The sequence below is a fragment of the Rattus rattus genome, chromosome 8 (genome assembly GCF_011064425.1).
Source record: "Rattus rattus isolate New Zealand chromosome 8, Rrattus_CSIRO_v1, whole genome shotgun sequence".
In the NCBI taxonomy this organism is placed as follows: Eukaryota; Metazoa; Chordata; class Mammalia; order Rodentia; family Muridae; genus Rattus; species Rattus rattus.
The window spans coordinates 70,479,440-70,623,618 of NC_046161.1; the positions used below are offsets into that span (position 1 = coordinate 70,479,440).

General features: G+C 38.6%; 1 protein-coding gene across 1 annotated transcript; it reads right to left on the reverse strand.

Annotated features, from left to right (window-relative positions):
- Positions 1-10,979: 10,979 nt before the first annotated feature.
- On the reverse strand, positions 10,980-112,003 carry Hcrtr2 (hypocretin receptor 2). The gene is made up of 8 exons (XM_032910850.1): positions 111,703-112,003; positions 45,286-45,464; positions 40,999-41,242; positions 33,371-33,486; positions 20,348-20,568; positions 17,237-17,358; positions 15,113-15,335; positions 10,980-12,682 (listed from the first exon to the last, which is right to left on the reverse strand). The coding sequence occupies exons 1-8, from the start codon at positions 111,923-111,925 to the stop codon at positions 12,628-12,630; spliced, it is 1,383 nt and encodes a 460-aa protein (XP_032766741.1). The 5' UTR covers positions 111,926-112,003; the 3' UTR covers positions 10,980-12,627.
- Positions 112,004-144,179: the final 32,176 nt, after the last annotated feature.

Consider the following 144,179-nt stretch of genomic DNA (forward strand, 5'->3'; position numbering starts at 1 on the left):
CAAGGATGAATTCAAAATACTGAAGAGCAATAAAAATATTGCACAACCATGGAAAACCTTCCAAAGAGACCATTTTCTGTGATAGGTCTTGAGATGACAAAGGGCAGAAATAAGTTCTCTGAGTTTTTTGTATCTATGTGTCTTAGTCAGGATTTCTATTCCTGCACAAACATCGTGACCAAGAAGGAAATTGGAGAGGAAGGTGTTTGTTCAGCTTACACTTTCCACATTGCTGTTTATCACCAAGGGAAGTCAGAACTGGAACTCAAGCAGGTCAGGAAGCAGGAGCTGATGTAGGCGCCATGGAGGGATGTTACTTACTGACTTGCTTTCTCTGGCTTGCTCAGCTTGCTTTCTTATAGAACCCAAGACTATCAGCCCAGGGATGGCACCGATCACTAATTGAGAAAATGCCTTACAGCTGGATCTCATGAAGGCATTCTCTCAGGGAGGCTGGAGGGATAACTCCAGCTTGTGTCAAGTTGACACACAGAACCAGCCAGAACACTATGGTTAGCTTCTAAAAGGCTATCTGGAAGTCCATTGCTAATAAAGCCCCAGGTGACACCATCTGATAGTGTTGGGAAGTTTAATTTTGACATTTTATATTGAAAATTTATAGCAGGAAGAACTTCTATGAATTTAGATTTAAGGCTAGAATATGGCCATGTTATTAGAGAGGAACAGAACTGCATAATTTAGGTCATGTGATGGTCAGAGTATGTCAAAATTTCCAGAACATTAAGAAACCAAACAATGAATGGGCTAGAAATGCATCCTTCCTAGGCATCCAATAGCAAATGCTCTAAGTGACTAAAGGAATTGTTGTCCCCTTGAGGCATGGATAGATACAAATTGAGAGGGAGAGGAGAGGAAGAGAAAAATATCTACTCAGCCAACAGAAGCCAAGAAAAAGCTGGTCTGACTATTAAAATATTTGATAAAAAGATATCAAACAAAATCATCAAGGAAATATTAAGACCATTACATATTTAAAAGTAAACAAATGCAAATCTTTATGCATTGAATCTCAGGGGTCCTAATTTTTTTCATAAGACAAACATTAAAAGGTCTGGCTGAGACATCAGCTAAATCTTGCTATAATAATTACAGTAATGGCCAGAGACATTCACTAGACTTCATATTTATTATTAGATAAGTCTTCTAAACTCAAAAACTAAAAAAAGAAAATTTATAACGTAACTCAGCTGGACTTATTAGATACTTATAGCATATTCTATCCAACATGTAGGGAATGTACATTATTCATAATGGCCCATAGAACCCTCCTGAAAACTAATTGTATTTTAGGCTTCTAGGACAGTGTTTACAAGTACAAAAGAATGAAAAAGTACTTTAGAGGAATGAAAGTAGAAATCAACATTAGAGAACCTGCAGTGTGCAAGTTAACCCTGTCCACTTGAGATTTATCAGCTCCCCTTATGTGCTGTCTGTGACAGTGTTTCTATTAGGTTAAATGAGAGTGGGAGAGAGCCACTCCAGTGTGCACAACATCATTCTGTCGGCACAGGACCTGAGCTTAACCGAAAAGACAAAAGAATGGGCTGGAACAACAGTACCATGGTTAAGAGTACTTAGAAGAAAACTTCCCTAACCTAAAGAAAAAGATGCCCATGAACATTCGAGAAGCCTACAGAACTCCAAGCAGAGTAGACCAGAAAGGAAATTCCTCCTGTCACATAATAGACAAAACACCAAAAGCACAAAATAAAGAAAGAATATTAAAAGCAGTAAGGGAAAAAGGTCAAGTAACATATAAAGGCAGACCTACCAGAATCACACCAGACTTTTCGCCAGAAACTATGAAGTCCAGAAGATCCTGGACTGAAGTCATACAGACCCTAAGAGAACACAAATGCCAGCCCAGGATACTGTATCCAGCAAAATTCTCAATTAACATAGATGGAGAAACCAAAATATTCCATGACGAAACCAAATTTACACAATATCTTTCCACAAATCCAGCACTACAAAGGATAATAAATGGAAAACTCTGACACAAGGAGAGAAACTACACCCTAGAAGGTAATCTTCTCGCAAGAAACCCAAAATAAGATAGTCACACAGACATAATTCTACTTCTAACATCAAAAACAGCAGAGAGCAATAATCACTATTCCTTAATACTCTTAAAATCAATGGACTCGATTCACTAATAAAAAGACATAGACTAACCGACTGGATAAGTAAACAGGATGCAGCTTTTTTGCTGCATAGAAGAAATGCACCTCAATGACAAAGACAGACACTACCTCAGAGTAAAAGGCTGGGAAAATTTTTTTCAAAGCAAATGGTCTGAAACAACAAGCTGGAATAGCCATTCTAGTATCAAATTAAAGCAACTTCCAACCAAAAGTGATCAAAAAGGATAAGGAAGTACACTTCATAATCTTCGAAGGAAAAATCTTCCAAGAAGAACTCTCAATTCTGAACATCCATGCTCCAAATGCAAAGGCACCCACATTCATAAAAGAAACTTTACTAAAGCTCAAAGCATACATTGCACCGCACATAATAATAGTAGGTGACTTGAACATACCATGTCATAAATGGACAGATCATGGAAACATAAACTAAACAGAGACACAGAGAAACTAACAGAAGTTATGAACCAAAAGCATTTAACAGACATCTATAGAACATTTCATCATATATATATATATATATATATATATATATATATATGTATGTATGTATATACCTTCTTCTCAGCACCTCATGTTACCTTCTCCAAAATTGACCATATAATTGGTCACAAAACAGGCCTCAATGGATAAAGAAGATAGAAACCATTCCATGCATTCATTCATATCACCATAGACTAAGGGTAGTTTTCAATAACAACAAAAACAAAAGAAAGCCCACATACACATGGAAGCTGAACAATGCTCTACTCAAGGATGACTTGGTCAAGGAAGAAATAAAGAAAGAAATTAAAGGCTTTTTTAGAATTTAATGAAAAAATGAAGGCACAACATACCCAAAATTATGGGATACAATGAAAGCAGTGCTAAAAGAAAAACTCATAGCTCTGACTGCCTGAAAAAAGAAATTGGAGAGAGCATACACTAACAGCTTGACAGCACACCTGAAAGCTCTAGAACAAAAAGAAGCAAATTCACCCAAGAGGAGTAGATGGCAGAAAATAATCAAACTCACAGCTGAAATCAACCAAGTAGAAACAAAGGGAACTATAAAAAAAATCAACAAAACCAGGAGCTGTTTCTTTGAGAAAATCAACAAGATATATAAACTCTTAGCCAGACTAACCAGAGGGTAGAGAGACAGTATCCAAATTAACAAAATCAGAAATGAAAAGGGAGATATAACTACAGAAATTGAGGAAATTAAAAAATATCAAAAAGATCCTACTATAAAAGCCTATATTCAACAAAACTGGAAAATCTGGAGGAAATGGACACTTTTCTAGACAGATACCAGGTACCAAAGTTAAATCAGGATCAGATAAACCATCTAAAGTGTCCCATACCCCTAAAGAAATAGAAGCAGTCATTAAAGGTCTCCCAACCAAAAAAAGCCTAGGACCAGATAGGTTTAGTGCAGAATTCCATCAGCCCTTCAAAGAAGAGCTAATGCTCTTAAAATTATTCCACAAAATAGAAACAGAGGGAACACTAACCCATTTGATCTTTGAAGCCACAATTACACTTATACCTAAACCATACAAAGACCCTACAAAGAAAGAGAACTTCAGACCAATTTCCCTTATGAATATCAATGCAAAAATACTCAATAAAATTCTGGCAAACCGAATCCAAGAGCACATCAAAACAATCATCCACCATGATCAAGTAGGCTTCATCCCAGGCATGCAGGGATGGTTCAATATACGGAAAACCATCAATGTAATCCATTATGTATAAAACTCAAAGAAAAAATACACATGATCATCACATTAGATGCTGAGAAAGCATTTGACAAAATTCAACACCCCTTCATGATAAAAGTCTTGCAAAGATCAGGATTTCAAGGCCCATACCTAAACATAGTAAAAGCAATATACAGCAAATTAGTAGCCCAATATTAAATTAAATCGAGAGAAACTTGAAGCAATCCCACTAAAATCAGGGACTAGACAAGGCTGCCCACTCTCTCCCTACCAATTCAACATAGTACTTGAAGTGCTAGCCAGAGCAATTAGAAAACAAAAGGAGGTCAAAGGATACAAATTGGAAAGGAAGAAGTCAAAATATCACTATTTGCAGATGATATGATAGTATACTTAAGTGACCCAAAAGTTCCAGCAGAGAACTACTAAGCCTGATACATAACTTCAGTAAAGTGGATGGATATAAAATTAACTCAAACAAATCAGTAGTCTTCCTCTACTTAAAGGATAAACAGGCTGAGAAAGAAATTAGGGAAATGATATTCTTCACAACAGCCACAAATAATGTAAAATATCTTGGTGTAACTCTAACCAAGCAAATGAAAGATCTGTATGACAAGAACTTCAAGTCTCTGAAGAAAGAAATTGAAGAAGATCTCAGAAGATGGAAAGATTTCCTATGCTCATGGATTTTCAGGATTAATATAGTAAAGATGGCCATCTTGCCAAAGTGATCTCCAGATACAAATGCAATCCCCATCAAACTTCCAACACCCTGCCAACAACCCTGAGATTCCACCTCACACCAGTCAGAATGGCTAAGATCAAGAAATCAAGTGACAGTAGATGCTGGTGAAGATCTGGAGAAAGAGGAACACTTCTCCATTGTTAGTGGGATTTCAGGCTGGTACAACTACTCTGGAAATCAGTTCCTCTGAAAATTGGACATAGTACTACCTGAGGTCCCAGCCATACCACTCCTGTGCATATACCCAAAAGATGCTCTAACATATAAAAAGGACACGTGCTCCACTATGTTCATAGCAGCCTTATTTATAATAGCTTGAAGCTGGAAAGAACCCAAGATCTCTTTCAACAGAGAAATGGATGCAGAAAATGTGGTACATCTACACAATGGAATACTACTCAGCTATTAAAAGCAATGACTTCATGAAATTCTTAGGCAAATGGAGGGAACTAGAAAATATCATCTTGAGTGAGGTAACCCAATCACAAAAGAACACACATGGCATGCACTTACTGATAAGTGGATATTAGTTCAAACTCTTGGAACACCTAAGAAAAAAGTCACAGATCATATGAAGCTCAAGAAGAAGGAAGACCAAAATGAGGATGCTTCATTACTTTTTAGAAGGGAGAACAAAATACTTACAGGAGGAAATACAGGGACTAAGGGTGAAACAGGGACTGAAGAAAATATCATCCAGAGACTGCTCCACCTGGAGTCCCATCCCATATGCAGCCACCAAACCCAGTCACTATTGCTGATGCTAAGAAGGGCTTGCTGACAGGAGCCAGATATGGGTGTCTCCTGAGAGACTTTGTCAGAGCTCTCCTGATACAGATGAGGATGGTTGCAGCTAACCTTTGGACTGAACAAGGCGACCCCAGTGGATGAGTTAAAGAATAGACTGAAGGAGCTGAAAGGGTTTGCAACCCCATAGGAAGATCAACAATATCAACCAACCAGGTCCCCAGAGCTCCCAGGGACTAAACCACCAACCAACGAGTATACATGGAGGGACCCATGACTCTAGCCACATATGTAGCAGAGGATTGCATTGTTCAGCATCATTAGGAAGAAAAGCCCTTGGCCTTGTGAACGCTCTTATCCCCACTGTAGAGCAATACCAGGGCGTTGAGGATGGAGTGGGTGAGTGGGAGTGGGAACATCCTAATAGATGCAGGGGGAGAGCCTGGTGATATATGAGACAGGGAAAGGGTATAACATTTAAAGTGCCAATACATAAAATAGCCGAGAAAAAGAAAAATTAAAAGAGAACTGATTAGTGCTCTTAACCACTTGGGTGGGGAGTGCTTCTTATTCTCCCAGATACCTGAGTTGTACCTCCATATCAGGTGGCTCGTAATTACATTTAACGCAAGCTCCAGGAGATCTAGTGCCCCTCTCCCATAGAAAACCACACATATGGTATATATTTACATGTATGCACACAAAACAATTAAAAACTTTTGAAAAAGACAAAGGAACCTGAGCACCAACTTTCCCCTCTCTGCTCGGGGCCTGCCGATAACACCGTAGTAATTCATCCCAGCCATCAATGGCTGGATCTTCTTCAACCATAAGTTAAAATATAACATTTTCTTTTATGTTGCTTTGTATCAACACAGCAGTGAGAAAAATAGTGAATATACACAGAAGCAATACAAGTGACTGGAAATCAAGCAATATACTTTAGAAAGAACTGTGGGCCATATTTGAAGGGCCAGGGAGGACATTCTAAAAACCCTAAACACATAGAAAATAGCGGTATAACTTTCTCAGGTGTCTGGGATATGGCTTATGCAGTTCTAAGAGGAAAGTTGCCAACTGTAAGTACTGCCATTAAAAAGTCAGAAAGACATGAAAGAGATATTCTAATGATGTGCCACAAGGTCCCAAAAAACAGAAACCAGCTTACTGCAAATACAACAGAGAGCAAGAACTATTAAAGATTGGGGGGAAGTTTTAATGAAATGGAAATCAAATGAATAATGCACAGAATTTGCCCAGGAGTTAATTATCTGAAGAGATAAATGAATTTGATAAACCCCTAGGCATACTAATTACAAGATAAGAGAAGGGACCAAAATAGAAAAGATTAGAAATGAAGAGAATCGCTCTAACAGGCCCTAGTAAAATGCCAAGATTCATTAGAGAAGAAATATCCTTCAAACTTACTTATATCTCTCTAAAAAAAACGAAAATCAGTAAGAAATGGATAAATCTCTAAACACGTCTGCCCTCCTGAAATTAAATCAAGAAGATGTTAACAGCTCAGATAGGTTCACAACAGGCAGGGCATTCCCACTGGACAGATAATCAAATGTCACAACATAAAGGGAGTGGCAAGACCTGGTGAAGTCACTGTTTACCTTCAGAAAAGAAGAAAAGTAATGCTTCTTAAACCTGTCCCACAGGAGTTAACCTTTACAAGGGATGGGTCACCTGATGTAATCCCAAATGGTCGGCCCAAACACATATATGTGTGAGCAACACTGAGTGAACTCAGCATGTTTTAGTTATAAATTTACACACACACAAATGTGACAATAATAATTGAAGAAGAGGTCATGAATTTAAAGACTGGAAAGGAAGGAAATGGTGGAAATTCAGTGCTCACAAATGAATTTCACAAACAAATAAATTAAAATGAAGGAATATGTACAAAATAACCATTTCACAAAATAGAAAGAGAAGGAACCCTCTTAAACTAACTGTTCAAAGTCAGTGTTGTTATCAAACCAAAGATTGATAAGGGCACAACAAAAAAACAAAACCTATAATCCAACGTCCCTGATAAACACAGATGAAGAGCTTCAGAATAAAATACCTGGAAACTGAAATCAAGTACACGTTATGATTGCACTTCACCAACATGTTGGGTTCATCCCAGAGATGCAAGGTTTGTTCAACATATGTCAATGGGACAATGTAGTACAGCATATAATTAGAATAAAGTGCAGAAATCACATAGCCATCTCGATGAATACAGGAAGACCTTTGATGAAACGTAACATGCCTTTATGATAAAAGTTCTAAAGAAATTAAGTATTGTTAAAATGCACTGCAGGTGTCAAAAGTACACTGAGAAAAAACTTCTTCAACAAATGCTGCTGTGACAATGGATATGTATATGGAAATATAAATGTAAAGATTACATATTACTTATGAGGGACCCACAGCCAATATTACACTAAATGAGGAATACTGAGTATTCTTTCTACACACTCTCCACTCTTATTTCATAAGGTGACCCAAATCTTATCTACATAATAAAAGGCATAAATAAAAAGGGATGTAAAGAGGAAAGGACAATTTAAATGACCCTGGCAAATGACATGATCATTTCCTTAAAAGATGCTACCACATCTCTAATATTTGATAACCGCTTTCATCTAAGTAGAATAAGAAATCATTAAATAATAATCAGTAACTTTTCTACAAATCAATAATGCATTTTTCAGCAAGAGGATTGATAAAAATTAATAATAAATAAATACTAAATTAATAAATAAATAAATACTAAAAATCAATAATAACAACAGACAAGCAAACTTTCCAAATCAGACAACCAAAATTGTATCTGATTATCAAGGACAATGGCATATATGTGGTCCCTAGAACTTATGTACAGAAATAAATTAAATCAATATATGAGTAAATAAACAAATATACAAGCAAGGCATCCAGGAATAAACCTTGTAGTGAGAATTTTAGTTTCTTTAAAAACAAATACTCTAAGAATCTCTTTTCTTTTTAATTCCAGACATGGAAGATGGTCTGCCTCAGATTACCCATAGCAACTGACTGTGATTTGCCTAGGGCTCTAACAGAGGTGTGATTCTGACAGCTGTGCATGTGTGACATTTGGAATTCTGGGGAATCTTCAGAGGGTGTATAAATGCTAGAGCCCTGAGAGAGTGGGTTGTGGTTGTTTGTTTGAAGGTTGCTGTTGATTGCTGTTGGTTGCAGCTTGTCAAAGAGTTGTGTACAAAGAGATGAGATGAAGAAATCAGATATCCTGATGGTGAAGATCAAACTTGCCCCAAAGAACTTGATGCCCCTAATCAGCAGGAAGTAGTATGATGACATTATTTTCCCCTTTCTGACTCCTGATTTTATTCTGGGATGTCTTTCTCTTTCTCTCCTGTATATCCTTTTTTCTTTTTTTTAAGCTAGTGTTGGGATTGGGGAGTTGGAGAAGTTGAAAGAAAAAGGAGCCCACAAAGTAGTCAAAGTTCAACTACAAGACCTAGCAATGAAAGATGACTAAAATGAACTTATTACAGAGCTGAATAAAGTACTTGAATAGAACACTATATGCCTGAAGCACCTTTGATGATGTTCACAGATAGGTAGACTATCATGAAATTTTCCATAATACAGAAATAATCAACAGATTCAATGTAATCTCCACTGACATTCTTCATAGAATTATAAAAATATCCTCAAGTTTATATAGATGAAATGCTTCAAAAATACAAAACAATGTTGGAACTCACACACACACATATTATGTATATATACACACACATATATATACATATATATATTTATCTCAAATTATACTGTAGTGATGGTGAAAACCAGTTGCTCGCACAAAAACAGACCTTCAGACCAATGAAGAACAGAGGACACACACATAATTCAGTACAACTTTGACTAATTGGTTTTTGGCAAAGGTGTCAAAAGGATACTGAAAAAAGACAACTTCTTCAATAAATGCTGCTGTCACAGTGGATATTTATATGGAAATTATTTCCATATATCAAATTCTGAAAAACATTTCATAATAGGTGAAACAGCTTAGCCAAGTCCTCAAACTCTCAAATTTCTAGAGCAAAAAAGGGCAAACATTTCATGCTATAAGCATGAACAAAGACTTCTTAAAACAGATAAATAGGACTACACGGAATTCAAATCTTCTGACAGCAAAGGAAACAACCACCAAAATAAGAGATAGAATGGGAGAAAATTGTCTTAATTATACATTTGATGGGATTAACATATATATGTACATAAATACGATGTCATCATATACATATATATGTACACACAGACACTCACATACATTTATCAGCAATAATTGAACACTAACAAAACAGATCCTCTGGTTCTCAAAAGAAGAAACACAAATAACCAATAAACCTTTGAAAAGGTGTTTGTATCATTGGCCATGAGGGAAATGCAGATGAAAACTACTTTGATATCTTATCTTACCCACTAAGAATTTTCATCACCAAGGAAACAAACAACAAATCTTAGTAAGGATATAGGAAAACAGTAACTCTATCTTCTGATATGAATGTAAACTGGTGCCACTGGTGTAGAAATTTGTATGAAGATTCCTCGAATATCTAAAAATAGAATGAACAGAAGACACTGCTGTGTCTTTCCTGGACATGTGTACAGAGGTCTATTGGTCCTATCATGGACATACTAGCAGTTCCAAGTTTATTTCTTGGGAATAAACTGCAAGGTGTTTCTTCCTCTTCCTTTCTCTTTCTTCTTGAGCCTAGATTCATTTGCTCTGGAATATGTAACTTGCTCTCTTCAGGAGACAAGGAGAACCTAATAAGAGTTGGATAGTACGAGGCTGGTGTGTGGTCCTGGGGCTTTGGAGAGCAGGACAAATGTTAACTTGGAGAAAAGTGGAACAGGTGAACAAGCAGAATCAGACGAAGAGGACAGAACCAGAGGCTGCCTCACAAGTTCTCCTCGGTTACACTCCCGGTGCATGTGCATTGGCTGGAATGGAAGGTAGGTGTCTAACATGTGACCGTGTTTTGCTCCCTCAACATTCTCATCACTGAGAACCTCCTCTTTGAACTTCATTGCAAAATGGCTTTTTTCCTCTAGGGAAGCCAAATAATCTTTGATTATAACTCCTTATCAATCAGATGCTTGTAAATAAAATAAAATGTTCTAAACAAGAATTTAAATCATTTTTACTAGATTCTGAAGTCCTTGAGAAAAAGCTGGGTAAAAAAAAAGAGTCGATTAACAGTATAGTTTAAAAGTTTAATATTTTAGAGAAAGCTAACTCATGCGTTTGCAGACTATAATAATCATTTGAAAACTAACGGGGTTATTATTCTAAGTCACAAGCAGAGGAAAATTCTGACTCAGACAAAAGCTTTGATTTTTTTACTTCTATAAATGTGTGGTTTTATATAACTTCTATGAAATATTTGTGTGTTTAATATTAACCTTTATTGTAGTACCTCCTCTTAGAAATAATATTAAAAATCTTTTATATCATAATTATCCCTGGTTATATAAACTTATTGGAAAAATATTTTGGTCATCAAGTACTGCACCAGGGTTAATTCAATCCTTAACTGCAAAGATTTGACAATAATTATGAGCAAATATCCAATTTATGTATTGAACGACAACATAATTTTTCACATGGTACAACAAGACAACGTGGGTGCGATTATTTTACCTAAAAATTACATAATTTAACCTTCACATTGGGAGACATATAATCACATTTTTATATGAAAAAGATCTTCATGAAGACACAGTACAATCAAGCATAAAGATATTATTTTAAGTAAATAACTATTGAACAACTGGCATGCTGATACATACATACATGGGTACAATAATAAAAACATATTTCATGAAAAACCCAGATTTTTCTAACTCCAAAGTCTATAAAGAAAATTTAAAAGAATAGAAATACGTGGCAAGTTGGGGGAGTCTTCTGTCCCCCTTTTCAATAGCAGAAGAGTGTAGAAAAGCATTCCCTTTGAACTTCGAGAACTAACAGTGATTTTCATGTTTATGTTGTTTTCTTCTGTGCATAAAATGATGGAGAGGATGTTAAATGAATACTCTCCTACTTATATAATGATCCTAAAATTCCCATTAGTTTGCCTCAAGCAATGTGGAAACTATTTGAAAATAATCTAATGGAATTTACGCTTTTGCCTATGACATGAAGTAGAAGAGTGAGAGCTGTTGAAAGTTAAGTCCCACTGAAAGGTTTCTAATTGTAAGGACTAGCCATGTTTCTTGAAATGCAGTTAATTCCTGTTACAATTCACAGCTAATGCAAGCCTGATATTGTTACAACGTATCAAAGTGCTAATAGCCCTCATTTCAATTATGATTAGTAACAACTCTAGACACATTCAGATTGTCACTTACAAACATAGTTAATTATTCTTCCTGAATTAATGTACACTGGGGTGAACCGGGGTAGTACTGTGCCTAACATTTTTACACTGAACTTATCAATAGTTTATAACAGCTTAATTATTCCACATTGTGGAAAATTTAGAAATCATGTTTTTTTTTCCCCTCTCATAAACTTGGGTTAATATTTAACCCCAAAGGAATGAACTCAAAATATTACGGTTTTCATGACATTATAAAAATCCATAAATCATTCATCTCAAATATATTTGGTAAAATTATTACACCATCTTATTAGTGACAAAACTAATGACGTTGACATCTCACATTGAAGGCTTGAAATACAAAGGAAATAAAGGTCGGTCAATGTCCAATGTTCAGTATAGCTCAGTTCCAAAGCAAAACCTTCCTATGACGTCTTCTAATTTGTGTCATTAGCACAGAATGAAGTAGTTAAGCACCCCAACAACATTGATATGTTTTGGGGCCTCCTGTTTTATTTTCTAATCATTCGTACTATGAAGGTCACCACATTAATCCAAATCTCTCCAGATTCATGGGCCCTAATGCTGAGAAGTACACACAGGGTTCATGGTTCCATCCCCAGTTCATCATTTATGTATGCGTTTTACTTATCAGTTTTCTTCCAGGCAATAATTATTCTTGAACATGAATGGCTTCCACAAAACAGAAACTTCAATAAATAAAACCTCAAGTCATCCGGGTCACGCATAAAGCGCATAAGTGCCTTAAAGTCCATCTTCTTTAACGTCACACTAAGAACACAGTGGCAATTGTTTTGTAAACCATTATCTCTTTGAGAAGACATGGGTGAGATTCCATAAGGATGCTCGGGTCTCTTCCCTCAGACCTCCAGCCAGGTGGACAGGAGTGAAGATGGCACTCCCTGTTGTAGATACCTGTGCAGTAAAAAACTTTATTTCACATGGGCTAATAACTTGAGGCCAGGAGACACCATTTAGAGTAGTGGTTCTCAATGCTAAAGTGCTTCGTAATCACCCATAGGATTTGTAAGCGCCTACATTCCTGGGTACCCAAAGGATTCAGGTTCAGTAAGCTTGGGGTACATGTTTAATATTAATATTTGCAAATCGCAGATGTTGCTGGTTGCAGGGACCACACTGCACTGAGAATCACTAATTTAGAACACAGAAATTCTGACTTCTGATTGGCCATATCAATACCACCTCCTCTCTCTCTCTCTCTCTCTCTCTCTTTCTCTCTCTCTCTCTCTCTCTCCCTCTCGTTCTCTCGCTCTCGCTCTCGTTCTCTCACTCTCTCTCGCTCTTGCTCTCTCTTCTCTCCTCTCCTCTTCCCCCCAACCCTCTCCTCTCCTTTCACATCTCTATCTCTGTCCACCCTTTCCCTCTTAAGGCCTCTCCTCTTGTTTATTATAAAACATGAACTGTGATCTTGGGATCTAATACTATCTCACAGCTTAGAGTTAATGAACTCTATCCTATTGGGAAAAATCATTATATCATGCTTACTGAGCTGCAAGGCTATTAAGGCTTATTACCAAGAAGATTTGAAGATAACTTCAAATCTTAAAGTGCTATCATCACGACCAGGAAATTACAGCTCTTCTGGCATGAAGGACATGGTAGACAAAGTTCTCAAAAGGGAGAAAGGAGACGTTGAAAGTGATTGTGTTCATAGATATGGAACATCATGATATTCGGCCATATAATTTTGATAAACCTCATATAAGAGAATAGTCCTGGCTTAGAATACCAAAAGGCACATGGTAACAAAATCCTAAACTCTTGAAAAGAAGGTATGGATAGTTTGGTTGTGTTATTTTTCTCTGAGAATAAAGAGTTAGGGAAAAGGCAAAATAACAATATAAGTATTTTTAAATAAAATCTCTCTTGAATATTAAATATATTCTGTTTCTTTATCATCAGTGTGCCTACATACTATTACTACTCTACTATGAGATGACGGACAACTGGATTTGCACACTTTCAAATTCTTAATTTAGAAGTAGATACTAACATAAGAAGCATTTTACAGAGAATGAATTTGAAATAATAATTTCAATCCTATGATTTAAGCTTATACAAAATATACTCTAGAGTTTCCATTTGTGTATGAGTTAGTAGTGAGCCTTCCACTTTCCTAGTTCCCTGTCTCTCAGCCTCAGGCATGCTAAAATTAGTAACACAGAGAGTGTAGTCTAATTACATGGGGGTGGGGTGCGTTGTAACAGTCCTGCCAGTTTCGTGGTGGGGACCACTGTCTTTGGTTGTGTGATTTCTTTGCCATGCCTGGGGAATTTTCAGCCTTCCTCTCTCACTAGACTACAATAAGCCTTGGTTCATTTGTTTGATCTTGTTTGTTTTCACTGATGAGAACTGAATCCCAGCCTAGTGTAAGCTGCTAGGGAAATGCTCAGCCATTTAAGCCCTGTTCCAGACCTAGACTAAAGCCCTTCTTGAACCCTGTCTGAAGCCTCTTTGCTTCACTTCCTAGTACACAGTCACATTCTTAATCCAGCAAGGCTAACTCATTGTCTTTAATTAGAAGAATAATCTGATTTTTATCTCTTAATTTAAATCTTAAATCCTTCCCTAGAGATGAAAATGATTGTGTATTAGTAGCTGCTGTAAATTTTTTACTTTAATACAGTCATTTTGATTCTGTATTACACACACACACACACACACACACACACACACAATATTAGATAGTATAAGGTCATAAACCTGAGAACATTTAGTAAATGGAAAATAAAATCAGTGGCAAATTAAGCTGAATCGTAATTATTTTATGTGATTTGGAAAGGTATACTTTGAATATATACAAATTATATGCTTTTCTATTAATCAGTATTCTCCCAGGTAGCACATTATAATGATAGTTTTTGTGATTTTTTTTAAAAACTAAGTCAATTAGTTATGCTTGTTGTTAACTAAGAGTTAGTAATTGTTACTTCCTTTATATGCCAAAAGAAAACGATTAATTTTGGGTGTTTTTTTTAAGTAATCAATTTGAATTGTTAAATTAACATAACAGGGGGTTATAGGAAGAAATAGAAATGTTCAAACTCTTAATTGCCACAAACTTTAGTTCACATAGTTAAGAAAAAGTAGCTTGAACTAAATTCAGGTGAATTTAAACTTATAACATATTCCTTCCAGTAAATGGTTCGGGAAATATTTCAAATTTGCTTTTTATTTCCGAAGAGTGATCTATTAAAAAAAAAAAAAAGGATTGACAAGTAATTTTAGGTTTAGATCGATTGGATACTAAAACTTCCGTTCACAGAGTTTGTATAAAAGAATAGTTTGAGTCGGGCATCCTCATCATAGCAATAAATATTCTACCAGTTTTGAAGCGGTCCTGCCCCGTTGGCTGCCGGGAGTGTGCTTATGCTGGTGAGCACCACGTGCTCTGAGAGTTTTGATACATTATCAAAGTTGCTGATCTGAGTAGTCAGGGACTTCCTGCTCTCTGTACTTGTGCGTCCCCTGGCGAGGCGATCTCCCTGACGACGATGAACCCCAAGACAACAAGAAAAGGCAGCTTTAAATTCCTCTCGAAATTTTCCTGGCAGATCAGAAAGAATGAAAGGAAAGTGAATTTTGCATAAACAGCTCAACACCTAGTGTGCAGGGTACAAATGAGTCGTTCCCTTGAGCCAAGCTAACAGTGAGGTGGAGCATTTTGTATCAATAAAGGAAATAGAAAAAGGAAATTAAACGACGAAGTGTTTTCATTTGTAATACTTGGATTTGTTTTCTTTCTTTAAAGTCAACCCCCACCCCTGCCCCTGCCGTGTTTCTCTTTAGTTTTTAACCCTGTAACCCTTTAACCAAGCCGCTCTTAGGAAAAGTTTGCCTAGACTTTCAGTTGCTTCGGAAGCAATGAAATCTACTCTGTGTATAAGCAAGAACACAGAGCTACATTATGTTCTCAGGACGTTGGCATAAGAGTTCAACGAAACAAGAAAAAAAATACACTGAAGTATTTATGAAAATATCCCTTTCATAATCCAAGTGTAGCAAAATAAGAAAAGAAAGAAACTGGAAAAATCTGAGGAGGTAGTTATCTTTAAACTATGAATGAGATTTTAGGCAGTTTAGAAGTGAAACCATCACCTTTATTAGAGAGTGAAGGGCATTATGGGAAACTTCTTCCTTCTCTTTGTGTCTAGGTCACTCCGTGCACTAGGCTGCTAAGGCCTTTGTTCACAGGCCTAGGACAATAGCAGGCACACACCAGGCAGTTGTCAGTGGCTCCCCTAAGTCCTCTTGACCTCATACCAGTACTCTGCCTTGCTCTGTGCCTTCTACTTCAAACACTTGTCTCCCCAGTTCTTTCTGGGTCTCACCTACTCAGTGCAAGGTCAGACAAAGCACGACTCAGTGTGCGATGCTTATTTCAAAAGTGACAAAATCTCTTTTCAGAAACAAAATTGGTTGTGCTTTTTTTTTTAGCAATTATATTTTTCAATACATAATATTATAGAAAGTATATTTCTAGAGTGCCATGGGATATTTCAGTAAACGCGCGCGATTTTTAAGGCTTGAATGGAATTAAATAGGTGTAAACGTTTGCTATGTATTCATGGAAGAAACATTTAAAATCTTTTTGTGTTTTTAGATTTTTGAGAACTATACTAGAACGTTCTATTTGTAGTTCGGTATCTTGCCAGAAAAATCTGTCTCTATCTGGCTGTTCTAAGGACTTAAACAAATCAAGCAAACCAAAAAGAGACAGTATGAAATTAGAAGACACTCACTGTTTATTAAGTATATAAAAAATTTAAAAAAATATATAATGACTGCATTGTTAAAAATGAAAATAAGGACTGGAGCGATGGCTCAGTGGTTAAGAGCACTGGCTGCTCTTCCAGAGGTCCTGAGTTCAATTCCCAGCGACCAAATGGTGGCTCACAACCATCTGTAATGAGATCTGGTGCCCTCTTCTGGTTTGTCCGAAGACAGCAACAGTGTACTCACATAAAACAAATGTTAAAAAAAACTTAAAAAAAAGAAAGAAAGAAATGAAAATAAGAAACAAATGCCTAAGCATTTTGGGAATAAAACAATACGAAGATGTGGCTAATCACAGCACAATTCTGACATGGCCGCTTGTTAGTTTTCCAAGCGCTAGTGGATGGCCCTCCTCCATATCATTATCTCATAGTATTTTCATGTGTATGTGTATGTTTTTCAATCCTAAGTTTGATATAAGGCATGCAAGATACCCATTTTTCTCTTTAACATTTATTCTAAGTGCTCCAAGGAAAAATATTGGATCATTTTCTCCGACGATCAAGTCTACTTCACTGTCAAAATGAAGACATTCTACAGGAATCTACTCAGGAGCAATCACAGCTCAAACAGAAGCTAAGTTCTGAAACGACTCCTAAACTGCTCCAGGGCATCTGCTCTAGAAGCTGCACCCTTGAGTAGAGGCTCCACAAAGAAGCACTGAACACTTACCACTGAGAAAATTATAAATAATTGGGTTTGCAGCACTATTGGCATACACAAGCCAATGAGAAAAAGTGAACCAGGCGTAGACAGTCTCTCTGTCTTCGGTGTGTGTGAACATCCCGAACACTCTGTAGGAAACGAAACAGGAACAGACAATCAAGAGTCTTGAATAATTGAATCCAATGTACCAACCCCAGAAATAGCCTGACCCTGTCCTCTACAAAGGCACCGACAGCACAGCCTTCTTAGAATGCTTTCCTGTACCCATCAGAACCCCCAGCTCAGAGAGAAAGTAGAAAGAGGAAATGCAAATTTCTTGTCAAGAGGAGGGAAGCTGAACGTCCTATCTTGTTCCTGAGTGTGATCTAGTCATCTTCTTTTGGTATTCTACCATGTACATGTTTTTATGTGTTTGTTTGTTATTTTAAGCATATGGGTGGTAGGCCTACATGTGTGGGTACCACGTGTGTACATGCCAGGTACCCACAGAGGTAAAAAGAGGGTGCTGGATCCCCTTTAACAGGAGTTACAGGTGGTGGTGAGCTTCCAAGTGGATGCTGAGAATTGAATGGTGGGCCTCTGCAAGAGCGGCAGTGCTTATCGCCACTGAGTCATGCTGCAGCCCCATTGCACTCCAAAGTTGTTAGAGAGCAGAGACAGAGGGAAGAGCCAACCAAGGACTGCCCCAAATTGAGACCGATCCCATGGACAACATTATTAATGATATCCTGCTATGCTTGCAGATAGGAACCTAGAGTAACTGTCCTCTCAGAAGCTCCACCCAGCAGTCAATGGAAAGAGATGCAGAGACTCACACTTCAACATTAAATGAAGCTCGGGAGTCTTACAGAGGAGTTGGGAGAAGGATTGAGGGACCAGAAGGGGACAGGGTCTCCAAGGAAGACCAACAGAGTCAACTAACCCGGACCCTTCGGGGCCCTCAGAGACTGAATCACCAAGAAAAAGTGAGCACGAGCTGGACCGAACCCCCCTGCGCATATGCGGCCAAGGAGCAGCTAGGTCTTCATGAGGATCCCTCAAGAACTGGAGCAGGGGCTGTCTCTGAACCTGTTGTCCGCAGGCCTGTGGATCCTGCGCCCCCTAAATGGACAGCCCTGTCTGGCCTCAGTGGGAGAGGATGTGCCTAGACCTGCAGCCACTTGATGTGTGTGTGTGTGTGTGTGTGTGTGTGTGTGTGTGTGTGTGTAGGGTCACTCAGTGGGGGATTCCCCATCTCAAAAGGGGAGGGTGAATAGGGAAGGAATTGCTTGAGGGGGTACTGGGAGGAGAGGAAGGGCTGATATTGGGTTGTAAAGGGAATAAATACATTTTAAAAAGCTACTTTTAGGAAGTTAGTTTTAATCAACCAGGCAATACAGGCAATAGCTTACTTACATGGCAAGAGAGAGAGAAAAAAAAGGTAGGACTTTACATTGTGTGAGCAAGATTGATATGCAAGGCAAGACTGAATTTAAATACGTGTCTTTAAAAAAACTGTATTCAGTAAAAACATTTTCAAAATTATTTTAAAATATGTGTGTGCGTGTGTGTGTTAACACTCAGATTGCTCAAAAACTTTAAAAAAGTTTCAAATTATATTTAGATTTCTTTCCCACCCTGGAAAAGGATGCTATTTAATTGAGAATGAGTATTATTGACAAGAGCGCATCTGGAAATAACTAGTGGGAGAGGTGTTAGCGCAGAGATATAAGAAATTCAAATGTGCATCCCACAGAGTGCTAGAACCATTTTCAAAATATTTGATCTGGATTGGTAAAGAAAGAGGGGAGAAAAAAAGAGGACTGGGGTGGGGGAGAAGGAAAGACGGAAGGAAAGTCACAGGGAGGAGGAAGGGAGAGAGAGGAGGGGGGAAGGGGAGTAGGGGAAGAGGAGGTTGGGAAAGAGGGATGACTCTATTCAGTAATTCATGTTTAGGGTGCCGTTTTTCATTAATTTATTTATTTCTTCGTCTGGATGACATCTCATTCCCTCAGTCCCACCTTTACAAGCCCCCACCCCCACCCCTTCACCTTTTCTGAGGAGAAGAAGAAATCCTCCTTGGGCACCGCCCCACCCTGGGAGTTGCCTGCCATTGGATCCCCTTCTGCTAGAGGGACTGCCTGGTTTATAGAGTTCTTAATAGCGGAAAACTAGCTACGCACTTAATACATTTGTGTATGATTTCTGCGCGGAAGGAAATGAGAGGGAACCTTGGCAGAGGCAGAGGGCAAATTATGTTTTGTGAATGGACACATATCTCAAGAACAGGACTTTCAAAACCCTTAAGCATACAAGGCTACAATCTTTCTGAACAAACGTTCATTTTCTACTTTGTCATTGAGGAAGCCTTTAAAGAATCGAAAAACAAAGGCCAAAGAGATCTTTGTAGCTGGTTTACACCACTTTTTGTCTGACTTTGGACAAACGTACCTGCCTCCCAGGTCTCCAGCTGTGAGGAATATGATATTGACTCTGACTTTGGGAAAAGGGAGCTGAGCAGTTTCAGGCTAAATTCGAAGCCTCTTATAAACAGAATTAAGGCTGCCTTGGGACCAGTGTGTGTATGTGTAACAGCTTTGATGTTTCCCAAAGAAGTTGGCCATTCATGTACTGTACTGGACCTGCATCTCAGCATCCGCTGCTCATGTCACCGGTCAAAATCATTTGAACTTCATAGTTTTGTCCCTGTGCTCACTGGAAAAATAGGGTTGTTTAAATATTCGAGAAACAAAAGTTTTAGAAAACTTCTTTACTTCCTTCCAAAATAATTCAGAGGTGCAATGGACTTTTATTCATTTAAATAGTTATCGAAACTATTTTTATTAAAATATTTTCTCGTCTGAACTTTAGCAGTGAACATGGGGAGGTTAGGAAAACAACCGTTTTATCTGCCATTTAACTGAGAATCTTCATCCGCTGAAAGAGTGCATTTCCTGACTGTGCTTGAAGGCTGGTGTTGCCTAAGTGCTCAAAGAACTCCATCAGCTCAAACAACTGAGTTGATTGGCCAGACAAAGAACCTAGGGAGGGGAGGGGGATTGTCTGTTTAGAAAGAAAAAGAGGTCTTAATTAAAATGCCAAGCTGCTTCAATTTTAAATAAATGCACGGGTTTTTACCTCTTTAGCACATTGAGGATGCTGATTGGTAGATAGCAAATTGCAAAGACCAGAAGTACAACCATGAGCATCCGGGCTGTTTTCCTTCGTGCTCGGATCTGCTTTATCTCAGCAGCGACAGCGCTAATCCGGGCCTTGCTCTGCTGTCCGGACCCCCGGGGCTGAGAAACCGGCTGCGGCTGCTTCCATTTTCTCTGAACCACAGAAGAAGTTCCGGGAATCTGAAAGGAGACGGAATCCCTCTTTGGTACTTTGCAAAGTTCTACATAGAAGACGTAACCACAAGTAAAGATTAAGAAACAGAAGTTTTGAAGTTTGGAGTTTCTGTCTCTCCCGAGTACTGGCTAGGCAGAGTGTGTTCTTAGACTCATTTAGTCAAACACCAAATAGGTATCAGTGTGGGGGAAACTTAAAAACAAGCTTTTGTTGTCCAGGTCTGAAGTGAAAAAAAATAAAGAATACGTACCCGTCCTTATTAAACAGAAAAGGGACATATGGAGAAAAGAATGCTAAGAAAATTTATATTATAAGATTTTGTTTTAAATTCTAAATTCAGATGTCACCTAAATTTAAACACTCATTAGATAACAGGATACCCCCCCCACACACACAACAGACACACACACCGAAAAAATAACAAGAAAAAGCTTAAGCGAAAATTTGATGCATCGATACTGCCACCTGCTGTCGCGTGGAGACACCTAACCAGCTATTGGTTTCTAGGAGTTTTTCTGTCTCCTGTCGAGACAAAGCCAATCTATGTGTAGAAGGAACAAAAACTGTTCTTCGTGATTTACTGTTCTCACTTACAAAATTGCCTGAAACTAATTTTGCAATTTGCCCTTCTTGAAAGCACACGAATACACTGAGAATCTTTCCAGGTCTTACACTAATATTTCAAATAGCCACGATTTGTAGCAATTACATTACACAACGTGCGTTTCCTTTGATTTTTCTGTTGGTTGATAATAGCAGAAAGTTCTGCCAAGTATAATATTTTCTTAATTATAATCTCATAAAAATTGATAGATCTTCGCAAAATATTAAAATGCAGCTCGTGCCTTTTTTTTTTTTTTTTTTTTTTTAAAATTTGCCAATAAGTCCACCGCGGGGACAGCTTGATTGTGTTAGTTACTTAGCTGCCACTTTTATCTTTGCGCCGCACACAGCACAGAGCAGTGCGTTCCCGTGGCCTCTCAGAAGGAAGGTTACATTGAACCCGTGGCTGTTTACACTACGAGATCAAAGTCTATTAGAGAATCTTTCATTTGAAAACGGAGCTTTGCTTTGATGTCCAAACAGATGAGTCTCATTACACGAGACCCCACTTGACCATCTTCTCAGTTCAGGAGATCAATCACGCAGATGAAAACCTGCCCTGAGACAGAAACATCTCAGAAATGGGCGGGCCCACCTCACCAAACCATGGGCCGGGGAGATAAAGAGCTACAAATGCTCCATCTGCAGGATTTTATTTTAACATTTTCTAAAAAGATTTTTTCAATTTTTATTTTTTGTGTGTTAGTGTTTTGCACTCTTGGGTATCTGGGCATCACATGTACGCTTGGTGCCCGTACAGGTCAGAAAAAGGAACTGGATTCCCTGGAACTGAAGTCAGATGGTTGAACTGCATGGTGTGGTTGGAATCAAACAGTGGGCTTCTGCAAAAGTACTCACCACTCTAAATTGCTGAGGATGTCTTCAGTATTGTAGCGCTCTCTCTCTCTCTCTCTTTCTCTCTCTCTCTCTCTCTCTCTTTCTCTCTCTCTCTCTTATAGTTTTAGAAATAATTGTTTTAGAAGTAACAATAGATCTTAGGAAGTTCCAGATTAATTCTATCACAAAACCTTGAATGACCCAATTCCCACGAAACAATATTCTACCCAATGATGACTTCTTCAGAGTTGTGGTCCTTGCAATGAAAGGAAAGAGACATGTGCTGATGTCACTCTCAGAGAACAACCCAAAGGCAGAAGGGGCTTAATCCTGAAACTCATTCTCCACTGATAAACTATGGAGAAGCTGAGTAGCCCAAGGGGGACAGCGAAATTTCATCAGGAGTCATTGCATCAACTGGCATTCAAGGATTGCACATAACCTTAAGTCATGCTCCGTGTGTCCTTAAAAGTAAGTTATAAATTGCATTGTATAGATTTGATTGAGAAGATACTAAGTAGAATAAAGCAAAAATATTTCAGACCATACATTTAATTTGCACAGAACTTCAAAACACACCTTATTTTTCAGTCGTGAAAAAGATTCCTTTTGCAAATTTATATATAAGATAGGAAGCCTTTTTATGTACAGTTTTATATGCGTGTGTGTGTGTGTGTGTGTGTGTGTGCGTGCAGTTTCATTTGTGTGCATATGTGTGCATAAGCATCCGAGGTCAGAAGAACATGTAGGCTGGCATTTCTCAGTGGATATGCATCTTACTCTTTAAACAGGGCCTTCCATTGGCCTGGAGCCTGCCACGTAGCTTGCCTTGCTAGTTAACCTTAGGGATCTCCTGGCTTCCCTTCTCTAGCCCAGAGGTTACAACCATGTGCCATGAGACCCAGATTTTTTGCATGACTTTGGAATATTAAACTCTTGTCTTCTTGGTTCCAAGGCAAGAAATCTGTAGGTTGAGCTGTCACTGCAGGCCCCTGATGTTTGAATGCATGTCTTATAAAAGTACTATTAATGATTTAAAAGAGCCAGGGAAGACACATTCCAAGAGTTTGCCCTCATGGAAGGCCTTTCACCAAAAGGTTACTGAGAGAAACTTCCCACTTAACCGTAGCAAGCAAAGCACAGCAGTATCTGCTCGCTATAGTTTAAATGAACTGTGTGAACTATCTTTGATATGAAACACATACTGTAATAGAAAATTGAACAATAATTATCAGTTCAAAGTACCATGCAAATGATGAATACTGAAAAAGAAATGAGATAAGATGTCAACCAGGTAGAGAGAGGCCTTTCATGTTTCTCGATTTGCCAAGTTAATTTAGTGAAAATGGCCATATTAATAAAATGTAATGTGCACATTCACTGAAATCCACATTCTTTAGAGAACTAGAAAATAATCTAAAAAGACCATAACCAAATGCAAACACAAGTGACCATGGATAGACAGAAAAACTCTAAACAGAAAGAATACTGTGGAAGATATCACAGTGCCCAACCCTGGACTACTATAGTGAAAAAGACAACAGGGTATTAGACATGTATACCAAAAAATAGGATAAAGAATGCATCAATGCACACACAATGGCTACCTAAATCTAAAATGGACATCAAGAACATACACTGGGAATGACAGCCTAGTCCAGAAATGGCATTGACAAAGCAATATCGACATGCAGAAGAATCAACTTAGATCCACATCTACATCCTTGTACAAAAGTCAATTCAAACTGTTCAAAGATGAAGATATAATTTGTATTTTTAACACTCTCTCTCTCTCTCTCTCTGTGTGTGTGTGTGTGTGTGTGTGTGTGTGGTGTGAGTGCACATGCCAATAGAAGTTGAAGGTGTTAGGTCTTTCTGGAGCTGGAATTACAGACAGTTGTGAGCTCCTTGACATAGGTGCTGGAAACTGAACTTGGGTTTTCTGTAAGAGTACACCATGTTTTTAACAATTGGCCCATCTCTTCCACCCCAAGACTTTAATTGAAATTCAGAGATCTTCAAGGAATAGACTTGAAGTTAAGGGCATAAGTACAAACTTTCTTAACAGAACTCCAATGACAGAGAATAGTCCTAAGAATCAAGAAGTGAACTATGCCCCTTCAACAGAGGAATGGACACAGAAAATGTGGTACATCTACACAGTGGAGTCCTACCCAGCTATCAAAAGCAATGGCTTCATATAATTCATAGGCAAATGGATGGAACTAGAAAATATCATCCTGAGTGAGGTAACCCAATCACAAAAAAACACACATTGTATGTACTCACTGATAAGTGGATATTAGCCCAAAAGCTCAAATGACCCAAGATACAATCCACAGACCACATGAAGCTCAAGAAGAAGGATGACCAAAATGTAGATGCTTCAGTCCTTCTTAAAAGGGGGAACAAATATTCATAGGAAGGGATATGGAGGCAAAGTTTGGAGCAAAGACTGAAGGAACAGCCATTCAGAGCCTGCACCACATACATGGGTATATATGGAGATATATATATATATATATATATATATATATATATATATATATATATATATACATATATATATATATACACCAAAACTAGATAAGATTGATGAAGCTAAGAAGTACATGCTGACAGGAGCCTGATATAAGCTGTCTCCTGAGAAGTACAGCCAGAGCATGTCAAATACAGAGACGAATGCTAGCAGCAAACTATTGAACTGAGAACAGGACCCTGTTGGAGGAATTAGAGAAAGGATTGAAAGAGCTGAAGGGGCTTGCAACCCCATAAGAACAACAATGCCAGCCAACCAGAGCTCCCAGGGACTAAACCACTACTCAAAGATTCTATACGTGGATTGAGCCATGGCTCCAACTTCATATTCAGCAGAGAAGGCCTTATTGGGCATCAGTGGAAGGAGAAGCCCTTGTTCCTGCCAAGGCTGGACCTCCCAGTGTAGGGCAATGTTGGAGGGGTGGGAATGGGGGGTGGATGGGGAGGAGAATACCCTTATGGAAAAAGGGGAGGGGGATGGGATAAGGGGCTTATGTCTGGGAGACCGGGAAAGGGAATAACATTTGAAATGTAAATTTAAAAAAATCCAATAAAAAAAAAGAAGTGAACTATGTGAAATTTAAAAGTCTCCATACATCAAGGAAAATTATCATCAGAGCAAACAGATATACCATAGATTAGGTAGAAAGTTTTTGCCAGCTATAACTCATACAGGGAATATATAGAATGCATAAAGCACTATAAAATTTAAATACCCAAACCACAGAACTGTCAGTAGATAAATGGGCTATGAAACAAGCAGCCAGTTCTCAAAGGAAACACAAATGGCCAATAAATGTTTTCAGAACTGTTTAACATTCTCAGCTATCAGACAAACATACATTAAAACATTTTAAGATTCTATCTCATCTCTATCAGAATGATTACTGTTTTAGTTTGGTTTTCCATTGCTGTGATGAAATATTATGACAAAAAACAAAACAAAACAAAACTCCTAGCAACTTGAGGAGTTAAGTCCCCACAAGGATCACAGTTATTCATGAAGGGAAGTTAGGGTAAGAACTTGAAGCAGGCACAGGAGACAAGAACTGAAGCAGGGGCTAGGTTTGCTGCTTGGTTTGCTTCTCTTGGTTCTCAATCTGCCTTCTCATGGCATACAGTACCCCCTGCCTAGGAGTTGCATACTCATGATGAGCAGGGCCCTCTCATATCAGTTTTCAATCAAGAAAATGCACCAAAGTTTTGCCAACATCAACAGGGTAACTGGTGGGAACATTTCCTCAATTGAGGACCCCTCTTCCAAAATGACTTTATCTTATGTTGGCAAAAACCCGGTTATTCAACAGATGTAATTGCTGTCTCAGAGACTTGCTACTGAATAAACTCAGCCTTCCTAGTTCTTTCTTAATTCTGGTGTGCTCTTTCAAATTAGCTGCCTGACTCTTCTCTTAGGTGACTGATTCAAACTGGTTTCTCTTGGCTTCTGACTAAATTGATCTGTTGATCTCAAATTAACTCTGACAATATGCTCTAATCTTTTGGCTCCTTCATGTTCTCTGACTTATTCTGTCTTCACCTGTGCTTAGCTTGTTTTCTCTGCAACCTGTCTCTGTAAGACTATCTGAATAAAACTGCCCCCACCCTTCCCTTTCTCTGTACTGCTCTCATCAGTGCCTGTCTTGTGGTAATTGGGCATATCCTATCTCTGACTCATTCTGTCAGGTTTTTCTCTGATTCATCATTTTGTCTGCCCCTCAATTAAATGTCACTTTCAAACATTGCTTTTTTCTATGAATTAACCTTACCTAATTGTTAGGGATTAATGGTATTAATGGAGTGTCTGTATTCTATCCAGAGGGATTAAAAGTGTGTCATTCCACTCAGATTACACAGACCCAGAAAGTCTTTTTGTATGTGATCCCTTGTCAGAGCAGCCATGTTGATGGATCAAAATTCATTTACATCTGGCAACTATAAACAAACAAACAAAACAAACAAAAACAAAACAAAACAACATCAAAAGTAAATGACAACTGTTGGTGAAGGTATGAAAAAAGAGGTACTCTTATCCATTGCTGGTAAGAATATAAACCAGTGTCACCATTATGAAAACCAGTATCTAGGTTTCTTTAAATGCCCAGTTCTAACTCCCATATGACTCGGCTATAGCAAGAATTCTGTATTTTATCACAGAAATGATCACTGCACTTCTGTATTTTGCTGCTGTACTATTCAAAAAACAAGGGAATATAACCAGCCTAGATGTCCACCATCATCAACAATAAAATGGATAATGAAATTGTGACACATATACAGGATGGAAACACACTCAACGGTTAGGAAAAAGTCAACTATGAAAATTATGGGAACATGGATTGTACTGGAAAGTATTACATTAAATGAAGTCTCTCAGTCAGAAAGACAAAATCATGTGGCTCTTCTTTTTAATGTTTGTAAAATCCTGATTACTTATTTTGTTTCCTAATATAGTTTTGTTCAAATTTTCTAATTTACATTAGCCACTTTGGTAGTTTTTGAATATGTATATTTCATCTATTGTGTTTATTTCTCCATTAGTATTTTGTTGTTCTCTACTATACCATCTAAATTTTATTGTGACTTTCATTAGATACTTTTTTGAAAAAAAAAGTATTTTCTTAGTGGTTACAATGAACAGTTTAATCTAGACAATGATTAATGCTAATCAGATTTTTTTTTCTTTTCTTTTTTTTTGGAGCTGGGGACTGAACCCAGGGCCTTGTGGTTGCTAGGCAAGCGCTCTACCGCTGAGCCAAATCCCCAACCCCGCTAATCAGATTTTAATACATGTATATATTTTCAACATCACTCCACACCTCTTCATCTTTTCTTTAATTTATGTATTTATACATTATAATTGGAATTCTCAGTTTTACTGTTTGACACAATTATATTTCAGTCTAGATACAAATAGAAAAGCATTACAAACAAAAATATCTTTATAGTAAATTATTTTTCAAGACAGGGTCTCACTATGTAGCCTTGGCTATACTGGACCTCTCTATGTAGACCAAGCTGGCTTTGAACTCAGAGATCTGACTGCCTCTGATCCTTGGGTATTGGGGTAAGAGATGTGCACCAGCACTGCCTGGCAGTAAAGCACTACTTTTACTTGTGCTTTTGATTTCCTTGTGGAACTTGAAGCCTCGTCTTCCTGCATCTCCGTTTCTTCTATGACCTTCTGTCCATTTTGTCACGTAATGTCACTGCATGAATTCTAACAGCTCTAAAAATGTGGTGAATAAAGGTACATGGGCCATGGACACAGTCATAGTTTGGAAGACCTTTCAGTCTTTGGAAAGTTAAGATCCTGTCTAACTTCAGAGTATACTTCTGTTTACTCCTAATGCCTCACATAGTATGAGACACCTAAGTGCTTAATAATATTTCTGGAATGCATTAGCAGACGTTTACATAATAACCAAGATCTGTTATTGAATCCTCAGTACTGGATTGAACGCTGAAGCCAGCAGCCAAGCAAGTCAAGCTTCAGAAGTTTCTGAATGAGAGAATCTTGAGAGACTAGTTTGTAAGTTTTGTAGCCAGTGGATTCTTTGAATCATATTGTCAAGGAAAGGGAAATTTAAGTTACTAATTCAAGCTAGACTATTGTTAGTTTTTAAGTGATAGCTAAAGTTCTTAAAGTCAGACAAGGACACACAATCTGCTCACTAATAACTTTACACTTGGTAATTCGAAAGTGTCAAACAGAATCCATGCATCTTCATACCTTGAAGCAAATAGGATAGGCCCTTCTCTTGACGGCTCACTTGATGGGGCCCATGGCAAATACAATGCCTGACAACTTTGTTTAGAGGCAGTAACAGTTAGAAGCCAAGTGTTGCTCAAGCAGAGTTCTATTTAATTATCCATCTGGGGTCAATTTACTTTATTACAGCTGTAAAGTGGGCTCAGCTCAACTTGCCAATTTCCATTCCAATCTGCTTTTAAAATGTTTTAGTTTCACAGTTCAGGCATTTTACTGCAAATCTCGTGAATCATGTGGATAGTACTAAGTGGGACATTTTGTCAAAAAAACGTAGATTCTTTTCTAAGCCTGTGATACAATTTGAATCTATTTTAAAGGTTTGGAAATTGAGAAATATAAATTTAAATAAAAAACAAGCACACTGTACATGGTTCAAGAGTCATTTACACATTAAAGAACATTTTCAAGTCCCTTTTTTATGCAAAGTAAAAGTTAACAGTTGTAACTGTTTTAAGGGTTTTAACAGTAGGTGTATTACTTTTTAAGCAAGTGAATATGCAAATATATGTAAAACTACATAATGGGATATCTTGATATTTAATTTAATCCTCAGAAACTCAATGTAAACTTAAAACCTGTGCATAGCTGTATTATACACTAATATCTTTTCTTCTTTGAGAAACTGTCATATTTTAATTTTTCTAAAGCATTCCTCGGAATGGCAGAGCAATTGGTCGCCACATGTCCTTACTTATTGAAACTCTCACTAGATATTTGTATGGGTACTCATTTAGGCATGTGATGATCAGAAGAATACAAAGATTTAGGCTACCAATGAACTATCATCCATTAATGGTCTAGAGGAAACAGAAGAACCATTACAAGGATATTCTAAAGCCCCATGAAGAAAAAATTTTAAAGATTTATTTATTTTAAGTATATGTGTACACTGTAACTGTCTTCAGACACACCAGAAGAGGGGCATCAGGTTCCATTACAGATGGTTGTGAGCCACCATGTGGTTGCTGGGAATTGAACTCAGGACCTCTGGAAGAGCAGTCAGTTCTCTTACCCACCGAGTCATCTCTCCAGCCCCAAGAACATTTATTTTTAGGAATGTTATTCAGTCAAAAGATATGCTACTCAGTGCAGAGATGCCACTCAAAACGTGAGCAGGCTATGAGTTTCATTCTCTAGTATGAAAAGAAGAAGGAGGAGAAGGAGGAAGAGGAGGAGAACAAATAAAGGTCACAACAATTTAACACATGCTAGTGTAGAAATATAATCCTACTTAGTTGAAAGTCCAACTAACAGAAGACTGCTAAGGCACTCTATTAATGATACTTTAAGGATTTTTATTCAATGATACTTATTTTCAATGATTTAGGTACTTAATCCACGTAATAGGCATGATTTTGTAAGCTGTACACCCCCAATGTAAACATGATGAGAGTGAGGCTGGAGATGTGACTCGGTGGCTAAGAACACCGGTTGCTCTCCCAGGACACACATAGAGTAGCTGACAATCTTCTGTAACCCATTTCCCAGTAACTCCTATCCCAAGATATATGGTGCCCTCTTTTGGTCCATATAGGCACCGTACACCCATGATCCCCATACATACACATAAGATTGAATAAAAAAAAATAATAATGATGGTCAAAGCCACAGGAATCATTGACAAATTTTGTGTGACTACCAAGTGACATGCTCCGAGTTTAAACTCGTGCATTCTTGCCCGTGACTGCGTTTTAGCATTTTCATGCTGTGACATTTCATATCATTTACCTTCAACTTGTGAGAAGATCCTTCCAGCTCTGTGATTTGTGCCTTTTGTCAGAGAATACTGAAATGTCTGACTTTGGGGGCAATGCAAGATTACAAATTGTGAGCTTATATCAGAAATTTCAAGAAGTGGTGGGTTTTCCCCCAGCATTTCTGTCTTTACTGGGATACGCAGAATGCCATGTCCCAGAAAGCATCACTAACATAGACTAGTGGAACAGTAGCTGAGCCCAGAACTGATGTGAGTTGGGAGTGAGACAGAGCTTCTGCTGAGAACAGTATACATTTTGGATATTACTGTAACCTAGTAAAAGCTAATGCAATTACACAGATGAGGAAATGGGGTGTTGCAATATCTAGATTAAGTGACATCAGCTTTAGGACAGGTAGAAAGGCTGAAAAAATAGTTGCTGGGAATTAAACACATCACTGCTCATGTCTTACAGTGCTTATACTTGTTCTTTTTGTTTTGGTTAAAAGATTTGGAGAACAGTATGTGACTGGACTTTCCTACTGGACACAAAAAGAGCACAGAAGCTGTAAAAGACTTAAGTATATATAAATATATATGTAAATATATGACTTTGTGTATAGGCATAATGAAAGGAATCATCAAAAGTCTTACATTTTAAAAATAGAAGAGAGAAGAAAAAAATAGAACTTATACAACTTAAAAGCCTAGAAATTGTAAAGTTGTTTCCAATCAACAAAAGATGGTCTTGAAAAGATGGTTTGAATACCAAGGGTTGAAAAAAATACAAATGAAGACTCATCATCAAAAACCAAATAGGACATTTTAATAATTTACTATTTTATATATGTATATATTATGCTTGTATATAGATACAGATATACTCATATAAGAGTTTAATGTTTTAATTGGAGTTTCACAGAGATAATCCTTCCAGAAGTTGTAAGTTACAAAATAAAAAGCCTGCTGCAAGTATTGAATTATGGGTCAGAGGAGTCTCATAGAGTACCCAAGGCAATTGCTATTGCTTTGCTCTTGTTTCCTAGAGATGGTAAGACACTGTTGATGACAACACTACAAACTTTGATATGGAGGAATAAAGGTGGTGTTGACAGAGAAGGTTCCTTTCTGTTAGCTACTTTTCATAGTAGATGCTATGCAGGTACTAGGGAGAAACGTACTCACCAACCCTTCCTTATTCAGCTATGACAGGCACTTCAAGATACACTCATGGGTACAATAGTGGCATGAATGTTATGTGGATAGCCAACCACTATCTAATTATAATTTAAGGAGAAAGTTTAGCAAATTGATAGTGAGCTACCCAACCTTGGATTCTCGCCAAAGTTTTTATATCAGGTATGGTATTTCTAGAAGAGAAAACACTTATGGAGTATGGCTTTAAATCCAATATTCTTGTCTCTACAACCAAAGATTAGTGTAGGTCTCCAACCTTTTCAGAGAAGTTTTTCTTTTGTTAAGCATGGTGGCAATTAATGCAGAAAGTTGGAACTAGTTAAAGTGCCTAGTGCCTGTGGAGTACTCAGTCATGAATGGGACATATCCATCAAACATACTCTACTCTCACAGTTCACAGACTCATGGATGGGGAACTGGAATGGAGAGACTTCCCAGATGCTGGGAAAGCAAAATAAAACAAAACAGGGCCAAATAGTATCTTCTAGATATGACACTATGAGTATAGGACCACTCTATTCATGAACTGACAGTAGCTATGATGGCCTACATAAGACATGCACAAGATCATGTCAACAACATCCCATAATGCAGGTAGGAGGGGCTCAGGGTCTCCCATGCCTATCTGAGAGGCTAGTTGGTAGGTGATCAGTAGGGGTGGAGGTTGGGAGAAAAAAAATTTTCTTTAAGTGTGTGTGGCTCCCAGTGGTTCAACCATGTTTCAGTAGATGGCCTCAAGTCCATGAGTATATGAGAAGCACAAAGTTGACTCAGTGGATTATAAAAAGTAAAAATAAAAAGAGTATATGACTTTGCAAGAACCTAAGATCTGGAAGGAGTTAAGGAGAGGAGTCATAAGTGAAAATGATTAAAATACATTGGGTATTGAATAAATATATGAAATTCACATATAATAGAAATATTTTTAAAGAAAACAAATTGAATTGCTTTTGATGAATTAAGATGGCCTCAGTAAGTTCTTTCTTAATAATTTTTTTTAGACAAAGGAGGCCAACAATCTGTTAGTTCACAAACTTAAGAACAAATAAATCACTGTGCTGGCCATAGCTGTAGAGAAGTAAAAAATTCATCCTTATCACGTTATATAATTTGCTAAGCAACATACGAAGATAGGCCATTTCCACTCGACATATTTATAATTCTCCACACATTTGCTGATTTTTTCAAGTTATTGAGATTCAACTTAAAAGTTCCCATCTTGAGCTTAGAGACCCCCAATCATTCATCTCTAGGACCCTTCATTTGTACTAAAAAGGCTGTTTTCACCATGTACCTGATTATACCTCTTCTCTTCTCTTCCACACCTTTTACTGGTCACATGAATTGGTGGTTTAGTTTAAGGGTGGTGTACGCAAGTTATTAATATATGACAAATGAACCACTGGAGTGAGTGACATGTCATGGATGCTACCATTTTCTAACAGAATTTATTAGAATTTAAAATACTTCAAAAAGTTTCTTAACTCAACTGGTTACAGAGAAGATAAAAGGGATGGGTGATTAGAAAAACAAACCTAAATTGTCTTATTCTTTAAATCTGCAGCAAGTGAGTGCATTGAAGTTAAAGATGTAACCATATGTTAAATGTATAATGAAATTTTCATTTAAAGTACAATCATTCATATTTATAGTGCCTGAGAATTGGAATTCATTTTTGTTATTTATAATGAAAAGTAAATTAATAATTTTGCTCCCAGGGGCTGGAGAGATGGCTTAGTAGTTAAAAGCATTGGACTAGCAGCCTTTCTTAGAGGACCCGGGTTTGGTTCCCGGAATCCACATGGTTGCTTCAAGAATCTGTAAGTCCTTCCAGAGTATTTGGTTCCTTCTCCTGGCTTCTGAGAGCACCACGTACATGCAGTGTGCAGACACACATGCAGACAAAAATGCTACTCTCAGACAAAATATGACTCAGCTAATGATTGAGGTTGAGAGTTTAGCAGAAGTGTAGACTTCTTAAGCCAGAATTTAAGACATTTACTAAATATTAGTAAAACAGTTAAGGGGTGTTTTCACATCCAGAGTCTCACTATTTTAGAGCAAGTAATCTTGTCTTCGAGCTGTTATATTAATTCAATGAATTTTCAAATTTGTTTTTATGGACATCCTAAAGTAGACTCAAACAAAATTATTTGATATCACTTACCTGTCGGCACCAGAGTTTACGGAATATTTGGAGATAAGCCAATACCATAAGACACAGGGGTGCCATGTACGTCACCAGAAAGAAGCAGATATGGTACATCTTTGGGTAAACTTCACCTAAGATGAGAGTCAAGCAGTAAAATCTTCCATTAAACAAATTTAATGACTAAATCCTTGTTTCAATAAGAGCTAAATGAAAATACAGTTCATTGTTCTCATCAAAATATAAGTTTCTCAAATGGCAGGACCAGTTGTGCTCTTAAATATAAATATGAAAAAGTTTGGAAAAGTAAATACAATCAATATTTGTTTTGTTGATTTATTGTCAATATCCCTACATGTACAGCATTCACACATATATTTGTAATGAAATCAAGAATTTTAGGGATTTAACAGCTAACTTTTAGGCATTTTTTATCCATCTCACTTATTAGGAATAATTACCTTTAGAATTGTAGTGATTTTCTTATTTGTCATTATCCTAAATACATATCCATCACAATAATAACATTTATTAAAGAATAAGTTAATCAATTAACTAATGCAATTAAGTCTAGCAATATTTTAGTATTTCTCCTAAATAAGTTTTATTAATAACAGATCAGCATTTAGTTATAATTCTAACTGAATGCTAACAAAGCAAGGCAAAGATTTCACTTCAGTTTTGTTTTGCTTTCTTTCATTTTGCTTCTTTTGAAAATTACATATTTTCTCTAGATATCAGTGCTGGCATTGATGAGGTGATGGTTTAAATAGTAATGACCCTCATAGGTTTATTATATTTGAGGGCATATTCATCAGGGAGTGACATTATTGGAAAGGATTAGAAGGGTTATGACGTATGGCCTTGTGTGAGGAACTGTGTTCCTGGATGGGGAGTTTTCAAGTTTGAAAATCCCATTCCAGGCTCAGGTTCTCTTTCTGTCTATGAACACAGCTCTCAGTTACTTCTCCAGCTCCATGTCTGCCAGCATGTGGCCGTGTTCCCTATCATGGTGATAATGGATCAAACCTTTGAAACTAAATAAGGTCCCGATGAGCTGTTTTCTTTCATAAATGTTGCCTTTGTGCATAGCGTTTCTTCACAGCAGTAGAACACAGGCCTTCTTATCTGGATTAAATCTAGTGTTTTTTACTCTAATATATCTTTGTATTCTTCATTCTGAAATTATCTCATTTCTTATTTTTTTTTCTGTATTGTATTGTGTAGATGGAACAGCACAGTACATAGGCTACGGGGTGGTGTAAGAGATCATTTTGTGGTGTCATTTTTAGATCCTTTCTGGGTCAGGAGACACTCATCCATCTCATTCATTTCTAATTTCCTTTCAAGTTTATCTTGTAAAACAGGTCATTATTAAGAGTGATAGATAGAATTCAAGTACTGGAGTAATAGCGGATAGCATTCCCACTGGAGAACAGTGGTGTGGACAACATTTGCTGGACCAATATCAAAGCAACTAGGTCACCCTGGCAATTCCCAGGGACTTGAGTGGCTTTGGTCTTTTATTTGTCTTAAAGAATGTATCACATGTCACATGTAACACACACACACACACACACACACACACACACACACACAGAGACAGAGGGGGGGAGAGAGAGAGAGAGAGAGAGAGAGAGAGAGAGACAGAGAGAGAGAGAGAGAGAGAGAGAGAGAGAGAGAGAGAGAGAGAGAGAGAGAGAGAGAGAGAGAGAGAGAAAAAGCTAGTGCATTGAAACTCTAATATCTGCCTTTAGACTAAACTGAACAGATGGGGAAAAGTAGATTTGATTGCTAACATTTTTCCCACTACAGTAGCAGATACCATTACTGACATAGCAATTTGGAGTTTTGAATGGATGGAAGCAAGGAGACTTTTGGTAACTTTGAAAAAGTAGAAAAAATAATAACTAGCTAGTAAGTATATATTATGATGAACACTTATGCAGAAAAGGTGATCAAATAAGGTTATATTCCAGGTCTAGAACTAGTTTATTACTGGTGAAGTTATGATAGGTAATTAGCAAAATGTAATGTCCTAAAATCTGTTTTATGTTCTCAGATTTAGAACTAGTTGCAAATTCAAATATACAACTAAAAATTTAGGTTGCATGTGTTAAAAATATCCTTGAACGTTTCACTTGATAGTTATCACTATCTTCAATACATGTTTATGAAACTTACAATTTAGAATACATGACATAAAACTTGCTTTGCTTTACTTAAGCACTGACTGAATTAAAAGGTGGCGTTTTGTAGACCGATGACTGTAAATCTCTGTCCTAGGCAGCAGATGTTGCTCTGTCAATAGAACAGTTGTTCATCGTGACTTGAGTTTGATTTCCAGCTTTGCACAAAGCAGTGTGTAGTGGTGCACATCTAACATCTCAGAGACAGGGAGTAGAGGCAGGAAAATCAGAAGTTTAAGATCATTCTTGCCTTCATGGTAAGTTTAGTGCTAGACTGGGCTAACATGAATACTTGTTTTAACAATGAAACAATAACAACAACAACAACAACAACAACAACAACATGATGGGAGGCAGTATCTGAATAAATTCTTGTCTGTATGATCCATAAAGTCTCTCTCTCTCTCTCTCTCTCTCTCTCTCTCTCTCTCTCTCTCTCTCTCTCCATTCATTTATCTATCGTCATCTATCACCTTACCTTTTACTGTCTCAAATCAAGAAATCAGAAACAAATATGGCTATTTATGATGTATTTGAATCAGAGATTAAAGAGTAATGTTCTTCAGAAGAGTTGAGGCACATTGTCTATGAGCATAGTTACCTAACCATATAAAACCTGCAAGCATTCTCCTGTCTTCCACCTGTCAGGGACAAGTCTGTTAAATGTGGATTGCCGCTCGTGCTCTCTCTTTGCTCTTCTCTGCTCTTGTGCCCTATTTGTCCCTGTCCCTTCTCTCCCCACCCACCCTTCCCTCCATATGCCCGTGGCTGGCCTTTACTTACTCCCCTTCTACTATCTTCTCAGATTAAACCTCTCCATGTGGGGGTTGGGGATTTAGCTCAGTGGTAGAGCGCTTGCCTAGGAAGCGCAAGGCCCTGGGTTCGGTCCCCAGCTCCGGAAAAAAAAAAGAACCAAAAAAAAAAAAAAAAAAACCTCTCCATGTGGAAAAAAATGTGATTTGCCAATATTCAAATTGACAATATTTAAACTTAATGAGCTTTTAAAACTTGCCTATGTATTAATGGCTTTACTATCATCCCTCTAATGAATAATGAATATCTTACAACAGTTTATTGATGTGTGTGTCAGCATGCATATGCACATGCACACACACACACACACACACACACACTTTCTAACCTCATAATGAGACAAAAGTCATCATTACTCTGATCATAAGGAAGGTTCACTCTATTTTTCTTTTTTCTGTCAGACCACCAAAGTACATTTTATTAGATCCAAGAGGAGAGATATTGTCAATCTACAATATTATCTGGATTATCTGGCTCTGTAACTTATTCCTGAAACTCTAGCATTCATGAGATCTAGACAATAATAATATATTTGCTGAATCTTGGAGCTGAAGACAGCCTGGGCTTTAGAGTAAGTTCTAGGACAGCCTGGGTTACAAAAAGAGTTTTAAGATAGCCTGTGCTACAAAATGAGTTCAAAGACTGCCTTGGGCTACAATGAGACTCTCTCTCATAAAATTCTAATGCCTTGAACAATATTTGGTAGATATTTCATACTCATAAGACATTTAATGAAGGCATAATCAGATGATTATTTCTTGAATTACATGATAAAAAGGAGTAACTTTATTTAAATAAAGTATATATTAAGAAACTTAATATTCATTTAATAATCAAGGAACTATGAACATAAGTCTGGAAATTGTAAAGTTTTATGAATACGGGAGAGGTGACAGATAAAACGATAAACATGGATAACAGTGAAGTCCAACAGCAATGATGTTGGTAAGACACACACACATTGCTTATTACACACACATATACTTTATGGTCTTTTCTGTTGGGGTTATCTGTCTTTTTACAATACATGAAAATGAAGAATATGATCATTTGGAAAACGTTGGTCCATGCACAGCCACTCATCCTTTGCAAGACTGACTCCAATGTATGAAGGGTATTCATTTGCATGACTTCCCAAAGTGATTTGATAGACAAGAGACCAGTGGGAGTCTATCCTTTGATAATTAAAGCATTACTGTTTATTTTCATAACCGTATTCAATTTAGGGGAGAGATTAGAAAAATAAGAATCACAGCTAATAAGCTAATCTCAAGTAGAAGATGCTGTATTCTACAGCTGATGCTTTAAGTTGTGCTAAATGGCATTATAGAGAAGTAGCATTATAGACTATGTGTTTTTCTATGGTGTGTGGTATTTTGAATTATGATTTTTTTTTGCCAACTGAACATAAGCTAGACTGATCTGGGAAGAAGGAATCTCAATTGAGAAAATCCTACACCCCATTGGCCTGTAGGCAAGTCTGTGGGCCACTTTGTTAACGGCTGGTGTCAGAAGGTCCAGTCCACTGTGGGCAGTGCCTTTGCTAGACAAACGGCTCTGGTTGTAAAAGAAAGCAGCTGAACAGGCCATGGGTGTCAAGTCAGCAAGAAGTGTTCCTTCATGGTTTGTCTTCAGTTCCTGCTTTCAGGAGCTGCCTTCATTTCTTGCTCTGACTTCCTTTGATGATTGGTAAACTGTAAAATGCAATGAACATTTTCCTTCTACAAGTTGCTTCTGGCTGTTGTGTTTATCACAGCAATAGAGAGCAAACGAGGAGAGTTATAAAGCCTATGCTGGTCTTTAACATTTCATTTGGGCATGGAATTTTAAATAGGCCCCATGAACAGGGCATTCTATTTAAGAATGTTAATGTTCATATAGGAGATAGCTAATGAGATAAATGATCAGAAACGATTTTGAATTATGTTGCATTCTTCTTGAAATCAATAAATTATTGGTAATTTGAAGTTGAATAGATGAAAATAATAGTTTTTATTGTTTATTTTCTGCATTATCATCTCAATTCAATATCAATTTATTTTGGCCCTAATAATCATCTTGAGTAACTACCAAACTACTTTCAAATAGTTTTATTAATGATTTTTGAATATTTGTATAAAAGCCAGATAAAGTACTAGAAATAGATATAAATTTTGTGTATTTACATTTTATTTGTGATTTAAAAGTGTTATGGGTATTTATGTGATATAAACAACACAATGTTCTACTTAATTACAATTATGGGTAGGATTCAGTAGCTTGGCAATTTTTCATTAATGGGGGGTTGATGATGTTTGATTATGTGTGGGGGCTATCATTTATACATATCCATGAACATGTCAATGAAATCCATTGCCGAAATCCATTAGAAAAATCTTCCCTGGCATTTAAAGAGTACTAAGTATGTTCTCTAATTGCTCTTTTCATTATCTCAAAGAATTTCAATAGGACTCTTGTAATTGACGTGTACACACTGCTTTCTACTTTGAACACGGTGTCATCTCCGTAGGGGTCAATGTAGTCATGGATCAAGAGAGAAGGGTCAGGGCATGGGCTGTAAGATGCTTTTCAGCAATTATTTACTGTAAAGGAACTCATGTAGCAGACTTTAACTTTCCACCAAAGTCATTTCCTCAGGCTGCCCGTGCCCCACCAGCCATGCCTTCTCCCTGGTCTCCTCCTTCCTTAAAATGTGGGCCCTAGTGAGTGGGTTTTCTTCCCCCTCGCGACACATCTTTTCCTTCCCCAGGATACCCATTCCCTAATCCCAGTTGTCAGAATTGATACTCATCTTTAATGCCTGCTGAAACGTTAGTGGCATCTCTGTAGACACGTGTCCAGATGGCCAGGACCGAAGGTGTTATCTCCTTTGTGGCCCTAGTACTTGGTCCACTAACCACACAGTGGCTTCTTTGTCTTTCAGCCTCACCGGAGAGCATGCTCTACTGGGCAAAATGCCTGGCACACTCTAGATGCTTTAGATGTTGTTTGAGCATTAAATGAATGGGACACAGATACTTAAGGAAAGTATTTAGCTTTCCACTCGGTTTATTTTTGTCCATAATATTAAAGGGATATTTTATTAAGAAATTGATGATAAAAAAAGCAAAAGTATCATAATGTTAGTAAAAAACTAATTGAAAAGATATTCAATATTTGAATAGCAAGAAATTCAAATTGTATAATTCTATTACAGTTTTGTTGTGATTTTTTTCTTTTTCTTTTAAGACTGTCAATGTGCAGCCTACTCTGGGTTAGGATTCGGGGTCCACCTGCCTGAGCCTCCTACATCACTTGCTTGATTCGTCTTTATAGTAGGTGTGAGTGCGTGTTGCACGTGTATTTAACAATCATTCTTCCCTGATGTCTAGATTCTGTAAGTATGAGCCATTGTAATGCAATTATCTAAGAGAGGGCAATTCGCTGCTCTCATGTGTAGATATTACACGCCGGACTGAAATGTATGGTGACCTTTTGTTATTTTTTCTCTGCCCGTATCTCTGTTTCTATCATGCATGGGTGGGTGTGTTCCTATTGTGAGATGTTTGGAAGCAAAGAATCTCAATGCCTGGAAAAATCTGCTTGTTTATATTACTATCATGGGTACTGGATATGCACAGATGTATACCATATACAGGTGATTTCTAATTGATACAATTCCTCACCCAGTGAACAGGCATCTCTGTGATACTGCAGTGCTCTGAGAACAGAGTTTTAAGCTGAAAACAGATCTTTAAAGAATGTGGGTTCTAGGGGTTGGGGATTTAGCTCAGTGGTAGAGCGCTTGCCTAGCAAGCACAAGGCCCTGGGTTCGGTCCCCAGCTCCGGAAAAAAAAAAAAGAATGTGGGTTCTATTAGTCTTCCTACCCCTCGTCCTTAACATTTCTTTTTTCTTCCCCTCTCATGGGCCCCTTTCTAGTTTCCTGGTGTCTACCTTGCTTTATTTGAACATAAAATTCACATTTAAAAAAAGTTAAATGCTAAGATGCACACATAGGAGAGCACATGCAGCATTTGTCTTTCTCAGCCTGGGTTCACTCCATGTAATATTTTCTATCTCCATCCATTTTCCCTGAATATTTTATTTTTCTTTATGGTCGGACAAAATTGCCTTGTGATATGTATCACACTCTCATAGATGTCTATGCTGATTCTATTTTTATTTAATATTATGAATAGAGTAACAAACACAGATGCACAGGTATCTCTGAAATAAAATACAGAGTTCTTCAGGTTCATGTTCAGGAATGGGAAAACTAGGTTATATATAATCTCTGTATTTAGCTTTTTGGAAAATCTTGTGTAATGATCTTAATAAACTCTTAATTTGTGTTTTGATTTGTTTCATTGACTAGTTGTTTGTTTTAAAACTTTAAGAAATAACTAAAGATGAGTCATTGCATAAACTCCCCAATTCACTTCCATTTTAAAAAAAAAACAAAAATTAAAAATAGTTCATGAAGCACCTCCGAACGACTTAAATTATTTATGAAAATTGTGTGTTTCAAGTTTATTTTCACCTTCATGCTGAGCTCTTTCGAAAAGATGTTAATAAAGTATATAAGAGCAATTTAGCAATAGTGACGCTAATGCAACATTTGCGGGTCCCACGTCAATGCGAGCTCATGGACCGAGCCTACTTACCTCCCCAGCGTTCATCGCAGACTGTAAAGAGGGTGGTCTTATTGGCTAGGCCTGGGAGCATGCTGCTGCGCTCCATGACAATGGCTTGAGGAATCATTATGATGCAGGAGACGATCCAGATGACAACAATGCTGTTTCGAGCCCGTTTGGCGGTGCTCTTGAACATCAAAGGGTGACAAATGGCGTACCATCGGTCCAAGGCAATGCAGCTCAATGTAAGAACAGACACAGACACTGACACAGTCTAGAGAGGGAAGAAAGGAACACGATTCAAGGGAATTGCTAGGTGTGGGAAAGGGAATGTGAGAGCATCTGCTGCATCTGCAAAGTAGTTACAACACAAAAAGGGCACTCAGGGTCGCCCGCTCCATGTATTAATTCACATAAATAATTTTTGTGTTTAAAAAATGATGAAAGTAGAAATGTAGAAGTGCATGAGGAAACTTTGTATTTCCTTTCAGATGTGAAGTAGGTGCTGTGAGACCTTGCAGTTTCCTCACACTAAATGCTCAGTTTATGATGTTTGAATAATTCCTATCTTTACTTTGTTTTGCAGCTTTCGTCCCGGCAGTGTAAGTACTGTTTAATCGCTGAGGAAAAGAACTTATACCTGTGTTTCTTCTTCAACTGAAAGTTCTCTTTTAACCAGAATGACACGGCATTGTATATTTTAAATTATCATGCAGTTTTCATTGTTTCATTTCGTTATTGCAGATAAGTAATGGGTATCTTATTTCATACTTTTAAATTAAAAACGGGTACTTTATATCAATTGATTTCCAATATATTGGAACAAATAAAAACCTAGATCACATTAAAAAAGAATTCTGTATTGAGTATGTGGGCTACAGTTCACTGACTGACAGAATTAGTGTCTTTCTCCTAAAAGCAGGCAGGTCCTCCTAGTACAGACTTGTATGTAAAAAACATCGCAAGTATCTGTTCATTTTGGAAATTGAAAGAAATAAACATTTCAACCCTATTGGTTCCCACATCATTAATGTACGGACTTGTCTTTAATACAAGATCCTGTTCTGAATGAAGCATTGATTACATGGAATTATAGAGTTAATTTATACGCAAAATGCCTAACTCAAGGCTTCCATGCAAGTGCTGTGTATTTACTCTTATTCATTATACTTTAAAATGACGATATTTATCATAATGTTATTTATCATCTTCCTTTCTGGAGATTTTTCAAGAAAGACTACTCATGATAATCTAACTAAATCCATGGATTTTTCTCAACTCTTGGAGGCTAATTTTTCTGTAAGTTAATCTTAGTGAGTTGATGACCATTGAGAAGTTTGGGCACCTTCAAATTTCTCTTAACAAATTCCCTACTCCCCATGACCCCTTTTTCTTTTTCTTAGGAAGCCAAGAACCTTGGACCCCAGATTCCACTTTCAATGTGGGTAGGAAAAGAACAGTCTGGATCTGTAGGGCCGCTGTTTCGTGGCTGCTGGGGCAATGCTATAGTCATTGCTTCCAGCAATGAGAAATGCAAATGTCCATCGAGGCCTCTCAACTTTTTATTCATGTCTTCTGATCACCCTGGTGAGCGAAATGGAAGCAACATGGCTCAAATTCAAAAGTCATTTCTAGTATGTCCCACAACTAATACATTATAATGGTCATTTCATACGAACTCACTTCAAAGAGTGACATTAGTTCCAGAAGTGTCTTGGGTGTGTTGTTTTCTTTGGTGGACACAGAGTGAAAGATTATGCTGGTCTGTGTCCAATATGGAAAACTCTTGACACTGACAGTAGAATCCATTGAATGGGCTTTGTCAACCAATGATTTATTTCCATTTCTATGCCCGTTGATGTCTTAAGAATATTTACTGGTAATTAGCATCCACTTTATAAGATATTCTTGGAAAATACAAAATTACACCTTATTATGAATAATTGCAAATGATGGCTTTGTTACTGCCTTCCCCTCCCCCCCTCTCTCAAAAGAGAGATCTAAGAGGCCTATTTTAATTATTAAGTGATTTTTTCCAGTTGTAAGATTCTTAAATAATTTAAGCATTTGCCTAAGAGTTATAGTATATCTATCCCTAAGGTGTATTGTTTTAGAAGAAAACATGTAAATCACATCAAATCAGTAAAAACCAAATACAACCAAATACCCCTGTGTAGCTTCAGCACACTGAAAGTGTATTTATACACATATACAAAATATTTAAGTCACATGTTAGGGACAAAAGCAATCAGTGTTAGGCTGTAGCAACTAGGAGAAGAACTACTGGACTTGAAATTAGAGCACTGTCCTTGGGTCACTGTGCCTCTGAAATACAGGGAAAAAGGTAACTCGGAGACTGGTTTTTCTTCGTGTGCTTGCACACTTCTAACAAGAGGTTGAGGTGAATGAGCTAAGCGATAGGCACAGTTCGTTTCCAGTCCGTGATTACACATTGGTCTTCTCTTGTGAGGATGGATTGAACTGGACACTGTTTATCCAGGGGCCAGAATCTCCATTTGTCCCTTGACATTTAGAACTTTCTCATAAATTGCGTTAGACAGAAGAAATGATGCCAGTGACTTCAAGACTACTCATGCCAGCAACCCTTGCTGTTAGTGTGATTTCCTGTATCTTCATTTGGGCTCCCAGGAGAATCGGAGGTGCATGGCACAGCAAGCTGTCAGTGTATCAGAGCTAGAATGCACTCTCCTGGCATGGGTGATAATTCCACATTGCATCGTCCCCTCTATCAAAGCCTCACGCTCACGAGACAGAGATCATGGAGCACCTAGGCAGGCGAAACTACCCTGACGCCAAGGGGAGCTGACATTTCCTCTTGGATGATTAGTGGAGCAGAGAGAAATGCAGTTTACTGGAAATAACAGGAAAATTCCCAATATTCTGCTGCTTTTATTTTTTTTTTTCTAGTTCCTGCATGGGAGCGCACTCATAGCCATACATTCTGACTGAGTTTTGTCCCCTATGAGGTGATTCTTCATTGTTCACTTGACTACTTCTTCAAAGGGTTTGTTAAAGTTTTTTTGTAATCCATCTATGGTCCTCAGCAGGTGAGCCCACCCACCTTGTAATACATAATGCTTGTATGTAGCTTGTCACATCTATGGCATCATCACATATGCTATACATGATATCTGATGTTTAAAAATATTTCCTCTCTTTAGAAGAGATTATCAAGGAGCTGTTGAATTGAATATTTTGGTTTCAAAGAATAGTTTAAATTATTTTTAGTAGTGGATATTGGTGAGCTTTCCCAGTTTTCTTTCATGTAAATACCATTATCTGTCTGCGCAAGCCTTGTGATTGCCAACTGTAAAGGTGCAGGAAATAGGAACAAGGGCGATGGGGACAGTGGGGTGATACAGAGAGACCACCCACCTTTTCTCTCTGTCTGCTTCCTAAGGGGAACACAGTGTTCTTTCCTTCACCAACTACTTCCTAAGTGGAACACTGCTGTTAGGCATGTGTTACTATGGTCAGTCACTATCAGGAATCTTTTTATCACTGACTACATTTGTAAATACAATTAGAAGATAATTATTTTAAAAGTGTTTTTAATTCTTTTTCTGTGTCAAACAGATACAGAAAGTCTCCACTCACTGTTTCTCACTGAGGCAGCCATGGTAACTGATTCTTACTCTGAAGACATTGCTTTGTAAGATCACGATGAGGTAATCAGAGAGCCAAGAGACTTACGTAAATGACCTAAACAATCTGCCACAACAGCTCTCTGAGGTGGATCTGACAATAATTACCATTTTAGGCAACTGAGTGCCAGGAGTCTACGTATTTTACCTGAAAGTGTGCCATCTAGAGATGGCAGAACAGATATTCCAAACCAGAACTGAGGCCCAAAGTTGCCCCTCTTTGACCACCTATCTCTTAATTTTTCAGGATGAAAAGAAATCATGAAGAAAGACCTATATTCCTGGTTATTACAAAACAAACGTTCATAGTAATAATGTCATAATAATAATGTCATAATAATAATGTCATAATAATAATAATAATAATGATAATAATAATAATGGAGCTAGGAATGTCTTAATCATTAGTTGGTCTAAATCATCTATTTTAATAACGATGAGAACTGAGAAATAATTAGCAGCATTATTACCTCAATTTTATCCAGGCATGAACTTGTTTATTCAGTAAATCTCAAGCATAACTATCCTTACATTTTTTATTTTCTGAATATCTATATTTATTTATTAACACATTAATTATTTTATAAGACAGTAATGTCTATAACTAAAAACATGTAAAAATAATTTCTAAAAGGACTCAAAACAGAATTACCTGTAAATAAGGGATGACCTTACAGAGGGACTGTCCAAAGAACCAGGTCTCGGTGATGTCAACAACAAGGGTGGCTGGAAGGCAGGTGATGGTCACAAGCACATCAGCCAGGGAGAGGTTGACTATGAAGTAGTTGGTGACTGTCCTCATGTGGTGGTTCTTCCACACTGCCACGCAGACTGATAGAGAAAGACAAAGAGATGGGGAATAAACAAAGAGACGAGGCAGCGATGAAGAAAGTCAAGAGATTTAACATGACTGCAAAGACCATACCCATGTGCCGAAAAAGCCATACATGTGTGCTTAAAGCTGTGCTGTTGTCAGTCCATCTGTTAATCTCTGAGAATTTGGAATCTGTGGTTAAAATGAGTTCATTGACCCAATACCTGTATTTTCTATTCATAGGACTGCGCTGTCTATCTCTTGAGTTGTACACTAACTCAAATAACAGCTTCTGATTGATCTTTCTATTCCTTCAGTTCTCTGTATGTAGAAAAATATCAAGAAGTAGTTCCTGGTCTAGATATATGATCACACGTTCTCAGTCTTAGCCTTGGGAGGCAGAGGTAGGTAGATCTCTGTGAGTTTAAGTTTAGTCTGGTTTACGTAGTGAGGTCCAAGTCACTCAGGGCTACCTAATAAAACTCTGCCAAAATTAAAATAAAAAGTTGATGAGTTGGAGTTGAATGAGGAGAATTAGAATTAGTAATCTTCAGGGGTTGGGGATTTAGCTCAGTGGTAGAGCGCTTGCCTAGCAAGCCCAAGGTCCTGGGTTCGGTCCCCAGCTCCAAAAAAAAAGAAAAGAAAAAAAAATTAGTAATCTTCAAAGAACAATTGTGATTCCCCTCATTCATGACCTTGACCCATGACTTCCCACATTTACATTATGGACAACCAGGAGAAGAAAATATTAACTATATTAATATAAAAACCAACCAACCAAACAAAACAAGCTACTACTATCCAACCATTACTCAAATTGTTCATGTACTTATATTGTTCTATTTGGGCAAATCTTACAGGAAGATATCAAGTATATTTGTGTGTAAGAAAATTGAAACAAAGACTTTTGTTGGACCTGTTAAGAACTCACAAAATATGAAAATTGTGATAATTGAACTCACAAAATATGAAAATATGATAATTGTGTCCTTCGCCACTTACTTTACCTTTGGTTTTCAAAACGATGAAGTTATAATGGAATGTACTTAAATTCTAGGCTCCAACCCTCTCCTTTTTATTATTCCTGATGGCCTCTGAACATCATCCTGAAATCTGACCTGGTTGGCCTTATCACACTGTGGAACCTTCCTTCTTTAATGGTGTGCTAGCCTGCTCAGCTATTTTTTTACCGAAAGAATATCAAGTTACTACACACTGTGCCCTCTACCTGTCTGACACATAGAGATTTCAACACTGTCACTTTCATAATCTATGCCTGCGCACAGTGCTAATGAAGTTCAGTAAATGGATCTGTGATTGTGTTTCCAGGGTATTCTTAACCTGTTAGGGTTGTCATGGAAATGATACTGTGCCTGGAAACCTCAAGTAGTGGCAGAAATAAAGACACCTTGTTGAATTTAAGTGCCCGAGTAAGAACTTATTTTTGACAATCATCTACTGTAGAAAGAGTATCTTGTGTACTGTATGGATGCATTGCCTGTCAATTAAAAAGCCCATGGCCTATGGCTAAAGCAGGAAACAGAGGTGGAACATCCAGGATGAGAAAGAATTCTGGGATAAAGCCAGGTGGGAGGTTCAAGGGAAAAGATGTGAGCAGAAGGATGCATGATACCTTAGCACAGGTAACTAGCCATGTAGGTTAAAATAATTGAGTCATTTTAGTTATGATCTAGTCAGATTAGAGCCTAGCTATATGACCAAGGTATTTGTAAAGATATTTTGAGTCTGAGTTTTATTTCTGGGAGGGACTGTGAGGAAGAACCAAAGCTTAACTTCTCTAAAATGATGCTCAACTGCAGCAGTTAGAACTCAAGCTTACAGCCTGAAAAGCCTTGGGGAAAAGGCAGGAAGAAGTCAGGCTAGTCGGATCTCTTTAAATCAATCAATCATCAATCAATCAATCAATCAATCAATTAATCAGACCAAAACCAAAGCTTCCCAGAACAGCACAAGGTGAGCTGCTGGGAAGGAAGATTCCTAGCCAAGGAGAAGGAACCTACAGAGAGACAGTACAAAAGATGGTTTTTATAAAGAAACCCCTTCTAAATTTAAGAGCCAAGCACAGAAGTTGGAGCTTCTCTCAAGGGCAGTGGATGAGAAAGAGGCCAGAACGTCAACAATCTACCATTGGGATTTTTCTATTCTGGCAAAAAAATACATGCACTAGTTCCTAAGGTTAAAATTAGCTCTCAGCTCCCAATATGGAATTTAAGAAAATATTTATACTTTGGAAGATTTAATTTTTGAATAATTCAAATGATTCTTTAACTTCAGCAAGGTGATAGCCAAAAACATCAGGTGGCCTTAATTAGGATACACCCCAATGCTCTCACTTGAAGGTGATGCTGGCAAACCTGTTATTTTACATAAATTCTTGAACCATACATAACCTAGCAATTGAAAAACACATTCTTATTGTTTATAATAAGAAAAATGGATATCAAGTAATATTTCTGGGACTTTTAAATGTATGTTAAACTGTGCAACTTAGACCTGGAAAAGAAGGTGCGATTATTTCTGCCTCCTAACCTATACGGAAGATCTCCCTTGCTTCCTCCTAGCTTCTTGTGGTCTGATGGGCATCATGGTTGAATCTGCAAACTTTACATGTGGAGTTCCAATCTCTGCCTCCGTGATCACAGGACACTCTCCCTTGTCTAGATGTTTGCATAGTCATCTTCTTACAAGTGCATATTCATATAGGGTTAAACTTCACCCTAGTACAGTTTAACTTCATCTTCAGAAATCACATTTTCAATGACTCCATTTCCAAAGAGGATCACCTTTGGCATCTGCAAAGACGGCTCAGTGGCTAAAATACCAGCTGCTCTTTAAGAGGACCTGGGTTGGATTCCCAGCACCCATGTGGCATTGGCTTCGAGCTCTCTGTAACTCCAATTCCAGTGGATCTGTGCCCTCTTTTGGCCTCCCCAGGCATCAGATATGCATGGTACACAGAAATAAATTCAGGGAAAAAAGCCATGCCCATAAAGCAAAAATTTTAAAAAAAAGGACATGTATACAAAGTAAGCCACTGTCTGAGACAATAGAGACCAGCATTTCACTGTATTTTCTGGAGTTAAGGGGTAAAAATAAACAGTAGCTATAATGAGTTTAAAGTATTTAAAGACCACTGTTATGATCGTTCTCTCAATCTTTTCTTTAGCTAAATCCTAAAGACTCTCACATACAGCCATCATTCTGTATCACTTATCACTCTGGTCCCTGTATTATGAAGACACTCCAGGTTGTCAATAATTACTCTCAGTGAGCCATATGTAAATGCATGTGCTTCTAGATTTAGTATGTGAGCAAAGAAGAGGACGGTTGCTATGTTTTCTATTTCAGTGCTGTAACACAGTGCTATACCTATGGATGAGGACATCGCTCAACCCGTATCAGAGAAGCTTCTTTTTGCAGGAGACAATAATTAGCAAAAGGACCCAAACTGGGCAGTGTGCAGAATGACAGATTCTGCCACACTCATTCCTGAATGGGATGTCTTCACCAAACCCCTTCCCTTAAGGCTCAGAGACCTATGTGAAGCAGAGGAAGAAAGATTGTAAGGTGCAGAGATGCTGTGACTCCAAGGATACAGTATATTCTAGACGGAACAGGACTGATGCATCTGTCAACTCAGAGACTGGCAGAACAGAGATTGGTTGAAGACCGACAGGCGCCCAGCACTGACAGGAGAAGTGAACACTGAATCCGACAACTGACTAAGAAGCCATTTTAATGCGGTGACACTGACCATACTCCAGTGTAGGCTCTATGTCCAGGAGCAATGGATAACACAAACCATAGATTTGGGGTGTGTGTGTGTGTGTGTGTGTGTGTGTGTGTGTGTGTGTGTGTGTGTGTGTGTGTGTGTGTGTGTGTGTGTGTGTGTGTGTGTGTGTGAGAGAGAGAGAGAGAGAGAGAGAGAGAGAGAGAGAGAGAGAGAATAAGAAACATGAAGTTGGGTGAGTAGGGAGATGGGAAGGAGATGGCAGAGGGAGGAAAAACTAGAACCTCAAGCCATAGGCTGCTGCCAACCATATTAAGATAGGCATTCTCATCTCAGCTAACATATTTAAGAAAATCCCTCATCAACACTTTGCCCAGAGGCTTGTCTCCAGTGATTGTAAATGCTGTAAAATTGAAATTCAGCATTAATCGTCACACATTATTATAGTAGAGTTAACTAAAGGGAAAAAATCAATAAAAAAATATTATCAGGAGAGTCCTGGAGCAGTTTATGTTGGAGCTTTATGGTAGATTGTATTATTCTGCCACTAAAAAATAAGGGTAGTATTTGTATTATGTCTGTTCAAATATTTATAGATTATGACTTTGCTTACCTACAAGGCTTTGCTTCTCTTGAACTTTCACTGTTCTTCTCATACTCGGCAAGGTAGCTGGACCCCTCATTGCCCTGGCCTCACTTGTGAAAACATTCCACATTGTCAGGACCTGTTTCTACATGGCCTGTCAGTGCCACACAACCCTACATGTGTGTTCCTGGGCACATGTATGCTTGTTTGTTTATTCGCTCATTCAAGACAAAAAGGTACAACAGTAACCACTTTCTTCTTCTACAGCATGCCAAACTCATCCAAAACTAGACTCAAGCCTTTACTCAGATTTAATATTTCTCTGAAATGTAATATCCTTCCTTTCCCCCCAGTGACCAATGCTTGAAATCTCAATGTCTCCCACCTGTCACGTTTTTTTCCTACTCTTATTGAAAATATTCAGTGTCGCTGTAACCATTAGCAACAGCAATGTCATGCCCTCCTGAGAGCTCCCGGCAAAGCATCTGCTTTTATCTTTATGGACGGTGTTCTTTGATCACATACTCCAGTTACATTAACTGTTTAACTTTCACAGGAACCATCTCTGTAGGAAATTCTCATCCAGGTTTTCTCTTTTTGTTAAATTAACATTTCATTATGTAATTTCCCACTCACTCTTCCCTCCGATTCATGCTATATGCCCCTGCTCCTCAGATTTATTGCTTCTCTTTCTTTAATTATTATTACATATATGCATAAATATATGAATGCAGCATGCCAAGTGTGTTTAATGTTTCTTGGATATATTTGGGGTGTGTGTGACCACACTGTATTAGATATTCAATTGGGGGCTCATCCCAGGGGAAGACTAGTTCTGTCTCAGTAGTCCATACCTGTATGTAGTTCTTTTTCTAGGGGTGAAAACCTGTGATGTGTTTCCCCCTTCCTGTTATCACATATATTGGTATTGTCATTCTTCATGTCTCTTTTAGGCATCCATAAGGATGAAGCATCATGAGAATAGCTTCCCTGTCGTTTTAGGGTGTAATAGCACAGCATATCCCCAGTCCTCTGGCTTTTGCAAGTTTTACACGGCTCTTGACAAATGTCTTCGGCTTTAGGTATGGGGTTTGTATTGTTGACATGCCAGTTTGTTCTGAGAACTTTATGATCTCTGATCTCTGTATTTTGACTAGTTGCAGCTTTCATCAATGGTCGTCTCTGTTCCAAAGAGAAGCTTCCTTGATAATGTCTGGGAGCTATACATATCTGTGAGTACATGGAGAAGTGTTTAGACTTGGAAATTATACTAGCTTAGGAAGGTGGCAGTGGTGGGTTCTTTTCTATTCGTGACCTCAATAGCCCTAGGTATCTGGCTAGGTTTACAGTACGAGGTATGATTTCCTTCCTGTTGAGCAGACTTTAAAACCAATTTGATATCTTATAGTTACTGCCAAGATATGAGTGCCACTCTTGTACCTTTAGGGATATCTTATCGTTAAGGTCACTGTAACGGTTCATATTTATAGGCATCGCAGCTGTGTGGGGTTATTGGTTTCTTCCCTTCCTTGGCAGCGTGTGTTATGAAGGCCAGTCCTCAGGGAGGAGAATTTGTATCATATTCAGCTTGACTCTTTTGAGTCTTGAGTTTAAGTGCACAGTGTCTTCAGAAATAGGAATTTACATTCAGCTTCTAGGAGGTAGCCAAGGGCAGAACAGTCATATGCTTTGGGGAGTTTCTTGGACATCCTGGGCCAACAACTCAAAAGGGTTTTCCCGGGTCTGGTAATAGGGTATGATTCTTGAGGGGAGCATTATCACTCCAAGTAGCAATTTTTTTTTGGTGTTTTCCATTCATTCATTTATTTATACACTTTACATCCTGATTGCTGCCCCCTTCCTTCTGGATCCCCTTTACGAATTCCCTGCCCCATCTCCTTCAGCTTCTCCTGTGGGAGGCTGCAGCCCCACCTCGGTATCCTCCAACCCTGGCACATTGTTTCTCTGCAGGACGAGGCATATCCATTTCCACTGAGGCCAGACACGGCAATACACTTAGAGGAACAGATCCTACAGACATGTAACAGCTTTAGGGACAGTCTCTGTTCCAGTTTGTGAGGGACCCACACGGCAACCGAACTGCACCTCCGACACATAAATGTCAGACATCAGGTTCAGCACACGTATGCGTTTTGGTTGGCGGTTCAGTTTCTGGGAGTCTCCAAGGCTTCAGGGTAGTTGACTCTGTTGGTCTTCCTGAGGCCTCTCTATCCTTCCCTCAGCTCTTCCAATAGAGTCTCCAAGCCCTGTTCAATGTTTAGCTTTGAGTCTCCGCATCTTTTTCAGTCAGCTGCTAGGTGGAGCTTCTCAGTGGGCAGTGATGCTAGGCCGTCGTCTGCAACCATAGTAGAGTATCATTAATAATGTCAAGAACTTGCCCTGGCTCATGGGATGAGCCTCAAAGGTTGTTGATTGGCTGTTCCCTCTGTCTCTGCTCCACCCTTATCCCTACATTTCCCATAGAAACATTTTTCAGTGAAAAGTTTTCTGAGGGTGCTCTATGGCTTCATTGGAGACATTTTGTGGCTACAGGATGTTGCTTCTTCAGATATCCTCACTGCTATGAGTCTCAGCTAAGGTCACCTCCCAGGACAGGAGACTCCCCCATCTCCTGTCTCTGGCACATCCTCAAGAAGACTCCACAAGGTCTCCCACCAACTGCAAATACCCATTTATTTTCTTGGCCATCTGCCCTATTCTCTTGTCCCTCCTCACACCTGATCCTGACATCTCCATTCCCAGCCCCAGCCCCTCTGACACCCATTTCTGTCCCTCCTTCTGCTTCCTAGAACTATTTCATTCCCTTCCCTAAGTGTGATTTAAGTGTACTCACTTGGCCTTCCCTCTTGTTTAACCTGATTTTTTTTTTCAAGATCATGCAAAAAAGAATAACAGAAGCCCGACTGTCACTGAGGTGAATCTCTTGAGAAACCTAGGCTGGTGATCAAGGTGACCAGTAATTTCTTGTACTAATTTTTGCCCTCAATTTCCTGATATGATTTAATTAAAAAAATCATCATGTGTAAATGTCTGCCTTGAGGATTTAAAGTAGAAATGACTAAGGTTCTCATCCAAAAACTTATGGGAGAAAAAAATCTATGGGAGAAAAGGTTGTTGGACTTTGTCATGATTCATTTACCAAGTCTCTCTCTCTCTCTCTCTCTCTCTCTCTCTCTCTCTCTCTCTCTCTCTCTCTCTCTCTCTGTATCTCTCTCTCTCTCTCTCTTTCTGTGTGTGTGTGTGTGTGTATGTGTGTGTGTGTGTGTGTGTGTGTGTGTGTGTGATTCCTCTTTCCTCTTTGTTTTTCTTCTTTGCAATCCACAAGCAGTACCACGCACCAAGCCCTGGCTCCAAGGCTCCAATGAATCAAACACTATTCCCTCAGAGAAATGCCTGCTAAGTGACCAGCTGCCTCTGTTTACCTTGGGATATGGAAGCTGGCCCTTTGCAGAAATGTACAAAGGCTTCAACCTATTAAATATATTCTAAAGGTTTCTCTCTAGTATGAAATCTTTTACGATGATGAATACTATAGACATGTGCAAAGGCTTTACCACACTAAATACACTCACAGAGTTTCTCCAAGGAGTATAATTTTATTGAACGTATACATATATACTAATATATACTTCATATAATTTTAGGAAAATATGAAATAATATGATTCTTTGTGAGATTTTCAAACATCCTTGATGCAGACTATCCCTCTTCCCTCCCTCCCCTTCAATAAACACATCCTCCTGCCTCACCCATATTTCTCCCATTTTCCACTTCATAGCACCTGAATTCCTCTGTTCCCCTCTTTAGCACTCCCTTTATCCCATGGTCCAGTTTTACCTTCTTGGTTTCTGTGGTTACTCCAGCTTATACACTCACATCTGAATATTTAGAACAAGGAATAAATGATGAGGAAATATACGTGCTATTTGTCTTTCTGAATCTATGTGGCTCGGTATAACATTTTCAATCTCCATCATTTATCTGCAGATTTCATTTTGAAAGGACATTAAGACGGTTGTTTTCCTTCCTTAGCTATAATTAATAGAGTGGCAATGAGTGTATCTAAGCAAGTAGCTATGAAGTAGGATATTGAGTTCTTGGGCATGTGCCACGGAGATGGACAGCTGGCTCACATGGTGGATTTATTTTAGCCTGTGAAAATTCTCCACATTGATTTCAAGAATGGCTGCACCAGTTTGCAATCCAAGCCACGATAGATGAGAGCCCCTTTCCTCATGGTCTCTCAAGTACTGACTCTTAGTGGTTTTATTGATCTCAGACATAATTACAGAGGTGAGACGAAAAACATCAAAGTTGTTTTAATTTTTACTTCCCTAATTAATAAAGGTGATGAACATCTTTTGAGATATTTTATAGCCATTTTTATTTCTCCTATATGTACATATATATATATATACACAAATATATATATATACACACAATATATATACACGGACACAATATATATGTTTCAGGTTTCATATTGAGGTCTTGGATCCATCAAGCATTAAACTGTGTACAAGATGAGCGCTATGGCTTCAGTTTTACTCTTTTATATACGGGCAGCTAGGATTCCTAGCATCTTACGAAGCTGACATCCTTTCTTCAATATGTGTTTTGTCCTCTGTCAAATACTAAATCACTGTAGCTTTATGTTACCATGTTTGGATCTTCTATTCTGTTCCATTGGCTTACATGTGCTAGTATCTAATATTTTTAATACTATAACTCTGTAACATATCTGGAAATCTCACACAGCAATCAATCTAGAATTGTTCTTCTTTGCTCTTTGTTTTTACTTGTTTTGTTCAGGATTGCTTTGGAACTCCTGAGTCTTTTGTGTTTCCACGTGCACTTTATAGTTTTTTCCCTCCTATTTGTATTAAGAATGTTGTGGGAATTTTCATTTGAATTGCGTTGAACTTATAAGATGCCTTTTGGATTGCTTATTTTCACAATATTAATTTGACCACCACATGAGCATGCCAGCACATCCCATTTTCCAATGTCTTTCTCAATCTCTTTTTTCCAGAGATTTGATGTTTTCATTGTACAGGTCATCAATTTGCCCAGTTGTTTATTGCCAGATATGCTATTTTCTTTGAACCTATTGTGAATAGGAGTATGTCCATAATATCATCCTTGGAGTGCTCCTTGGTGGTTCAGACACAGGCCAATCATTTTCCTAAAATTGATCTTATATTCTGCAACTTTGCTGAAGGTATTGATCATTTCCAGAGGAAAGGAAGAAATTTGGGAGTCTATTATTAACATGTCACCATCTGCAAATAGGTATAATCTCACACACACACACACACACACACACACACACACACACACATTTGTATCTCTTTAGTTTCCTTTTCTAGGTGTTTTTCTCTTTAAGAAACATATTGAAAAGGAGTGGGGCTAGTGAACACCCGGCTGTGCTACTGATTTTAATGGTATTGTTTTGAGGTTTTCTCCTTTTAGAATGATGTTTGCTATTGTCTCATGTTGGGTTTGTCATATTCAAGCTTTGTTGTGTTGAAGTACGCAGTGCCTTGTAGGACTACATGCGATGTGATCCACGGATTTTACTGTGTTGTGAGTCTGTGTATTAATATAGAAATTTGTTTACTCTTTGTTTTAAGTTTTATTGCATTGTGGTCAGATAGGATACATGGAGTTATTTTGACTTTCTGAATCTATGAAAATTTACCTTGTTTCTAGGATGGGGTCTATTTTAGAGAAGCTTCCATGGTCTGCTGAATAGGTGTGTATTCTTTGATCCAGATATCACATGAAATATTTGATGGGATATTCTGGAGATACCTGTTAAGTCCATTTGATGTGTGATGTTATTTACCTATTAAGTTTTACAATTTAGTTTTTTTTCTTTTTCAGGTGACTTCAGTATTAGAGAAAGTGGGCTGTCGTTCACCCGACGAATCACCTGTCGTTCATTTGTTTATGCGTAAAAGTTACTTTTGTTCTCCTGTAGTAATTGTCTGGGAGGTGCACTGCTTCCATTTGCTGACCTAGGTCTAGTTCTAGAAGCTTCTAGCCTCTGTACAATCTTATTTAGGACTAAAATGTCTGTGGCACCTGAGACTTGCTGCTAAATAACCTCACCCTTTCTAGTTCTTTCTGAACTCTGGCAGGATAGTCAACTCAGTTCTTCTGGTTCGAAACTCCTCTCCATACTCTTTAAATCGAGCTTCTCTTTATCTGCCTCTCCCGAATTTCTCTGCTTGGCCTTGTACTAACTTTAGTAATATGCTCTAATCTTCTATCTCTTTCTCATTCTCTGGAATTAAAGGTATGTGCTAAGGACTAAGCCTTACACCATAACATAGTCTCCGGGTCACAGTGTCCTGCAGCATTTATGTCATTCTGTGTTTTTACTGTTATTAGTTCCCTCAGGAAGTTGGTGCTAAGTTGGTGCATGTTTATTTAGGCTGTAATGTTTTCTTTGTTAGATGTGCCCTTTATTAAAACACCACCTCCTTTACTTCTTCTGATTTTGTTGTGGTCTGCTTGATTCCAGGTCCTTTTGACTAGAATATTTTTGTCCACTCTTTCACTCTAAAGTGGTACCTATTTTTAAGCTGAAGAGTATTTTTTTTAAAGAAAACAGAAAGATGAGTTTAGTTTCTTTTTTATTGGATATTTTATTTACTTACATTTTAAATGTTATCCCCTTTTCTTGTTTCCCCTCTGGAGACCCTCTATCTCATCCCCCGCCCCCTGCTTCTATGAGGGTGCTCCTTCACCTACCCACCCACTCCCACCTTCCTGCTCTGGTGTTCCCCTACACTGGGCATCGAGCCTTCACAGGACCAAGGGCCTAGTTTCTTCACCATTCAGCCTGAGACTGAAGAGTTAACACTGTAGACTTCTGTTGGTTTTGTGTCTGACGTGTGCATAGAGGGATGAAACTTCACATAGAATGAGAGTTGTAAAAATGTTTCTTGGTGTGGATGTTTATTTTTTTTCCTTTTTTGAGTGATTATTTGTATCTTTATTTAATATTATTCCAACTCATCAGGGCGTGGATGGCTGAATGGTATTTGGTGTTCAATCTTGGGGCCATTCTGTTTGGTTTGCCTGTGGGAATCTCTGGTAGTCTTAGGTATGTGGCAGTCTGGTCAGACTCCAAATAATATGGGATGCCCAGCAAGGTTGCGGGTGGTGTGAATGGCAGGCAGCCAGAAGGGGAAGGGTGTCTGGAGACTTCCAGGTTCTTCGAAAGGGAAACGGTGGGATTCAGATGCTTGGTGGAGAGGTAGATGGGACTACAGGCAGAAAATGGAAAGTGGGGTTCCCAAGTGGTCTTTCTGGGTTCTAGTGGGAATTGTCTTCATCAAACAGAGCCCCCAGTGAATCACCCAGAAAATCAGCAAGTGTGTGGCATCTCACTTGCTTGTTAAGTATTGCGGTGGTTTGAATATGCTTGACTCAGGGATGGCATTATTAGGAGGTGTGGCCTTCTTGGAGTTGGTGTGGTTCCCAACGTACAAGAGGACAAGGCAGGAAGAGTGAAAGTTTCAGGACAACCTGGGCTACATATACAGACCTGAAAACTAAACCAGCAGAAACAAGAAAGTTTAAGCTGGTATATTTTATGTTATGGATGTTTTATAAAAATTACAGAATTATCTCCAAAGATAAGAAAAGCTATAAAATAATTACAATGTAATAATATCTTTCCTAAAACTTTTGTGTAACAATATTATTCTTGAATTCACCTTACTTGAAACTGGTAAATATAATTAGATAATTATATATAATTAATTATGTGGCAGTGCAGTATTTTAAATCTATGTATTATTATATGATGTTTAAAACAATATAAGTGTATCTATCCACTCACATAGGTGTTATTTATGGTAAAATCTTATAAATCTTTCTTGTAATTTTTTGAAAATATAGAACCTTTTTGCTCCCTGTTGATGTCCTGATGTGCACAAACACATCTGCACTTCCTTCTCCTCCAACTATGACTAGTAACCATAGATCAGGTGCAAATGGTGACACAGTTAACACAGCAGCACACATCTCTTGGCTCATAATTTCATATTTTTTGGTATTTATTTACAGTAGAGTTCTAGAAACTTTCAAACCTCCTAGGAGGTAAAGTTGTGTAAGAAAAGTTATAGTCCTGGTGTATGATCCACCTCTCTTAGGTAACTTGCTTCTCCCCCTTTTCTCTTCTTCTCACGGCCCTATGCCACTTGCAAACCCTCAAGCCCAGTTTCATACGCAGGGCCTGCAAACACCATTTTTGTGTACCACCCATCTTTCCATCTTTCCTGGGTAAGTTGCCGTCTCTTTCCCAGACCCATTGCTGTCTACAAATCCACAAGTCTAGTCAGTTCTGTGTCTGGGACCTTCCTTCATTTATGAATGCCCTTTGCCTCTAGAAGGGATTAAGTCCCCTTATTTGTCTCCATACACAGTGGTCAGCCTTGAAATCATATACATACACACATACATACGTACATACACACACATACATACATAAAATGGACTCAGTAGGACACACATGCATAAATACACACATGTAACAATAATAAGTAAAAGAGGCTATCAACTTGAAAGGTAGGAGGTTTGGGAGTGGTTCAAGGGAGGGTGACTGTGAGGGACTGAATAAGGGAAGGGAGAGGAAAAGCTATGTAATTCTATTTCAATTAAAAACATTTAAAAATAAGCAATTATAGTTTTACTGTGCTAATGTAGTACCAGAGACAGAAAACATGATTCATTGTAGAAAATTTTCCTGTGTTTAGTGAAAAAAGAAGTATCTGAAACATTTAAAATTGTAGCATAGACCAGCAGTGTAGGTATTTATACATTATAATGTACCTATTCTAATGAGATATTACAGCTTTCTTGTTTTCTAATTTACAGCTCTCTATATAATATGCATTGAGACACTTGAGAAGACAATCTCTCATCTACATTCATACCAAGTATTAACCATTTCAGGAAATTTGTAAAAGAGTGTAATTCCACCTAATACCACCAAGTGTCAGTGGAAGCCTTTAGAGTCACCTCCCTTGATATCTCAAGGAGGTTTTCAACTTGAATCGTTGTAATTTTATTACAATGTAGAAATTAATATGTTCATTTAAAGTCACATTTCATATGCCAAGAAGAATGCGGAAAGAAGACTAAGCCATCGTGTGCCATCTCAATTTATGAAAATGAGTTAGTCAAAATGAAATAATGTATTTTTTTGTGAAGGAAAAATAAAAAAAAGTCAGCTACAAAATGTAGGCGGGGGAGCCTGCAGTTAACCTTTTCAGTACTGAGTCATTCATGGAATAACTACGGAGTAGACACAGGAACCCAGGAAGTGGGTCATCAATACATCCCTAAGTCCACGAAGGCCCTTTCCATGTCCACCTTCGCTCTGCGGCCCCCTTATTTGTTCTTTTGGTTTCTACGCCCATCTCCATATGTAACAGTAGACAATAGACTTGCCGTATCCACCCTATTCACCTCCCCACTTAGGCAAAGTTCTCTCTCTGTCTCTCTGTCTCAGAAATATTACACTGAGACAGAAATATTTCCCTTTGTTACATGCTTCAGGGCTGGAATCTCGCCATAGATGCAGCTGAATTATTATGAATTTGCCAACCAAAAGGTTAACTAATATTAATAAACAAGAAACTTTAAAAGATATATTTTTTTAATTCTAAAATGTTAAAAGTCTAAAATGATTTTCTCTTTTATTTACTTTAGAAAATATAGGTCTGTAATTGAACAGAGGCCTCAGGTATATAAGGTATCTGATCCTTATGTGAAAGTGGCCCGGTCTTCTCTGAAAGACTAAGAGTGTCCCCATGATGCTGATGCTGTGAAGGGGTAATTACATCACTACAGAAAGAATTTTCCCGGGAAGAGATTTAGAAAAAATACTATCTTCACATACATAATACATACACATACATACATACATACATACATACATACATACATACATACATACACACATGCAGTAATAGAAAGAGGGAGTGGGGAGAGGGGAGAAGGAGGAAGAGGAAGAGTACGGGGAGAAAGTCTAATGATAAATTCTTATAGAAGGAAAAAAGAAACAGTGGAAAGGGTGTTGAATAGGTTTAGTAACTGCCTTTGTGTGCCACCTGGACTCACCAGTAGGCTGGATGGACCAATTCAGAACTGTCTCTAAACCTTTTGTGACAAAGCTCCTAGAGAGACTCTATCACAGTTATTAATACGTGTGAACAGGCATCTAAGGCACCACTGAAGCACTGGATCAGAGGTTGGGTGGTCAGGGCCTGAGATAGTACCTGTGTGTACTATCAGTAATATGACCTCAGTGGAGTTTGAGTGGAGTTTGTGTCGCTCATTTCTTTCTTGTCATTCTTTGCAGGTAAGTCACAATGTAAGTCCCTACTCTAGCGCAGCCCTACCCAGTTGTACTTGCACTCTTACCCCGTGTCAGCATGATTCAGGGGCACGATGTCAGTTTTCATTTCTTTTTTTTTTTTCTTTTTCTTTTTTTCATAGCTGGGGACTGAACCCAGGGCCTTGCATTTGCTAGGCAAGCGCTCTACCACTGAGGTAAATCCCCAACCCCCAGTTTTCATTTCTGACCTTTCTGAACTCATGAGTTGACACACCCAAGCTATGTTGATCACTTTACAGAAGAAAACATTCTTTCAATATAAAATATATGTAATCCGGAATCCCCTTATCTTTCTTCTTCCCTCATTTCCCTCAGTTACTGTTTTTGCTTTTCACAGCTCTAGTGTTCATCTCTGGTGGACTGACAGTTACAATTAAAATGTCTCATTCTAGTTCTTGGGTAGCTCTCAATGTTTGTAACCCAAGCCTCTTCTGCTTGTGATCGCCAGAAATGTAACTTGATAGGTTATTTGAAATTTGCATGTGACTTTAATATCAGAAGGATCAATTTTGAAACAATTTTTCAGTTTTAACTAAATTAATTAATGAGCAAACACTGGTAAAATATTCATGATACAAAGGTTACAATGGAGCTTAAATAGAAGGCTTCATCGGGTGCACGATTAGCTATGAACATAAACATGAATTATCCTCAAAGAAGATGGGAGGAAAATTACATGTGGTGTCAAACATTTGGGGACACTCACGGAAGTGAAAAGAAAGAATTAGAGGTTGTGTTCAAGAGCAGGGACGTAAGATGAAGAATCCAACCAGGCACACATGGTTGAGAAACGTAAAAATTTCTTACTATCAGAATCCAGTTGAAGTTCAACCTTGTAGTTCTATTTTTGAAGACACATATTTCATTCAGAGGTAAACATTTATGCTTCACCAGAATAGAGACCGTGATTAGCGCAGTTGAACGGATAAGACAGCAATGACATAAGGCATCCAGAAGATGGAGAATATTCAAGAAAACCTAGTTGTCCTCTGAAGTCACGTTTTGTTGCATTATCATACACAAAAGTATGTTCCTGGTAGTGGATACGTTTGCTGCAGTCCAAATGCCCTATAAGACACCTGGAACCAATGGCCATAGAAGCTAGGATCATACCACCTTGCACATGCCCAGTCTTTCTAAATCTTCAGAACCACTTAATTTGTCTCTTTGCCATGGGAAGACCATCCTCAAGGCAATGACCAGAAGGACCAGTGTCTTTGGGTGAAGAGCAGCAGAGAACAGACCTAGCACTCAGTTCCTCTCTGAATATAAGCTGAGGATGTAGAAGAGAACAGAGAGCTGAGCTCTTGGGAGAGTGAGAGCAGAAATTTGAAAAATCCAAATAAAAAGAGAAAAATTCCTGGAGTGCAGGCTGATAAAATCAGCTAACATTCTTGGCTGTACCTGTAGCTCCAACCATTAAGAGAAATAACCGTAGCAGACGTGGGATCCAAAATGATGAAGTCCGTATCAAAAGCTTCTGTCTGCTGACTAGACAGAACGTTTCTGTCTCGTGACTAACTGCACAAAGAAAACAAATTCTCTAGGGATCAAGAGGTCAGCATAATCCGAATCATAAAATAAGTTCTACAATTTTTTTAAAATTAAAAATGTCACTCCACCCATCCAATAAAAATGCAACTCTACAAAAATGAAGCATCATACAACAGCAACATCAGCAACAACAACAACAACAGCAACAGCAGCAACAACAGCAACAACAACAGCAGCAACAGCAGCAGCAGCAGCAGCAACAGCAATCTAGACAGGAAAAAATAAGAAAATTGAGGATGACTGTGTAGTAACTGTAATAGACTGCTTGTGGTTATTGGGACTATCACGCAATAATTAGAGCAATCAATGAGAATGTACAACTAAATGTATGGAAGAACAACAAGTAGATTTCACTGATTAGGTGGAGAGAAAAATAGGAAATGCAGAAAACACACAAGTAAAAGTGATGAACGTTTCAATGAATAATTACATTCATTACATGTGTGCAGAAAAGACGAAGTAAAAGAAATATTTTGGAAATACTAGCCAGGAAGACATATCAACCAAGATTTACCCCAAACTGAACTGTAGTATCCATTCACAGATTTAAGAAGTAGCCCAGATCTCAACTAAAATAAATATAAAAGAAACTCAAAAAAGTTTCTGAAAAAAAGTTTCTATAAAAGTTGCTGAAAACCAGTGTTGGTGATAATCTTAAGGCACCAAGAAAAATGCATCATCTTTAAATCTTCATAGTGAACTTGGCAGTTAAATGATCAGATAAGAAGCTCTACGAGCATTTTACCAAACTAATATATTTCTTCGTGGATTGAACTCTGGGGCTTATATATGGTCATGCCCTGACTATTGATCTTAAATGATAAATTCACTACAGTCATTCAATATGAAATGATACTGCTTCTCTTTGTACTTTAAGTAACCCCAAAGGTTCATGTGATAAAGACTTGCTCATTAGGAATGTTATTGAGTCTTTAATAAGAGAAGCCTACAGGAGGATATTAGGGTATTAGGAGTATGCCATCAACAGATCATGGAGCCCAGGTCATTTCCTTTTCCTCTTTATCACATTCTACCCCTAGGGAAATAGTATTTTAATAAATCTCTGATCACAAGCTGATTAGTTCAGACATGAAGAGCTCACTAACACACTTTATTTTTAATATATGAAAAATCAATATATAGGGCAAATTATATACATGTATATATACTGTCAATTGTGTTTGTATTAAATAACACTGAAACAATAAGCTGACAAAGTTGATAACATTTATTTAGTTGATACTATTTAGTATGTGGGTCCATCAAAAGACTATAAAAGATGCTACTTGATGTGTCTGTTTGAAAATGTCAATTAGTGTCCTTATTTGTTACATATAATGGCTTTTGTTGTACGTATAATTGCTGTTGTTGATTTTAAATCTTTTAATTGCAGGAGAACACATACATACATGAGAAAAGTGTCGTGAAAGGAATACACCTTTGTAGCTACCATTAAGACTAAGAAACAACGTATGATCACTACTCAGATGTGATATTCTTTTGTCTCCTTTGATAACATCCACTCTGTAGCCAAAAGGAAACTCATGTGCTAACCTGAAAAGCGACAGATTAAGAGTTACTGTTGTTAACTTACCTAAATGAATAAAAATCGTATCTGTAATTGTATACTTGTGATTTTCAATCTACAGTGCTTGTGGTGTCATTCATGCTTCATGAATAACTTAGGAGCCATTATTTTGATTGTTAATAATTACTGCCTTATCTCTATTCCATTCCATTGTGGTGAACATATATATATATACATATATATATATATAGTTTGAATTATATATGCATATATAACACAGACACACATATATAGTTTCAATATATATCAATATATATATATATGCTGTGCCTATTTTCTTTTTATATCTTTCTAGATACATGTAGGTAAACTTGTACTAACTTGAATAAAAGTGTATTTGTAGATCATGACAGTGGCCATCATTGCTACATAACTAACAAGGGCAGTGCTTGATGTAGTTGAGTGTTTATTCATATTAGCAAATTGCACTAAACCTCAAAATCCAGTTCCTCTATATACTTCTTACACTTAGTACTGTTGGATGTTTTTCCCAGATTATAGATATTTTGGCAGATTTAATACATTTGCTTACAGTTTACTTTAATATTTGTTATTTATATATTGGCAATTTGATACTTGTGCAGGAATCTACGCTGAGGGTCTTACTAGACATATCTCATGAAAAGATATCTTGGGTACCTCATGTCTACTTTGGGATATGACTCCTTTTAAAATTAGCATGATGGTTACTTTGTTTAAATTTACATTGTTTTAAGATGAAGTACCCTTTAAATAGTATTTTGTGAACATTTATATCTCCAATATTGTCTATTATATCCATAACGTTGCCCAGTGGTCACTGATTTTATACCCCATTTTAAATAAGTGATCCTTCGCTGCCTTATTTTCTTCAGTCAGGAATTCTTTGAAAAATCTATCTGATGGCCAGAACGTGGTTGACATTATATGGTATCCACATGACTCATCCTTTTTATATTAGGGTATTTATCACAAACGTTCAACTCAGAAGAGAAAACACTTGATGTAAGTGAATCATAACACCCACCTTTTCTAATTTTTCAACTTAGATTCATTTCTCACACATAAACCGACTAAAGAACATCAAAGATTATCTTAGGTGAGGGCTGAAAACAACAGACTGACCTTAAATAGGAGTCTGGGCTCATCTCCACCTTGTCAAGAACGCAGGGGGATGCTTTCTATCAGCGCGTACTGTCCCCTATCTACCGTAAACCACCGTTGCCTCTGCTCCATACTGATTTGTATTCAAGAGGCACACCCACCATGATTTCTTTATTAGTGCGTGTACAGCTTATTAGCTCTAGCGTTGTAATAGTAGTTGTCCTGCAGCCCTCGAACGTCGTTGCAATAGATGAATAAATAATTGACAGCAGCAATATTTGCATCTTCCCCAAACAGGCTGGGCTTTAACCTTTTGCAAGAGAGCAGGGCACAGCTGAGACTTCGGTCACAAGCAGTGGCCACTGTTAACCGATCTGCTTACTTATGGTTCAGCTTTAACATGGGTAGAGGTGCAGTATGCGTACCTATCTCACAGAGATGTTTTAATGATGAAAGAATTTGTCACGGTCTAGATTATAAACGTGTTAAAGACACTCACTGAAAACGTGTATTTCCAGCAGTGAAATGTGACTTCTGGCACATGATAATCAAGACTTTATAAATGACTACTTCAGAACTTTAATTGAAGACGTTATTTGAATTCTATTTTAAAACTGCCAGTTATCCATAAATATTCCCTAGCTTTTGAGCTCTCAGCGACTAAGGTAAGATGTCATCCTTTCAAACATCACATTGGAAACATTGATTTAAAAATATAAATCCAGCTTTAGTCAAGAGGTGAGGCAGGGACTGTCCACCTAGTGACGTGAGCAAGATCAATGGGACAATCTCTGATGCTCCAAAACTCACGTCCCATGGCTTCAGTTACAGTTGCAAATAAATTCAGAATTGCGGGATGCAAGCCAATGAATGAATATGTAAGTGTGATGCCAATTAATTGCCCAATTAACTCAATAATTCTTCCATCCAAGTGAATGGGTGTGAAAGTGAATTGCATGAAAATAATTGCTGTGCACTAATGATGCAAAAGAAATTAAAATATTGGAAATGGTAAACCATCAACAGTACATGTTGCTATGATAAACTATAAAAATTAGGTCAGAGCAATTCGAACCATGGAACAGTTCTTACTGTAGTTTTGATTTGTAGAGTTTCCCAGTTGTCAGTCTACCGTATGCGTCACCTTTCCCTATGTTTGTATTGACCATACACGCACAGGGTTAGCAGCAATACAGAGTTGGCTCTGAACTCAGCTGGGAAAGTGCTGGTCATTTACGTAGAGAATTTCGTAAATCATTTTCACACTATCTTCTGTTACTAATGTACCGATTTTCTTTCTTCTAAAAACAAAAAAAAGGATAGACACGGAAAAGAAGCCTCTTTAAAAAGAAGGCAATTTTTAAAAAATACTAAGAATATTAGATTGTTAATCCGAAAAGGTTTAAGAATGCCAGTGGATATGAATTTTAGAAGAAATTTGTTTTTACTTAGCATGGACAGGACTGTGCTACCACTGCAGTGGCTCCATGTTCAGTTAGTATACATCACCAGAACATGGTCAAATGACACCAAAAAGAAATGGTGTATTAATTTCTGTCCTTAATGTGACACCAACATCATGTTATTTGTGACTCTGTATTTATTGTCAATGTGTTCAAACCAATGCACCATTGCACAGTGGTCCCTATGATGCTGCAAGCCCATATGCTCTCTCGCCAGTTCTGACTCATCTCTACTTGCTTCCCTTCCCCTGCCTCAGCCATGACTTGTATACACAGTTGTCCAAACCGAAACGTGTTCCTCCCTCACTGTCTGCCTGTACTGCTGTGCCCAAACCCTACACAATTATCTTCCAGATTCTTACCAGACTCAAATGACTTCCTGATTTCTTTCTTTTTTGACATCCTGCTTTCTAAAGGCCAATCTATTACCAATTTTTATTAATAATAAATGCCATTTCCATTTTATTCATATTCTCTAATCTCTGCCTAGGTTATTGGTATTTTCTTTACACAGATGTTTCTATGTCTTAAATTTAACTGATATTTTTATTTCAATTCTACTTATCTATCACTCTCTTTTATTTGTTCACAATAAAAATTAATTCAAGTATACCTCTCCCCATTTTCCTCACTAAGTGTGGCCAAGTGCATACTCTTTTAGTGAAGTACTATGCACAATGGGAAACTAGAGATGGATTTGACAACTTTCTTCACAATGATACAATTTTTATAGGTACAGAAAACAATCGAAGAACCCTACAAGGATAATCAATAGTTAAACATTCAATAATCTTTATAAATAAGATTTTTCATATAGTACAAAGGTTTCTAAGAAAGTTATGCCAGTTGAGATGACAATGTCCCACACAAGAACTCCCAAAAACCTAGTGCCACATATAAGAAACACTCTTTCATGTGCTTTGTCACTGTAGTCCAGAGGACTCCCAGAACAGTATAGACTATTGATGTATGCCTTGGTTGCGCTCAGAGGTTGAAGGTAAGCCACTGTTGCTGAAGACACTTGTCTTAGTTTGGGTTTCCACTGCCCTGAAGACACACCATGACCAAGTCAAGTCTTATAAGAGAACAAGTTAATTGGAACTGGCTTCGTTTCAGGGGTTCAGTCCATTGTCATCATGGTGGGAAGCATGGCCGTGCCCATGCAGACATGGTTCTCGAGGAGCCAAGAGTTCTACATCTTGATCCAAAGGCAGCCAGGAAGAGACTGTCCTCTGCAGAGAGCCACACTGGTCAGAGTTTGGACATAAGAGAAAAAAAAAAAAGCCAGCGAATACTGTGGCACACTTTCTCCAATCTAGCCACACCTATTTTGACAAGGTCACACCTCCTACTAGTGCCACTTTTCATGGGCTGGACATATTTAAACAACAACACTAAAGACTTAGGACACAGATAATTGAAGTCGGATTTAACCTGAAAGCTTCCTTTCTGCAATCTACCTTCTAAGGTATGAGAAAATTCTTTGTAAGCTTCCAAGCAAGAGAAGGACTATTGATTAATAGTCCTACCTAGCTGTAATACCTATGAACTCAATGATGACCACCCTGGTAAGATATCTGTAATGGTGCAGTAAGTGGTACTTGTCGCCATAGTAACTAACAGCTGTCTAAATGCTCACTCAATAGAAAGGAAACCATGGCTGGAAATCTAGCCAACTCCCCAAGGCTAGTAAGGTTATAGACCCCAGGAAGCATTTACTTTGCTAGGGCAGTATAATTTCTTACTGCATTTAAAATCTTATCTTTACACCCACAGATAAGTGTAGCTATCACATTCCATCAAAGAAGTTGCTCTTAATAGCAATGGAGACCATTGCAGAAAACCATAAATGGGCCAATGCAAAGATCAATGGATTGTGGGAAGCCAGCCACAGTTGCTATGTCCACATCTCAGTTCCTGCATCTATGGCTCAGGGAACATGGCAGAAACATGGATGGGTAGATTGTGAAAGCTAAAATACCAGGAAGTGGTATTCGGCTATGAAACAGTCCCTCCTGGAAATGGCTTCAAAAACAAGCCTGAAAATGCTAATATTCTTAGACATGCTACCCTAAAAGGGGAGAATTTATGGAGTCCTACCCTTAGACAATAAAGCAATTAATGACTTCTGGGAAAGGGAGAATTAGCCTGCCCCAGATGAAAGCTTCCTTATTGGCTATAAAATACAAAGCTATATATATATATATATGTGTGTGTGTGTGTGTGTGTGTGTGTGTGTGTGTGTGTGTGTGTGTGCATGAACAATAATAAAGAAAAAGAAGCTAAAATTTGAGTATATTTGTAACATAATTGGAAGGTTCAGAAAGGAACGTAAATGGGAATGGCTGGAGGAAGACAAAAGAAGGCAGAAAGCAATGACTTTCTATTTTAATTAAAATGTATTTAAAATAAACTTTCATGTGAATATAGATAATATTGTACACTAAAATGTTTCACAATCTGATGTCTAATTCATTTTAATTTGTATATATTAAAATCCTAGGCTTGCTTTTATTTATTACTGATTAGTTGACAAAAACTGCGTGCATTTATTGTGTATTTTGAAATATTTATATACCTGGTGAAATATCTACATCTGGCCTAAATTTCATGTGTTAATTACCTCACGCATTTCCTCCCACTTACACTTCCTCCAGCCCCTTCCATGCCTTTTCTCTCAAATTATAGCCTCTTTTCCTGATTATTATTATCGCATACATATATATAGTGATAATACTTTAAAATCTACTCTTCTAGTAGCTTTCTAGAATGCAACACATTTATATTATCGATAATTACCATATTATGGACAATATAGTGTATTAAACATGTATGTTACACATTATACATTAGCAAAATTAATTAGTAAGTTAAAAAATATTATAATTAAGTACAATATAATAGCTATATTTAAGATAATTTTAGTAAACCAAAACCTTTTATCCTCTAAAAACATCTCTTCAAGCAATGGCTTTCACATGGTCAGGTAATATTCTTAGACAAGCTAACCTGAAAGTGTTGAACTTTTACAGTACAATCCTTAGACAAATACCTATAGGTAACTAATGACAGCTGGGAGAGGAAAATTAGTCTGTTTTCCTGCATTCTATCTCCTATTTGTGGGCTCACTTTTCTTAGATTCCATTTGCCAGTGAGATCAGGAGATTCCTTTTTATGTCTTGATTATCTCAGTCATCATAATGTCCCCTGTGTTCAGGCATGCCACAGAAATCAGGATTTCCTTCTTTTAAATGGCTGAAAAATGTCCCAACACACACACACACACACACACACACACACACACACACACACACACACACACACACACCTCAACTTGTCAAATTTTTCACCAATATTTTTAGCTTTAAAAATGTATAATTTACTATACCATTATGCTATTATGACGTAACGTGGTATATATTGGCCTACTTAGTAAATATATTTGAAATAACAGTAAGAAAATCAGTAATTTAAATTTTTTTATATATTCTTCCTTAGGTCAACACATCTGTGCCTCAGAATAAGTCCTGAAGCCATGATTAGAGTTACAAAATATTTTAAAATAGTTCTTAATCTAAGCTCAGTGTGAACTCTAATAAATAATATTGTTACACTAACATCATTTAGATACATGGGTTCTTTGTTTATGTGTTTTTTTCTAAGTCTAGTGCTAATTAAAACATAACTCATTTAGTACAGCTAACTCTACTTCGGAAATACTCATGTGTTCATTGCATTTCAGACATAATTTGAAAATCTTGGATACTGATCACATCCGATAATGGGGAGATTAGCAGCAGTATAACATTGGCCTTCATTCACATGAACTAGAGAATAAATCAATAAATCTCACTGATAACACCCTAATATGCTTTCCTGTTCATACGAAATCCCTTGCAGGACAGGACTCAGTGTAAAGATTGGGGCAATTATCTTTGAGTAATAAATTCTCCAACAGGTTTACAGATAAAGTTCAGAGTTCTGTTTCTTTTTATTGTTGTTTTAAAAAAATGGCCCTTGTTAAAAGACTGAATGTATTCTCACTAGCAGGCAAACTATATTTGTTCCATGCGTATACAGATATAATGCTTAAGCCATATTACATGATGATGTTTTTAAACAGCTCTGACTTCTAATGAAGACCCAGTAAAGGAGGGAAAGGTGGCTGGATTATAAATGCTAGTTTTGACCTAGGGTCACAAAAATTGTAAACTTTTCAACTATCTTTAATTGGAGCATTGTTAGTGGTTCAGATTGTATCTTGACATTCAGCAATAAATTACTACATGGTTTCTTCAAAAATATTGCCAATAGAAAACTAAGTAAAGGGGGTTCTGTTATTTTCATTATTATTATAAACTGTTCAGGTTACTTTATCCACTCTTCCATTCAAGGTAGAAAAGTCTTCAATACCAACAGAAATCATATAGGTAGATCACTTAACCGTTTGCTATGTTTACAAGCGTTTGTGATGCTTCACCCGTGCCACCTTTTATAATGGTTCTTAGATGTTCTTTCCTACAGTGCTTTATATTTTTCTTCTTATTGGTTTAACTAATAAACCCAACAAAAACAGTGTGATCCTTATATCCCATATGTTCACAATCTGATTTGATGTTTAAATTTTCCTCAAATTGTAAGCCTCCTTTGAAACAAATCAAATCAAGTCTATGGTGTGTGTGTGTGTGTATGTGTGTGTGCATGCGTGCATATGTTTGTGTGTGTATATTACACACACAGACACACACAGACACAGACACACACACACACACACACATATATAAAAGAGATTTATCAGATTTGTGGAAAAGAATAAACTCTAAACTATGAATTTTCACATTTAACTGAGTTCCTGGCAAAGAAGACATTCAACTCTTTATATTATGTTTAACTTAAAACATTAACAAATGCTTTCATTAATAACTTCTTTATTTTACAAATTAAGAATAGCTCATATAAAGTAGAATTTAATATATTAATTTGTTGAGCAAAGCAAGTTGGATAGATTTCTGAATGTATTAACAGTCCTACCATTAAGTGGATTGAGTGGGCTCAATTTTAATAATCAATGAATTTTCATCTCTAAAAACAAGGTTGCCTAAAATAACTTAAAATTTTCTTCAATATTCCTGTTTCATAGAGAATTTATCAAAGATGGAGAAGTATAAACTTATTCTGTATGGTTGCACAATCAATTAATTGTAAAGACAAACATTTAATTGATTGTATATTCTAAACAAGTAGATATTTACCTTATGATAAACTATAAACTGGGAAAATTACCCTAACTCAATGACATAATACAGGCAAAGTATATTCTGCTAATCATTTAACTGTTATCCTTGCTGTTTAAGGTAACATTTTAAGAGGAAGTCATTAATACTTCTCTAAAATTAATTTAACCCAAATTTTCTTTTTCTTTTTGTAGTACTATAGTTTAAAACCAGGGCTTTTTGTGTAGTATGTAAAAATAAATATGATAATCTATACAAATCATTTATATTTCCAATGTATACTATTTTTCTTCATTAATTAGTACCTAGTTAGAATAAACCAGGGCATGACCATAATTCTTCTTATGGGAATATTTTAAAATTGTAAGTGGCCTCATGAGTATTGATAGGCAGATAATTTTCATACTCCTTGTAGTCCTGTTTTTCTCCCAGAAGAAGCCAGATAGTTACCAAAACATGTATTATTATTTGCTTTGTCTTTATAGAACTGGGACTTGTACCTGGACTCTTGTGTAAACTAGAAAAATATGACTACTGAGTTAGATCCCCAATTTTATTTATTCTGCATCTAGTCTCACAATTTCTATTAGCACTACATCAAAATTCTGCATCAAAATCTTTATCATTTCCTTATCCTTACTTTGTCTAGTACATAGTTAAATACAGACTGCATACTTTCTATAACAGGCCCCCACACCTTAGCACAAATGATCCACAGTGGAAGTACCATTCAGGTTGTAAAACTCAACACTTAGACAGCACTCACGATCTGCCAAAATAAACCAAAGGCCTAATCCATCAAAGTCTATAGTTTTGGGAGTCTCTAATGTACTCTGTTTTTGGCTTCTGTAGTTCTGTTTCCGACTAACCGTTCATGGTAACTGAAATATGTCAACCCAGGATTTGGATTTTGTGCTTAAAAGCTCACCCTAAGGAAGGCTTAGGGCTGCACTGAGATCTCAATTGGTTTAAGCCTATATCCGATGAGTCTTCTCTGATGAATACCCCACAAGACTTCCCTCTCAAAGGAGATACAGAAAACCATCAAGTACTATCCTAAGACTGACACTGCTTTTGGTTATAATGGTCTCATGATTTTACATATATAATTATCATTGGTGGTTTTCTAGTTTGCTCTGTAAATGTCTTCTATCTGATGAATTCAAATAGGCCATAAATATATAAAATTATATGTGTCAGTTATAAATTTTAAAAAAGCCTTTAACTTGTATTTGTATAGCTCCTACACACACACACACACACACACACACACACACACACACACACACACACACACGCATACACTCACACTCACACACGCACGCGCACACACACACACACCCACACACACACACACACACACTCACACACAAGCATACACTCTCTCTCTCACACACACACACGGACACACACACATATTCACACATTCACACAAGCACACACACACAGAGGGGAGGGCGTCATATTTTTAAAAAATCCTCCTGAGGTATAACTTAGTTCTTTTCAAATTACCAATTAACTGAATAAACTATAAAGCTGTGATGTAACAGGTTTTTGATGAAATCATGGCTAAATCTAAGAAAAAAGTAGTATTTATCAAATACCATTTAAAGGACACAAACAATCCACCTTAAAAAGATAGGGCTGGAGAAGTGGCTCAGCGGTTAAGAGCACTGGCTGCTTTTCCAGAGGTCCTGAGTTCAATTCCCAGCAACCACTGGGTGGCTCACAACCATCTGTAATGGGATCTGATGCCCTCTTCTATTGAATACACTTTGGTTTTTACTCCCTATTTTCCTTAGGTTTCAATAGCTGTGCTAAATCACCACAACCAAAGGCAACTTGCTGAGAAAGATTTATATCTGCTTACTTCTACTTCTAAATCACAGTCCGTCATTGAGAGACGTCAGGGCAGGAACTCAAACAGGGGAGGAACCTGGAGGTAGAGGCAAATATAGAGGTCATGAGGAATGAGGCTTACTGGCTTGTTCTTCATGGCCTGCACTACCTGCTTTCTTTTTGTACCCAGGACTATCAGCACACGGGTTGTACTGCCCACAATGAGCTGAGTCTCCCAAATCGGAGAAGAAGTGCACCACAGGCTTGCCCACAGGGCAGTATGGTAGGAGCATTCTCTCAATTGATTCCCTCTTCCAAAATGATTCTAGGATGGGTTATGTTGACATAAAACTAGCCGGCATGGTCGATCTGTTGTGAACACCACCTTTCTATGTCATTCATCTCCATCTCATGTAAAACATTCCAATCTTTAAAAGTCTCTTAGCACACCCCAAATCTAATACTCCGAAGCCTCACCAGGGCTTTAAAGTCTCTTTAAAAATCTGCCTAGTGTGGGTTCTTTTAAATAAAAAAAAATGAACTGTCAACTTTTTTACTCAAAGATAGAAAAAGCAGGGAATATTCAAAGTAAAGTTGAGTATTAAAAAGTTGGATTCATGATGTGTGGGACCCATGCGTTATCATCTCTGCTTTATAAGGCTTCACTTCTCTAGCTCTGTATTGAGCAGCACAAGCACCTTGACCAATAGGCTTGGGTTGCTCCCACTCTTCCTCTGATGCTGTCCTTAGTGGCCATCCCACGATACTAGCATCTCCAAAATGCTGAGACACGTACTATACCTGGGCTTCACCTTCACCAATAGCCTGCCCTGGACTCTCTTCAGTGCGTGCTCCTGTGCCACGGTGCCAAGCTTCCACTTCTCTCCATTACCCCTTCAATCCTGGGGCTTCTGTTTCAAATGAGGGTGCTTACTCGTCAATCGCTTTTCACGGTCTCTCATGGCGCAAAGCCTCAGCTGCTTCCCGTGACCCTTTCACACCCACAAATCTAGGACCTTCTGAGAAACTCTTACATATGAACTTGTTCCGCTACCAGCACAAGGTACAGCTTCGGCCCCTCTGGATCACACTGTCTGTGTGCGGACCCCGAGGAAAACACTTCTCAGAAGATTTAGCTTTGGCGATGCTTGTCTTTTCTTAATCGCAGCTTATTCGTTAGACCCAGCTGACTAGTATCCTGTTCCAGAAAAGCACAGTATCGCAAGGATGCTCCTTAGAGAAACTTTAAAGACGCTCAAAACTTCCCTCTGACACTGAGCCATCTCTACCGTCGGCACTGCGATTAGCATCATCTAAGTTCCCACCACAGTTCATTATTAAGCTCTGAGCAATCAACGGCTTTTGTGGCTCAAAAATTCAAAGTCCTTCCACAGTCCTTCCCAAAACACAAGGTCATGTCTGTCACAGCAATACTACATGAACTGATACAATTTTCTATCTTATCTGGGTTTCTTCTGCTGTGCTAAAACAGTCACCAAAAGCAACTTGGGTAAGAAAGGGTTTATTTCAGGTGATAGTTCCCATTACACAGGCTGTTCTTGAGGGAAATTAAGGCAGAGACTCAAATGGAGTAGGAATCTGGAGGTAGGAACTAAAGCAGAGGCCATGGAAGATTGAAGCTTCCTGGCTACCTCCTCAGGACTTGCTCAGCCTGCTTTCTCATAGCACCCAGTACCACTCTGCCAGGGGTGACACCACTCACAATGAGGGGAAACTCCCACATCGTGTATAAAATATAAACAACCACAGGTTTATTGCCAACTCATCTTGCGGGAGCATTTTGCAATTGAGGTTCCCTCTTCCAAATGACTCCAGCTTGTGTCAAGTTGACAAAACCAGATGGCACACATTAGCTCGTGAAAAACACTTTTCTTAAGGTAGTTCCACAGTATCCTAACAGGTGCTAAAACTGCAATCTTCATTTCATTAAATTTTTTAGTAACATTTTTCTCCCTCCTGGAAATACTTTAGCCAATTGACTTGCTTAGACTTTTTTCTTCACATTGACTCTTGCTCAATGTCATCTTAGACTTTACTACTTCCTAACATTTGTGTTTTGGAATTTGGGTTTTTCTTTTATTTACCCAGATTCACATATATGGTGGTCTCATCCATTTTTCCACTTTGAATATGAATTGCATGCTGACAGTTTCCAAATATAATATTCAACCTGGATTTTACACATTGCAGTGCTGATTCGCATCCCCACGTGGGTGTACAATAGACACTTGGTTTAGTATTTCAAACAAAACCTCTGCTTTGCTTATTTAAGATAACCATTTTGGTGGTACATTTGAGAGCACTCACATTCTATCTATCATCTATCTATCTATCTATCTATCTATCTATCTATCTATCTATCTATCTATCTATTATCTATCCATCCCCATCCATCTATCTATCTATCTATCTATCTATCTATCTATCTATCTATCTATCTATTATCTATCTATCTATCTATCTATCTATCTATTATCTATCTATCATCTATCTATCTATCTATCTATCTATCTATCTATCTATCTATCCATCTATCATCTCTATCTCTATTTTTCCCTGCTCCATTTTCACAATTTATACATCATCCAATTCCTTCATCTTCACTCTATCCAAATTATGAAAGCTTCTTTTTTTTTAGAATATCTATTGATACCACCTGGCCCAAGCTTTCATGTTGTCTGCTATACCACTAGAGAAATCTACAGTTATTTCTATATTACTACTCTTTGCCCTTGTTTAGCTTAGTTTTCTTTAAAACAAGACTCTAATTAAAACATTAACTGCATGTAGTTTATTTGAGAAGAGCTTTTGAGAAATACTATTAGGAAATACATTCAGGTCAAAGAGTGAAAAAGTCAACACAAATGTAGAGCAGGCCCTCCAGGTGAGAGCAGAGTATGTGCGAGCCTGTGCATGCACAACTCCTCTGCTCCCCAGGCACATACCTACAAACAGACTTTGCAGATATCTTTGCAAGGTGCATGAGAGCTAGAGTATTATCAATCAACTTGTTTGGTGTGGGCTCAAGGGCCATACTCAGTGTCATTTTCAGCATGCCCAATATGTGTCTGTGAGAGGATGTAGACTCTCAGAGACATGTTTTGAGTGTTCACAAAATGTTCTCCTGTGAAAAGTAGGTGTTGAGCCTGGAAGGTGACATAGTGGTTAAAAGCCCATGCTGCTTTTCCGGAAGACGCAGTTCACCTACTAGCTTACAACTATGCGTAAGTCCAGTTCCAGGGAACCCAACACCTTCTTCTGGCCTCTTAGGGCATTGTATTCACATGGCACACTTACAGATATGCAAGGGAAATACTCATGTATTAAGAAACAGAGTATTAGAGTTTGGCCAAAATTGACATGGGCCTGATCCCAAGTTTGAGGATGAGTTTTTTTTTTTTTTTGGTTCTTTTTTTTTCGGAGCTGGGGATCGAACCCAGGGCCTTGTGCTTCCTAGGCAAGCGCTCTACCACTGAGCTAAATCCCCAACCCCTGAGGATGAGTTTTTAACCCAGCAACAGAGTGATACTCTGAATCATGTAACAGGACATGCTATATTTCTGCTCAAATAATAGATCTCCATCTAACTATTGGAAAACAATCAAACTGCCCTGATCAAAAAGAAGCTTTTATAATGGTTAACAGGTTCCTACCAAATATTTTCTTTGTTTCCCAATTTCATGAGGATTTGCATACCATTTAATATTATAAAATTGAGTAAAATTAGCAAACCAAAGAGTTCACAGAAAATTACTTAAATACTATTTTGGAATACTTGTCTTAGGAATTCATAGTGTAAAAAGTCCTGTATTAATAAATTATGTTATTCTGAATTGAATCTGAGGAGAAAGGCTCCCAGCAGTTAAGTGGTGTAACACTCCACTGGGACTTCACATTGTCAAATGCTCTGACTAGATATTGATCTTCTAGTTAAAGATAAATGAAAGAGGGGAGATTCTGGGGCAAAGCAAAATGAATTAGGTGGGAGAATAAAGGTGAAACATATTTAGAAATATTCTATTAAACAGATGAAAGTACTAGAGAACATTTTGCTAAATTTTCTAAAAGATGGGATGGTTATGGGATCTAGTCCAGAAGATGAAGACTCCAGAAACAATCTAAAATATGGTCGCAGCACAACAGGTAGAAGAATTAAAAATGAAATTGTGAAATGAGTAGTATGAGTTAGAGTCATTTGGGGAGAGAAACTCTCAATTGAGAAAATGACTCCAGAAAATTTGCCACTAGGCAAGTCTGTAATGCAGTTTCTTGACTAATGATCCATGTCGGGTAGGCCCTGCTCACTGCAGGCAATGTCACCCCTGGACAGGTGGTCCTAGATGCTATATAAAAAGCAGCCTAAGAAAGCCAGGAGGGGCAAGTCAGCAAGCAGCATTTTTCCATGGCTTTCATATCAGTTCCCACTTTGAGGTTCTCACCTGACTTCAATCCATGATGAGAAGGTAACTTGAGTGCTATAAACTGAAATAAACCCTTCCCTCCCCAGGTTACTTTTAGTCATGATGGTTTTGTTTTTGTTTTGTTGGTTTTTTTTGTTTATGTTAGCAATAGAGACTCTAAGTAAGACATAAGGATTGAAGGGACTTAAACCACACGTATGAATGAGGAGTGTTGGAATGCAGGCTCCAAACTATAAAGAAAAACATTTCAGAGTTCTGAAATGCAGTGAGATGTAACTCTTCAAGAGAAGATAATAGATAAAACAGAGATATAGTTTAAGGCTGGGCATGGTGACACCTGACTTTAATCCCAGTAATCAGGAGGCAGAGGCAGGTGGATATCTATGACTTTGAAGCCAACTTGGTCTAGGTAGCAAGTTCCAGACAAAACCAGGCCTACATAGTTGAGATCTTGTCTAAAAAAATAAAATGTGTACCATGGAAGAAATTTTAACACCATTAGAACAGGGGAAGGGGGGAGGGAGGGTGGTTGGGGAGGGGAACACCCTTATAGAAGAAGGGGAAGGGGATAGGATAGGCGGCTTGTGTCTGGAAAACCAGGAAAGGGAATAACATTTGAAATGTAAATAAAAAATATCCAAAAAAAAATAAGACAAGGCCAGGAGAAAAAGAAGATATAGTACCCATATCAAATAAAATAGATTCATAAAATCTGAGATGAGAGTGATTACAAGAAATGGAGGTAATGCATTTATTTTTAATAAGCAAAGGTACCAGGTTTATCATTTCTTTATAGCACTAAAATGAAAATACTTCTGGGCAAATACATACAGAATAAAATCTAAACATTTTATGAATAGAGGATCTTAACGTCCAATCAACCTGAAGCTAACTTGCTTATGAACTGCATTCTCTGACAGAATAAGGGAATTTTGCAACACAGAATCAATGCATATATCAAAACCGAGGATGACAGTGGGAAACAAATTGAATAAACTGCAGTGGAATACTAAAAGCAATTCAATAACTGAATAATAACATGCATATTAAAATATGTATAGAGACTATTTACAATGTTATATAAGATGTATTGACACTATAATTACAGCTACGAAGTCAAAATTACACTAAATACTTTATGAGTGGCAGTAACATGAAATTACAGATTTAAATTTTAATAATACGACCAAGAAAGTTTAATGAGATATCAGGAATCGTATAATGTGATAAGAAGGTTTGAGGAAGAAAGACCTGTGGCTGCTTTACCCAATAATTGATGTGCTTAAAGACAAACATTAAAAGAAATCAATTTTGAGTGGTGGCTTTCAAGTCCCCAAATGGTACTTTTAAAAAAATGGCATAAAATAGGCACAATAAAACATCTAAACAAATGAAAATGAGAAAGTATATACTAAAAGAACAATAAACATAAATGAAGATGTTTTACGGGTCATACCATGCACACCTTGATTGTCGCAATGTGGTGGACAAGTCCAGTAGGTTGCAATGTTCCCTCGGGCAAAGTGCGACAGTGACTGGGCCTGTCTGGTAACAGAGGCCAAGCTTCAGTCCCTGTGTCTTTCTTCATTCGGAACTCAGGACACACAGTTCTTTAATGTATTCACTCAAGTGCTGAGCAGTTGGTCGTCGTGTGCAGTGAATCACATTCCGATGGATTCAGATTTTTCACTGACTCATTAAATCCTCCCTTATGAATTTTTCATTTCATTCACTCAAACAGGAGAAACCTAGAATTTCAATATAATATCTGGCTATCTCTGTCAAAATCCTCAATCACAGTGAAGGTCTTTTCCTTTCATCTTGAAATTATCCTCAAATCAGTTAATTTTTCTCAAAATAAAATGGATTTTTATTATTTTTAGAGCAAACATGAGAAACATAAACATGTGAGTTATAAGTAACCGGAAAAGCCTCCTTCCTGCTGTCTAGTCACTGTAGTACCAGAAAATTCTGAGCAAACAGCCAAGAGGGCAGCTAATACAATCTGAGTAAGATGCAACGCCTATGACCACCACGGCATGATATACTTAAATCCGCGATAAGTACCATGCAGCTCCGCCCAACTGGAGGGAAACTATACCAGGTATGAGAAACATACCAAGCTTCCTGAGGCTCAAGAGGCCATGGAACTTGGAAACGAATCTACCACCACCACTTGCGAGACCCACACAGTTCTTTACTCCTTTCTAAATTTATCCGTATACTCACAGGTAAGTGTAGCCATCACCCTCACCAATACAGTTTCGCTTTCTCATCAGTGAAGCTTCTTTTTACAGCATAGATAGTTCTTACAGCAGACACAAGTACAACGAAGAGATTGTGTAGTGACAAGACCAGCCCCAGTGGATACATCTACGTTGCAATTCTTGCATCTATGTCTCAGTGACGGCAGCAGAAGTAGGGGCCAAAAAGATTTTTAAAACTCAGAGCATCAAGGAGTCTGCTATGAAAAAGTCTCTCCTAGGGTACATGGAGAGGCCCATGGTTCCAGCTGCATATGTAGTAGAGGATGGCATTGTCTGGCATCAATAGGTGGGGATGCCCTTGGTCTTGTGAAGGCTTGATTCCCCAGTGTGGAGGAATCCCAGGGGGTGAGGTGGGAGGAGAGCACCCGCAGGGGGATGGGATAGGGGATTTCCAGAGGGGAAACTGGGAAAGGGGATAACATTTGAAATATAAATACATAAAATATCCAATAAAAAGATAAAAGAAATTATTTTATAAGCAAGACTACAGTGATTACAATCTCTATAGATGTTTGAAGTAGAAGGGAAAATATTTCACTGGGTCCTACTCTCAAACAAGCAAATATGGGCAATTATAACTACTGGGAGAGGGAGAATTAGCCTCCTTCATGGATACACATGTGTACAGATGTGGAAATCATGGACAGCATTGGAGGGATCGTACTTGGTGGGAGTGGGGCAAGGAAAGGGAAGTGGCATAATTCCATTTTAATTAAAAGTACATTTTTGAAATGGAGCATTACACACTATTAAGCTCTAAATGCATAATTACACTTGTATTTATTTTCTCGAAGCTGACTAGGAAAAAGTTGGTGAACTAGGAAAAGATAGGAAACAATTTTATAGATGAAATAAATTCTATTAAAGAAAAACTCCAACAACCAAGGAATTGTTTCCTACCAAGCATTTGCATTGCCTGAGACAAGGCATGACTTGTGTTCCCGAAAACTTTCTATCTACAGTTCATTTCATGAACAGGAGTTTTAGCATTTTTTTACCTTTTTTTTTTAAGGAAAAACATAGACTCGTCTTTAAATATGTATGTATGTATGTATGTATGTATTAATTCATTTATTCAGTCATTTATTTGTTTATTTAAGGAAGGATTTCATTGTGTAGTGTTGCATGGCTTGGAACTCACTACATAGATCAGACTGACCTCAGACTCATAGAGGTTCACCTGTCTGTACCTTCTGAGTGCCAGGATTTAAGGACTGTGCCACAGAACCCAGCTCATCTCCCAGTTAACAATGCAACACATTGTACTTAATTCTAGACTTAGTTTTAAAAATCAGACTGTTCAGTTTAGAGGCAGGTTGGAGGGAGATGGGATTTAAGTTAATGCTGCGTGGTTAATGTTAGGTGAAGGGCCAAGTTTCAAGGGGCAGCATCCGTGAACATTTTGGGCCATAGGTGGATTGGTTTAGTGTTAGTGATGTAGTTTGGTTAAGGCACTAGGTAGACGGAGACAATATTCTCCTCCGTTCATTCGGTGGAGGCTGGGAAAGCCATGGTTTCCGCATACACATCATATACGTGGGACAAAGTTAATGAAGCCTTTCAGGAGTGCAAATTATTAGAGGGAAATTAGAGTTTTCTTAGTTACCTTCCTTCTTTGTCCTTTTACACCCCCCTGCCCTTTCTCTTTCTGTCTTTGTTCCTGCTGATACGGTGCATGCAGTTTTCCTACTTAACTTATTATTTTGAAGTATATTCATCGAAACCTAGTGAGTATAAACTAAACAAGGCTCATATAGCGTAAAAGGCAGAAAAGCCTTAGTCTGACTAGGTCACTGAATTCATCCATTTGAGCTTTGCCCCTCATTACTGTAAATTGTTCTCATGAATCCCCAACGTAATGATCATAGCCCATGGTGTCATCATATCAACTTTTACTATTTCTCTTACCTGCAGCCAACTTCTGCCAATAAGGAATGAACAGAGAGTTTTAGATGCACACATGTGTTATGTTTGGTTTCTTTTCACTCTGCAGCACGACAAAGTCTCACAATATCCTACTCTGTTCCACCCTGGTGGAAAATTCCTCTTCTACCCAGCATAGATACAAATGGTATGTCATCCTGGGCTGTCAGTCACTCAGAAGTCATGACCATTAGGTTATTGTCATGAGATCTCAGTACACACACACACACACACACACACACACACACAACACACACACACACACACACACACACACATGCATATATCACCATCATTAACTAACAATTATCTCCAAAGGAAATAGCATAAGTGATGGAAATTAGGATAAGCCAAAGAATATCTAAGATTACCTTTTTAAGTGAAAGGATGAAAATTCTTGACTTAATAATGGAAGGGCACGATGCTGAGACTTTTGATAACTCTCTTCCTCCTGCTTCTCTTCCTCCCCCTTCCCCTCCACCTCTGTTTCTTCTTCATTGTCATCATTGTCAATTGTGCCTGACTATAAGTCTGACACGCAGACAGACAGACACACAGACACAGACACACAGACACATGCACACACGCACACACTTTCTGAGGCTTCAAGCATCCATCAGAGGTCACTACTATACTATTATAGGTGGTTACGTTTACGTGGAAAAGGAAAAGGTATTGGTTGTCTCTATGTCTAATGTCTCACACTAGCAAGACTCTTTTATTTTTTTATTGGTTATTTTTTAGTTCATATTTCAAATGTTATCTCCCCTTTCCTGGTTTCCTGTCCATAAGCCCCCCTAACCCATACCCCTTCCCCCTTCTTCTATAAGGGTATTCCCTCACCCATTCACCCCTTCCCACCTCCCCACCCTGACATTCACCTACCCTAGGGTATTAGCTTTGGCAGGACCAAGGGCTTCTCCTCCCATTGGTGCCCAACAAGGCCATCCTCTGCTCCATATGCAGCTGGAGCCATGGGTCCCTCCATGTGTACTCTTTGGATGGCGGTTTAGTCCCTGGGAGCTCTGTTTGGTTGGCATTGTTAAAGAAAAAATGTACACTTGTTTTTCACAGCTCTATGAAAATGTAATACACTGAGATTTTTTTCTTGGATGACCTCTTTGACCTCCTGGGATGAGCGAGGGAAGGAGGACTGAGAGGTAGGTAGGTCTGTTGTGGGTTTCTGCAGCTCCATCATCCTTCTCCAGAGTATAATGTGGAAGTAAGGATCATCTCCTAAAGGAGAGAGAGTGTCAACAGGGGACAGTGAGCAGAGGGGATGTGACTGTTGGGAAAACAAAGCCACAGCTCCTCACGTGAGAGTGGACGTGTACACTCCTTGATGTTTTAGACATTTGGAGCCGTGTGTTCCCATTCCTCGTCTGTACTGCATTTCAGTTTTTCTCTGTCTTTAATTTAAGCTATTTCCTCTAGCTCTATTTTCAGAGACACTTGACACGTTATATTCCTCATGATACCATTATCTACACTCACCTTAAAAGTCAAGTCATCTTCTTACATTTTTTCTTTTTATTTTATTATCTTACATTGATTTTTTTTCCCTCCCGGGAGGTATTTTATATTTTAACGTTTTGGGTTTTTTTTTAAGTCAATTTCTTATTGATTTTTCATTTTATTTTCATTCACTCCTCTGGTCCACCTTGCTCCTGAGTCTCCACTCTTCCTTTTCTCCGTCATCTTTTACTCTAGAAGAAATGACTTTATAATTACTGATGTAATGTTTTACATGACAATGGTAGTTTTTTTTTCCAGAAAATGTGATATATTGTAAAATCAAGTGGGATTTTTATCTATATTTTTAGATAATTATAATTTTAGCTAAATTTTAGGTATATATTTATGTGTAAAATATTTTATGAATTATTTTATGAATCATTTCATACTTGTTTTTCATTCACATTTTGCCTTTCCATATGATTGAGGTTATTTAAAAGCTACTCTTTCATTCCTTAACAAAATCTAAAAGGTCAACCCATTTGTTTTTATTACTTTTCTATTTTTCATTAAATTATTTATTTATTCACTTTGTATCCTGATCTCAGTCCCCTCCCACACACCCCAGTCTCCTCCTCCTGATCCCTTGCTCACACAGACTCTCTCCCCATCCACTTCCCCTTCTCTTCTGAGAGAGGGGAAGTCCTCCCTGGATGTCACTCCACTGGCCTATCAAGTCACTTCAGTGTTAGGTACATCCTCTCCCACTGAGACCAAACAAGAAACACAGTTAGGGGAATGGGATCCACGGGAAGGCAACAGATTCAGGGTCAGCCCTTGCACCAGAGGTTGGGAGACCTCCATAAAGACCAAGCTGTGTATCTGCTACCCATGAGCAGGGGGCCTGGGTCCAGCCCATGCTTGGCTGCTTGGTTGGTGGTTCAGTCTCTGCCTTCCCCAACCCCCGCAGGGTGCAGGTTAGTTGACTCTGTTGGTCTTTTTGTAGAGTCTCTTATCCCTACAACTCTTCCACAAGACTCCTGGAGCTCCATTTAATGTTTGGCTGTGGGTCTCTGCATCTGTTTCCATTAGCTGGTAGATGGAGTTCTCAGAGGACAGTTATGCTAGGCTCCTGTCTGGAAGCACAACAGAGTATCATTAATGGTGTCAGGAACTGGTTCTTGTCCGTGGGATGGGTTTCAAGTCGGGCCAGTCATTGGTTGGGCATTGCTTCTATCTCTGCTCTATCTTTGTTCCTTCCTATCTTGTAGGCATTTAGTTTTAAAGATATAAGACTTGATAATAATTAATGTCTGATTGCTTTGGTGTCATATTCTAGGCTTACAGGCAGAGATACATAAAGGCAAACAGAACATCACAGTGTTGAATAAAACACGGAGAAGAATCTCCAAAAATAAGGCTCATTTGTTTTCTGTTGGTGTTGTTAAATGCATTTATTAAAACCCCGAACTCTAAAATCAATAGTTTGAGTCTTACAATATTGAGATAGAATATATATATATATATATATATATACATATATATATATATATATATATATGGAAGAAGTTATGATTTCAGATATGTTGGGGTATAGGTGATCACTGTTCCTTTCTAAAGCACAAATCCTGACCCAGATGTGGTTCCGTGATGTTAGAAAACTGCAGGTGTGAGATAAGACCCGGTCCCCTGGACTGTTCTCCAGGGAAAAAAGACGCAGGGATTGAGAAGTATAGAAGGAAGAACTCAGATAAGGGGGCCAAAGAGACTGTTGGCTTAAGCTCTATATAAACAGTGTATCAACAGAAGTGGGAAAAATAAAAAGCACTCAATCTTGCAGTGAACACAGAATCTTGTGTCTCTGTTTAACCATACCCTCCTTCCCAGGTTCCCGTGGTGCCCACAGCTGTGCAGGCCATGGTGCAGGTGAAATTAATTTGTTTGAAATTTGAAAATGGAGACATAGATTACCCATCTCAATTGTACATTGAATCATTTTCACATTTTATAAAAATAAGGAAGATTTCTAGGTGACTTTTTGTTATTATTTCAACAGAGTGGATTGTAATATGAGAATGCATATGTAAACAAGTGAATTCTTTTACTATATCTAGTGTGAAATGTCATCATCTTTTAAAGTCAATGGTTACTTAGCAACAATTGTGTAGAGATTCATCTTAGATTAAACCCTCTCATCTCATCCCGGAGGGATGCTTGTGTCACACAGGTTTTTAGAAAGGAGGCAAAACAAAAGGGAGGTGAAATATGCCCTCCTGGAAGGGAGCCCATTAAGCCCAGGAAGTAAACCTGTCAAAGGCTCCAGGAAGTCCCTGAAGCAAACCAGATACATTAAGTCTCTTTCTCCACAAGCATTCACAAGACCTTAGCACTGTTGAGAGAAACTCTCAGATCAACCAGGCTGTCTGAAAGAAACATCTTAACTAAAGCAGCCTAGCAGAAGCAGACACCTATTGAGCTTCCTGGAAGAGGCTCAGCCAACTTTCCTTTCAAAGGATACATTCAGCGGCTGGTAAGTCATGCCCCCTGCTCCAGGTTTGCAGTTTTTACCAGCAGCTGCCTATGCTGGGATGGGCTTTTGGTGATGCAGCTGCGTTTCAGTCATTTTTGCCCCCTTAACTAACCCTTCATCAGCATTCCTCTAACGAAGCCCCAGTGAAACTCATGGGCTCACCCAGTTCGTTTTCGGTAATGTCCTTTCTCCATGCTGTCATAGTTTCTCTGTCTAAGGTGAGTGGAGGTTGTTCTTGTCTCCCCAGAAACTGCCACACAAGAGCGGCATGATTTTAGAAAAGATAAACTTGCAAACTTTCCAGTGCATTCTAAGGTGAAAGCAGAGTCATGCGCATTACAAGGTGAAGAAATAGGTGAACAGTGCTTGTGAATGTTGACAGGACACGATAGTCTGACACTTGGAATGAGAAGGAGAAAATAGTTTCTTTCTTATTTGTGTTATCTGAGGAATTGCAGATAGCAGAATTTGTGTGTGTATGTGTGTGTGTGTGTGTGTGTGTGTGTGTGTGTCCAAGCTTCTGTAGCCACTTTTGCATTTTCGCTTACCTCATCTGTCATCACTTCCTTGCTGTCCAATCTCTGGTATTAATATTTCATTTTTATCTATTGAATTCCCCAGTGTGTGTGTGTGTACATGCGCATGCATGAATATGTACTCAAGATGTCTAAGTTCTCTAAGATTGGCCATTCTGCTGTGTTTTACTCTGACTATTTCATCTCTGACCGCCTTACGGTGTAGCTGACATCTCAAGGTCAATGAGGATATATTTTTGAAAGTTGGTGCATCTGTTATCAAGAAAACTCTAAAGAATAAGCTCTCTCCATAGTAGTTTCATGAAGGATGAATGAATATTCTTAACATTATTGGGATTTACTTTGTATACACTCAACGGAGGAATACCACTGAAATTAGATCTCAGCAGAACAACGGGATGCAAGCTGTGAGATGAAATATCTTTTATTGATAAAATGATTTTCCACATGTTTCCAAAGGAAACCAGTTCTTGTGACATTGCTTTTGTTAACCAAAAGCTTCTAACGATTTTCTTCAGTTCTCCAACTTGAACACAGATCATCTTTCCTTGTACTTATGATTAGCATTGCAGTTTTATTATCATACTGATGAGGAAAATGGCCACTAAAAGTACAACATATGTTTAGCTCTTGTACTGTATTTGGAAGTATGGATGAACTCATGGCATTTAGAGATTGCCTACAGAAAATGAAGCCAATTTTATTTCCAATGAAGAATTTAATATGTTTTATTTGTAAATAGTTATCAATATGAAAACTAAACACAAAGCAACAGATTGTTATCTAAGGGGCATAAATTTGTGTTGAAAGTAACAACTTTTGAAGCAAAAGTGAAGAAAAGCTTAAAACTATTTTTGTGGAAGTAAAATAGAAGCTTCAAACTCTTGTACTTTGTAAACATGCTATTTAAAACTACTATTAATTACATAGACATTTTTAAAGTAAGAAACAGAAAGATATATATATAGACATATATGAGTAATGTATATGTAATGACACATATGCAATATATAGAAATATTAAATATGTTAAAACCTGAGTAAATTTATTTAATTTATAACAAACCAATTCTCTAACTTAATTGTACCTAATATATCTCTAGGCTTATAAATCTTACTCCACATTTTGCATATTTTGGAGGAATAATATTAGCAAATTCTGAAAATTTGTAGCCAACCATTTATCTACAGTAGATTAGATAGAGCTTTCCAGGGTCTTATTATTTCTTTATAACACATAAAAAATTAAATATTTTGGGATGTAAATTGCATTTCTAAAATTATGGTATGATCATATCTTTAGACATTTTTTAGATTTATCATTTTGAGTTACTTTTCTAGTGTTTTCACATTTTAAAACATTGTTGAAAAACTTTAATGCTTTCCAAATTTCTTGTAATCTCAATATGTGACCAATGACTCCTGAAATTTATGACATAATAAATCAGAGCTACTAAGAATGACTCAGAGTGTGGCTTTCATAGTCCTTTGGTGGTGACACCCCTTTAATTTTTATATCACCACTTCAGTTATTTCTATGACATAACTGATAAACTACATTTACTTTGCAAGAGCTGTGTGTGTGTGTGTGTGTGTGTGTGTGTGTGTGTGTATAGATTTTGTTTAATGGTTCAAAAGACATGGTAAAATGAAATGACTCCATTTTAATTTTGCAGAGCTGACTTGTTATGTAGAAAATGTAGAAAGAGATTTTGCACGGCTAATTCTATTTTGCAATGAAATTTACTCACCATCCCAGACTGCAAACATCTCCCTTTCTGGTGTAACGTTGTATGATGAAACATGCAGATTGTCTGCTACATAATAGAGTGTGCTAAAGTCCACAGGTGTAACTATACATTAGTTGTGATATCAGAATATTACTTCAAAATTAATACCAAGAAGAATTTCAGAGTTCTGATACCTTTAACTCCTTTTATTTCCTCTGTCTTTCCTAATGGTCCTTTTGTTACATCGCTTTGTTTTCTAGTCTAATTTCAATTCAAAATAGGTCTTACATTCTTCCATTGGTAAATCCTGGTACAATCAACTTTCATTTAATGTGAAAGCACTTTTTCTCTTTCTAGCAGCTGCCACCTAACACTTGGGGTTACATCTTTACTTATCTTATGGCAACAATTTCCATCTTCACTGGACTAAGTAAGATCCAAAACAAAATGTAAATTCCAAAGTCTCTATACATTTGGAATTCTGATTTAAGGGTTGAAACATGGGCCTTGAAACTGGATTTCTGATGTGCATTTCGCTTTGGTTTTCTGGCTGTTTTTACAAGTACATGGTTCAAGTTGACTCTTTTCAAGTCTCAAGTAAACATAAAAGGAGGAGAAGAGTGCTGCTTAAAAGCAGCATCTGTGCAGAGAGAGTTTGCATGGAAGAAAGTCAAGAATCAAAAGCCATCAAGTGAGCAATAAAAGAATGGATTACAGAAAGCAGAAAGGAGACTAGGTAGAGATTTCTCCATAAAGAAACCAGCTTGTATCCCTAGCCACACCAACCTAGTTGCTAGTGCTGACTAGGGTCCATCAAGCAATTGTGGTGAAGAACTTCAAGTGATAGTGAGTGTAAGCCAAGAAGAGGTCCTTCCCAATGATAAGAGCTGATCAAAGGTTGAGTCCAGTGAGCATGCCAGGAGAGGAAAGAGGAAGGTAGCAACCAAAAGAAAAGACACCAGGGCAGTAGTCATGGGGTATGAGATTGAACAGAACAAAACAAAACAAACACCCAAACACTGCCATTGCCCAATCAAGACAGAGATTGGAACCCTAGGAAAAACATGGCAGACTGTGGAATGAGAGGAAGTTTCCTGTTTAGAGCAACTGCCCCCAGGCTGAATATCTGGAGCTATTCGGAGTCTGAAGTGGAGAGATTCTCAGCACCTCCATGCCAACTAGATGATAAGTAGCCTTCCTTTATACAGACGGTCAACTTAGCAAGAAAGAAATCATGGAAGCAATACTTTTTCACAGTTGTCTCAAAAATACTTTGTCATAACTCTAATCAGGCAAGAGAAAGAATTATATAATGAAAACTTTAATACATGTGAGGAAAGAAGTCAAACAAGACATCAAAAGAGAGAAAGGCTTCCCACGTTTGTAGTTTGGCAGGATTAAAATTTTGAAATAACTATCTTACCAAAACAAAACAAAACAAAACAAAACAACCAAAAAAACGAAAAAAAACAAACGAAAAAAAATCCTTCCTGGTCGGTGTACTACTTATAAATCTCTCAACACAGTTCTACATAGAAATCTAAAAAAAAACTTTTACATATTATTTGGAAACACACACACACACACACACACACACACACACACACACACACAATATAAGATAGATGACATAACCTTAAATAATAAAAGAACTACTGGGAGTATCATCATCCCATGTTCCAAATAATGGTATAGAGATATAGCAATTTAAAAAATAACATTGTATGTTTATAAAACAGGCACATTGATTACTGGTGTAGTATTTAAGTCCCAAACTTCATAAGTCCATACATTTATAAACACCTAATTTTTGAAAAAGAAGCCAAGGACACAAAACAAAACAACACACTGGAGAAACACTAACATCTTCAGCAAATAGTCCTTGTCATAATGCATGCTACATGTAAAAGATTGAAAATACAATCACATTTATCACCCCGAACAAAACACAATTCTAAATGGATCAAGGACATCAACACAAGACCAGAATCCCTAAATCTGATAGAAGAGAAAGTGGTGAAATAGACTTGCACTTATTGGCACTAGAAACAGACTTTCTGAACATGTCCAGTAAGACCAATAATTAAAATGTACAACTCTATGTAGCTAAAAAGCTTCCATGTGACAAAGGACAGCATCCCTGAAGCAACATGGCAGCCTATACATTGGGGAAAAACCTTTACCAGTTATACCTCTGGCACAAGATTAGAATCTGGAATACAAAGGACTCAAAAAAATGTGAACATTAAGAAAATAAATTATACCCAATTAAAAATAGGGTGTAGAAGCTAAGCCATTGTGGTGCACACCTTAATTTGAGCACTTAAAAGGCAGAAGCAGGAAGATCTCTGTGGGTTCAAGAAGTCTGGTATGCATAAGTGAGTTCTAGATCAGCCAGGGATACATACAGTAACCCTGAGTGAAAAACAACCAAGCAAATGAACAAAGAAAAACTATAGGAATAAACAGATCTCTTAAAGAATGAAGCACAAACATCTGGGATACACAAACATCTGGGAAAAATATCCAATATCCTTAGCCGTCAGGGAACCGTAAGTTACAACTATGTTGAGATTTCATTTTACCCTAGTCAGAATGATCGAGATCAATATAACATGAGAGCACTGTGTGCTAGTGAGGTTTCCAGGAAGGGGAATACTTATTCATTGCTAGTGAGAGTGCAAACTGGTACAGTCACACAGGAAATTAATGTCCAGTTTCCTCAATAAGCTGAAAATTGATCTTCCAAAGATACAGGTATGGCATTCTATGGTATATACCCAAGACTCTGCATCTACTACGGAGATACATGTTCATCCACAGTCATTGCTACTCTATTCATAATAGCCAGAACTTGGAAACTCTTACTGGGTGTACATTGATATGCCTATCTTTGATCAGCATCTCTGAATCCTTATCAGCGAAGCTTCTTCTTGCAGTAGACGGTTAATTAACAGAGACTCAAAACTAGACAATGCAGAGAGTAAAAGACTCAGGAGCACTCTGTCTAAGTAGGGTGTCTGTATCATACTCTTCCCCTCGAAACTGAGGAATCCAGGTGAAGAGGAGGCAGACGGATTATAAAAGCCAGAGGTTGGAAGGCAACTCCAAGGAAACCATGTTTTATAGACAGAAAAGTGCTGATGAACGTATAAATCAAAGAAACCCTGATAACATGCACAAGATTTGTCCAAGTTCAGAGCAGGCAAAATGTAAGCCTGGAGAAGGGAAGTTGATACAATGCCCCATCCCTAACAGAAGGTCTTTGCGATTGATAGTCACCTGGAAATGAAAACCTCAGTTTTCTGGTGTGACTCAGCATGTAGCAAGCACACTCCAGGTAAGGCATGGTCAGGGATAGCTGTCCAACACAAAATGGACTTCATGGTTTCTCGCGTGCGAGCGTGCGTGCGTGCGTGTGTGTTTCTGTGTGTGATGTGTTTTTGTTCTTGCTTGTTTTGTTGTTGTTTTAACAAGGAGGAAGGATATGAAGTAGGTGAAGGGAGCAGGGGTGGAAGGCATCTGGGATCATTCATGGAAAGGAAAGAAGATCATCAAAAATACAGTGTATGAAAATTTCAAAATGAAAACAGAAAGAGACAAAAAAGAACCAACTCTCTATTGTCTGAAGAAGTGCATACAAGTAAGAAAGATATCCCCAAACTGGGAATCAAAGACTGGAAACGATCTATGAAGTAAAAAGAAACTCTGAACAAGTTGGCAGCTTTAATGTTATGTGTGGTAAAGTAGACTTCAACCACCAAACTAATCAACAGACCCACAGAGAACAACTACATATTAGTAAAAAGAAAAATCGTAAAGAATATATTACTATTATAAACATTTATACAACAAATTCTTTGCTATCAGTTTCATAAAACAAATGATAAAATGGAACCAAATCATAGCCCACACAGTTCCTAACAGAATAGCAGAAGAATTCAGATTTCCTTCCTACCCAGATATGCCTTAAAGAACTGAAGCCAGAAAAGAATTCTGAAGGTTGATTTATAGCATAGATCAACTGTATTTAATATAAATCTACAAAATCTTCTGCTTCACAGAAGAATGAATATTCTTTTTCATGCCACATGAATCTTCTCTAAAATTGAGTGTTTTATAGGCTACAAAGCAAGACTTAACAAATATCAAAAGTAAATTGAAATAATTATAACTATCAATCAGGTCATTACAGAATAAAACTGGAAGTCAGCGGTAAGGGTAACTTCAGAAACTAAAAGGGTACTTGATATACTTTGAGATTAAACAATATACTTTTGAATTAAAAGCATGCTATTAAAGAATACAGAAAAGACTTTTTTTAAAAAAAAAATTCCTGGAACCAAATGAAAGTGATAGAAAAAGCTACCAGAGCTTCTGGAATTTAACCAAAGCAGGACTAATGCAAACTTTATAGTTATCAGTCTTCCCAATAAAACAAACAAAATAATCAGAGAGACCTAATTACCTAATGAAGTATCTCAAGGTTCCACAAAACCAAGAAGGGCTTGGCAGGTGAGGAGGACACTTGCCACAGAGCAGGACTACCTAAAGTTGATTCCCATGACCCACATTGTAGAAAAGAACTGACTCCCACAAACTGTCCTCTGACTTCCACATGGGCTAAGAGACTCATGCACCCATACACAAACACAAATAAAATAAGCACACTAAATAAATATAAAATATTTTTAAAAGGATTCAACCTCCTTAGCCATGAGAAAAATGCGGATTACAACTACCTTTAGAGTCTATCTCACCCCAGTCAGGACTCCCATCACCAAGGAAACCACCCTTGTGGAGAATGTGGAGAAAGAGGAACCTTTATTTATTTATTGCTAATGAGAGTGTAACCTGATGCGGTGGTGACATTTCTCAAAAAAAAATTAATACAACCCAGTTATGCTACTCCTGAGTATATACTCAATGGATCTATATTGTATCAGAGATACTTATACTCCTATTTTTTCATTGTTCTCTATTTGTAATAGCAAGAAACTGTAATCAGTAGAAGAAAGAAAAATGAAAATGTGCTCTGTATAAATGATAGAGTTCTATTCATCCTTATAAGAACAAAACTTTGGCAAAAGCAAATAGAAAAGGGAAATAAATGTACTTGTGGCAGTCAGTGTTGTTATAGGTCATGACATCAGAAAAAAAAAAACAACCAAACAACAAACAACCAAAAACTCATCTCAGTTTCTCTTTCTGTTGCTATGGAAATATCCTGACAAAAGCAGCACATGAGAGAAAAGATAAGTTGGCTCTCAGTTCAAGGTTAAAGTTCATCAGGACCAGGAAATCAGCCACAGAAGCTTAGGGAAGCTGATGACGTTTCACTCACATCAAGAGCAGAGCAAACTGAATTCATGCATGCATGTAGCGCTCAGCTTGTCATCTCCATGTTATGCAGTCTAGGATCCCTACCCAGGAAACAGTCCTGCCCACAATTAAGCTTCGCACACAACAGAAGGATTAATACAACCCCTCACTGACTTTCTCAGAGGCTAATCTTCATCTAGAGAATTCCTCACAGGCACGACTTCTGGGTGTTGAGTGACAATTACCACTAACCATTGTAGGCATATACGGGGTGGGGTGTGAGGTAAGGAGTCAAGAATGGTAATAGAACACACGTGAAATGAAATGCTGAGGAAATACTGGAGATAAAAGTGGGTAAGCAGCGGGAGGAGCTGAAGGAATATGGAAGAGAGTGGTGATATAGAGGAGAATCAAGCAGAACATAGTAGAACATGAATATAGAGTTGAGGGATTCCATCAAATGAAAATCCCAGTGTCAGGTTAAGATACCTCGGTATGAGTTGGTGGTCAGGTATGCCCTTGTAATCCAAACAGCAAAGAGTGTTGCCACTGCTCTTGGTTGCTCACCCAAACTGGATGGCAAGACCCTACTGTTGAAGAGATCACAAACCTTTGTTGCAAAGGATAGGGAAACCAAGCTGGAGCTGAACTGGAAGCTTCATATCTACTAGCTGGCCTTCATACTGCTGGTGATGTTATATGACAGCCAGGGTAGAAAAGTAACTAACAATGCTACTCATTGGTACATCTAGAGTGCTACAGAATGGACCTACCAGGCAAGTTCTACCCATTGAAACAACAATGGGATTAAGCAACCACTCCCTGCTTCGATTTGAGACCTGATTTCTTTAGAGAGAATCCATGCCTTGTAGTAGAAACTCAAATATTCATGACTGGGGAGGTTGTAGATGCTAGGGATTACTTACTACTGTTCCATTGTAAAATGGACATGTGTTACACTGCCTTCTAAATGTTGATATTTACACCCTTAGATAAGTGTTACTCTCCGGCTTGATCAGAGAAAATCCTTTTGGCAACAGTGTATGTAAATGAAAACTCTTGGCTGCTCAGTGAGCTGAGGATAAATCACTGTTGAGTGTTCAGCTCTAAATGGGACACCTTTCAGGGATCAGTACACATTACGGGAGAGGGAACAGAAAGCTTATAAGAAGCAGATGATGGGAAGGAAGGGTGTGAAGCGCTGTATTCCTGGTGCGGCAGGCGCTACAATTATTAACTCATGGCAGCTGTGTTTCTCTGCACCCGGCTTCTCAATGTTCAGTCAGAGCTAGTGGAGAGGATCATGGGGCCACACCCTCGGCTTCTCAATGTTCAGTCAGAGCTAGTGGAGAGGATCATGGGGCCACACCCTCCCTGGAGAACTGGATACCAGGAGTGTCGCTGACTTTAGTGGTACAGTTATTGGTGAGCCCCATGCTTCTGGGGACGATAGATCCACACATGTACATATGACAGCCTTGATTTACCTGTGTCACAAAACAAACCCGAATGACATGGAAGACGGAAGTGGACTTGTAGGAAGGAGGGGATGGAGAGAATGAGAGGAAATGAGAATGTAAGTTGCACGAGTAATCATTATGCATGCATGAAATTCTCAATGAGTACTTGTTATTAAAAAACAAGAAAGAAAACCACAAAAGTCCTGTTACCCTTGTACGTTAAAAATGATTTTAAAAGCAACTCAACATATTTATTTACTTTATGTTTTTTTTTACAATTCAGCATACATAACAAAATAAAATATATACATATGTGTAGTGGCTATTCATAGTTGTCAACCTGACTATATCTGGAATGAACTATAACCAGAATTGGAAGGCTCTCCTGTGAATCCTGATCTTGAGGCTGGGAGATACAAGTTTCTGACCTGGCCTTGGCATGGAGAGCTTGAGGCATAGTGGCTATGAATTCCAGGAGACTAAGGCAAGATCTCTGAGTTCAAGGTCATCTGGGACAAAGCAAATGCCAGACCCAGGTGTGGAGGTACACACTTGTAATCTGGGACACACCTTCTGCTGGAGACCTAAATAAGGACATTGGAAGAAGGAAGATTCTCTCTTCTTCGCCTGCCTGCCCTGTGGGACTGAGCCATTGCTAGATCCTTGGACTTCCATTCACAGCCACTGCTGACCATTGTTGGGGAGTTGGACTACAGACCGTAAGTCATCAACCAATTCCCTTACTATATAGAGACTACCCATAGTCCTGTGACTCTAGAGAACCCTGACTAATACAACATATGGAATAAAAAATATATACATTATACAACCACAATAAAAGAAAATAGAGTACAAATGTACTGTGCATAGTATGTGGGATGTGAGACTCATTTTTACCTGGATAGCCCCATGCTGGCATTCCTCTAGCAGTGATGACTCCAGCCCTTATTGCCAAGTTCCTCCCCCTCCTCCTCCTCCTTCTCCTTCCCCCTCCTCCTTCTCCTCCTTCTTCCTCCTCCTCTTCCTCCTCCTCCTCCTCCTCCTCCTTCTTCTTCTTCTTCTTCTTCTTCTTCTTCTTCTTCTTCTTCTTCTTCTTCTTCTTCTTCTTCTTCTTCTTCTTCTTCTCCTTCTCCTCCTTCTCCTTCTCCTCCTTCTCCTCCTCCTCCTCCCTGTTCTCCCCCTCCTTCTCCCACCATACCTTATTTTCTTTGCAGATTTTCTGTCTACATTAATGAAAAGATGAAGATAGTAACATGCTTCTTCTTTTTTTGTCGACTAAAACCGTATATTTACCGTTATATTCATTTTTATTTAACTCTTGTACTCCTGGTGTCTGTTGAGCTGCCAACACCCAGCTCTATAGTATCTTTGTATTCATTCTTTGTATTCCTATTTATCTGCTAGTGAACTTTATCCTATAATTATTGTCCTGCGGAACCCAGAACAGGCTCGTCAGTGTCTGCTCTCTCACATCTTCACCCTGCTCCAAGTTGATCTTCCTTCTGAACTCTCACATGGGACAGCAAAGTCATTTAAAAACTAGTCTATGGGATGTTTAGAATTGCAATGTTAGAATGTTACGGGATTGTTGGCGGTCTTTTCCTTTGATGAGTATGTAGTATCCTTCTCTATCTCTCCTGATTAGGTTAGGTTTGAAGTCTATTTTGTCATATGTTAAAATGGTGGTTTTGTTCTTTCAATCTACCATTATCCAATGCTACAAAAAATTACAAAATAAGGACCTACAAAACAACAAAGGAAGAAATTCAAAGAATCAAAACAATATTATGTTAAATTTGTGAAGAAGCATGTAAAACGAAGGCTTTGTTAGGATTTCTACATCATTTTTTGGCAAGGTTTGTGTACAATTATTATGTATTTTCAATATATTTCCATTTATTACTTTATCTGCTTTACTGGAATGTTTTGTACTCTCAGAATGTTTCAAAATTATACCCACATGTCAACAAATGGAACATTGCACATTCCCTTTTTAATGAAGGATCTGACCCCAAGTCAGATTTGCTGTTCCCTCTGACTTTAGGTTTCCCTCTTCAATTACGACCACACTGTAGTCTGTTATTTACAACGTAGACTCAAACATACAATTAGAAATTCCTTGTAAGTAAGGGTCATATCTCATTAGCGTCTCTATTTCCTCTACAGAATGAAATAAAAGAGATTGCATGTTGTGGGCGTTTAATAAATATTTGCTGAATGAAATAAGGAAAGGAAATAGCTCCAAATTAAATAATCCTAGAAAATTACCATGTTGCTCCAAGCCATTGTGAATTTTTCCGTTTGCCTCTCCCTTCTCCACAAGACCGAGTCTTCTATAAAGCTTTGCTGCTTTTGTTTCTACTTGGATGGTCAAGATATCTCTTATAACTTAGCACCCATAACCTTTAGAGAGTTCCTTTGTTGCTGAGGACACTTGTTGTAAGAAGTCCTTTTACCAAGAGGGAAAAATAGCATCTCCGTCTTACTTGTCTTCTGTACCTCGTGTCTTTCCCACCTCATTCCCTCTAGCATCTGTGATCAGCTACTCGGGCAATTAGAGATCATGGAGCCCATGGTGATTGTGGAATTCAAAACCTCTTAAGTTAATACTACGAGAAAATGCACATAACAGTCTGTGTGTTCTGTAAAGTCCACACGCTTTCAACTTGTATAGACTAACATATGTGTACTGCGAATAAAAATAAGATAACAGAATGAAGACATTAGTCACTGTTTAGTAATGAGAAGCTATTCAGAAAGCTAACACAGCCCGGACTCTCTAATGCTGAGTGTTGCCGTTTAGGGAAGGAGGGATAATAGCTCTGTGGTCCTTGTTACTCAAGGGCTGACTAAGTTGGACTATTACAAATACTTTGTTGAGGAATTATATAGTTAAGGCAATATAATAGCTCCCCAAAGCAAATTCTTTAAATTGTACTCTAGTTCACTGCTAACAATGAACATTGTTGAGAAGCTTGCTTTGATTGATTGATTGATTGATATGTTAGACTTAATGACATTACCCTTCTTGGTACAAAACTGTTGCTTGTCATTTTTCAAAAGTATGCTACCTCGTTGCAAGGTGCCACCACCCATGCTATGCCCTCTCCTAGTTCTTCTTGCTCCAACTGCTTAGCCCAGGAATACTAATCCCCAACTGTTGGTAGCCACCCGTACCGCGCCCAACGTGGGGCCGATTTCCTGTGAGTGAGTCAGCAGGGCACAGCTGTTGTCCACCCCGAAGGACGAAGGACGCAGTGCGCATGAGCCAAGCACGTCACAGCCCGCTCTCCGGGCATGCAAATTGGGCATTGGGGCTTGCACCAATCGGGTAGCGACATGAGTCTCCTAAGCATATATAAGCAGTGCCTTTTCCTCCCTTGGGGTCCCTGTTCAAGAGAGCTGTACAATAAAGGCTTGTTCACAGAAGAATCCTGTTGCCGCGCGTCGCTCTTGCTGGCGAGACATTGGGCACGCGATACCCAACCCCCAAACCCGGATATCCAGGAGCTGCTGTCTGCATTCCACTGCCCCCTCTTGGCTAGGCTAGTTTTTTTGTTTGTTTGTTTTGTTTTGTTTTAGCTTTTATTGGATATTTTTTATTTACATTTCAAATGTTATCCCCTTTCCTGGTTTCCTCTCCAGAAACCTGCTACCCCATCTCCTTTCCCCCTGCTTCTATGAGGGTGCTCCCTCACCCACTCCCTCCCTCCTCCCTGCCCTGACATTCCCTTACACTGGGCATCGAGCCTTCACAGGGCCAAGGGCCTCCCCTCCCAGTGGTGCCCAGCAAGGCCATCCTCTGCTACATATGCAGCAGGATCCATGGGTCTGTCCATGTGTACTCTTTGGATGGTGATTTAGTCCCTGGGAGCTCTGGTTGGTTGGCATTGTTGTTCCTATGGAGTTGCAAACCCCTTCAGCTCCTTCAAACCTTTCTCTAACTCCTCCATTGGGGACCCTGTTCTCAGTTTAATGGTTGGCTGTTTAATGGAGCAGCATCTGCCTCTGTATTTGTCAGGCTCTGGCAGAGTTAGTTTTGTTAGTCTGCCATCCACAGCCCCGTCTTCTCCCTTTTCTCCTGCCCACCTTAGCTCTGTGGAACACAGACACTAGACTGCTTTATGATTTTAAAACTTGCCAGATAACACAACTGCTGGGCACAGAAATCTCTAGACCTGAACTTATCTGCTAACCTATATTAGCCATCCGCTGGTGACAGAGGCCACAGGTTCTGGTTTTCCTAAGACCTTACATGGCGATTCTGTCTGTCTCATTCCAAAGCCTGGTCTGAAATCCTTCTCTCTCACAACCTATTAGAGAATTAGCACCTCCCTCTACACAAAACTGTATCTTGTATTAAAAAAGTTTTTTGATTAAAATTTCTGAAAATTAAGAACCAGAGCCAGTGAGTTATTTTTGTTCCTCTCATTCTCTATTAAATTAAGTTTTTGGAACCATCCAGCGATTATCAACATTGATCTAACTTTGCTAGAAGTGAATTTATTTCTTTTCTTCCCTTTCTTTTCCATTTTCTTTATCAGAGTACTTTGTACTCTGTGGCCGATTCACTTCTCCAGTTTCCCTCCCTCCTTTCCTTCCTTCCTTCCTTCCTTCCTTCCTTCCTTCCTTCCTTCCTTCCTTCCTTCCTTTCTTCCTTCCTCCATTTTTTTACACAGTGAAAAGTTCACAGTTAGTATGATTTACTTGTATCTTATGGAAAGTCCAAGTTGATCCTCTGTTGGCATGCTTGAAACACCTCGTTCTCAGGTAAAGACGTGCTTGCCTAACAGAACTTTAGAGTCATGGTGACATTCGGGATCCGCTCTCATCCTGCAGTCAGAACATGAAAATCAAGTGTACCCGGAGATTCATAAAGGCAACTAGGGATTGTTTTGAAACAAAGATAGTTGAAGTAAAGGTTTTGTACATTATGTAGCCACAGATATTGCAGAAATATAGAATATTATCTAGTAAGAGCTTGGTGTACTTTCCTTGAAAAAAAAACTTGACCTATATTGCAGCTCAAAGTTTCCTAGAGGAGGAAAATGGTTTCCTGGTATGAGCCCCTGAGTGGTGCTGAAGGGCTTGAGCTGTGGGGAGAGAGGTCTTAAATGGTCCTATCAATTATTGCTTTAGTAATTATAACATGATTCTTTTGAGATGTACATGTTCTTTAAAAGCAAAACAAAGTGGGGCTGAAATGCCTTTTAGTGATACAGTTTACACAGGATCATAGATGGGGATCCAAGTTCAGTCCTAGTACCAAATAGGCATACACATATGCACACATACATACATGCATGCATACACATACATACATACACACATATGTAAATAAGCAAATAAATAAATAAATACAATGTATTCATCTCTATGCATTTATCTTTTCTGCTAGTAAAAATGTTTTATTTAATTTTTTGAGAATTTCATACATTAGTTTATTAACACATTCATTCCTCTCCTCCAACTTCATCAAGACCTACTGCCCATTCTATAATATCCCAACTATGGGTCTCAGATGATTTTTAAAAATAAATCCATGAAGTCCAATTAGTGCTGCTTATGTACTCTTGTGTGTAAGACCATGTATTGGAATGTGGTCAACTTTCCCGGGCCTATCCTTTTACAGAAATTCACTGCACTCTTTCCTTATGTTTATCATTACTAATAGCTCATTAGTGAGGGACTTTATAGTCGGAAGACTCAGCTGGATGAGACTGATTATTTTTATCCTGAAGAAGCATGACTTACACCTGTCATCACTATGAAAGCCATCCAGAAGGGATGACTCTCTAGGTCAGGCCCAGCTTGATTTCTCCATATTCCGTGACTCAAGTGTGTGGTACCAAGTTCTGGTTTTCTACTTTCTTAAAGGCCAACTTATTAATACTGGTACTAATTAAAAATATCCTCTTGAGTTTGGGAAATTCAAGACACTGACAATTTAGAGAAGGGCATTACAATTGTATAAGAATATCCTGGTTATTTATTTTTGTGTCCATGTAGATGTGTATCTGTATTGTATATGGTTGTGAGCTTGTCCCCATGTGCTCTCTGAGACTAAGAGACAACTTGTGGGAGCCAGTTCTCTCCTGCCTGTCACTAGGCTCGTCCTCTACCCACTGAGCCTGCTTGGGATACTCCAGGGCTAATCACTGTTGTGTTTTTACTATGAACCAAGAAAAGCAAAAGTTTTAAAACTACGCATGCTTGGGGTTGGGGATTTAGCTCAGTGGTAGAGTGCTTGCCTAGCTAGCGCAAGGCCCTGAGTTCGGTCCCCAGCTCCAAAAAGAAAAGAAAAAAAACTACTCATGCTTTCAGAAATTTTAAAGCACATAGCGTTGCCAACCTAGAGAGAAACATTCGTTAAAACTCCTGGATCTCAGGCCCGATGCACAGGCTGTTCATGATCCATGCCTCGTCATAACCCAGACTTATCTCCAGTCTTTCCTTACCTGTGGCTACTTGAGCGTTACCAGTTGGTGACATCCTTTTTGTAGTTCATGTCTCTTTGATATTTTGTTCTTCTCTGGTTAGAATATCCTTACCCAATTTTCGTTACCCAGGACACTTGAATTCACTCATTAATACTCAGGTTAGGAATCTTCTTTCTGTCTTTACCTGTGGTTCTTTGAATAAAATGACCCCCATAGGCCCGTAGGGAGTGGCACTACTCAGGGGTGTGGCCTTGTTGGTGGAGGTGTGGCTTTGTTGGAGGAGGTGTCTCACTAAGGGGTAGGTAGGCTGTGAAGTCTGAAAACCTCAAGCCAGGTCAGCATGCCACAGTCTTTCTTCTGCTGCCTGTCAATCGAGATGTAAAACTCTCAGTTTTCCCCAGCACGGTCTCTGCTTCCCTGCTTCCAGATGTGGTGATAATGGACTAAGCTTCTCTGAACTGTAAGCCATTCCTAATCAAATGTTTTTCTTTATAAGATTTGCCATAGGCATGAAGTCTTTTCATAGCAACAGAACACTAAGACACTACCTAGTCATACAAAGGAGCTTATGACCTTCTCACATGTTTCTGTTACTTTATGTGTACTCCTCCACCATAGCTCTTGCCACATTATAGTGAAACAGTTGTATGTCTGTATCTTCTGGGGTACATGCCCTTCTCATTTTTTCTTTGTCCTCTCAGGTTTAGTACAGTGACTGGCATAAAACTTCTCAACATTTTTAGCTAGCTCTATTGTTAGAGATATAAAACTAATAATATCTGTAGATCAGCTTATCTTAATGGTATGCTGCTGGGTACTGAATTCCTCTCATTTCCCTTATTCTGACTTTATGCAAATTAAAGCACCATTTAGGATCATACGTTTTCTGTGAGAGAGATGCACGTCTCCCAACCTCCTTTGCAACTAGGTTGATAAAATATAATACTGTTAGTGGAAGCCCAATAATTATGAGCATGTTTGTCACTTTGTCACACCATATTTTGGTTAAAGAATCTGTATTTTTTTAAAATTTCAAGTTATTCTTATCCTACCATGGATACTTTAAGATACACACATCAACTTACCTGAAAACCTAATAGCCTAAGATAACCAGAGTGTATTCTGAATTTCAGAGGGCCAGGTATTGGTGTGGAGCTTGGATGGACAACTCTGTTTTCTGAGTCTGTCATTGTCAGTCAACTGGATCAAGGGTCTGTCACAGTCTCTCAAATGGCCCCTGTCAGGAATGAGGGATCTTGCTGACAAATTCACACACGAAGAAGTTGTTAACAGTCTTTTATTTTCTCTCTGGATTGTGGAAGGAGTTCAGATATACCCTGAGTAGGCTTCCCTCAGAGGAAAAAAAATATGCATGCAAGGAAGAAAATATGCTTTCTAGCTCAAGCTTCTAATCATTTAAAATGTAATCATGGATCCGGCGTGCTCTCACATTTCCTATTTGCTGGTGTCATCCAAACAACAACAAAGATGAGGTGAATTTTGAAGAGACAAAGTATGAACAGCAGGAAGCAAAGATATTAAAAGCTGTACTGGAAGCTGGTTACCATAGATATCAGGTGTTGCGGTGGTATAGAAACACAGTAGATGTGGTATAAAACAGAGTAAATAGTTGGACCATGAGGTATTGGGTAAAACAGACTTTCTGATCCACATTATTTGTTAAATTATCAAGACAAAGGTCTGAAGAAATTGATCTGTGGTTAGAATGGGGATCTAGTTCCCAGCATTTACATGACGCTTCTCATGAGCCTGCTACTTGAGCTCCAGAGGATTTTTAACATCCCCTCTGGTCTCTTAGGCCCTGCCCACACATTGTGATGCACATAAACCCTCAAAAGCACACACACATAATTTTAAAAATCCAAAAAAGAAATAATAAGTGTATGTGATCTGAGATGAGGACAATTCAGGGCTCATTTGCTGTTGTGGCAGGGAATTGATATTCAGGCCAAACACTACTTTAGTGCTTTAAATAAGAGTGGCCTCTGTAATGGTTTGAGGACGCCTAGCCCAGAGAGTGGCACTATTTGAAGGTGTGGACCTTCCTGGAGTAGATGTGCCACAGTGGGATTGGGCTTTAAAACCCTCACCCTAGTTGCTTGGAAGTGAGTCTTAGCAGCCTTCAGATGAAGATGTAGAACTCTCAGCTCTGCCTGCACCATGCCTGCCTGGATGCTGCCATGCTCCCATCTAATGGATAATGGACTGAACCTGTGAGCCAACTCCAATTAAATGTTGTCCTTATAAGAATTGCCTTGGTTATGGTGTCTGTTCACAGCAGTAAAACCCTAACTAAAAAGTTGGTACCAGGGATAGGGGTATTGTTGTGTTAGGTCTGACCATGCTTTTGTTTGGAAGAATGTGGATTTTGGGGGACTTAATGGGCCATCCTACTAAGAATGTTGAAGACATTGGTGTTGAGGGTGATTTGAACTGTGGAAAGCCTGGCTCTAGAGGTTTCAGAGGAGAAGAATTTTAGTATGTGGTCAAGAGACTGTTCTTGTGATATTTTGGTGAAGAATGTGGCTGCTTTTTGCCATTGTCTAAAGAGTCTACCTGAGGCTAAGGTAAAGAGATTTATATGAATTGCATTGACAGAAGAAGCCTCAGAAAAGCCCAGTAGAGAGAGACTTTGTTCTCTGGTTTAGTCTCATAAAGAGCATTTTGAACAAGTGTAGCAAGCTTAGAAAGGAAAAAAAAATATATAAAATATATGGTTCAAGTATTAAAGGGGCACCAGAAAGTCAAATGGACCTGAATCCTGTGTTCAAGGGTATTAAATTGAATTAAGGGAGTAGTAACCTTGGGTCAAGATTCCATCCAGCTAAATTTATGTCCAGGTATGGTAGCATACACCTTTATCCCAGGAGTCCAGATCTCTGAGTTCAAGACCAGTTTGGACTAGAGCAAGTTCTAGGTGAAGAAAAGCTTAAGTCCAGGTGTTGTGGTGCACACCTAGGAGGTAGAGCATGCAGTTCAAGGTCAACCTATAGACCAAGTTCCAGGACAACCAGGTTTAGGCAGTAGGGGAGTTGGAAAACAGAAAGCTGATAACAGAACAAGGGGGCCATGTTCCAGCTCCAGTGAACAGCAGAATTTGGCAGCACAGACCAAGTGGCTCTGGCTTTAGAGTCAAGAATAAAAGAGACTACTTCGACAATTGATGCTGGTTAGCTGGAACAAAGAAATTAGCAGTGATTAAGAAGAGACCAGCATCACTGAGACGAAATCCGGGAAGTGATTTTTTGAGAACACAAAGAAGCTTGTGTTCTAGAAATAGCCAAGGTTGTTCCTCATCCTGCAGCTGTCCTTGGTAATGTGTAATATCACCCAGGTGGTATTGGCTTTAATGGTATGAAGGGGTCATGTAAAGAAGCTTAGGCTTGGCACCATGAAGAGAGCCTATGAGAGACTATCGGTAAAGCCTAGTTGCAGCGGAAGACCCCAATGTATTAGAGATGTCAGTACCATGATGATCACCAGGAACAGCAGCAGCAGTAGAATGGAGTCAACCAGAGCCTACAGTGCTACAAAGGGCAGAGCTGGAAAAGTGATGCAAGCCCTTTGGAGGATTCTAGAAGATCATGTGTGGATCCATGACATTGGAACAAGAAGCTTCTGTGACACTGAATTTGCCTTGGAGGCCCCAAGATGTTAAAGATGCCATAGCTGTGGGATACATTCTGAAGAAAGCTGCTGACAGGGCATGGAACCAGCCCAGGAGAGGGCATTTGTTGTAGTCAACAATGATGGAGAAGGAGCTGGAGATCAGAAGATTGGACATCAGACATGGAGATGCAGAGTTTGGAGTTTGCTCAGATTGTTTCCTGCCTCGCTTTGGGGATTATGGTTAAGTGACTGAATAACTCTCAGAAGAGACTTTGAACTTGGTACTTTCAACACTGTTGAGACAGCTATAGACTATGGGAACTTTTGAATTTGGACTAAATGTATTTTGCATTGTGCTATGTTTTGGTACGGCCCCATAGACTCTTATGTTTGAACAAACCTATGGGGGCCAGGGAGTTGAATGTGGTGGTTTGAATATGCCCAGCCCAGGGAGTGGCACTATTTGAAGGTGTGGTCTTGTTGCAGGGGGTGTGGCCTTGTTGAGTGGGTGTGCCACTGTGGGCTTGGGCTTTACAGCCTCATCCTAGCTGCCTGGAAGTGAAACTTCTCTTAGCAGGAGTTGTAAGATACTGTCATGCCTCCACGATAATGGACTGAACCTGTGAGCCAACCTCAATTAAATGTCCTTATAAGAGTTTTGTTCGTGGTGTCTATTCACAGCAATGGTAACCCTAAGACAGCCTCCATAGGCTGATAATTTGAATGCTTGGTGTTCCATGGTGGAACTTAGGAAGAATTAGGAGGAGGGACCTTGTTGGAGGAGATGTGTTATTATTTGAGGTTTCTCTAGCACAGAACTAACATTCCTGTTAGTCCTCCCCGTCTCTGCCTCCTGCTTTTGGATCAGGATATAAGCTCAGAGCTACTGCTCCAGTGCCATGCCTGCCTGCCTGCCGCCATGTTTCCTGCTGTGGTCACGGACTCACCCTCTGAAGCTGAAAGTCCCAGATGAACTGTTTCTTCTGTAAGTTGCCTTGGTCATAGTGTTTTCTCATAGCAACAGGAAAATAACTAAGACAAAAATCTTCATGCTATCTGCCTATAGAAACAATTATGACTAGAAAGACTTTGGTCTTTCAAGACCTTATAGTTACTTCGTGCTTTAAAGCGAGATGTGAGGATCATCTTATTTTCACAAGTTTTTGACTTTGATTGAATGTGAATGTGTTCCCACTGTACTGACAAATTCAGGTATCAAAGATGGTTTAGCAGAGGACTAGGAAAAGGTCACTGTGCTCCTGATCTGGCCTTCATGATTGATAGGAGATGGGCAGTTGTTCTCACTCTGAACAACCACCTACAGGATGTTTCTGTGTGCCATGCTTCTCTTTCATAGTGCCTTCCAAGATCTTGAATCTTAAATTAAATGTGACCCACCTCAGAAAGGTGCTCCAATGAGAAACAAAGACAAAAGTGTAGCAGGATTTCCAGAGGAATAAATACCCTATACATATTAAACTTGATTTCTGGGCATTTACTATTGAAAGAAAATCCCTAGCAAAGACTCAGTGACAGTGATAAGTAAATGAGAATCAAAGAACAAAACAGACACTTAATCTGAGGAGCTAGATTATGAGGATCTAATGATGAGAAATTTAATGAAAATTAAAATATCTGTCAAATCTACACAGTCAAATTAATAATGAAAATGTGTTTAACAAAATACTAGTATCTTAAATGTGTCACTGTGTTTGAAAACAAGAGAAAGGAAAAGGGTCTCCAGATTACATCAGGTTTTAAGTGGTTTCTGGTCTTACGTTATGTCTAGCAATAATACTTTCAATAACATAAAAAATCCTTAGCCAAAATTATCTAACATTTTTCGCAGTGAGTCAGCTCCCCAGAACAGGCAAAAGCATTTTTGGCAGCACCTATTTTACCTTGAAACTTTCTCTCATAATGTAACCCTATCCTGACCTTGATTGGCTTATCAAATGAGCTCATTCTCGGAGCGGAGGACGTGTAGTCTATCAGAGAAACAGTGACAACATGCCAGGACAGTGCTGCACACCGTCTAGAGGGCAGCGGAGCATTGCTTGCCCCCTCCCTTCACCCGTGCTTCTCCTGTCAAGCTTAGATGATAGAGAGGACGTCTGAAGAACTAGAACATGGATCACTGGCTCTCGACAAACCCATATTTGAGACTTAGTGCTGCCACTTCCTGTGTAACAACTTTCAAACTGGTTACAATTGCATTTTTCTCATTTGCTAAACATTTATTAATTTCTAAATTATAATTTGATTGTATGTTGGTGTTTAAACATGTATGAGTTAATGGGCCTTGGTTTATTGTATTCGATAAACAGTCTTCATCTTTTTTTAGTGTGTGAAAAGGAAAGGTATAAACACATTGATCATGCATGTCACACGTTACTGACTGATCAATCCTAATAAGTCATTACTTACCAAAGCTAGTACCCCTAGCTGAGCAGGGAGCTCAAGGATGCTGAAGCAAGCAATAGTAGGCGTCCCTTTCACCAGAGGAAGCCCATCAGCAATGATGGTTTTGAATGTTAAGAGCCTGGTGAGACCTCAGTGCATTTGAGTGTTAGCATGGGAAAATTTCAAGCATAACTAAAATTCTAGATGCTGAAAATTCTTCAACTGTATCAGTTATTATCTCCCACTAACATTTGGAAAAGAACCAGAAAGCTGAACTGTTGTGTTTGATTTTTAGATTAAACATTATATGCTTTAAATTGCTACTTTTGATCCTCAGGGTTGACATGCATACCCTAAAATTTTCTATGGTAGGACAAGAGTAAATTCGGGAAAAGGTATTGTGATTCTTTCTAACCAACATATGCCACAAGCTTGCTCATGAGGACTGGGTCTCATCTAATAATATAACATTGTATCAACCTAACTGCCAGGGAGGCTGGGAGTAGAGATGTCACTTTGGGATATAAAACGATTATAGAAAACAACTACATTACATATATGTCTACCATCTCATGAATAGAATTTGCCCTAACTTTTACTGGTTAAATCCTTAAGTGCCAATGTAGTATAACTTTATTGACTCAGCATATTATAAGTAATTACTTAGAACATTGTTAATGCTAGACCAAATGACCAACAGCAACTGCAATAAACAAGCAAAGAAGCAGACAGACAAGATACCCTGCGACAAGCATAATCTGTGAGGGAAAATCGAAAAATTAGGAAGAACGTTCATGGAGAAACAGAAATACAATGTTAAGCAGAAAATACGAAGGGGATGGGTGGATGGATCTGCTACGGAAAGGGAGGGTAATGAGGCCAACTCCACTTTACTCATTTCTCTTAGGAAAACCCTCTGTTGAGGAATAGGGTGAGAACAGAGGCCTGAAGGAACCATGTAGTTCAAGATGGGAAATGGCAGCAGACGATGGCTACCGACCTCAACAGTGGAAGGAAAGGGACAACAAATAACTATTTTTTAAAGATATTATTTTCATGTTCTCCCTTGTATCAAGAGAAAGCATTTATATACTATTTGTGATATGACTTTTATAAGGCAACTAGTACAAGCTTCAGTTTATAATTAGAACAGGGAATTGACTCTGAGAGTTCAGAATGGACACACAAACAGCAGGAAGCATATCTAGGCGACTATTCATTGTTGGAATGCTTTGCTCTTTCTATATTGAGGCAATGATAGGGAGGGGATCTGAAATTTCCCAAGTGAAAGAATATCTTTCAGTATGGGATAAATGTGGCAGAGAATTGGACATTTTCGTAGGGATTAAATATTTGAATGAATAAAAACATCTTTCTGTCCATTTTTTTTCTCTAGGAATAATGGCCAAAGATTACAGTAATTTATTTATTTTAGTGTTCTAAAGACTTTTTCTTCTTATGCACATCCATTTTGTAGATATGATATTGCCCAAAACATATCAGTTAAATATGTAGATGAGTGAACTTGGTTATAAGATATAGAACCTTACCACCTACTGCTTCCTAGGACTTAAAGTTCCATAATTAGACATGCATATGACTTTCCGCTGGAACACAAACACTCATCAACTCCCATTTACAGTAATTGTACCTTTTTGTGAATGACTTTGTCATTTGTTTCCAGGAAACTGCTTTCTATCTCTGCAAGGAGCGTCCTTATAATGAAGTGGGGACATAATGTCGGCGAGAGATTGTCAGGATGAAAAAGGAGAGGCCGAATGATCAAGACTTGGCTTTTCTGCTTAGACGGTATTCTTCTATATCATTTTGCAAAAGAACATTGTCAGAGAATGGACTTCTAGCTAATGGCATTGCATTTGTAAGTTCAACAGGGCTGATACTTTTCTAGTAGTCAGTTACATGAAAGTGTACATGTTGTATGGACCTGAGGGTCAGTAATTACACCCGCTGCCTGCACTGTGTTATGCTCCCTTCACGTGAGTGCTATCCCTTTGTTTATGCCTCAGGAGTAATGTCACTTCTCCTGACACTCTAAGTAGAGCTATTTGTACCACGGAGCATAAAGGTAATCCTTGTTCCAATCCATTTTGTAGGCTTGACAGTGACATCAGAGATCAAGAAGACTGTAAGCAATGGCAGTGCTCATTTGTTTAAATGTCAAACCCGAACCTCTCCAACTTTCAGGAACTATGTCAGTAGTGTAGGAGCTTCAGTTCCCCCAGAGGAGATTTCAATGTTATTCAGATGTAATTCACTCCCTGGGGAAATAGCTGTCAGTGTCTACAGAGTGAGTTCCTTGGGTAAATCTTTCTTTTATGCTGAATGGAAGTGTTTCAAGGCTTGAAGCTGTTGACAGTACGGTCTTCATGGACACCATGAAGTAGCCTCAGTGATGTTTCTCTCCCCCTGCCCCCCACCAGCAAATTTATATGTCTGAGCTATGTAATCAGGCCGCAAAGACTCTGCAACGTAAGGTCTATGCCACAAAGCAGGAATAACATCCAAGAAGAACACATTTCTCACAAAGATTAAGCCTGAAATAAAACTGGGAAGGAAATGGTGAAGGTGTATAACTATTTGTTCAAAAAAACAAACAAAAACAAACCAAAAAAAATCCCAAAAAAAACCCAAAAACACCTTTCTTGAATTTTAAAGCAGAAATATCCTTTTCAGACAGTTGCGTGTGTTGTTGTTATTTTTTGTTGTTGTTGTTGTTGCTTTTGGCGAAGAGAAGCATAGTGGTACCTTCCTGGCAGTGTGCATAGATGCAGAGGAGAAAAGGAAGCTTTTTGCAGACAACCCAGAACAGAGGGTCCATTGCCTACCAGCTTTCTAGCTCTCGAGTAGAATTACACTTGAGTATTCTGGATCTCAGGTCAGGAAAAAAAAATGAGGCTGAATATGAATCATGTCCTCTAATACGCTATTGTTTTTTTCTTTCGGTGTAGTTCTTTTTAAGATTTAAGCAAGAGAGCATGTGTCGAGTGGTCTTGCAAGAGTAGAGGCTCAGTGTCTGTTCCATTTCTACCACTCACTTAGCAATAAGTATGCGCCACAGGCAGCAAGGGCTGCGTGTGCTCGTTTCTGTGCTCTCTGTGCTCAGTGCTCTGTGCATAGCCTGGGACTCCGTAGATGGCAAGGTGGGAACCAGAAGATAGACCATTAAAAGACTTCTTCTAGCAAGAGGCTGAATCATCTCCACTCACATGTCCCTTCACTTTCATTGTAGCCTAAGAAGATTGCCTTTATTTTTAATCTTAAAACAAATCAAAAGAAGTAAAATATCCCAAAATAATAAAGGGCAAGCTAAAGTTCTGGGAGATTTCTTGTCTCATGACTAATATTCTCCCTAATGAGTCCCTCTCGGTCAGGAACCGTCAGCTTATCCACACTGTGAGTAAGAAGAGAAGGGAAAAGCCAGGTTGTGAGTGATAGCCCGGTGAGTTCCTTACAGTCCTTCATTGCAGTTAACGATCTTGGTTTTTTACTTCCCAGCTTCCCAGCCTACTCCGTTTCACTCACCTCTCCCCCTTTCTATTGGGGAGCTAGCACTGTCTCCGAGCTGCCTGCCTCCTCCTGTCATTTCCAACAGACTTCCTCCACAGTGCCCTCTGCATCCAAAAAGCCTCCTGCTCTCCATTCATCAAGGTGTAGGCTCCTTCCATTCACAATTTAAGTCGTAGCTCACTGGGGAAGCTCCTTGTCTTGAAAGCGATTCCAGTTCTGTCCTAATGAATCCATCACCGCGGTCCCTAGAGTTTCCTTACCCCTCACTTGATCCCTCAGACATTGTGATGAGGAGAATGGTAATGAGCGAGCAAGAGAACCTGTGTTCTCACAGACCAAGGCAGACTCTGACCAGAACAAGAATCAGTTGGTACAAATATTTTCTGAAACTGGTAACAACCACTTGTGCGGGGGGTATGCATTGGTTGAATGAATGAATGAATGCATGCATGAATGCTTGAATGGGTGGTGAGAGTGAGCTCCGGGGTACTTTCCTAGGATGCTCCTCCTTCCTCTGGCTGCTCCAGGCACCGCTTCTGTTTAATTCTGCTCTTGCAACTGAGCGCGCTCCTGTCTGCCTCAGCCTCTGCCTCTGTCTCCACTCTGCCCCTTCATTACCACTTCTTGACCCGAGCCTAAACCTCCTTGCTAAAGGACATGACACCGAGCTCATGAAGGCCTTATGACTTCATCAGTTTCCGCGGGTGCAAGCCCTCCCCAGTAAACCCACCCAGCCTGCACAAAAGCATTACAGATTCCCCTACACTCAGCAAATCCACCTGGAGGTCCTTGTCCCTCTCCTTGCGCCTGTATTCTAGGTTCTCAAACAGAAACAGTTTCCCTCTTTTCTCGGAAGACAAACAGAATTATTATTCTAGAGATCCCCCCTAGTTTGTAAAATCAGAAAACTTAAAAAAAAATTATTAGAAACCTCCCCCAAGAGCAACGACCTCTTTGTTTGCACCCCAGGAGAAGGGAGGGGTCTCCCAGCCTTGCAGCCTGGGCAGAGGGGAGGTGACAACCCTTCTGGAGGGCTGCCCGCGACCAGACTCACCCAGGACGTTCCCGATGAGAGCCACGACGAACACGATGATATACCCTGCGATCAGGACCCACTCATATTCTTTCGGGTGTAGGTATTCCCTCCACAGGTACCGCAGGAATTCCTCGTCGTCATAGTCTGTGGGGTTTAAAAACGGCTCTTGAGTTTCATTCAGCTCCGAAGCAGATGACCAGTTGCGACGAGGGAGGGAATCCTCCAATTTGGTGCTGGACATCACGGACTGGTCCGGTTCGGCTCAGTGCTGCAAGCTTGTCTCCGCCTGCCCCATGAGCACCGGGGATCCGCGGTGGGAAAGGCTGCGCCGCCGCGACAAGGGGCTCTGGAGCCGGGAATGACGTGAAAAGTTCCTGAGCCAATGCCTCCAGAGCCCTGCGCCCGGCAACTTCGGGCTGCCGCTTCGGTGTCTTTGCAGGGGATTTGCACCAGAAGCTGCTGAAGAGCTAGGGAAATGGCAGGGGAGGTTGCAGCAATGATTCTGGAGCAGAGATCCTCCTTGACCTCAGCTCCAGCTCTATCACTCTTCATTCCAGCACTTGGCTTGCAGTCCACAGCCTTCCCCAGGGCTGAGGGACAGAGAGATGAAGCTGGAAAATAAAAGTGGGACTGGAAAGGAGGGGAGAAAAGACAATTACCTTAACCTGTTCCTTTGTGAATCACGTGTTCTTCTCCTACCACTTTTCTTCTGTTTAACATGCAATTTCCATACTATCCTGGCATGCATAAGCCTGTGAATGTGGCCGGAAGGTCAACGCATGGTTAACAGAAGATCCGTTTCTTCACTTGCCTTTGTAATGCAAATCTAAAAGTAATCATAAGCCACTCTAGCCTCAGACAGGTCTATGCGAAATTCATCCCATCCAAATATTTTAATATTTAATATAGCATCGCAGTATTTATCATGTGCCAAGTTGGCAATGGCTGAATTGTTAAGGCATTGCCTGCCACTCCTTATCAAAAATGAGGAGAGGATCACTTTTAATTGAAGGCTGTACTTAATAGGGATTTGCACTTTCAAGGGCAAATGTAACTAATCTAAGAGGAACCTACTATTCCGCTAAGTGGCTATAGTATTAAACCGACTCCTAATGACTTATTACAGCAATAAATTAATTAATGTATCTCTCAACCCGCACCAGAGGAGACTCTGTTTGCAGTAGATGATGGTTACTGTGGAGACTCAAAACTAGCCAAGGTGCAGGGAATAAGAGGCTACGTGATGTTTAGCCCTAAAAGGAACACACAGCACAAGCCCTCCTGCCACAGCTCAGGGATCATTTTGGGAAGAGGGACCTGAAAGAGCCTTAGAGTCTGAGGTAATAGATGATTGCTAGGAATCAGCGTCTTCTGGACACAGTAGGGAAGCTGCCCATGTGAACTCAAGGAGGTTGTGACAGCATGTTCACGACCTGTGCAAGTCTAAGCCAGAACAAACCTCAGCCTGCAGAGGGGAGCTGGGTACAAAGTATCTGTCCTTGTTGGTGATCTATTGGCAACTGTTAGCTCCTGGGAGAGTTGGGGACTGTTTTCTAAGAGTATAGCCTCTGGTTAAATCTCCCACCCTCCTGTGAAGGCCACTGCATCCAATAATATCTGAGATCAAATTAGCCTTGATGGAATAAAAAGTAACAAGAACACAACGTTGAGTAGTAAGGAAGGCAAGGTTGATCTTAGAAAAGTGGGAAGAGGGAGTGGATAGATCAAAATGAGTACAAAATTCTCAAAGAACTAATGAAACAATTCTGTGTTCACGTATAAATTTAATTGTGTTGGTGTCTTAAGATTACTTAAATGCTAATGTCACCATTCAAATAAACATCCATTCCTCCAGAACTGTTGTGCCCTGTGGAAGCGGGGGCAGACCTTCTGTGGACTTCATACAAATCTGGTACCTATTGAAAGCTGTTGTCTTTCTGTAACTTATAAATATTTGATCTTCTCCTCCCTACACTATCCATTTCAACTGAGAAGGCTTGTTGCTCCTTTGATTAGATTTACACTTCTCAGTGTCTGGAGATTCCTTGCTATTGGTGATCTATAAACACGGGCTCCATCTGCTATTTCTCTGTCACTGTCATTAGCTGTCGTTGTAGGGCATTTAACCTATCTACACTTTGTCTTCCCCCTTTCAAGTCTTCTGCTGTGATTAATCATGCCTGCGTGTTACAGTTGTCAGTGGGGAGAAATGAGAATATCTTTACGACGTTCCTTCAATGTCTGCCTTTGGTCGTAACAAGCCTAGATTTATCTCCAGCCTAGGAACGAACATTCCATTTCCCCTTCTCTGTGCTTTATCAGATGCTTTCCTCAAAGCCTGCGGTACTCTCATGCTGTAAAAATTCCACCGAAACATCCCTCTTATAATATGCTTTCCATTTCTGTAAGCACAGGAGAGAGGATGAATATATCGGTCTTTCTTTCTGACCGGTCCCTATTTTTTATACCTGCTAACACCTTTTCTAGTTTTCTCAGGTAACCATTCACTTTGCAATCTTCCTGCTGTATACAAGGGAAGGTGTCAACCCAGCATCAGGACACATTATTTCTGATCTTAAAGTTGCTACATTACATCCTCTAAATTAGTTAACATTTTTTAAAACAATGTCTTATTTTTGAAAGTAATCCAAATCCACTTGTTAAAATTTTTAAATGTATTATTGTATTGCTTTTGGTCTAAAACTGTAAATTTTATGATTTCCCAGCACAAATATTATTTGTTATAGATATAAATTTTTGCATTAATACTCTTGACAAAAGTGAAATACATCTTTTACTGTTCTGAATAACTTTATTAGACACCTTTGAGCCTCCTAGTAACTTGAATATATTAAAGATTAGTGACAGTGAGTAAAATAAATCACAGACAAAACCAGCTTTTGATTAGTTCTTAATGGTTTTACGTGGCTTTCTTAATGACATCAGAAAATGTTTTCCATGCCACTTGCTATTTTCTTATTGATAGTATGAAGTCATTTTGTCTTCCTTTTCTAGGCCTACCATAACTTTGTGAATTGATTTCAATAAATGATTCTGAGTATTTATCCTCTTTCCAGTAGTTTATCTAGAAACTAAGGCCATAAATAAACGTAAGATGACCCTCAATAATCAGTCTATCTTCTGGTGGATGAATGAGGTTTAGATTTTTTCAACTCCCTGCATTATTGAGGAAAGGAAAAGGCACACAATACCATGGGGTCATATATTTGTCAGCAACAGAAACCGGGGTGGATTGCTTTGTTACTGGAACATCCCTTCAGCTGACTCCTTAAGGACAAAGAGGGGTCACCCAGTCACTAAAGGGGGAGGATTTCAAGCAGAGGAAATCGGAAAACCACAGGCAAAATGGTGAAAGGAAGCAAGATGGGCTTTGAAATCTTCACTGGGAAGAGTGTAGGGATTGCCTGGGAGAGACAGAAGGGGGGGGGGCACCAGCAAAGCTCTGCTGTGGGCAAAGAGGCTGTGACTGTGGGATCTGACTAGCGTTGGGTGAAATTGGAAAGTGTAAGTATGAGTATAGACTCCTACCACGCAGATAATAAGATGACTGAAGTTCATCTCTAAGTGTAACTGTACATTAAAACTGTTTATCAGACACCTAGTAACTACATATTTATGCAGTACAGGATGCTATTTCAATAAATGTGTACAAAATGTAACGATCAAAGCTGGATAATTAGCATTTTCAGCCCCTAACACCTATCATCTCTTTGTGGTAAGTATATTTAAAACCAATTCGTCTAGACACAATGAAATAAACATAACTGAGACAGTGCATGTTAGCCAGACTCTTCCCTCTCTTTCCTACCCCTACCCTTTCCAATCTTTAAAACCACTGTTCTCTTTTCTGTTTCTATGAAATGAGATTTTGAGGACGGGAGCAAAGAGATGTTTGCCTCCTTGCTACTTGAAGTGTGTTTGCTTCCCTTCTCTGTTGGAATGAGACTGACCACTGTCAGCAATGACGTCACTGACAGCATGCATGACATTCCTGAGAGCTTCTCAAGCATACATTTTCTTACAACATACCCATGAGCTAAATCCCTTTGAAAAGTTCAGAGTTATTAGGTTCTGGGAGTCTACAAAAGAGGAGATCAGTGCTCTTGATCAACTGTTACATTGGGAGTCTATTACAAAAGAATAACTTCAGACAAGAGAAGACTCAGCCATAAATAGTGAGGGTCACCTTCCACAATTTACTACGACACATGTCCTCTCTACCTCTATCTTTCTATTCTCTGCTATTCCTTTTAAAAAGGTTAATCTATTTTGACTATTATATAGTTTTATTACCCAACTCCAGTTAGTCTCCACAGCCAAAACTATGGAGTTAACCTCTTTTCCATTAGCAGATTTTTCATCATTACACACACACACACACACACACACACACACACACACACACAGTTCCTATCCAAATTTCATGTTTTATTTTTACCTTTGCATTTTGGTTTAACTAGGGTCATTGATATGAATAAAAACTTGTAGCTATCTACTGAAGCATGAACCTCTCCCCATCACAGAAGACAGTGCCTTTTCTCCCAGCAGCGCTCAGTTCCCATTAACTCCACTGGGTCCAGTGGGGTCCCATCCACTCCTCTTCTATCTTTGACTCAATGTTTTTATGATGTCAGTCTTGTGCAAATCCTATGCAGGCTATTATGAGTTTGTAAGTGCCATGACCATCATGTCGTGTTCAAAAGACAGCATCTCATAGTTTTCTCCCTATCTTTTGTATTTTTATCTTTTATCTTTTTTTCCACTCTTTCCATTATGCTCACTGAGTATTGGAGGGGGTGATATACCCAAGTATTGCTGAATACATAACAGTCATATGCCCTCAGCATTTTCACTATGAGTTCCTATATTAATTTCAGGTAACTGCAGATAGAAGCTTCTTTGGTGAAGGTTGAAGACTGTGCCAGTCTACGGTTATTAATATAAAGTGGAGACAGTTTGACAACAGATCCATTTAGGAAATAAAAGTAGTGGATTTATTACTAGTGTCTCTGGCCTCCCCAACCTTTGACCAGGTCTACAGCATTAGGTTAACTTACTCTTATAGAGTGGGCCTCTGAGTAATAAGAAATCAGTAGATTAGTTTCTCAACGTTCCTGCCACTAATACATCAGTAAGCGCATTTGCCTGACAAATTGTTGTTGCAAGTTGCAAAGTCCAAAAAGGGAAAAGACATCTGACTGGTTTTCTTCCACAGAAGCTTGCACAGCAACTTTAGGCATCACAAAGGCTACACAGCTTGAAGGAAACCTTTCCATCTCATTTCCATGATGGTCTTTTTGAATTTTGCAACCAAGTCGTCCGAACCCTTTTGATACTGTATCATCTCTGAGAAGGTGCTATGGTCCCCTTTGCCTCTTATTCTGCATTGTAGACTATTTTGATATAAATATTTCACTACATCTCTAACCTGGCTTGAGCCGATGTGGATGTTTTATCTGGTTTATCAAGCTTTGTTGTAGAAAAACGCATATGAGAATTTCGAATCAGTAGAGCAAAGACGTTTAGGTATGGATATACCCAAGAAGGTTTAAATTCATAAGTAGAAGAGACATCTAGTCCTCCAAAACGATGCCAAGAAGGCCATCTGGAGGAGGCATGTGTGCCATATTCTGCTTCTGACTATGTGTGAGGCAGCTGGTGCCAGACGGAGATCCATGATTGCATAGGCCAAAGCTGTGCCAACAACTTTATGTATATCCACAAAATCGACCTTCGTGACTCAAATTGAGAGGTGTACACAGTGTATTTGAATACACAGTTTGTAGCACTGAGTTGGTGGCGTTGGGAAGAATTAGGAGACACAGTCTTTTTGGAGAAGGTCTACCACTAGGACAGGCTTCAAAGTTTCAGAGGCCCATGCCATTCAGGTTAGCTTTTTCTACCTCACGCTTGTGGATCAGGATATAAACTCTCAGCTCCCCCTCCAGGGTCACGCCTGCCTGCCTGCTGTGCTCTCCGAAATGATGGTCATGGACTCCTCCAATAAACTCTCCTGTAAGTTTCCTGCTCGTGGTGTCTTATCGCAGAAATAGAAGAGTAACTGATAAACAAAAGTTTGTGAATTATTCAAATTTACACAGAAACTGGGATACAGAAAGCTTGAGTCATTTGCTTAAGGGTAGGATGCAAAAAAGTTTTGAGTCCTGGACCAGATTTGTAAGGACCAATTTCACGCTACATTCCACTGTTACACATTCTCATTCCATAGTATAGAAACAAAATATTACTGCACAATTACTTATATTTATAGTAAAAATAATAAATCTTACTCTTACCAAATACAACTATAAAATCATGTAATTTTGTATGTTTTAATAGTCTTACATTTTATATTATTTTTGAATATTAATTTATTTTATTTATGGGCATTGGTATTTTGCCCACAAGTAAGTCTGTACACAAATGCATAAAATACCCTGGTGTCCCTTGGGATTGGAGTTGCAGGCAGTTATGAGTTTCCATATGGTTGCTGGGAACCAAACCCAGGTTCTCTCCAAGATCAGCAAGTGTTATTATTCACTGAGCCATTTTTCTAGCCTGTTTTAATGGAGAAATGTGGGGAAAGAGTTTTATTCTTCAAGTTGATATCTCCACTAAATCAGTCTAACCTGGATTCTCTGGGACAAAAATATTTAGTTTTCATAGCACTCTAGGTTTATAAACAAGGACAAGGATGTTGTCTAATTCATATTTCTTGCTTTTGAGGCAGTCTTTTCCACTTGTTATTTGTTGATCAGGTGTTAGTTTTAATGCAGATAAAAATTTATTTTTCAAAATATAAATATTTCATCACAATTATATACACATATCGCATTGGTTCATGTGAGCATTGTAGAAATTCCTGAATGTGCATGTGATAATGTCTGTTTCTGTTTATAGAGTTGGGAATCGCTCTGTTTGATTTGCTTTTCTATGAATTCACTTCCTTTTTGCAGAGCCAGCTCTTCCCCTGTCCTTTGCACTGTACATGGGACTATAATCTTGACTGTCCTGGCTTTCCAGGAAGTCCCCAGGATCACCCATCTCAGTCCCAGAGTACTAGAATTGCAGGCATGTGTCACTATACCTGGCTTCTTCCCCGTTGGTGCTGGGGATACAAACTCATGTCGCTAGGCTTTCCTAGAAAGCACTCGGCCCATGGTATTATCTCCCCTGCTTGATAGTAATACAACTCCTAATTTATGTGGTGATTCTAAGTGTTTGGAGAGATGCCATCTGTCGATATCACTGGATGCTCTTCCAGGGGATCTGAGTTCGATTCCTAGGATCTATATGGTGGCTCATAACCATTTGAAACTCCAATTGAAGGGGATCAGATCTGGACTCCATGGGCACTACGCGTGCAGACAAGACACTCATTAATTAATTATTGTCCTTATCAAATAAGTAATTTTCAAATATTTTCCCACTGTATAGTCATCTCTCTGAATGCTTTATAATATCACTTGATGTACAATTAATTCACTTTTTAAAAGGCGTGTTTGCTTTTTTCTCATAATTAAAATCATTGCCTACTTTATTGTCATAAATAATTGCAGATCTTTAATTCTAAAAGTTTTATAGAGTTTTTGGATAGTTGATCTATTCTGGATCCATTTTTTTGTATGTGTTTTGTGGTTGGATCAAAACTCACTTGTTTAGATATCAAGTTATTCAATATCATTTTATCAAAAATCTTTGCATCTCCCACTGAAGGATGTGGGTAGCCCTGCTAAAATCAATTAAACATAGACGCATGGGTAAGGTCTGTCATCTCCACGCTAGTCCATGCCCATCCTCATGTCAATTGTTGCAACCTTTAACGTACGGTATCTTTGTCACATATTTTTATGATTATTTAAGTGTGACTCTGCCAGTTCCGATTCGTTTCTAACATTGTTTTGTCTATTAATGAGTCTTTAAATTTTCATAGAGTATTTAGGTTCTATTAGTCTATGCTTTTAAAAAAATGTATTTGGAGCTTTGGTAGGACCATTGGAGACTATTTTACAGCATATGGCCATTTCAATTCTTCTTATCTACGCACTGGGATTTCTTTCAACTTAGTTAGGACTTTTAAAATTAATGTCTCTCATATTTCATATCATTTACATTGAAATACATTTTCATCCGAATTTAGTCCTATAACCCTTATTCTTTCAAATGCTATTGTAATTTCCTTATTTTTATTTTCCTATTTTTCATTTCTAATGTACAGAAATATAAATGTGTTCTTTTTTTCGTCTTTATTAAATTGAGTAATTCTTACTTACATTTCAAATGTTATTCCCTTTCCCAGTTTCCAGGCCAACATCCCCCTAACCCTGCTCCCTCCTCTTCTATATGGGTGTTCCCCTCCCCATCCTCCCCCCATTACTGCCCTCCCCCTCAAGAATCCCGTTCACCAGGGGTCCAGTCTTGGCAGGACCAAGGGCTTCACCTTCCACTGGTGCCCTTACTAGGCTATTCATTGCTACCCAGGGTCAGTCCACATTTAGTCTTTGGGTAGTGGCTTAGTCCCTGGAAGCTCTGGTTGCTTGGCATTGTTGGTCATATGAGGTCTCAAGCCCCTTCAGCTCTTTCAGTCCTTTATCTGATTCCTTCAACGGAGGTCTCATTCTCAGTTCAGTGGTTTGCTGCTGGCATTCGCCTATGTACTTGCCGCATTCTGGCTGTGTCTCTCAGGAGAGATCTAAATCCGGTTCCTGTCGGCCTGCACTTCTTTGCTTCATCCATCTTGTCTAATTGGGTGGCTGTATATGTATGGGCCACATGTGGGGCAGGCTCTGAATGGGTGTTCCTTCTGCCTCTGTTCTAAACTTTGCCTCCCTATTCTCTTCCAAGGGTATTCTTGTTCCTCTTTTAAAGAAGGAGTGAAGCATTCACATTTTGGTCATCCTTCTTGAGTTTCATGTGTTCTGTGCATGTAGGGTAATTCAAGCATTTGGGCTAATATCCACTTATCAATGCGTGCATACCATGTGTGTTTTTCTGTGATTGGGTTACCTCACTCAGGATGATATTTTCCAGTTCGATCAAGTTTCTATCTTTCTGTATCTGTTGAAGCCTGTTTTGTGACCAATTATATGGTCAGTTTTGGAGAAAGTACCGTGAGGTGGTGGGAAGAAGGTGTATCCTTTTGTTTTAAGATAGAACGGTCTATACATATATCTGTTAAGTCCATTTGGTTCATAATTTCTGTTAGTCTGTCTATGTCTCTGTTTAATTTTTGTTTCCATGATCTGTCCAGTCATGAGAGTGGGGTGTTGAAATCTCCTACTATTATTGTGTGAGGTGCAATATTTGCTTTGAACTTTAGTAAGGTTTCTTTTATGTATATAGGTGCCCTTGTATTTGGGGCATAGATATTTAGGATTGAGAGTTCATCTTGGTGGATTTTTCCTTTGATGAATATGAAGTGTCCTTCCTTATCTTTTTTGATGACTTTTAGTTGGAAATTGATTTTATTTGATATTAGAATGGCTACTCCAGCTTGCTTCTTCAGACCATTTGCTTGGAAAGTTGTTTCCCAGCCTTTCACTCTGAGGTTGTGTCTGTCTTTGTCTCTGAGGTGTGTTTCCTGTAGGCAGCAAAATGCTGGGTCCTCATTACCTAACCAGTTTGTTAATCTGTGTCTTTTTATTGGGGAATTGAGTCTACTGATGTTAAGAGATATTAAGGAATAGTGATTGTTGCTTCCTGTTATCTTCATATTTGGAGGTGAGATTATGTTTGTGCACTTGTCTTCTCTTTGTTTTGTCACAAAACAATTAGTTTCTTGCTTTTTCTAGGGTGTAGCTTGCCTCCTTGTGTTGGGCTTTAACATTTATTATCCTTTGTAGGGCTGGATTTGTAGAAAGATATTGTGTAAATTTGGTTTTTTCATGGAATATCTTGGTTTCTCCATCTATGTTAATTGAGAGTTTTGGTGGATACAGTAACCTGGGCTGGCATTTGTGTTCTCTTAGGGTCTGTATGACATCTGTACAGGATCTTCTGGCTTTCATAGTCTCTGGTGAGAAGTCTGGTGTAATTCTGATAGGTCTGCCTTTATATGTTACTTGACCTTTTTCCCTTACTGCTTTTAATATTCTTTCTTTATTTTGTGCATTTAGTGTTTTGACTATTATGTGAAAGGAGGAGTTTCTTTTCTGCTCCAATCTATTTGCAGTTTGTAGGCTTCTTATATGTTTATGGGCATCTCTTTCCTTAGGTTAGGGAAGTTTTCTTCTATGATTTTGTTGAAGATATTTACTGGTCCTTTGAGTTGGGAGTCTTCACTCTGTTTTATAGCTATTATCCTTAGGGTTGATCTTCTCATTGTGTCCTGGATTTCCTGTATGTTTTGGATCAGTAGCTTTTTCCATTTTCCATTATCTCTGACAGTTGTGTCGGTGATTTCTATGGAATCTTCTGGTCCTGGGATTCTCTCTTCTATCTCTTGTATTCTGTTGGTGATGCTTGTATATACGGCTCCTTGTCTCTTCCTTTGGTTTTCCATATCCAGTGTTGTCTCCCTTTGTGCTTTCTTTATTGTTTCTATTTTCATTTTCAACTTGTTCACCTGTTTGATTGTGTTTTCCTGTAATTCTTTCAAGGATTTTTGTGTTTCCTCTCTAAGGGGTTCTACTTGTTTACTTGTGTTTTCCTGCATTTCTCTAAGGGAGTTTTTATGTCTTTCTTAAAGTACTCCATCATCACAATCAAATGTGATTTTAAATCTAAATATTGCTCTTCTGGTGTGTTTGGATATTCAGTGTTTGCTTTGGTGGGAGAATTGGGTTGTGATGATGCCATGTAGTCTTGGTTTCTGTTGCTTGGGTTCCTGTGCTTGCCTCTCACCATCGGGCTGTCTCTGGTGTTACCTTGTTCTGCTATTTCTGACAGTGACTTGATCATCCTGTAGGCCTGTGTATCAGAAGTGCTGTAGACCTGTTTTCCTGTTTTCTATCAGCCAGTTATGGGAGCAGAGTGTTCTGCTTTCAGGCGTGTAGTCGTTCCTGTCCACTGGCTTTCAGCTGTCCCTGTGGGTATGTGTCCTGAGTTCACCAGGCAGGTCGCTTGGAGCAGAAAAGTTGTTCTTACCTCTGGTCTCGGGCCTGAAGTCGCTCCTCAGGGCTATAAATGTGTTCTTACATTGCTTTTTTTTTTTTTTTTACTACAGTGTTAAAGGACTCACTAACTACAATATCAGTATGTGTGACTATTTGTGTGTATGCGTGTGTGTGTATGTGTGTGTGAAAGAGAGAGAGAGAGAGAGGGGAAGAGAGAGAGAGAGAGAGAGAGAGAGAGAGAGAGAGAGAGAGAGACTAGTGCAGCTCTCAGAGATAATTTTACTCCTTCCTTTCTAAAGCATCATATCTATAACTCTCTGTGCAATGTTGCACTTAGTTGTGAGCCTCCCTTCCTTGTTCTGATCTTACTGGGAGCTATTTTCCCTCTTTCACAGCACAATATGCCATTTGCTAAGATGGTTTTGTTGCTGTTTTTTTGTCATAATGTGGTTTCTTCCTATGATGTTTCGCTGAATTGTTTTTGTCCCTTCTGTTGCTAAATCATGAAAGCGTTTTGTGTTTTGTCAGACTGTTCTATGTCTATTGAGAAGATCGTGCCTTCTTTCCTTTTTTAAAACTAAGTCATGTTACCTGGATTCATTTATGTGTTTAAGCAATCGTGCTTGCCTTGGGTAAACCTCAGTGCTTCATGGCATAGACCCCTTCTCATATCCTGCTGATTCAATTTGGTTTTGTATATGCATTCATAAGAGATTCTACTCTGTCACTTCCTTCTCATATGTTCAACCGGCTTTGAAACCTACAGAGAACTGGCCTCATAGAATGATTCTTTTTTTTTTTTTTTATTAACTTGAATATTTCTTATATACATTTTAAGTGTTATTCCCTTTCCCGGTTTCCGGGCAAACATCCTCCTCCCCCTCCCTTTCCTTATGGGTGTTCCTCCCCACCCTCCCCCACCCTCCCCCATTGCCGCCTCCCCCGACAGTCTAGTTCACTGGGGTTCAGTCTTAGCAGGACCCAGGGCTTCCCCTTCCACTGGTGCTCTTACTAGGATATTCATTGCTACCTATGAGGTCAGAGTCCAGGGTCAGTCCATGTATAGTCTTTAGGTAGTGGCTTAGTCCCTGGAAGCTCTGGTTGCTTGGCATTGTTGTACATATGGGGTCTCAGAGCCCCTTCAAGCTCTTCCAGTTCTTTCTCTGATTCCTTCAATGGGGGTCCTATTCTCAGTTCGGTGGTTTGCTGCTGGCATTCGCCTCTGTATTTGCTGTATTCTGGCTGTGTCTCTCAGGAGCGATCTACACTTCTGCACTTCTTTGCTTCATCCATCTTGTCTAATTGGGTGGCTGTATATATATGGGCCACATGTGGGGCAGGCTCTGAATAGGTGTCCCTTCATCTCTGTTTTAATCTTTGCCTCTCTCTTCCCTGCCAAGGGTATTCTTGTTCCCCTTTTTAAAGAAGGAGTGAAGCCTTCATTTTGATCATCCGTCTTGAGTTTCATTTGTTCTAGGCATCTAGGGTAATTCAAGCATTTGGGCTAATAGCCACTTATCAATGAGTGCATACCATGTATGTCTTTCTGTGATTGGGTTAGCTCACTCAGGATGATATTTTCCAGTTCCAACCATTTGCCTACAATTTCATAAAGTCGTTGTTTTTGATAGCTGAGTAATATTCCATTGTGTAGATGTACCACATTTTCTGTATCCATTCCTCTGTTGAAGGGAATCTGGGTTCTTTCCAGCTTCTGGCTATTATAAATAAGGCTGCGATGAACATAGTGGAGCACGTGTCTTTTTTTTATATGTTGGGGCATCTTTTGGGTATATGCCCAAGAGAGGTATAGCTGGATCCTCAGGCAGTTCAATGTCCAATTTTCTGAGGAACCTCCAGACTGATTTCCAGAATGGTTGTACCAGTCTGCAACCCCACCAACAATGGAGGAGTGTTCCTCTTTCTCCGATCCTCGCCAGCATTTGCTGTCACCTGAATTTTTGATCTTAGCCATTCTCATAGAATGATTCTTATCGAGGGCATTTGCATTCCTCAGTATTTTAATTCCTGGGATAAACAAATGGTCAATTGTTTGAAACTAGATGTTTAAAATTTCACAGGTGACTTTGAATATAAAACTGTCAATTGATAATTTAAAATTTTGATTGTTCATTCCTGTGTTAACCACTCCATACTTTGAATCACCATAACTATATAATATTGTGAGGAGTATTAGCATAAGAAGAATAACAAATAGCGGTTTGGGAAAGAGCTGTACATTAACCAGGATTATTATAATTAATTGGTTTTATTCATCATCACAGCATCTTTGAAATCAGTCACAACCTTCCCAGTTATGTTACAAGAATCTACTTCCAGTAATAATGAATATGACAAAAAATTATTCTTCAAGAATATATACAAAAGGGGCAGACACAAAATAAGGCAAAGCCCGTGGAATGTATTAGCTTATCTTATCTTTACAACACTATAATCGAAACAGTTTATTTTGATAGTTTTCATGACAATATAGCAAGTGAAATTTGGATAAGTGATGAAAGGCTAAATAGTTACAAGTAACAGTCACCCTATGACACAGTAGTAAATAATACAAATCAATCATTTTTCACTCACATCATATGTTCACACATTATTCCAAAATGATAAATGTTTCCCAAATACCCACTTGGTTAAAGTAAAATAAAAATAGGAATAAATACATCTATCTTCTGCTAATACCATAAAATTAGCATTTTTGTTGTTTAAAAATTAACTTTCTTAAGAGGTTTTTATTTACTGCATAAATGAATAGTCACGGGCACTGTGCTTGTTGAAAACACCTAGCCACCACCCCCGCACAGTGCAGCAGTGAATAGCTCTTAGGCCTTGGCGAACCAGACAAGAATTTTCTGAAATAAAACACCATTCACTTACATAAAACATTTAACATTAATGCCGAATATTTTTTCCTGAAAGACAAAACCAAAACCATTATCTGAAGTTTTAGTTTATTAATAAGGACATGAATTGGGATCAATTTAAACATCCTTGACTATTTTCTTCGCTAACACAGAATACTATTTAAATACAAATTCAACTCTTATAAACAACCAAAATACATCTATTTGGAACTGAATGCAGGAAAAAAAAAAGAAGTTTGTCTTGAAATTCACTAAACACAACTTCAGAAAAATAAAATGAAAAGAAACTCATTTCTATTGGCAAATAAGTCATGGGTTTAATTTTGTTGGTTTAAACATATTGTGATGATTATTGTTTCCATTTCTGTTTTAAAAAAATCATTAGCATAGATAGGAAATACCTATATGTAAATCCTGTCAGGTTCAGTGCCTATGTGAAGTACTATGAGCATGCCAACAATATTCATTTCTTCACGTGTGCCTGTAGTTACTGTCATTGGCATTTTATAGTTTCCATGTATACCTTTTTCATTTTCCTGAAGAAATTCTTTATTTTATATCATTACAAATTGAACTTTCCTAATTTCAGTCTCTAATCGTCTTTTAATTATCACACAGAAATCAACAGATTTTATACATTGATTTTTGTATGCTGCAACTTTACTGAATATACTACTTGATTCAAATTATTTTTTATTTTGCTTAATCATGAAAAGGTACTGGGATTTGTCTCTGCATTATTCATTACACACTCCATAGCTTCTCTGACAAGGACCAAGAGGAATATTAGTTTATAGTTATAATCATAAACAATTAGAAGGCAGATTGATATCATGTTGACTTAGCAAAAGAAAGTTCCCTTCTTAGGGCTTATAACCTCCATAGCTATGAGCATTTGATCAAGTTTACATGCCAGATACTCATCCCCTCCTGTGATGTGGACTCAAATCCAACCAGAAAACAATTGATTTCCCCCTTTACTGGCCCTTCTTTGATTAAATGTTCATAACTTCAATCTTTGATAATATGTTCTCAAATGAATGGGTCTAAGTATTAGTGAAGTACAGAAGGGAAATAAAGCAAACTTACTAAATCATCCCAACAATTTTCAACCAGAAGTCCGGAGAGCCAGATTCATATATTAAGGCGTTATACAACATTTTTGAGACTAATACTCTAAATTTAGCAAAGGTATGACTAGATAAATAAAAAACCCCTTAAAGAGGACATTTTCAATTTATTTTTAAACTGCTAATATAATTGGTGTTGTATTGGAATATTCATAAATAACATAAATATGGCTTGGCAAACTTAATTCAAAATGCCTACATTAAAAGGTTCACACTTACATTTTAACTCATTGGCCATGTTCAGGGAACCTGTTTGGCTTTGGTGAGATAGCATCTCATCCTCAGATGGTTTTCCTTAGTCGATCGAAAGGAGCGAACAGAAAGTACAGCTGATATTAATTGAAATGGCAATTTGTCTATCTCCTTCCTTAGCCATAGTTTTGAGCAACTGCCATTGTTAGTAAAATGTTGAAATTGCATGGCCGCAGCTAAACGATGTCAGAGCGAATTTCTGCTGTGCAGTACCCAAGCCTATTGAGTGTCCACCCTGGTCTAAAACTTCGTGCATTGAAGAGGCCTTTTGTGGCTCGAGGATGATTGTGATCTCTCCTTCAGTGGTCATGCCTTTTTCTCAGAACAGAGGTAGAACAGAACAGAATTTGAAGGAATTACAGACATAAGAAGTGATGGGAAATAATCAATTAAATCAATCGTATTGGCCCTCGTGGCAAGGGGATTTCCTTCTTTGAGATTCTCGGACTATAATTACACCAGAATAATCAACCAAGTAATAAACTTGCTCCAAGGTTTTTGATATCATTGTCAATGCTTTGAACCAAGATGTCAACTTTATGACTTCAGGATAAGATTTAGATTAATAGCTAAAGCATAAAATAAGGAGAAAAAAGAAAATATCTACATATATCTACCAGAAATAGCCATTTTGCTTTCTTATCATTTAATATCTCTGTAAAATGAAACAGAAATGAAGTTTGCTTTTCGGTCATGATTCTTAAAGCCTGGTAGTTCTCACAGGTGTGCAAGCATTTAATAACATGCATTGAAGTCTCTCCCCCATTAAAATCTTCACACAAATATGCATCACGTTGTACGACACTTATCCATACACTTTTAAGTTCATAATCTCAACCTAGTCAGATACAGGATTTGAAGCATCTCAGAAAGACAGAATTTTTCTGTAAAAAGAACTCCGAGAAAGAAGGAAGGAAAAAGTCACCGCAGATTTCAATTGGGCAGGATGTTGGCTCTTCATTCTTTCCCCAAGATGGGCTTTCCTGTCATCCGTCAGAGTGGCTAGCCTAGTCATCAGGATCCACACGGTATTGTTTTAAGTAAGTCTGTAGTAAGTGCCCGGGGACAGGAGGAGATGACAGACTTGTAGCTGACAGCCAGTGGATTTAGGGCCAGAGAGCACCTATCCTGTGATTTCCAGTCAGCAATTGATATTCTGGGGTCCAGGTAAGTGCTCCTGAAGAGAGATGCTACAGAGATAATGGGTAAAACTATGTTCTTCATCCTCAGTGTCACATTTCATTTCACTGTTTCAACACTGAGCCATCTTCCACTTATATATATTGTCTACAGTTTTGACAGTATTTACTTTAAGAATATTGTCGTATTTTTCCCACACATTCAAATGAATATGTACTCTTATTTATATATATATAATTCTTCTATATAAATACATGTTTCTGTAAAATCATGTGTGGATATACAGACATATACACATATACTTACATACACACGTAATACAATATACACATGCACGCACATATACATATATAAAGATAAGCAGAAAACTGAATAATGAGCAGAATACCTCTTGAATATCTTATACTTTAACTTAATTTTGTCTTATGCTGTCACTGTGTTGCTAGAAATTAAACCCAGATGACTCTCATGCTAGACAAGTATTTTACCACTGAACTGCATATTCTGCCCATCATGTACTATTTTAATAAACATTTTATTAATTATTTGAGAATTTTATACAATGTATTTTGATCATACTCATCCTAAATCCTCCCCTTAATTCTTCCATTCTTATCCCATTTAACTCCTCAATTTGCATCTTTTTTCTTTTAATTTCATAGTTGAGGAACTCCAATTTTTTTGTCAATATATTCTGGGTGTAGAGCCACTCACTGGAGTGTGGTCTACCCACTAAGAGCCATAGCTTTAGAGGAAACTGACTCTGCCTTCTCCAGAAAGTATGGACTATCCACAGCTCCTCAGACGGGGTGCCCATGAGTCCCCTTCTCCATGCGAGAATAGCGACTTATTCAGGGCTTATGCAGGTGACCGCAGGTGCTCGGAGTACAAGAGGGAAATGATGCTGCCATTTTCTGAAGACACAGTTTGGCTCTAGTCCTCTCCAGCCTCTGACACTTAGAGTCTTTCTTCTCCTTGTGCAGTGGTGCCTGAGCCCTGGGGAGAGGTGATATAAATGTCCCACCTGTGACTGAGATCTCCACAGTTACAGTCTCTTTGTACTTTGACCAGTTCTGAAATTCTGTGTTAACCACCATTGATTACAAAGGGAAAGTTCCCTGATGAGGCCCGAGACCTGCACTAATCTACCACTGAAATCATCTCTGTAATGTTGGAGGATTTTGCTGTTTTAAATACAATTATTGCAAATCTTGGCTTACTTTCACCATTAGAAACAAAAAATGTCTTGTTTGCATTAAATAAAGAATGATCTCCAAAGAGATTTCTACCAGTTCCACTCTCGTGGACTCCAATTACGCATTGAACTTTCTATGCTGATTTCAGGAAAACATCCTCACCATAGGATCTATTTACTCCTAAAGCAGGTGCAAAGCAAGTCTTTCCTTCCTGCATATAACTACTGCATGTATAATTGTGTATTTCTACCTTCAGGTACTGAATTTGAAGAGATGTTCTATCAGGAGAAAGCGGCATCAGATCCAATGGGAAGAGTATCAAAGTGAACTATTGTAAGAGCATAATTGGCTGGTCCATTCCTACATTAGTCTTAGTTTGGCCACTTGCTAGCAAATATACATTAGTGTGATAATTTATAAAGCTGGCTTGTAAAGTTGGTGTGAATTACATGGAAAGCACTTAAGATCATCTCACATATGATAATAAATATGTCAGTAACTATATAAGTGTATGTGCATGTGTAAATTTATGATATCCTTTCGAAATGCTGTTGATATAGTTAATGTCCTATTGCACATTAGCTAAAAATGAGTGATGTATGATACTGTTTATTTTAACCAAGTATATACATTTTTTGGTCAAAAAGCATAAATTGACTTATATACCAGTCTTTTACCAACACATGAATGTACATATGTAACTATAAATATGATAACACCATAACAACATCATTATTTTATTCATATACTTATAGTCAAAATAACTAAACCAGTATTTAACAGTTTGCATGGGAAAAAACTATGTAATCATTTTAAGTATTCTCTACGTTATTATTCCTCAAGTTTCCTATGCATCTGAAAAATCTGGGCAATTTTTAAATCCCAAAGTGAAAAAAAATCCCAACCCAATTAACTCTGAGAAAATGCCAGTAGTTTATAAAAATCCCCTGGTTATTTCAGAACACAGCAGAATTTGAGCCTCTGCCCCAAGCCCTCCTTATCTCATATGTGGTCCCCACCCCAAGCATTGGAGCCACAGGGGAGCTTACTAGCTATACAGAAAAACGAGCCCCACTCTAGACTAGCAAATCTGAGTCTACATTATCAGTAGGATCCCTGGGTAATTCGTACTCATGTTGAAGCTTTAATCACATCATCTGACATCTGAAGGGTAAACAATATTCCTAAGCAGAATAACATATAGAAAACGAATTCTGGCAGATATGTTGGCATCAAAAATGGCCGCATCACTGTCCAAAGAAGAAAAGAAAATCTTGGAGTGTCTCATCACCTTTGCTGTAAACTTATATCCTGATTTTGTTATTCAAATACCAGTTACTTTGTCTGCAATGGCAATTGTCCAGTCCTCTTTTTAATAAAGTATCTTCCATTTTCCCAAATCCACTCAGCATTTTTGACCTTGAATTGTTAAGCTTTTTTTTTTAATAGATCCATGTTGTGAGGATTAGTGTCTGCAAACTGTTTTCTTTATAGTAAAATAAATTTTATTACAACATGGCATTTATGCCATCAAATGAATAAATTATTACTTTTATACTAATGTTAATGTACTGTTTTCGAGTTCTTTTGTATTCAAGCAAGAAATCATAGTTGAAATTGTCCTGTTTGGAGTTAGATGTTAAAATATGATACTGCCATGCAAATCTTCTCACTAATCTCTGTCCTTGAACAGCAATTAGTTCCGTAATACTTGTGAAATATCTATTATACACACAAATTTTTGCTGAAGTTTTCACAAAGACTCTTTTCTAATGCCATGTATTACTCAATTGGGAATTTAAGTCAAAGACCCTTTGAGGAACCCATTGACAAAGTTTTTCTAAATGATCAGGTCACCAGACTACTTTCTAAATACCTCTGTCTAGATCCATAGATTTGTAATGTTCTCAACTTCGGTCAGCAAAGCATTTTTAGCACAGTAGATAGTGGCTAATGCAGGGACATAGCATTGTTCAAGTGTTGAGAAAAAAATGTGACTGTAAGCTCAGCCCTATTGGGATATCTGTGCAAACCTCTTCCCACAGAACTAGGGAACATCAGGAAGATGGACTGGAAAATGTAAGAGACAGACGATCAGGAGGAGTCTCAGAAGTGATGTCCTCAACATGGCAGGGATTTTACATACATACATACATACATAATTACATACATACATACATACATACTACATACATATATACCACATACACACTATACAATACTATATACATAATACACAACATACTACATACATACCACATGCATACTACAACATACATACTATATACATACTGCATACGCATTACATGTATACTACATACTATATACAAATGTACATACATACATACATACATGCATGTATGCATGCACATACACAGTATCTGTGGTCTACTATGTGAGACCTTCACAATGTAAGCAAGTTAAACATTTCCAGAACGTAGCAGGAAGGAGCTCCCAAAGTCCCAGTCCTTCCAGAAGAGCTGTCAGGGAAAAGGAAATCACTTTTCTTTAGCAACGTGGGCACTGATAGGTCTCTTTGTCTCAGCGGACGATCCCATGACAATGGATATCAAGGCAGCACCAACTGAATTCGGTGGATAAAAACAAATAACTAAATTAAAGGTGAAATTGAGTGGCTAGGAGATGTGATAGGAGTTCCTGGGGGAACATGGAGGGTGAAATGAGGGGTAAATATGATCAAATACATTGTATACATGTATGAAATACTTAGATAATAAAAAATTCTGTACTGGTAAATAGATGCCACTATAAAAGTATATATTTCTGAAAAAAATGTACAACACCAAACTTGCTTTGGAAAGAAATAGATTCAAAGTGAAAAATGGATCAGATCCAGGAAAAATGATCAGAGTACCACTAAATGATGTTTATCACAATAGATTAAACTTGTGTAATGTTTATGGGACAAGATCACCTGAACTACACTGAAGTCAAAGAATGAAGCTTTATGGAAGCTAGGACTACCCAGCTGCCTCTGAAAGAAGGGAGGGTAGCAGCACCAAAGGGTTGATTGGTTTTGATAGTAAGGCTTAAGTTGGGTGGGAGAGTGGCATTGCACACTACGGGGAAATGGAGCTATTGCATAGAAACTTTTACAAACAGAAAATTTTAAGAGGGGATCATTGGTCATTAACATAATGAAATGCTTTGAGGGTTAAGAAAACAAGGTGCAATGTTCTTCAGTCAGATTCCTGAGATGTTCAGAAAGTGTAGGCCAAGGTTCCCTCTTGGCCAGAGACTTGGGCCACCCTAACAAGATAAGTATGAAGACATAAAGTATATTAGCAATAAAATCAAGTCAGGTCTACAGGCTGAATGGTTTAAAAGAACATAAAGCATGGGAGAGGCCAAGTATTCTGGAGAGTTTTCTTTAGTGTGATATAATGAGGTATGAGGCTAAAATAAATCAGAAGTTGTAATTCAGACAGGGAGAAAATTTTGATAAGTTTAATTCTTTCATGTTTCCCTTGTGGCCCAGGAAGACAGTGATACATACCAATACAGAGCTTGTCTGGACAAAATGCTCAACATCACTGGTGTGCACAGACGCTGAGTGTCTCCTATCATTGGGAAATTGATGGAGAGTCATCCTGAACCTAAAAGCTTGTGGGCTATAAACATTTACAGAGCACAGGGGACAAAATGAGTTTGCGAATGACATTGATGAACCCTGCAGTAGAGATGAGGCTGACAGGATTGAGTCGCATGTTTTGTAACAGTTTCCTAGGACATTATAAACTTCCATGTTCCACACAGACTTTTTAAGACTTAGGATCTTTTTTTTTTTTTTAAAGAAGATAAAAACAACAGGCTATATCTCTCCTGGGCATATACCCAAAAGATGCCTCAACACATAACAGAGACACGTGCTCCACTATGTTCATAGCAGCCTTATTTATAATAGCCAGAAGCTGGAAAGAACCCGGATGCCCTTCAGCAGAGGAATGGATACAGAAAATGTTACATCTACATAATGGAATACAACTCAGCTATCAAAAACAATGACTTTATGAAATTCATAGGCAAATGGATGGAACTGGAAAATATCATCTTGAGTAAAGTAACCCAATCACAGAAAAACACACATGGTATGCATTCACTGATAAATGGATATTAGCCCAAAAGCTTGAATTAACCAAGATACAATCCACAGACCACATGAAGATCAAGAATAAGGATGCCCAAAATGCAGATGCTTCACTACTTTTTAAAAGGGGGAAACAAAAATATTCATAGGAGGGGATATGAAGGCAAAGTTTGGAGCAGAGACTGAAGGAATGGTCATTCAGAGCCTGCCCCACATGTGCCCCATATATATATACAGCTACCAAACTAGATTGATGAAGCTAAGAAGTGCATGCTGACAGGAACCGGATATAGATCTCACCTGAGAGATAAAACCAGAGCAGGTCAAATACAGAGGTGAATGCTAACCCCTGAACTGAGAACGGGGTCCCCATTGGAGGAATTAGAGAAAGGACTGAAAGAGCTTAAGGGGCTTGCAACCCCATAAGAACAACAATGCCAGCCAACTAGAGCTTCCAGGGACTAAGACCACTACCCAAAGACTATACGTGGACTGATCCATGGCTCCAACTGCGTATGTAGCAGAGGATGGCCTTGCTGGGCACCAATGGAAGGAGAAGCCCTTGGTCCTGCCAAGGTTAGACACCTCAGTGTCGGGGATTGTCCAGGGGGAGTATAAGGGGGGATAGGGAGGGGAACACCCTTATAGCAGAATGGGAGGGGAGGTGATAGGGGCCTTATAAACAGGAAACCGGGAAAGAGAATATCATTTGAAGTGTAAACAAAAAAAAACTATCCAATAAAAAAAGAAAAAATTTAAAAAAACAAACAAACAGAACAGGCTATTCTAAGGGGGAAGCTATGTGAGATACAGGATGTTAGAAGGGAGATAAAACTACACGATGCTCTAAGAAGTAAATCACTTCTCCTGAAGAGGAAGTTCGGGGAAATAAAGAACTCATTTTCTTCAGGAATTCCCTGAAACTGACCAGGTACATTAGTCTCCTCCCTCGCTAGGCTTATGTAAGTTGTAGGGACTGCTGAGAGACACTGTCAGTCAAGCTGAATGGCCTAGAAGAAGCAAAGACTAGCAGAGCTGTCCAACCCGTGCCACCGCCTGCAGGGTGTGCAGGGCACTGCAGGTTTCCAGCTTTCAAGAAATGCCACCTACACTCAAGCAGGCTTTGGTGATGATGTCTTTGGGTTATTTCTTGTGTAATTCTTACTGTAATCATTCCCTGTAAATGGAACTCACCATTACCTACCCTGTGGCATTATTTTATGAATTGAATGATATGCAAAAGGCCAAATATTTGCAAAGAAATGACAGGGCACACAACTCAAAATAAATGGCAGTTACTTTAATAATTTATTTTTCAGATTAACTAGAATCCTGCAGGGTTCCATTAGCCACACTGAAATTCCAAATAAGACACACCTAAAGCAAAGAGCATTTCTAAACAAGCTGGTTCCTTTCTGTTGTGCAAAGTCCACTTCCTCATGAAGCATTTGATAGTGCCTTACCAGAGACAGAAAGACAGAGGACAGAGGGAGAGCTAGGGCCATCGGCAGGGGGTGAAGCACTTTCCTTGCAGACTCAAAGCTCAAGGACCAGCGATGGAAGCCCAGCCCTAGGGATAAGGTGGGGAGGGTAGAGACAAGAATCGTGGAATGGAAGTGTCATGTCGGATCGAAATAGTGGGTCTATGGGACCTATTGTGTTGAAATAATTATAGAACCTGGAGGGGAGCCTCATATTCTGATTTCAGGGAAAACATAAAAGACATTTAAATAAGAGGACAGCTTTTAAATGAGGAAGGCAGATATCTATAACATCCTGTAAGACCACGGGGATTGATCTTCCAAGTTATTTGGCATATTACTTAAGAATGCTTGATAAATAATGGAAACTGCTATTTCATTAACCTAGAGTTTTATAAAGGGTCTCATTTTGTTGAATAGTTGTAAAATGTTTTGGAAATATAGATACAGTAATTTTGAATATAATGCTCTATGCATAATTTAGCTTAAGGACTCTATTTACCTATTTGTTATTTATTTACTCTATGTGCCTACCAATCATCATCTATGATCCTCTTCCCTATCAATTATAGTCTACTCTTACCCACTTGTTTGTTTGCATGTTGTGTCTTGGTTCTAACATGTTATAAAAATGGAACATCTGTATCTCAGAGTTATCATCGATCACCCTGACACATGCATTTTTCGGGCTGATCATTTTTCACAAACTTGGATAAAAATAATAAGAATAACATGGATGCCTTTGCATTATGGATATAACAACACACCACCAGAAAGAATATATCATTATTTCATGCTTGTCTATGTATCAGAACCAGTGCAATTTCTTTAGTTAAAAAAATTGGCAAATTCAGGGCTCAGCAGTTATGAGCTTTTGTTCTAGTAAAGGCTTGTGTTTCTGTTTCTAGCATCCATATATAACCCCAGTTCCAGGGGATCTAATGCTTTATTATGGCTCCATAGGCACTAGGCATGCACATGGTGCATAGACATACGAGCAGGCAAAACAGTCATACACAAAAATTAAATGAATCTCAAAAAAATTTCCAAAGATGCTAAATTAAAAATCTTAAAGCACTGTGCAGCAAAAACAAGAAAAAAATACTTTTTCTGTCAACTATTTATGCGAGCTCATACATTAAAGCTTTAAAATGCTGACCACACAGAGCTATATCCAAGAAAATAAATAACATTTACGAGGTTCTATTGCTTTTCTAGGAAAGCATGAGTCAATAGGAGAAATTTGGAGTGAAAGTTAAAAGATGGAGGTTAATGTGTGGTCTCTGCAGCCCATGTTTGTAAGCAAGTCTCTACACCAAACTTAAGTTAAGATTTTCATAGAATGTGTAGTGTGTGAGTGTGCTTTCTCTATATATGTGTGCCTTTGTGTACGGAAGCCAGAGGTCAGCCTCAGTCTGACTCCTCAGGAACTGTCTATATTAGTTTTTGAGATGAGGTGGGATTCTATGACTGGGACCTGGAGCTGATTGATTCTGCTAGGCTGGCCAGTAAGCTCCAAGGTTCTGCCTATCTCTGCTTCCCAGCCCGGAGATTAACAAGCGCTGTGTGTTTGGTTTTTACATGGGCTCTGGGAATAAAACTCTGATCCTTATGCTTGCCCAGCAAATATTAACCCTCATCCATATTTTTTAAAGCATAGAGAGTATACAAAACATTTACAAAATCTAAATGTCGGTAAACCCTACTTATAATTCAAAATGATATGTTTTATTGCCCCAAGTGTATCTTGATGATAGTAAAGAGCAAGCCCCCATCTGTTTTCTTTTTCTCCTTCTTCTTTTTAAACCCTTGGCATATTTTTCAGGGTGATCCTGAACTCCTGGAGCTCACGTATCAAACAACCTAAGTGCTTCACCTTCCTGAATATCTCAGAGTTAACAATGACTCTTGCTCTTCCTAGACAAGGGCAATGGTTTTGGTTTTGTTTTTGTTTTTGTTTTTTTCGGAGCTGGGGACCGAACCCAGGGCCTTGCGCTTGCCAGGCAAGCGCTCTACCACTGAGCCAAATCCCCAAGGGCAATGTTTTGTTTTTTTTTAAATTTTTTTAAATTTTTTTTAAAATTTTTAAAAAAAATTTTTTTATTAACTTGAGTATTTCTTATTTACATTTCGAGTGTTAATCCCTTTCCCGGTTTCCAGGCCAACATCCCCCTAGCCCCTTCCCCTCCCCTTCTTTATGGGTGTTCCCCTCCCCATCGTCCCCCCCATTGCCGCCCTCCCCCCAACAGTCTAGTTCACTGGGGGTTCAGTCTTAGCAGGACCAAGGGCTTCCCCTTCCACTGGTGATCTTACTAGGCTATTCATTGCTACCTATGAGGTCAGAGTCCAGGGTCAGTCCATGTATAGTCTTTGGGTAGTGGCTTAGTCCCTGGAAGCTCTGGTTGCTTGGCATTGTTGTTCAGATGGGGTCTCGGGCCCCTTCAAGCTGTTCCAGTTCTTTCTCTGATTCCTTCAACGGGGGTCCTGTTCTCAGTTCAGTGGTTTGCTGCTGGCATTCGCCTCTGTATTTGCTGTATTCTGTCTCTCTACACCCGGCTAAGGGCAATGTTTTTAAAACTGACTTTTTTCTGTCTTTACCTATGTATGCTCTTGAAAAGAAAGATTTTTTTTCCTGTGAACCAATCTTTCAAGAAACCTTCACAAAATCTAAGTGTGGTGCTTGGAGTAAAATTGAGGAATCAGTTAAATAATGAAACAAAGGGTACTATCCCTAGTAGACTAGATCTCTCTAAATGCTACACACTCCCAACAAGTTGTTTCAGTTGTGAGCCTCAGCATTTAAAATACACAGAGAACAAAGACATTTGGCAAAAGGACAGTAAACTAGAGAGATTTTCAGAGATACCTTCTTGGTTATGAATCTCACTCTAGGGAGACTGATGGAGATGCCTTGTTGATATTTATTTCATTGTAAAATTGATAGATTAACTTCTACAAATCAGGGCACATTTCTTTTTGCTTTGGGGATTGTTCCAATAGGAGGTCAAGGAACCTGAATATAGACAGGAATGTCGAGTTTCTGAGATACCATGGTAGTGTTCCACATGGCCAAATTAACCACCCTAGTTTTCAAAATAATGGTTGGCATTTTACAGAAAGTATTTTTAAACGTTATCCCAACAGCTGTTTGTATTTCAAATCTGTCAATTTTGTGCCTTCTGAGTTTCAAAGAAAAACCTCTGTTTTCTAACGGAAAAATATATGAAATGATCATTAGATTCCACCTGCTTTAGTTGGGGGACTAAGTAATATGATTTCCTGTGGTTCAGCTTGTTGCTTGTTTTTCCTTTACCAATATAGAGAAAATAAGAAGATTTAGCTGAGAATGAAATCAGGTTCAATAATTACGAATAATAATGCCTGGCACCTCACAACATAGAGCTTTGAAATTTCTGGTCTACCCAGTGCTTTTATTACACATCACTTCCTTTGATCCTGCAAGATTGCGTGTTGAGAAGTCATGCACTATTGTGTTTTACTGAAAAGTAGAACCAAGACTTTGAAGGTTTGGAAACTTTGTAAACTTCTTTATGGAACAGTAAACAAGTAATCAAACAGACCCAAAAATTATAGTCATACCAAAATGGGACTCTCCAGTCTTTGATTATTTTATAATGGCAGTCTACCATGCAAGTTACAGTCACTGGATGACTTTGGTAGAAATCAGGCCTCTGGCTTGCTGCAGCTCTCTCTACTGTCTCTGCTTGTACATGAGGTGCCGTTCTGTTCTTCAGATTGTAGACAGTGTGGTTCTCCAAACACAATTATCTATTTTGCTTTCTCCTACTTCCAAACCTCCAGTGACCAACAAGTTCAAAGCAACAAGGCAATGCATAGTTGTCATTCTGACCTAGGAGGCCCTCCAGCACATTGCCTTCAGGCCTTTTCTTCGTTCTAAGATCTAACCAGATCTAACCTCTTCTGACCAGAGCTAAGCAAAATCTGATCTTCATCCCATTCCACAGCACTGTATCTACTTCTTTCTTCTACCTGGGCTCATCATCATCATCATCTTCCTCATCTCTACCATCATCATCATCATCATCATCATCGTTGTTGTTGACATTATAATCACACCTTTATCCCTTCCCTGTTCTACTACAAACTCTGCCACATAACCCCTTGCTCTCTTTCAAATCTAGAGTCTCTTCCATTGATTATTATATGAGTAAATGTGTAAGAATATCGTCCTAAATATAACCTGCCTGACCGACCATTAGATAACCAACTGGAATGCTCTTTCCTAGGGAAGATAGTTTCTCCTGTTCCCAGCATTCCTTAGTTGCCTGTAGTTCTTTATGTAGGGTAAGGTCTCGTGGTCTTTCTCCCATCGGCTTGACATGTCATTGATCTTGTTCAGCTGTGTTTTGGCAGCTACATTGGCGAGATAGATGTCTGTAGCTTTTGACATTATGGAAACATAGTCTCACTGCAAACTCCCTGAATGTCTGGCTCTTACAATCTTTTTGCTTTCTTGTCTACACTGTTCCCTTGAGCCTTAGGTATGAAGTCCTTTTGTATATGCATCTATTGAGACTGGGCTCCACAACTCCTCACTTTAATTGGTTTGGTTTTTCTGTAAATCCATTGCAAAGAGAAGTTTCCTTGATGAGGGCTGAGGAATTCACTTCCCAGTGGGGATAAGGACTTTAAAATGTAGGTGGAGGCTATGCTGGTTTAATGAAATCTACCTGGGCTTTTGAGTTTGTGCCTGAAACACTGTTCTCTTAAGCATAACAGCCATCTTGTGGACACTTCTATTGTGTAGACCAGTTTGGGACCCATGACAGTCATCCCCTCTCAGGGACTTGCATATTTCCAAGTCCTCGAATTCACTCCCTGTCTCCCCCTCTTCTCTATGGGTAGCTCCTCAGGGCATATCTTGCAAACAAGATGTTTGATGTTTAACAAATACATCTTGAATAAAACACAAGAAAATAAATGGATAGATCCAGTGGAGAGGAAAGAGCTAGTCTGACTTTGGCCTATATTCGGCTGTTCATATGGGGCTACTCATCACTGGGCTAAATTTTTTTTTTGAGAAATTATTGTGAAACATGTTCTTTCAAGAGATATCCCACTTACTGGCTAGTCAGGAGATTAAAATGGCACATGTAAGTTTTTGGCTAAAACTTAGATGCAAAAAATGTGATTTGTATTCCAGAAGTAATCAGTTTGGGTTAAAAGTTGCTATAAACCAGTAAAAGCTTGAATTGGAATAACAGCTTGATATCAGGCAGTGTGGATATATTGCTTTGCATTACCGACCAGATACTTGTGCAATACAAATATAAATTTAGTAAATTAATAGTTTCTTTTAAACTCACAGATAGATACTATGACAACTTGCAGTCCCTTCACAAGTCTAAGCCAGAAGGGGTCCCCGCAATGAGGGGAAGTGGACATATGACCTCATCCCTAATGCAGAAGCTGTCTCCAATTGATAAGTGCTCATAAAGAAAAAGTTCATTTTCACCAGTGGATCTCACTATGTATACAATCACCCTAAGGCCAGCTCCATGGCCAGCAGTAAACAGCCAACACAAAGAAAACTCAATGACAATTTTGGAGATCCTGGTCTCACGGTCCTCTGTCTGAGCATTAATTTTTTTCTGTCTTTCTTTTGGTTTTCCCTTACAGACCTTTTGTATATGTGTTGTGGTTTCTGGTACGGCATTTCTATGGTATTTCTGTGTGTGCAAATGTACATGTTTTGCCCATTTGCACGTTTTTTCTTGTGCTTTTTTTTTCTGGCTATTTTTCTCTCTTTAGTTTAGTTGCCTCATCTTATTCTGGTTAACTTTTATTTTATCATATTTTATTTTATATTACTTTTCTATTCATTAGATGTCTGTTTGTATTTTAATGGGAGAGAAAAGGGGCAAAGATCTGGGTGTGTGGGATGCTGAGGAGGACCGGGGAGAAGCTGGAGGAGGAAAACCTCTACTCAGAATATATTCTATGAAAAAAACTTCATTTTCCACTAAAAATTAAGTTTCTTTTATTTCATCAAATTATGGCCTTATTTGATCAAGTTTAGCTCTGGGGGGAGAAACCGTAGGAGTCTCATAAACACAGCACACTGTTTAAAAAAACAAAACGGAACCTCATGCTAGATGCCGGAGGCAAACATGCAAACTACAGCCATTTGAATGCAGTAAGTGTTGTCTTGTCAATCATGCACGATATCTTTTCGTGAAAATCTTTTAGAACTTAGACAAATCTTGGGATCTGCTTTGGGGGTAGAAATGTTGAGCAGTATAGTTGCTCATCCCTCCTTAGATCAAACGCTGTATAATCTGGGACAATACAGAAGTCACTCCTCACAGCCTGGCCTATCAGAGCCACTAGGAATATTTGGCTAGCCCCCCCACCCCGAGGTCCCCTTTAAAGAGCAGTAAAGGAAGCCCAGACATTACTGGTAATAGGAAAAGCTGTGCTTGATTTATGGTTTGCTGGGCTAAAAAGGCCAATGCTTACAGGAGAGGGGTTTGTTTGTGTGTTTGTTTGTTTTGGGTTTTGTTTTTATTTTTAAGTGGATTCTTCAGGAATTTTGAGACTTGTATGGGCCGTTGGTCGTTTTGTTGAGCCCCAAGTGGGGAGTGTTCTTCACGAAGTAAAGCAGGCATTGACAGACCTGAAAGATCTAGACCAGCATATGAATAAGAAATCGTCTTAAGGATATTAAAAATAAAACAACAAAAAACAAGGATAAAACAGAAAAATGACTCTGTTTGTATCCAAATATGAAAAGACCCATGTCCATCTGGAGTGTCTAAGGAATAAAATGACATGGAGCCAAGTGCAGGGCTAGTGAGCTTCCAAAAGGCTCGAAAGATGGAGCAACAGTTCTCAGAAAGCATTAACGGCAAAACAGTGCAAACACAAAGACTGAGCTCGCCCTGGGGTCAGTAGCCATTTCCCAAGAGCAAACATATTTTCCTAACAAGAAAATATGCTGAAGATGGGGCTTCCAAAGAAGCAATGAGAGGGAAGGAAAGATAATTGGAGTAGCTACAACTGCAAGATCTATTCCAGAACCTTCCAGACCAGGACCCATCAGAACGGGGAGATGTAACTGAGGGAGTCAATGACAGTGGCTGCAGTCCAGAGCCTGTCCAAGAAACCAATTCAAGTGTCAAAAAGAAGCAAGGTCCTGCTGTCCCCTTACTCCTGTGTCAGGTCAAGCAGCTTAAGCCAGCTCTACCAAGCCACCTGCAGATGGATGATGCACAGTGTCCCATGCAAATGTCCTAGGATAAGGAAACAAGCTAACTCCTGGAGAATGACTGTAGATTATGTAAGTTTATCTAAGGTAGTGTCTTCCATCCATGCTATGGTAAAGGTTTATTTCATCTTAGAGTTTGTTGTCCATCATTTAAGGAAACCAGGGAAGGAACATAGGGCAGGAACTCAGGGCAGGAACACAAGAAGAAACCTGGAGTCAGGAACTGATGCAGAGGCCATGGAGGAGTGCTGCTTACTGGCTTGCTCCCTGTATTTTGCTCAGCTAGATTTCTTATGGAACCCAGGACCACCTGCCTTGGGCAGCACCTCCCACAGTCAGATGAGCCCTTCCCCATTAGTCATCAATCAGTCAAAAAGATGCCTACAGGTTTGCTCACAGGTCAGTTTGGTGGGGGCATTTTCTCAGTTGAGGTTCCTCTCCTCAGATGACGATCTTCTGTGTCAAGTCCACTATAGAATAAGTAGCACAATCAATCAATACATTTGTGCTTATTGTCGGCTACAATTCTTACTTACTTATTTAATTTAAATAATTTGTAACTCAAAGAAGACTCCCATAAGATTAAAACTTCATGATTGCAAGGAGATATTAATTTTTCCGTTATTTTTACAGCTGGTTTCTTCAAGAACCAGATGAAGGACATTGGACTCTGGAACTGGCCCTCTTCCCACAAAAATCCACTGTCATTTTCTATTCTAAGGTGTAAAGCTATTTAAATTACTACATAGCCACTCCCCACAAACATCCAGAGCTCAGGGTGATAATGAACTTTCTCCTTGCCCAATCTTTGAGATTATGAATAACGAGACCAAAACATGGCTTTGCATGCCTGAATCTCAGGAGATTTTAAAATGTTGCTGCTAGAAAAATAATTAATAAGCAAGTGTGCACGGTTTTTTTTTTTCTGTGTTTTGACATGAAGGCTATTACTTCTTTCCGATGCACCTAAATTTTAACTGTGTAAGGAAGGTTTCTGTTGGATGCCATTCAGGCTGTCAGCCCTTTAAATATTGCTAGCATACTCTAAAGGGTTTTTATTCCTTGATCCTGTCATTTCTGTCAAAAGATAGAAATTAATTTCAGGAACTCTAACTATGGGGAATTATTGCATCGTGATATTCTACTGCTCAGTTTATGATCCAAGGTCATGCTGACAGACTTCCTCTAGCGCTCATCCACATCTGATTTCTCCTCCTCTGGCTCGTGTGACTATTTCTGGATAATGGGTTGGGAGCAAACATGAGGAGGAATTTACTTACGGCTACCAGAGCACTTCTGTTGCCTCAGCAGTTGAAGAGGCCTCAGCTTCCAGATGGAGAAGATCAACCAGCCAGCAAGGGTCCTCCTGAACAATAGGGCGCATGCCAACAATTGGGGAGAATGAAGCTCTTTCAGCATAAATTATTGAGATTTGGAAGAGAGTAAATCTGTGTTTCCCCCCACTACAGTCTGAAATAGTGACTGTGATGTAATCCGTGTGTGAATTAACTTAATTGTGGTAGTCCTTTCAAATGTGTGCATACATCTAATCACCACATCAGTTGCCCTCAAATATTCTAATATTAATTTCTTAATTATAACATGGAAAAGCATAAGATTTAAAAAGGATTCAAAACAAATTTTCTCAACAAACCCCAATGCATTCTCATTGACAACACAGTGTCTTTACTTTTGTCAAAACCCATGTAAAAGTTGGTTCACGTTGGCTTACGAAAATATGAAAAAATATTGTAATTAACTGAATTAAAAGATCACAAGATAAACATTTCCATTTAATAAAATCTTCCTTGTGTGTACCTTTATAGTTTCTTATTCTGTTTAAGCAAAACAAAATATTTATCTTCACAGAAACATCCCTTCTACATATAGAAAGCACATATTCTCTGTTATTGTATTTAGTAAGCATTGCTATATAGAAATGAATTGAAAAAGTGGCAAAGGCCACATGGATATGTGATAAC

Coding starts and splice junctions, on each gene's coding strand:
- Hcrtr2 (XM_032910850.1), bottom strand. CDS start 111,925: ATGTCCAGCACCAAATTGGAGGATTCCCTCCCTCGTCGCAACTGGTCA. Junction 33,487..40,998: donor CTGCGATGAACGCTGGGGAG/GTAAGTAGGCTC, acceptor CTCTCATCTTAG/GTGAAGTTTACCCAAAGATG. Junction 15,336..17,236: donor TATTTATAATTTTCTCAGTG/GTAAGTGTTCAG, acceptor CTGATCTGCCAG/GAAAATTTCGAGAGGAATTT.